This window comes from Carcharodon carcharias, chromosome 9 (assembly GCF_017639515.1).
Source record: "Carcharodon carcharias isolate sCarCar2 chromosome 9, sCarCar2.pri, whole genome shotgun sequence".
Classification (NCBI taxonomy): domain Eukaryota; kingdom Metazoa; phylum Chordata; class Chondrichthyes; order Lamniformes; family Lamnidae; genus Carcharodon; species Carcharodon carcharias.
The window spans coordinates 164,689,204-164,833,382 of NC_054475.1; positions in this window are offsets into that span (position 1 = coordinate 164,689,204).

Below are 144,179 nucleotides of genomic sequence, written 5' to 3' on the forward strand. Positions count from 1 at the left end.
TCGGTTAAGGAAGAAGGAAGACATGTCAGAGGAACTGTTTTTGAAAGTGGCATCACCAGAACAGATGCAACGGAGGTGAAGGAACTGAGAAAATGGGATGGAGTCCTTACAGGAAGCGGGGTGTGAGGAGCTGTAGTTGAGGTAGCTGTGGGAGTCGTTGGCTTGTAATGAATATTGGGGGACAGTCTATCACCAGAAATTGAGGCTGAGAGGTCGAAGAAGGGAAGAGAAGTGTCAGTGATGGATCATGTGAAAATGATGGAGGGGTGGAAATTGGATAGAGCATGACGAGATCATGAAACGGCACCAAAAAATGATGTACTGGAGGAAGAGTTGTGGGAAGGGGACTGAGTAGGACAGGAGCAAGGAATGTTCCACATACCCCAAAAAGAGGCAGGCATAACTGGGGCCCATGCAGGTACCCATAGCCACACTTTTTATTTGGAGGAATTGAGATGAGTTTAAGGAGAAATCGTTCAGTGAGAGAACAAGTTCCGACAGATAGAGGAGAGTAGTAGTGGATGGGGATTGTTCGGGTCTCTGTTCAAGGAAGAAGTGGAGGGCCCTCAGGCAATCCACGTGTGGGATGGAGGTATAAAGGGATTGGACGTCCATGGTGAAGAGGAGGCGGTTGGGGCCTGGGGACTGGAAATTGTTGATATGATGTAGGGCATTAGAGGAATCGCGGATGTAGGTGGGAAGAGACTGGGCAAGGGGGGAGAGAACAGAGTCAAGATAGGAAGAAATCAGTTCCGTGGGGCAGGAGCAGGCTGACACGATTGGTCTACTGGGACAGTCCTGCTTCTTGATTTTGGGTAGGAGGTAGAAGCGGGTTTTCTGAGGTTGGGAGACTATGAGGTTGGAAGCTGTGGAGGGAAGATCTCCAGAGGAGATGAGGTCAGTGACAGTCCTGGAAACAATGGCTTGATGTTCGGTGGTGGGGTCGTGGTCCAGGGAGAGGTAGAAGGAAGTGCCTGTGAGATGGTGCTCAGCCTCTGCGAGGTAGAGGTCAGTACACCAGACAACAACAGCACCTGCTTCATGCTCTCGTCTGGACCTGGAAAAAAATAATAATTTTGCTTCAAATTTCCACCCTCCATAATTTTCACGTGATCCATCACTGACACTTCCCTTCCCTTCCTTGACCTCCCTGTCTCAATTTCTGGTGATAGACTGTCCACCAATATCCATTACCAGCCTACTGACTCCCACAGCTACCTCGACTACAGCTCCTCACACCCCGCTTCCTGTAAGGACTCCATCCCATTCTCTCAGTTCCTTCGCCTCTGTCGCATCTGTTCCAGTGATGCCACTTTCCAAAACAGTGCTTCTGACATGTCTTCCTTCTTCCTTAACCGAGGTTTCCCCCCACAGTGGTTGGCAGGGCCCTCAACCATGTCCGGCCCATCTCCCGCGCATCCGCCCTCACACCTTCCTCTCCCTCCAAGAACCATGGGAGGTTCCGGTCCCTTGTCCTCACTTTTCACCCCACCAGCCTCCGTATTCAAAGGATCATCCCTCGCCATTTCCGCCAACTCCAGCATGATGCCAACACCAAACACATCTTCCCTTCACCCCACCCTGTCAGCATTCTGTAGGGACCATTCTCTCTGGGACAACCTGGTCCACTCCTTTATCACTCCCAACATCTCAACCCCCTCCCACGGCACCTTCCCATGCAATCGCATAAGTGCAGCACCTGCCCCTTTACTTGCCCCCACCTCACCGACCAAGGGCCCAAATATTCCTTTCAAGTGAAGCAGCATTTCACTTGCACTTCCCTCAATTTAGTCTCCTTCATTCTCTGCTCCCAATGCGCTGTCCTCCACATTGGAGAGACCAAATGCAGACTGGGTGACCACTCTTCGGTCTGTCCGCAAGCATAACCCAGACCTTCCTGTCACTTGCCATTTCAACACACCGCCCTGTCTCAAGCCCACATGTCTGTCCTTGGCTTGCTGCATTGTTCCAGTGAAGCTCAACGCAAACTGGAGGAACAGCACCTCATCTTCCAACTAGGCACTTTACAGCCTTCCGGACTGAATATTGAATGCAACAACTTCAGACCAAGAACTCTCTCCTCCATCCTCACCACTTTTTGATCCCATTTCTTCAAATATTCATTTTTAAATTTTATATATATATTTTTCCAGCTATTTTTATTAATATTATATTTTTAAAATTTATTTCCATTTTTATTCATTGTTTATCCCCGCCTTTTAACCTATTTCCATCTTTTTACCCACACCGTCACCTCCCTCTACCCCCACTAGGGCTATCTGTCACTTGCTCATTCTGCTTTCTACTCTTAATGTCACCATTCGCACCTCCTTTAGCCAGTATCACCACAATCAACACCCTTTTGATCTTTTGTTTATGACATCTTTTGCAATCTCTCCTTTGCCTCCACCTATCGCTGGCCTTCTATTCAGCTTCACCTGTCCCACCGCCCTTAAACAGTATATATTTCACCACATTTTTACGTCTCTTTAGTTCTGAAGAAGAGTCATACAGACTCGAAACGTTAAGTCTGTCTTTCTCTCCACAGATGCTGTCAGACCTGCTGAGCTTTTCCGGCACATTTTGTTTTTGTTTTAGATTTCCAGCATCTGCAGTATTTTGCCTTTATATGAGTTAGAGTTAAATATTGTACAGAGAGAAAAATTAGGCTTAAAAAAGAGAGAAGAGATGCTCAGGTAAAGTAAGAAAAAATGCAAATTCATATTTGACCCTTAAAAAATCTCTGAATAATTTTCTATGAACAGCAATGAGTTTGAACAATTAAATTGTTCCCTTTCTGGCTGGATATTTGCATTGGCATTGCATTAACAATGATCCCATTCCCTTGGTAGTACAGAACTTATATATTGCGGAAAAGAGAGACATGTTGCTGAAGCTTTTCGTTTTGCACTCAACAGGACAACTGCAAGAATGCCACATTGAAAACAATCAGAACAATTTGTACTACAGGAGAAAAGGGTGCTGATTGGTTTGCAAGTTGATTCTGTTTGGTTGAGGCGTTACCATGGAAAAAGCAACGCGGAACTATAGGCTTCCCAGGTTCCCAGGTAATTTAAAAAGTGTGCAAGGCTTGAACATATTCCTTTTGTTTGCAGAGAATGAGTCACTGTCTATGAATACATGTCATTTCTAGCAAGCATAAATGAGCCATATTATGAGCTTGACTGATTATCTTAAACTAATTGTTAATGTAGCTCAGGATTGTTCAGCAAGTGCAGCCCCATCACAGAATCACATCCAGTTGTAGGTATTTTGTTTAGGATTTTGCAAGTGCAGGCTGATCGAGTATGATCTGTATTCTGCCTATTACGAATGGGCGAAGGGATAATGCTATTAGATTCGACTAGCCGATTGCTGGGACATATGGTGCATGTGCCGGGCATCACACTGGCACTGAAACTCATAAACAACTTTGCTCAATTACGTGGTAGGCAGGACATCTTTTCTGAACTGATGACAGCATCCTATTAGTGGAAAATACCAATTTTGGCCCTTGAAATTTGGTATTCTTGCATTTGTCCCAATAAAAACAAGACCAAAAGCTTTGTCAAAATATTTCTCTTTACAGCAATTATTACATTGTTAAAAGGGTGCTTATGCTGTTAACTACTGAACATAACTTTCTGCAATGAGTTTAATAGGCCATTAACGTGTACTTAAAAGTTCTTAAAAATAAACAGAAGACAAAATGTGAGATACTGTTTTTGTGACATAAACAGCAGAGCGGCATGCATTGATCAGCAAGTTCTGGAGATGCATTATGGACATGCATTATCTGAAAATTATTGGTCTGCAGAGTTTAATACTGTATGATGTGACTTATAATTTCTAGACACCATCTAGGATAAAGCAGCCCATTTAATTGGCACCACATCCACAAACATTCACTCCCTCCACCACCAACGCATAGTGGCAGCAGTGTGCGCCATGTACAAGATGCACTGCAGCAACTCACCAAGCTGCCTTAGACAGCATCTTCCAAACCCATGATCACTACCATCTAGAAGGACAAGGACAGCAGGGATATAGGAACACCGCCACATGGAAGTTCCCCTCCAAATCACTCACCATCCTGACTTGAAACTATATCACCGTCCCTTCACTGTCGCTGGGTTAAAATCCTGGAACTCCCTCCCTAACAGCACTGTGGGTGTAGCTACACCACATGGACTGCAGCGGTTCAAGAAGGCAGCTCACCACCACCTTCTCAAGGGCAATTAGGGGTGTGCAATAAATACTGGTCTAGCCACATCCATGAATGAATTAGAAAGTAACTTAGACTTTCTCAATGAAGTTACTTTTCGGATGCAAATTTTAGGTTGGCTGTATTCACCTACCATTTGTAAATGATGGATTAGGTCTTCAGGTCAGCAGCAACGCTGGGTGAATGCTGCTGAGTGCAAAGATAATTTCATCCCTACCTTTTCCCATCCCTGCTGCCTAGTCTTTCTGTCCTGGCTGCAGCAGCGATCCCTCAGCAATGCCATCTGCAGAGAATGGTGGTGAAGAGGAGCAGCGGAGAGGCCACATCCACTTTTTAACACATCGGCTGCTGCAGTCAGGTAATTTTTTAACGGTTTCAAGGGTTTTAGCTGCTTGTTGAGTGAGTGAGTAGGTGGGGTTTGGGGGAGAGGCGCATTCAAGTTGCAGGGGGTAAGGAGTCAGGTCGAGGGGGTGGGGAGTTGTGTCTGGGGTTGGGTAGTTGGGTTGGGGGCGGTGAGTGGGCGGGTAAGCAGGCCTGTGAATGGACAGGTTGGGGGGGTGGGGGGTAGGCTTGTCACAGTCAGGAGGTAGATAGAGGGTGTGAGTAGGAGAGTAGTTATGTTGGAGGGTGGATGTGTGGAGATTGAGGTAGCTTGGGGAGGGGAATCAGTTGGTCGGGATGGAGTTTGTCAGAGTGTGGAGGGTGTCGGTGGGGGGGGGTGGGGGCTGAGGGCGGTGGAGTGGTGGTTGAGGGCTCTGCTGTTAATCACTTACCTACACCAGAAATTAACAGTAGGATGATACTTGGATGAGAATCCAGGTCAGTATCATGCAACAGGCTGAAGTCTCTGATACTCAGGTCAGTGTTGGAAATGTTCTCAGATGGGCCCGGGCATTACAAATCTGTCCATCAGAAGTTTAAAATTCCTGGGCAATCACTGTGCACGTGCACAGGTCAGGACTTCCTCTCGGTCCTAATTCGCAGCAGTTGTAACATTCGCCACTGCTGACATCGAAAGATCTGGCCCATTATCATCAGTTTTGGATTAAGCACTTTTTGGAAACTGACACCAACGTAGTAATATTTTTTGCGCTAGTGAACGTAGAAAGAAAGTTCCAGATCTTAAAATCTTCCCCAACATTTCTGGAATATTATTTGTGTCCACCTTTGTGAAAAGAGAACCAAAGTATGTATTTAATTGGTCAGCCATTTCTTTTTTCCTCATCATAAATTCCCCTGTTACTGACTGTAAGGGACCTACATTTGTCTTCACCAATCTTTTTCTCTTCACATACCTAAAGGGACTTTTACAGTCAGCTTTTATGTTCCCCGCAAGCTTACTCTCGTACTTTATTTTCTCCTTCTTAATCAATCCCTTGGTCCTCCTTTGCTGAATTCTAAACTGCTCCCAATCCTCAGGTCTGTTGTTTTTTCTGGCCAATTTGTATGCCTCTTCCTTGGATCTAATATTATCTCTAATTTCCCTTGTAAGCCATGATTTGGCCACCTTTCCTGTTTTGCTTTTACACCAGACAGCAATAAACAATTGTTGCAGTCCGCCCATGCACTCTTTGAATGTTTGCCTTTGCCTATCCACCGTCATCCCTTGAAGTAATGTTTCCCAATCCATCATAGCCAACTCGCACCTCATGCCATTATAGTTTCCTTTATTAAGATTTAGGACTCTAGTCTCAGAATCAACTACATCATTCTCCATCTTGATGAAGAATTCTATAATATCACGATTACTCATCCCCAAGGGACCTCGCACAACTAGATTGCCAATTATTCCTTTCTCATTACACAATACCCAGTCTAGGATGGCCTGTTCTCTAGTTGGTTCCTCAATGTATTTGTCCAGAAAACCATCCCATACACACTCCGGGAATTCCTCCTCTACGGTATTACTAATTTGATTTTCCCAATCTCTATGCAGATTAAAGTCATCCATAATTACAGATGTTTCTTTATAGCATGCATCTCTAATTTCCTGTTTAATGCCATTCCCAACAACACCACTACATTTTGGCAGTCTATATACAAACCCCACTAATGTTTTTTGCCCTTTAGTGTTTCTCAGCTCTACCCATACAGATTCCACATCATCGGAGCTAATATCTTCCCTCACTATTGCGTTAATTTCCTCTTTAACCAGCAATGCAACTCCACCGCCTTTTCCTTTTGTCTGTCCTTCCTAAATACTGAATACCCCTGGATGTTCAGTTCCCATCCCTGGTCAACCTGCAGCCATGTCTCTGTAATCCCGACTATATCATACCTGTTTACATCTATTTGAGCTGCTAATTCATCCACTTTATTGTGAATGCTCCTCGCGTTAAGGCACAAAGCCTTAAGGCTTGTCTTTTTAACATTACTTGTCCTGTTCCCACTATTTTTCACTGAGGCCCTGTTTGATTATTGCTCTTGATTTCTCTGCCTATCACTTTTCTTATTCCGCTTTCTGTCTTGTCCTAGATTCTCCTTCCTCTGACTCCTTGCATAGATTCCCATCCCCCTGCTATTTTAGTTTAAACCGTCCCCAACCACTCTAACAATTGTTCCCCCTAGGACATCAGTCCCGGTCCTGCCCTGGTATAACCCGTCCAGTTTGTACTGGTCCCACATCCCCAGAACTGGTCCCAATGCCCCTGGAATCTGAACACCACCTCCTCACATCTCCTCAGCCACATATTCCTCTGATATATCCTACTCTAACTAGCACGTTGAGGTCCCTACTTTTCAACTTACTTCCTAACTCCCTATATTCTGCTTTTAGGACCTCATCCCTTTTTTTTTTACCTATGTCATTTGTACCAATGTGTACCACAACCACTGGCTGTTCACCCTCCCCCTTCAGATGTCCTCTAGCTGCTCTGAGGTATACTTGACCCTAGCACCAGGGAGGCAACATACCATCCTGGAGTCTCCTTTGTGGCCATAGAAATGCCTATCTATTCCCCTTACAATTGAGTCCCCTACAATTGCATTCCCACAATTTTTACTCCTCACTTGTGCAGTACAGCCAACCATGATGCAACGAACTTGGCTGTTGCTGCTTTTCCCTGAGAGGCCATTCCCCCCAACAGTATCCAAAGGGGTATATCTGTTTTGCAGGGGAATAGCCACAGGAGATTCCTGCACTGCCTGCCTTGTCCTCTTACTCTGTCTGGTGGTCACCCATTCCCTTCCTGCCTGTGGATTCTTAGCCTGCAGTGTGACCACCTCTCTATCCGTGCTATCCACAATACTCTCTTCCTCGCTGATGCCCCACAATGTCCCCAGCTGCCACTCCAGCTCTGAAACCTGGGCTTTCAGAAGCTGCAGTTGGAGACACTTCCCACACACATGCTGGCCCTGGGCACTGGAAATGTTCCCAGCTTCCCACATAGAGCAGGAGGAGCACACCACGGCTTTGAGCTCTCCTGCCATGACTTATCCCTTTAAATTAAATTAAACCTTTTGGAAGATACTTAATATCAAATACTATCAATTTCTCTCGGGCCCTTCTTCCCTGCTCTTCGTTGTTACAGAATATTGCACTTACAAATGGTGAAGCACAAAATAAGAGCTTAAAAACTATAATCGATAAAAGTAGTAAATACTTACCCGGCCATATTTACAGTGCTCAAAGGATCACCTCGTTCCCTCCTCACCAAACTCCCTCAGTCACCATCTCCAACTTAAGCACTCTACTGCAGCCCGAGACAGCATTCCAGTGCAGACAAAGTCAGCACTTTGGAAAATGGTCTGGAATAGGGAAGGCAGAGGGATTTTTCTTTTTCCCAGCAAAAAATAAAGGTCTCAGTTCAGCATTTCATGACCAATTCGTACCTCCATTAGCAGATGAAAATCTGGTCATTGGTTTACTTGGCCCACCTCATTCCCCAGCTTCAGATCCAACATTGCCAGCTGGACTGACAACGTACTAGTCAAGGAAGTTCTCCTGAACATATTTCAGAAGCCAATCAGGAATTTGGGAGAAACATATTTCCCAAGAGAATGGCGAGAACGTGGAATTTATTACCGAAAGTAATGGTTGAGGTGAATACCATTGATGCATTTAATGGGAAGCCAGATAAAGGCTTAAAGGTGAAACAAATAGAAGGATTTGTTGGTGGATTTAGATGAAGACGTTTGTGTGGAGCATAAACATCAGTATAAACCTGTTGGGCCAAATAACCTGCTTCTGTGCTGTGCATTCTATGTAAAATGATGCAAGCTCACCAAATCAGCTTCCCTTTGTATCCATTTTCCTCCATTTGATTATCTAGCTTCCCCAAAATGCTTCTATGCTATTTGCCTCACTTGTGGTAGCAAGTTCAGTATTCTAACCATTCTTTGTGTGAGGACATTTCTCCTGAATTCCCTACTGAATTGATTATTTGCTGCCTTATATTCTTGACCCCTAGCTCTGGATTCTTCACTATTTATAGCTACAACCTTCAATCTTATGCCTGGCAAGTCAAGTACCACTTTTTAAACAAAATAACTGCTTTCCTTGGGATTCCATCAATTCATCTTTGGAAAAATATACATTATTGTACTGAAATCCTGTTTAAGCCACCTAAATTCCTTAAAATATTTTAATCCTGTGCTCATAAATAAAGTGAATTGACATTCTGGCAATTGTGTTGTCCATTTTCTTTTTACTTTTTAAAGGCCGGAAATGTATTTACTCTTGATTCACCTACCCAACCGTTCCACCCCTCACCAACTCCAGCCTATCAAAGCTTGATTCTGTAATGAAAATTATGATATTCTGGATTTGTCATTGTTTCTTTCACGTGTACAGACTATTATTCAGCAATCAGCTTTTAAACATTGTGTGGTCTATGTTCTTTGCAGAAGATATCAAATGCCCGCAAATGCCTTTAAATATTTCTGCAAAGTGTTTGGTTCTGCCATGACTCAATGGGAGCATCCTTGACTCTGGATTCAAAGGTTGCTAGTTCAAGTCTCAGCTCCAAGTGCAAAGAGGCAAGGGGTCTTGGACTGCCACAGCATGAAAGAGTTGGTGCTGGACCTCCAGCACACCTGAGTGAGATTCTTTTTGTGGCTGTACATTAGCTGAATACTGAAGAATGAAATGTTTTGAGTTTTTATCTATTCGTTCATGGGCCGTGGGCATTGCTAGCTGGGCCAGCATTTATTGCTCATCGCTAATTGCCCTTGAGAACTGAGTGGCTTTCTAGGCAATTTCAGAGGGAATTTCAGAGTCAACCACATTGCTGTGGGTCAGGAGTCACATGTAGGCCAGACCAGGTAAGGACGGTAGATTTCCTTCCCTAAAGGACATTAGTGAACCAGATGGGTTTTACAACAATTGATAATGCTTTCATGGTCATCAATAGACTTTTAATTCCAGATTTTAAAAATTTTTATTGCTTTTAAATTTCACCATCAATGTATTACCCTGGTTGCCTGGAGTACTAGTCCAGTGACAATACCACCATGTCACAACCTCCCCTGTGTGACAAAGATTCCCGGTTGCTATGTGATTGCTTGGATTGCAGTGTGTGGCATCTGTACGTGTGGAAAATGAGCAGAGAATGTCTGCTCATTCTGGCTATTGTCGTTGCCGATAAAGTTGACACACAAACAGCCTACTAATTCACTGCCTTACATACTTACAGGTAGCTGCTTTTGAAATCCTCACTACGCCTCTGGTGGGACCCTGAAATGAGTCAGGAGCACATAAATTGAGGGGTGTTAGTGACTTTAGCAGCCATCTCACCCAGCAGGGACCAATGCTTCATTTTGGAAGCTGCAGATGACTGTGACCTCGTATTAATGTTAATCGGAGCCCGCAAAAGGGACTTGCCCTTCCAAGAAGCCAAGGAAGTTGAGTCTCTGTCTGTTGACCCTGTTAGTTGAATAGTGCCTCCTGTCCCTGTCACCTTGATCCCTCTGTTGCTTTCCTCTCCGTTGTCGATTGGCAACTCCAGCCACCGCATAACTTTGCTGCTGCTGAACCTGACTTTCTACCTCATCCAAGATCCAATACAAAGCAAACAGCTTATATTTGTATTGCACCTTTACCATAGTGAAATGTACATTGCTGAAAAGAGAGACATGTTACTGAAGCTTTTTTTCCTTGCGCTCATCAGGACAAACACAAGAATGCCAAATTTCAAACAATCACAAGAGAAAAGAGTGCTGATTGGTCGGCAAGTCGACCCCAATTGGCTGAAGCATTGCCATAAAGAAAGCTATGGGGAACTACAGACTCCTTGCTTCCATACTAAGATGTCCCAAGGCACTTCACAGGAGCATAATCACCAAACACAATTTGCTACTCAGCTACATAGGGAGATATTAGGACAAAGGATCACATTTTTGGACAAAGAGGTTGGTTTTAAGGAGCTTTTCAAAGGAGCAAAGAGTGGTGGAGAGTTGGAGAGATTTAGAGAGGGAGCTGGAGAGCTTAAGGTCTTGGCAGCTGAAAGGAAGGCCAGCAATAGTGGACTGATTAACATCAGGGATAAGCAAGAGGCCAGGATTGGAAAATCACAGAAATCCTGAAGTCGGAGGAGGTTATAAAGGTAAGAAGGGTTGGAAACAAGGACAACAATTTTGAAATCAAGGAATTGCTGAATCGGGGAGCTAATGTATATCAGTGAACACAGGGGCTATGTGTGAATTGGGCCTAGTGCAAGTTAGGACACTGGCAGCAGAGTTTTGGATGAGCTCAAGTTTGTGTGGGATGCAATATGTGAGGCTGGTCACTGAGAGTGTTACAGTGGTCAAATCTAAAGATAATAAAGACATGGATGGTGGTTTCAGCAGCAGATGAACTGAGGCTATGGCAGAGTTAGGTGATGCCAAAGAGGTCAAAGCAAGCAGTCTCGGTCATGTTATGTGGTCAAAGATCATCTCCGCTGTGACACCAACGTTATGGTTCAACTTCAGAATGTTACCGGGGAGACAAAGGGAATCAATAGCCAAGAAATGATGGTTTTCCAAAACTTTACCTGCAAGAGAATGTGTTAGAATCATATCTCTCAACAATAAAGTTTTATTTTACAAAATAGAAAGATTTAGCATGATCTGGAAATTTGGACGCTAACATGGGATTTGTTTTTTAAAGAAGGTGATAGGTTCACCATGGAACTGTAAGCAAGCAGGCCTCTTACCTGACCTTTATGGTACTCGAGGAAGATCTGGCTGTTTGTTTGAACTGCAATCATTTTTATTGATGCAGAGGAAAAAATCTGAAGGAAGGCTGATAACTTGCTGGGAATCACATGGGAGAGAGGGAAACAAGGTTAAGCTGTAAACTTGATTTTTGTGAAGGCAGTTGGCTGGAGACCAAGCTGAGGAAGGAAAGTACCTTGACTGGCTCTCTCTCTCTCTACCTTGCCTAAGATTGTGTGTGGCTATCAACCTGTAGCCAGGGAACCCTCATCTGAATGTGACCAGTCTGCACTTGGACCTGCAAAGCTGAGAGTTGGTGAAAATTTCCAGGGATCCACGGGGACCAGCGGCCATCTTTAAATGAGTGAAATCCAGGTCAACAGCATCGAGACCCTGCAGACTTTATCCTTTATTTTATAATACCCATCCTGCAAAACCCATCTCTGCAGAGAGACTCTATCTGTTTGTCCTTTGTTTGTCTGTGTGTGTGTGTGTGTGAGTAGTGTGCTGGGATTGTTTAGGAACAAACAGACAGTTATAATTTCGATTACAATCATTTATTAACCAGTACTTGCAACTTGTTAAAAGAAGTTCTGTTTTAAAATAAATTAATCACTCTGAGTTTTTGAAAGAGAGGCCTGGTCAGAGTCTCTTTTTGTTTGGGTACTAGAGGTACAGGTACACAATTGGCCATTTTGATGAGAAAATTAAATATTTAAATTAATGGTACAGCCTGCGGAGTAGTGGGGCTTGATAACTTGTGCACTCCTCCCATCCCGGTTGTTACAAATAGTGTTCATTGGACAAGCAGTGTGATAAATCAGAAATAGTGAAGGAGTCAATAGAGGTGGTATTGAGGTAGCTTACATCCTGCAAGTGGTGTTTCTAGATGATGTCACCAAGGGGCAGCATGTTGATGAGTAAAAGGAGTGGGTCAAAGATGGATCTTTGGAAAACACCAGACGTTATTATGCAGAAGCTGGAAGAGAATTTCATTGCCGTTGATTGTTTGGATATTATTAGATACAACAGAATGGAACCAGGTGAGAGCAGTCCTTTCAGCTGGATAACAGCAGAGAGGCATTGGAGGAGGATGGTGTGGTCAACCATATCAAAGTCTACAGATATAGGTCAAGCAAGGTGAGGAGGGAACGTTTACCTTTGTCTCAGTCACATAGGGTAATGTTTGTGACTTTGATAAGAGCCGTTTCGGCACTGTAACAGTGGCTGAAACCTGACTGGAGGCATTCCAGCATGGAGTTCTGGGAAAGATGGGAATGGATTTGGCAGGCGGCTTCAAAGAGGAAAGGGAAGTTGGAGATGGAGCACAAGTTGAAAGAACAGAGAGGTGGGGCCAGGATGGGGTCCCTGAGGAGAATGTTGAAGATGGCAGAGTTGCATAGGAATTTTTTGAGGATGTTACTTACAGCGTCAGGATGAGGATGTTACTTGCAGAATCAGTGGGTGTGGTGCATGTGGATTTTCAGAAGGTTTTTGATAAGGTCCCATACATGGGATTGAGTGCTAATGTACTAGTATGGATTGAAAATTGGTTGACAGAAAGCAGAGAGTAGGAATTGTAACGGGTCATTCTCAGGATGGCAGGGTGTGAGTAGAGGGGCACCACAAGGATCAGTGCTAGGTCCACAGCTGTTCACAATCTAAATAAATGATTTGGATGTGGGGACCAATTGCCATATTTCCAGACTTGCAGATGACACAAAATTGGTGGGAATGTAAGTTATGAGGAGGATGCAAAGAGACTTCAAGCAGAGTTTAGTCAGGATAAGTGAACAGGCAAAAATATGGCAGATGGAATCAATGTGAATAAATGGGAAGTTATCCACTTTGGTAGAAAAAAAAAACAGAAAGAATATTTCTTAAATGGTGAAATGTTGGGAAGTGCAGGTGAACAAAGGGACCTGGGTGTCCTTGTCCATTAGTCACTGAAAGCTAACATACAGGTGCAACAGTCAATAAGGAAGACAAATGGTATGTTGGCCTTCATTGCAAGGGGATTTCAGTACAAAAGTAAAAGTGGCTAAAAACAAAAAACTACGGATGCTGGAAATCCAAAACAAAAACAAAAACAAAAACAGAAATGCCTGGAAAAACTCAGCAGGTCTGGCAGCATTGGCGGAGAAGAAAAGAGTTAACGTTTCGAGTCGGCATGACTCTTCAACAGAACTAAGGAAAAATAGAAAAGGGGTGAAATATAGGCTGGTTTAAGGGGGAGGTGGGACAAGAAGAGCTGGATAGAGGGCCAGTGATAGGTGGAGATGACCAAAAGATGTCACAGACAAAAGGATAAAGAGGTGTTGAAGGTGGTGATATTATCTAAAGGAGTGAAAGCGGGTTTTAGTAAACACCTTGTCAAACACCAGGAGAGAAATGGAAAGCAATGAAGGTGAACAAGGCAAAACAGAGATACGGAAATCTTGTCGCAGAGAGGAGCATAACTTCTTCAAGGTTGGCATTTCTTGAAGAGGAGTGGCAGTCAATTAAACACAGAGATAAAAACAAAAAACTGCAGATGCTAGAAATCCAAAACAAAAACAGAATTACCTGGAAAAACTCAGCAGGTCTGGCAGCATCGGCGGAGAAGAAAAGAGTTAACATTTCGAGTCCGCATGACCTTTCAACAGTAAAAGTGTCTTCCTGCAATTGGGTAGAGCCTTGGTGAGACCGCATCTTGGGCATTGTGTACAGTTTTGGACTCCTTATCTAAGGAAGGATGGACTGACCGGAGAGGGAGTGCAGTAGAGGTTCACCAGACTAATCCCTGGGATGGCGGGATTGTCTTATGAAGAGATTGAGGAAACTGAACCTGTATTCCCTAGACTTTCAAAGAATGAGAGGTGATCTCATTGAAACCTACAAAATTCTTACAGGGCACGACAGAGTGGATGTAGATAGAATGCTTCCCCTGTCTGATTAGTCTAGAACAAGGGCATAAACACAGAATAAGAGACAAGCCATTTAAGAATGAGATGAGGAGGAATTTCTTCACTTAGAGGGTGGTTAATCTTTGGAATTCTCTACTCCAGAGGGCAGTAGGAGCTCAATCATTGAGCATGTTCAAAACAGAAATCAATAGTTTTCTGGAGACTAATGACATCGAGGCCATTAAAAACCTAATTGAAGCCAATATTAGATTGCCCATGTGATTTCATACTAGGCAGGCGGCCAGCCCACATTTTGCAAAAGCTCATCCAAGGGTGGGATAAAAATGTTTAGCAGCATTGCTAGTGTGAGGTAGTGAGGAGTTTAGGAGATAGTTTGCTGCTGATTGCTTATTTAAACTTGACAGATGAATCTTAGCTCTGAGATTCATTCTTAGCATTTCTAGGCTTCATTTTGGGACTCATTGGTGTCTCCAAGGCCCCCAGAGGATGTTGATCATGTGGACTCTTCCAGGTATCAGACAGCGTTCTGTCACCCTGGTAATGGGGATTGTGGTCTCTGCTAGTGGTACCTCCTCTGAGGAGGGAGAGAGGGGCAGAAGGGGGAGGAGAACGGGTGTCCCTATGCAGCCTCCAGGGAAGGGACCTGTGGGAGGAGAGGCGCAGGCACAAAGGGTGCTGGGTCAGCAGGTAGTCCAAGGTGGAAGGGGAGGTGGGCCATGCCACTATCCTGCTGCCAGGATTTACAGGCGACGATGCAGCTACCTCGATATGTCTGAGGTGCAATGCTGAAGGAGGTTCCGCCTCTCCAGGGAGACCATGGCCTCCATTTGTCAGATGATTGGGCCTGAGATTAACTCCGACTGTGTGGGTGGACACCCCATGCCAGTGGCTTTGAAGGTCACAGTGGCCCTCAACGTCGATGGGGAGAATTTTCTCCCTGTTGCCGGGAGGGTTGTGCGGGAGTGGGCAGGGGTGTGTGTGCACCCAATCGCCACCCGCGATTGGCTGGGCGCTGCCATTTTACGTGGATGAGCCAATTAAGGCCCGCCTAGCGTGACGCGCACCCGGAAGCGCTGAGCACTACCTGTACGGCTGCCTCAGGGAGATTAGTTTAAGCTTAAAAACTTTAAATAAAGGGGGAAAAAAAATTACGACATGTCCCGACATGTGAAACTGTCACATGAGCCGGGGTATGTCTATGATTTTTACTTAAAATTTTTTCAAACCTTTAAAAACCTTCATGAAACCTCATCCCGCCCATCAATGAGGCTCCATGGAAAATGCAAAGGCCGCCTGGGCCCTTCACCTGCCCCCCACCCACCAACCTTAAGGTTGGACAGGAAGCTCAGTTTATTGTTTTAATTAATAGTTAACTGGCCTTAATAGGCCTCTGACAGTTTGGCGGGGGTGCAGCCGACTCGGGGGGCGCGCCCGCCGAACCGAAAATCTGAATGAAGCACGGTGATATCAGTATGCACACCCAGCGTCACCGCCCGTCATTTTATGCCTCGGTGAGCAGGACCCGCCCCCGCTCACCGAGCTGAAGCTCCTGCCCTAAGTCTCCGGCTCTTTCAGGGGTAAAGGGGGGAATCTTTGTGGAGTCTCCCAATCAGCTGTCCACAGTCAGGCTGGTGACAGAAGCTCTGGTCAGGAAGGTAATGACATTTATTCATTTCCATATGGATGAGGCCAGCCAGGCAAAGCGAGCCAGAGGCTTACATCCTGAGACACTCCCAAGTACCAAGGCCGTTCAGTGCTCAAGCCCAACTGGATGGATGGCTGCTGGGTGACAAGGGCTACCCGTTGAAAAGATGGCTCTTGACACAGACTCTATTTTACAATACATTCCATTAACATTAAGGGCATTATTTAATCTTCCCGACTCTGACATTTTAACAAAACCACACCTCAACCCCTGCCCACCCCCATTAACCCATTTTTCCTTGGGACTTAACATCCCCCTCCGAAATATTCAGTTTAGGATTCAGGAAACAAGTGTCTGTGAGCTGTATTGTGTTTACTTCTGGAAATCCAATTTAAGTTAATTTGCAAAAGAACTGAGGTTGGTTGAGGGGGGGGGGGGAGGGGGGAAGAGAAATGAGATTTACAAAGCGAGTGATCAGGAAAGCACTGCCTGAAAGAATGGTGGAACAGTTTCAATTAAGTTTCAAGAAATTTGCCACCTAAAAAATGTATCTTGAAAATTGTAACTGTCAAGTTTAATTCTTCTGTATAGAATTTTGCACCAGAGCGTTCAGTGTGCTGGAATTTAGTAAAAATGCTTTCAATATCGATAACGGCCAGAGGCTTCCAGCCACACATAGGCTGGAATTTTACTGCTCACCCTGCCAGCAGGATCTCCCCTTCCCACTGAAGCCAATGGAGTTTCGAACAACTCGCCACATTTTACGGCTCCATCCCCACCGCGAGCGCTGCCAAATTCCTTCCGTCACTGGATGCAAGAGTCACTGCCACAGTTCCTGAGGCAGTGGTGGTGAGTCACAATCTTGTGCTGCTGCAGTCTGTCCGGTGAGCAGTTTGGTACAACTGATTGCGTGGCTTACGAGGCCATTTCGGAGGGTAGTTGAGAGTCAGGTTTCCTTCCCTGAGTGAACCAGATGGGTTTTCGGCAACAATGCGGTAGTTTTACTGTGATCATTATCAATACCATCTTTTTGATTCCAGATGTATTCAACTTGCTGAATTCAAATCCGCCAGCTGCCTTGGTGGAATTTGAACACATGTCTCCAGATCACTGGTTGAAGTGTGTGGATTACTGGCCCAGTAAGGTAACCATTATGCCATCATACTCATCAACCATGCTGCTGTTATTAGTTCAAGATAATTTGACCCTATAAAAAGTGTTCTGCTTTGCTTGGCCAACATAATCTGCTCCCCTCTGTGTAGAACTCCTATGCTAATTTAACATTGAAATGTTTTATGGAAATTAACCATCATTGGATGCAATGTAGCTAATCCACAATGGGAGAAGCTGGAGAGCAGGCAGTAATTATATATGAAAAGCAAGAATTTAAGGCAGTTTCAGTTAAGAATATGGAGAAAACAGTAGTTAATGTAGACAATGTAGGGTAATCGTTGCAAAGCTACATTCTTCATGAGAAGCCTCAGTGGATGAGTCAACAAGTTGGAGGTAGGACAGTAACATTGCAAGGTTTTCCAGCTTACATTCCTGTCCAACAAGACAAGGTTCCCATCTGGACCCCTCACCCCTTGCAAAGCTACCCACCACATTTCAATAGCTACCTCACAGCCATGTCTCAGTATGTGACACTCTTTTCCCTAAGTCAATAGCTTGTGCGTTCAAGTCCCACCCCAGAGATTTAAGTGCACAATCGAGGCTGATGTTCAAATGCCAGCATTGAGGGAGCACTACACGGTTGGAGGCACTGTCTTTTATATGAGATGTCAGGCCCAGGACATTTCTGCCCTCTTAGGTGTTTGAAGAAGATCTGAGGAGATCTCCTCACGTCCTGGTCAACATTACGCTTCCCTGCCAGCAAAAACTAGCAATTTCATTGGTCATATATCTGACTGCTGTGTGTGGGAGCTTGCTATGCACAACATGACCGCGGTGCTTTCCCATGTTACAACAGTGACAGCTCTTCACGAGTATTTCATTGACTGTGATGTTGTGAAAGGTGTCACATAAAAGCAAAAATAGTTTATTGATGGTTGTTGGCATGTACCACTACTTTTGCCATCATCAGGAACATGTTATTAGCAAGAGAAAAGCAAAATACTGCGGATGCTGGAAATCTGAAACAAAAATTAAAATAGCTGGAAAAACTCAGCAGGTCTGACAGCATCTGCAGAGAGCAATACTGTTAATGTTTTGAGTCCGTATGACCCTTCATCAGAACTGAGGAAATATAGAAATGAGGTGAAATATAAGCTGCTTGAAAGGGGTGGGACAAGTAGAGCTGGATAGAGGGCCAGTGATCGGTAGAGGCAAAGAAGAGATTGCCAAAGATGTCACAGACAAAAGGACAAAGGGGTGTTGACGGTGGTGATGTTAGCTAAAGAATGTGCTAATGGGGACATTAAGGGTAGAAAGCAGGATGAGCAAGGTACAGATAGCCCTAGTTGGGGTGAGGTGGTGTGGGCAGAAGGGATCGAAATAAACTAAAAGGTGGAGACGAAGCAATGGATGGAAATACAATTAAAAGTAATGGAAATGGGTGGGAAAAGAAAAATATATTAAAAAAGATAAATAATTGGAAAAAGAGGGTGGGGATGGAGGAGAGAGTTCATGATCTAAAGTTGTTGAATTCAATATTAGGTCCGGAAGGCTATAAAGTGCCTAGTCGGAAGATGAGGTGCTGTTCCTCCAGTTTGCGTTGAGCTTCACTGGAACAATGCAGCAGGTCCAGGACGGACATGTGGGCATGAGAGCAGGGTGGAGTGTTGAAATGACAAGTGACAGGGAGGTCTGGGTCATGCTTGCAGACAGATTGAAGGTGTTCCACAAAGCGGTCACCCAGTCTGCATTTGGTCTCTCCAGTGTAGAGGAAACCACATTGGGAGCAGCAAATGCAGTAGACTAAATTGAGGGAAGTGCAAGTAAAATGCTGCTTCACTTGAAAGGAGTGTTTGGGCCCTTGGACGATGAGGAGGGGGGAAGTAAGGGGACAGCTGTTGCACCTTCTGCAGTTGCATGGGAAGGTGCCGTGGGAGGGGATTGAGGTGTAGGGGGTGATGGAGGAGTGGACCAGGGTGTCCTGGAAGGAACAATCCACACAGAATGCCACCGGGGGGTGAAGGGAAGATGTGTTTGGTACATGTTATTAGCATGTGTTGATTACAAAATGGCAGCAGTTCTTAACAATACAGTGATAATGAGGCCAGTGTTACCTTGAAGTAAAAACTAGGCACACAATGTGTGGGTAGATTGTTAATGAGGTATCTTGCAAATGATTGTTTATTTTTTCAGGTGAATTACTGGAAAAAGTCTGAACTATTTACAGAATACTATGTCCCAGCAATTTCAGTCATCTAACCATTTTATAGTAGTGGCAGTACACTAGCAGGCATATACAGGCTGATGCTTTGCCCTACCCCTAATAAGTAACACCTTGCATTGATTCTAAGGCTACAATGCTAAGTACAGGTGAGAGAGGCTGTTTAATCCATCAAGCACATCTGTCATGGATATGGCCATATAGTGCTTGCAACACTGGACCAGTAATCTATAGGGAAATGAGTTCAAACAACAGAGAGAAGGCGGGAGAATGGGGTTGAGAAACCTATCAGCCATGAATGAATGGCGGAGCAGACTCGAGATGGGCCGAATGGCCTAATTCCAGCTCCTATGTCTGATGGTCTTATGGTTTTAACGCCATGGCAGCTTGAGCATTGAAATCTGAAAATTAAAAGTTAACTTCAGCAAACGTAATCCTATCGATTGTCATAAAAACTCCATTTGGTTCACTAATGTCCTTTAGGGAAGAAATACTGTTGTTCTTACTCAATCTGGAACATATGTGACTCCAGTGTGGTTGACTCTGAACTGCTTTATGTAGTGGCTGAGCAAACAATTCAGTTATATCAAACAATGACAACAACAGCTTATATTTATAAAGCACCTTTAATGTATTAAAATGTCTCAAGGTACTTCCCAGGAGCGTTAAAAAAACCAAGCCACATAAGGAGATATTAGGGCAAGTGGTAAAAGCTTGGGGCAAAAGATTGGTCAAAGTGGTAGCTTTTAAGGAGTGTCTCAAAGGAGGAAAGGGAGGTAGAGAGGTGGAGAGGTTTAGGGAGGGAATTCCAGAGTTTAGGGCCCAGGCAGCTGAAGGTGGAGCAATTAAAATTGCGAATGCTCAAGAGGCCAGAATTATATGAGTGCCAATATCTCGGAGGGTTGTGGGGCTGGAGAGATTAAAGAGATCGGGAACACCGAGGCCATGTAGTGGTTTAAAGACAAGGATGAGAATTTTAAAATCAAGATGTTGCTGGACCAGGAGCCAATGTAGGTCAGTGACTATGACTGGGGAACAAAACCTACTGCGAGTTAAGGCACAGGCAACAGAGTTTTAGATGGCCTCATGTTAACAAAGACTGACCATGGGAACTGCGGTGGTTCAAAAAGAAGTCCTACCGCCACCTTTTCAGGGCATTGGAGGATGGGCAATAAATGCCAGCCTTGCCACCAATGCCCAAATAAATGAATTGACTAAAACAAAAAAGCCAAGAAAGGCAAAAAAAAATCTAGCACTCTCATCAGCATGTTAATAGAAAGCAGATAGTAGAATGGAGCATGAGTCCCATTAAGGACAAAGAGGGTGATTATATGCTTAGAGATACTAGGCTAAAATACTTATAAACACTTTGTATCAGTGTTTATTGAGGAAGAGGAGGCTGATAAAGTCTCAGTAGAAGTTCTGAAGGAGATAGCTGAAAGGATAGTGGAGGCGTTAGTAGTGATCTTTCAGGAATCACTGGAGTCAGGGAGGGTCCCAGAGGATTGGAAAATTGCTAATGTAACCCCGCTGTTTAAGTGAGGCAAAAAACAGGAAATTACAGGTCGATTAGCCTGACCTCGGTCATTGGTAAAATTTTAGAGTCCATTATTAAGGATGAGATTTCAGAATACTCGGAAGTGCATGGTAAAATAGGGTAAAGTCAGCATGGTTTCATCAAGGGGAGGTCATGCCTGACAAATCTGTTAGAATTCTTTGAGGAGGTAACAAGTAGGTTAGACAAAGGAGATCCATTGGATGTTATCTACTTGGACTTCCAGAAGGCCTTTAACAAGGTGCCGCACAGGAGGCTGCTCAGTAAGATAAGAGCCCATGGTGTTAGAGGCAAGGTACTAGCATGGATAGAAGATTGGCTGTCTGACAGGAGGCAGAGAGTGGGGATAAGGGGGTCCTTCTCAGGATGGCGGCCGGTGACTAGTGGAGTTCCGCAGGGGTCAGTGTTGGGACCACAACTTCTCACTTTATACATTAATGATCTAGATGAAGGAACTGAGGGCATCCTCGCTAAGTTTGCAGATGATACAAAGATAGGTGGAGGGCCAGGTAGTATTGAGGAGGCGGGGAGGCTGCAGAAGATTTGGACAGGTTAGGAGAATGGGCAAAGAAGTGGCAGATGGAATACAATGTGGGGAAGTGTGAGGTCATGCACTTTGATAGGAAGAATAGAGGCATAGACTATTTTCTAAATGGGGAGAGAATTCAGAAATCTGGAGTGCAAAGGGACTTGGGAGTCCTAGTCCAGGATTCTCTTAAGGTTAACTTGCAGGTTGAGTCGGTAGTTAGGAAGGCAAATGCAATGTTGGCATTTATTTCAAGAGGACTAGAATATAAAAGCAGGGATGTGCTGCTGAGGCTTTATAAGGCTCTACTCAGACCACATTTAGAATATTGTGAGCAATTCTGGGCTCCGTATCGCAGGAAGGATGTTCTGGCCCTGGAAAGAGTCCAGAGGAGGTTCACAAGCATGATCCCAGGAATGAAAGACTTAACATCTGAGGAACGTTTGAGGACTCTGGGTCTATACTCGATGGAGTTTAGAAGGATGAGGAGGGATCTGATTGAAACTTACAGAATACTGAAAAGCCTGGATAGAGTGGATGTGGGGAAGATGTTTCCATTAGTAGGAGAGACTAGGACCTGAGGGCACAGCCTCAGAGTAAAGGGAAGTCCTTTTAGAACAGAAATGAGGAGAAATTTCTTTAGCCAGAGAGTGGTGAATCTAGGGAATTGATCGCGACAGAGGGCTGTGGAGGCCAGGTCATTGAGTTTATTTAAGACCGAGATAGATAGGTTCTTGATTGGTAAGGAGATCAAAGGTTACGGGAAGAAGGCGAGAGAATGGGGTTGAGAAACATATCAGCCATGATTGAATGGCAGAGCAGACTCGATAGGCCGAATGGCCTAATTTCTGCTTCTATGTCTTATGGTCTTAAGTGGAGATGGCAGAGGTATGGATGGGGTGAACACTGAGAGGCAGGAGTTACTGGAAAAGATGGCTATATTTATAGTGGATACATCACCTGGTTTGGATGGCTTGCTAATAGAAGTAGGGTTGGAGATAGATAAAGTGCTTGCCAGAGTCTTCCAATCTCCTAGGAGGGGGTTGGGGAGTAGGATGGAGTGGGGGGAGTGTTACCAGAGGATTGGGGATTGGCAAATTTTAATACATTATTCAAGAAAGGGTGCAAGGACAGTTCAAGTAACTTCAGGCTAGTGGTGGGTGAAGATTTAGAAATAATAATCAGAGAAACAATCAACAGGCACTTGGAGAGATTTAGGTTAATTAAGGAGAACCAGCACAAAATTGTAAAAGGCACATCATGCTTGGCTAATTTAATTGAACTATTTGATTAAGGGAATGCAATGGATGTTGTGTTGTTTTCTATTTAGATTTTAAGGAAATGTTTGACAGAGTAGCACATAAAGGGCTGGTTAACAAAATTGTAGCTTATGAAACAGGAGGATCAATATCAACTTGGAGGAGAAAAAAGTATCTTAAGGATAAAAAGAGTGAGTTGTGGAATAGGGTTGGTTTTCACACTGGAGAATGGTAGACATTTGTATTCACCACGGGTCATGCTAGCACCATTACATTTTATGATATATACGACTTGGATTTTGGAATACAGAGTAAAATTTCAAAATTTGCTGCTTTTATCAAACTTAGATGGCACCAATCAACTGCAGCAGGACATTGATAGCAGAATGGGCAGACTATTGGCAGCTGGAATTTAATATGGAGAATTCTTTGATGATGCAATTTGCTCGAAGGGTTTGGGAGGGGCAATATAGATGCAATGGTACAGCTCTAATGATTGTGAAGGGTACCTGGGGGTTCATGTGCATGGACTTTTGAGAGTGGCATGTACAGCTCAGATCGCTTTATAATGCACATTTGCTATCCATGATATTACTGCCATAAGAGACAGCTGTAGGAAAATCTGAACCTCTTCACAAAAAGAACATAACAGCACGCTTGGTGGGCCAGCGGAAGTCCAGAATGAGTAGAATGTCTGTGTCAGAGGAACAGAGGGGATCAATTTAGCCATTAAACAGTTGGGTTTGAGGCTGGTTGAGAAGTAAATATTTAAAAATTTCAGACCTGCCTCCAAACTGCCTATTTCTGGTTTTAATGGAGACAGGTCAAGAGATGATTGCAGCCGCCTAGTCCTTCCAATGAGTCGGGTTACGCAGTGAAATCTTTTAAGGTGTCTCTATGCCTCCATTTTATACTGAATCTTTTTATTTGTACCTAATGATGGTCAGGTTCCCTGGAGTTCAGAAATCCCAGCAGGTAAAAGGGGGTGAAAAAGGCAGATCCATCAGCTAAGCAATGAATCCCCCAATATCAACATTCTGGGGTTACCATTGACCATAAACTGAAATGAACTCGCCATATAAATACTGTGGCTACAAGAGCAGGGCAGAGGCTAGGAATTGTGCGATGAGTAACTCACCTCCTGACTCCCCAAAGCCTGTGTACCGTCTACAAGGCACAAGTCAGGAGTGTGATGGAGTTCTCTCCACCTACCTGTTGCTCCAACAACATGCAAGGAGCTTGACACCGTCTAGGACAAAGCAGCTTGCTTGATTAGCACCACATCCACAACATTCAGTCCCTCCACCACCAATGCATAGTATCTGCAGTGTGTACTATCTACATGGTGCACTGCAGGAACTCACCAAGGCTCTTTGGACAGCACATTCCAAAGCCATGACCACTACCATCTAGAAGGACAAGGGCAGCAATGATGCTTTTTTTTTAAATATATATATTTTAATGATAAAGTTCCTCCCTAGGGAGGGGGGGTGGGGGGGGGGGGGGCAATGATGCTTATGATGCAGGGAGAGAAGGAGAGGTTCCCCTAAGCCTAACAAGCCATGCGCAGCCTGTGATTACCTGACCCCTAACCCATCCCATGATCTCTCAGCTGCACCCACAATGACCTTTGACCCCTGTCCCTTGTGATAACCGACCCCATATCTCTGCCTCACCAACCCTGCCCCGGCAAGCTGCAGCCCCTCCCACATATCTGCCTTGGTCACTCTCCCATTCCCTTTCATCACCTCTGGCTCCACCTACTTAACTGGCATCCTCCCTTCATCCTACTTTTTTTCCTGATTCCTTCATGGGATGTTTGCGTCACTGGCTGGGTCAGCATTTATTGCTCATCCCTAATTGCCCTTGAGAACTGAGTGTCTTGCTAGGTCATTTCAGAGGGTATTTAAGAGTCACCCACATTGCTGTGGGTCTGGAGTCACATATAGGCCAGACAAGGTAAGCATAGCAGGTTTCCTTCCATAATAGACATGAAAGAACCACATGGCTTTTCACGACAATCGACAATGGTTTCATGGTCATTATTTTGCTTGCCCTCCTGTTAATCAACCCATAAAATAGACTTGCTGTTCGGTAGGAAACCTTTTTGTTTTATTTTTGCATGGGATGTGAGCTTTGCTGGCTGGGCCAGCATTTATTACCCATTGCTAGTTGCTCTGGAGAAGGTGGTGGTGAGCTGCCTTCTTGAACCGCTGCAGTCCATGTGCTGTAGGTACACCCACAGTGCTGTTAGGAAGGGAGTTCCAGGATTTTGACCCAGCAACAGTGAAGGAACGGCGATATATTTCCAAGTCAGGATTGTGAGTGACTGAGAGGAGAATTCCAGGTGATGATGTTCCTATCTATCTGCTGCCCTTGTCCTTCTAGATGGTAGTGGTCATGGGTTTGGAAGGTGCTGTCTCAGGAGGCTTGGTGAATTCCTGCAGTGCACCATGTAGATGGTACACACTGCTGTTACTGTGCGTTGGTGGTGGAGGGAGTGGATGTTTGTGGATGTGGTGCCAATCAACTGGGCTGCTTTGTCCTGGATGGTGTCAAGCTCCTTGCATGTTGTTGGAGCAACAGGCAAGTGGAGAGTATTCCATCACACTCCTGACTTGAGCCTTGTAGATGGTGGACATTCTTTGGGGAGTCAGGAGATGAGTTACTTGTTGAACAATTCCTAGCCTCTGCCCTGCTCTTGTAGCCACAGAATTTACATGGCGAGTTCATTTCAGTTTATGGTCACTGGTAACCCCAGAATGTTGATAGTGGGGGATTCAATGATGGTAATGCCATTGAACATCAAGGGGTGATGGTTAGATTCTCTCTTGTTGGAGATGGTCACTTGTGTGGCATGGATGTTACTTGCCACTTGTCAGCCTAAGCCTGGATCTTGTCCAGGTCTTGCTGCATTTGGACACAGACTGCTTCAGAATCTGAGGTGACACAAATGATGCTGAACATTGTGCAATCATCAGCAAACATCCCTACTTCTGATGATGGAAGCAAAGTCATTGATGAAGCAGCTGAAAATGGTTGGGTAGAGGACACTATCCTGAGGAACTCCTGCAGTGATATCCTGGAGCAGAGATGACTGACCTCCAACAACCACAAATATGTTCCTTTGTGCTAGGTATGAGTCCAACCAGCAGAGCGTTTCCCCCCCCACCCCCACCCCGATTCCCATTGACTTCAGTTTTGCTAGGCCTCCTTGATGCCGCACTTGGTCAAATGCAGCCTTGATGCCAAGGCCAGTCACTCTCACCTCACCTTGGCAGTTCAGTTCTTTTGTCCATGTTTGAACCTGGGTTGTAGTGAGGTCAGGAGCAGAGTAGCCCTGGCAGAACCTAAACTGGGCATCAGTGAGTAGGTTATTGCTAAGCAAGTGCTGCTTGATTGCATTGTTGATGACCCCCTCTATTATTTTACTGATGATCGAAAGTAGACTGATAGGGCTGGGTTGGATTTGGCCTGCTTTTTGTGTACAGGACATACCTGGGCAATTTTCCACATAGCCGGGTAGATGCCAGTGTTGTAGCTGTACTGGAACATCTTGACTAGGGGCACGGCAAGTTCTAGAGCACAAGTCTTCAGTACTATTGCTGGAATATTGTCAGGGCCCATAGCCTTTGCATTATCCAGTGCCTTCGTGATATCATGTGGAGTGAATACAGTTGGCTGAAGACTGGCATATGTGATACTGGGGACCTCGAGAGGAAGCCAAAATGGATCATCCACTCAGCACTTCTATCTGAAGATTTTTGCAAATACTTCAGCCTTATCTTTTGCACAGATGTGCTGGGCTACCCCATCATTGAGGATGGGATATTTGTGGAGCCTCCTCATCCAGTGAGTTGTTTAATTGTCCAATACCATTCATGACTGGATGTAGCAGGACTGCAGAGCTTAGATCTGATTTGTTGGCTGTGGGACCACTTAGCTCTGTCTATCACTTGCTGCTTATGCTGCTTGGCATGCAAGTAGTTCTGTGCTCTAGCTTCACTGGGTTGACATCTCATTTTTAGGTATGCCTGGTGCTGCTCCTGGCATGCCCTCCTGCACCTTCATTGAACCTGGTTTGATCCCTAGGCTTGGGGGTAATGGTAGAGTGGGGGATATGCCAGGCCATGAGGTTACAGATTGTGTTTGAGTACAATTCTGCTGGTGCTGATGGCCCACAGCATCTCATGGATGCTCAGTCTTGAGTTGCTGGATCTTTTCAAAATCTATCGCATTTAGCATGGTGGTGGGGGGGGTATCCTCAATGTGAAGGCAGGACTTTACCTCCACAACGATTGTGTGGTGGTCACTCCTACCGATACCATCACAGACAGATGCATCTGCGGCAGGCAGGTTGGGTAGGATGAGGTCAAGTCTGTTTTTCCCTTCTGTTGGTTCCCACACCACCTGCCGCAGACCCAGCCTAGCAGCTATGTCCTTTAGGACTCAGCCAGCTCGGTCAGTAGTGATGCTGCCGAGCCACTCTTGGTGATGGAAATTGAGGTCCCCCACCCAGAGTACATTCTGTGCCCTTGCCTCCCTGAGTGCTTCCTCCAAGTGGTGTTCAAACCTACTGAAAAAGATGAAAAGACATCTCAAGTCATTTCTACAGGACATCTGGGAAATCCTTACTCTCAAATTCCTGGTCAAATCTCTTCCCCACTGTCCTCCAGCTGTCTTCACAGCCCCAATTAAATATTGAGACCAGATTGTTTTGGTGAAGTTCAACACTGTAGAAGCTTGCAGAGATAAGTTGGGCAGAGCAATTCACAGGTAAGTGCTTTATATTTAGGATGACTTATATCAAGTCCAAACTGTCATCTCTGAATGTATTATCCACCAAAAATCAGTCTTGAATGTGAATCCAATTGCAGCTATTATCTGTGCAACTACTGAGCTGACACAAATTCATAGTATAATGCATCTCTCTCTGTCCACACTTCCCTTAAGCCAGCTTCTTGTGTTCTTCATAGATCACTGAATCTTCAGCTCACTCTCATACTCTCGAGCTGTCCTAAAAACTTTTTTTTCCCACAGAAGTCAGATTTAGTCCTTGAGCAATTGAAGAGGAAGCATTGCAGAAATAAAAGGACAATCTGGATAAAGAAAAAAAACGTACGATGAAAGTGGGCAAATCAACACAGAGTAAAACTGTTTCAAATATGTGGGCAGAAAATTAATGTTGCAGTATTGAGAAAAAGGAGAACTGTCACAAGTCAACCATAGAGACACACACAAGTTCAAAGACGAAATGGGAAAGACCACATGATCTATCTTAGTTAAAACTACCAGAAAGACTCTGCTGGATCCCTACGATGGAATTCCAACTGCTCCTTAAATAATTTCACCAGGTTCTTCCACAACAATAACAGGAGTTCCACTCCATTTGCCAATCATTCTTTGTGTAACTAATCCCTTCACATCAGTTACTAACTTACTTTAGTGGAATTTTCAACAGCAACAAAGTGCAATTATATAGAACCTGTTTCAGTGTAAAACATCCCAAGCCATTTCACATAAGCACTATTAAATAAAATGTTACATTGAGCCACTTCAAGAGATATTAGGGCAGGACTGCAGCAATTTATCAAGGCAGGGGAGATGGTGGTGTAGTGGTAATGTTACTGGATTAGTACTCCACAGATCCAGGCTAATGGTCTGGGGACGAGTTCACATCCCACCACTGCACTTAGTGGAATTTGAATTTAGTCAATAAATCTGGGATATAAAGCTAGTCTCAATAATGGTGACCATGAAACTATCATTGATGGTCATAAAAACCGATTTGGTTCGCTAATGCCCTTTAGGGAAGGAAATCTGCTGTCCTTACCTACACGTGACTCCAGACTCTCAGTAAATACCCTGCCAGTGAGGCCTACACCCTGTGAAAGAGAAAGTTCGCCACCACCTTCTCAAGGTGGATTATGGATGGTCAGTATATGCTGGCCTAGGCAGTGACGCCTGCATCCCAAGAATGAACAAAAAGGTGACCAAAATTTTGGTGAAAGAGCTACGATAGGAGAAGAAAGGTAGAGAGGCAGGAATTTGAGAATTTCCAAGCTTAGAGCACAGGCAGTTGAAGGCATGGTTGGCAATGGTAGAAATCATGGACGTGCAAAAGGTCAGAATTGGAAGAGCGCAGAGATCTCAGGGGGTTCAAGGGCTGGAGGAGGTTACAGCTGTCGGGGGGGATGAGAGAGACTTTGAACGCAAGGCTGAAAATTTTAAATTCAAGGTGTTGCTGGACTGGGAGCCAAAGCAGGTCAGTGAGCACAGGGCTGATGGGTGGTTAGTGCATAGGAACAGATGAAATAGGAACAAGAGTAGATCATTCAGCCCCTCAAGGCTGCTCTGCCACTCAATAAAAATCATGACTCATCTTCTGCCTCAAATTCACTTTCCTGCCTGCTCCCAATGTCCCTTGCTTCCCTGAGAGAAGAAAAGCCTGCTGATTTTAAAATGGTGGTGTGCCCCTGACTGGGGCTGCCGCTCGCGCCTTATCCCGCTCTTCCCCCTCCCCCCCCACCCCCCACCCCCCCTCCCTCCAATGGGGGGAAACTTTTCCCCATATGTTTCAATGAGGTCAGCATAGAGACACACACACGTTCAAAGACGAAATGGGAAAGCCCACATGATCTATCTTAGTTAAAACTACCAGAAAGACTCTGCTGGATCCCTACTCTTATTCTTCTAAACTCCAGAGAGAACAGGCCCAAGTTGTTCAGCCTCTCATCTTGGATTAATCTTTGATCCTAGAAAACAATGTAGTGAACCTTTGCTGCACCACCTGTAATGGAAGTATATCCTTCCTTAAATATGTAGATGAATACTTTGCACAATACTCCAAGTCCAAAGCCCTATTAAAGCTTCCTTATTATTGTACTCCAACCCCTTGCAATAAGCTTGTTAGAAGCCATTGTTAAGGGTGCTATAGCAGGGCACTTGAAAAAATTCAGGGTAATCAGGCAGAGTCAACATGGTTTTGTGAAAGGGAAATCATGTTTAACCAATTTATTGGAGTTCTTTTAAGAAGTAACATATGCTGTGGATAAAGGGAAACCTATGGATATACTGTATTTAGGTTTCCAGAAGATATTTGATAAAGGGCCACGTTAAAGGTTATTGTGAAAAATAAAAGTTCATGGTGAAGTGGGTTACATGCTAGCATGGTCAGAAGATTGGCTAGCTAATAGGAAACAGAGATTAGGCATAAATGGGTCATTTTCTGGCTGGTAAGATGTAACAAGTGGTCTGCCACAGGGATCAGTGCTGGGGCCTCAACTTTTTACAATTTATATAAATTACTTTAATCAAGGGACCGAAGGTATGGTTGCTAAATTTGACAACAAAAGATAGGTAGGATAGTAAGGTATGAAGAGGACACAAGGAGGTTACAAAGGGATATAGATAGATTAAGTGATTGGACAAAGATCTGACAAATGGAGTGTAATGTGGGAAAGTGGTAAATTGTCCATCTTGGCAGGAAAAATAAAAATGAAGCATATTATATAAATGGTGAGGTAGATCGCAAAGCTCTGAAATGCAGAGGGATCTAGGTGTCCTGTGCATGAATTGCAAAACGTTAGTATGCAAGCACAGCAAGTAATTAGGAAAGCTAATAGAATGTTATCATTTATTGTGAGTTATAATTGAATATAAACGTTAGGGAGGTTATGCTTCAGTTATACATGGCATTGGTAAGACCACATCTAGAGTATTGTGTACAGTATTGGTCTCCTTGTTTAAGGAAGGATGTAAATGTGTTTGAACTAGTTCAGAGAAGGTTGACTAACCTAATACCTGGATTGGGCAGGTTGTCTTAAGAAGGAAGGCTGGACAAACTAGGTTTGTATCTGCTGGAGTTTAAAAGATTAAGAGGTGACTTTATTGAAAGATGCTGAGAGATCTTGACAGGGTCGATGTGGAGAGGATGTTTCCTCTTGTGAGAGAATGTAGTTCTAGGGGCCAATCTTTAGAAATAAGGGGCTGCCTATTTAGGACAGAGATGAGGAAAAAATAATTCTCTCCGAGGGTAGTGAATCTTTGGAACTCTTTTCCCCAAAAAGTGGTAGAATCAGAGTTTTTGAACATCTTTAAGGCAGAGGTAGATGGATTCTTGATAATCAGTGGTGTGAAAGGTTATCAGGGACAGGCGGCAATGTGGGGTTGAGGTTACAATCAGATCAGCCGTGATCTTAATGAATGGTGGAGCAGGATCAAAGGGCTGAGTGGTCTACTCCTGCTCCTAACTTGTTTGTTTGTATAAAGGCCAACATGCGAATTGTTTTCATGAATGCTTGTTGCACTTGCATGCTGACTGTCTATGTCCCTTGTGTGGGTATACCCAAGACTCTCTGAATGCCAACATTTAAAAGTTTCATGACTTTTAAGAAATATTCTGGCTTTCTATTCTTACTACCAAAGTGAATAACTACACATTTCCCTACATTATACTTTATCTGCCACTAATTTCTATGTTTCTTTGCAAACTCTTCATGTCCTCCTCATAGCCTACATTCCCACCTAGCCTTGTATCATCAGCAAACTTTGATACATTGCTCTCTGTCTCTTTGTCTAAGTCATTCATATAGATTGTAAATATCTGAAGCCACAGCACTGATCCTTATGGCACTAGTCATAGCCTGTCAAATGTCTCTGAAAATGTTCCATTTGTCCCTACTCTCTGCTTTACATCCATTAACGATTCCTCTATCCATATTACCAACAAATCCATGAGCATTACCTTGCCTTTGGTATGGCAGCTTACTGAATGCCATTTTGAAATCCAAGTCTGCTATATTTACTGGCTCCCCTTAGCCTACCCTACTACAGGTCAGGTATCCTTTATCCGAAACCCTCGGGGATGATTGCATTTTGGATTTCAGATAATTTCGGTTTTCAAATACCGCATATACTTTCTTGAATAATGGTGTTTTATTTGTTCACTTCCAATGTGATTTAACCATTCTAGAATCTAGGGAATTTTGGAAAGCCATATCTAGTGTATCCATTATCTTTGCAACTATCTCCTTTAGAAGCCTGGAATATAGGCCATCGCATCCTGGGGATTTGTCAGTTTTTAGTCTCTTAACCTTCTGTAAGGCTTTTTCTGTGCTGTTTTTAAATATCTTCATTTCCTTACTGTTATTAATGCCTTGGCCACCTTTTATTTCTGGTGTGTAACTTATGTCTTCTACTATAAAGCTAGTTACAATACAGTTGTTCAATATCTTTGCCGTTTCCTCATTTCCCACAATAAGTTTTCCTGTCCTGTCTTGAAAGGACCAATGTTTACTTTAGCTATTCTCCTTTTTATAAACTTGTAAAAGCTTACAATTTGTTTTTATATCCCTGGTTAGTTTGATGTCGTGTTCTATTTTTTTTCCCTTTTTGTCAACTTTTTGGTCACCTTTTGCTGGTTTATAAAACATTCCCGATCTTCAGGCTTAATAGTATTCTTTGCAACATTATAAAGCACTTCTTTTAACCTAATACTACCCTTAAATTCCCTCACAAACCGCAGATCCATCTTTCTTGTTGAGTTCTGTTTCTTAATGTATGTATTTTTGTTGAACATTTTCAATAATTTCTATAAATGTTTCCTACTGTTGATTTATCGCTATACTTCAGGGTAGCAGGATTATTTGAGACTTCACAGGATGGTCCTCCCTGCCCTTTTGTGAATCTCCAAAGGCCCAGGTAAGGCTCTCGTGCTCAGAGTTATGAGCAATGAGCAGCCATAGAACCAATGAATTTTCGATGGTAATAACAGATGAGCTAGAACCTCGAGGGACCACAGCAGCTTCCCTCCAGGAAGAGGACTTGTATTTCCTTTAAGCACACATGAGGAAGGCAATGGAAAATCATTTCAGGTATTCTTTTCCCTTAGCCATATTGCTAATTTCTCATTGAAATTGAAAATGGAAAGCTCTTAATGCAACCGAAGAGGAAAGTCCAAGATCGCAAGGTGTGAAGATAGGAGCAGAAGAACTGACCTTAGGCTGATCACTACTACTACTACGATTACTGTGCATACTTGACAACACTGACCTTTCAACATTAACTGTGAACACCAGTATTCGGAAAGCTTCACTGTTTAACAGTAACAGAGACTCTGCATGTTACATCTTTTTCTGGAATTGCGTAAAGATATAAGTGAAGAACAAGAGAACACTATGAAGAACTTGTACAATCCTGATACCAGCAATGCTTAGTTATACATATCAGGAAAAAATATAGGCTGAGTCATTTTCTCTTGGTATGAGAAGACTGATGTGTACCTGATAGCTGCCTTTAAAATGATGAAAGGTTTTGACACAGAGACAAAGTGTTTCTTCTTGTGGAGGAAGACAAAACTAGAGGGTCCCAATATAAGACAGTCATCAAAGTAATAAAATAGGAATTCAGAAGGAACTTCTTTATCCAGAGAGTGGTGAGAATGTGGAAATCTCTACCACAGAAAATGATCAAGGCCATTAGATAAATTTTTGATAAGACAAGGGAGTCAAGGGTTATGGGCACAGGCAGGAAAGTAGAGTTAAGGCCACAATCAGCGCAGCGATGATCTTTCCGAAAGGCAGCTCAGGCTATAGAGGCCAAATGGTCTACTCTTTCTCCTACTTCTTATGACATTATTTGGACACATTTGAGGGGAGGCTAGATTAGCATACCAGACAGAAGAGAACAGAATGAGAGGGCGCATGAGTGGAGCATAAATGCCAGCTTGGGCTGGTTAGCTTGAATGCTGTGTTTCTGTGCTGTGTATTCTATGTAATTTATATTATCATGGGCTCCTCAGAGAGAATGAACAGTTGCATTTCTTTCAACAGGAGGAACTCTCCTTGGTTCCAAGATCAGTTAAAGAATAGTCTCCAAGATTTCACAATAACATTAGCCTGTCTTGGTCTGCTCCATCAGTTACCATTTTTATACCTAATACAGGCCGAAATACATAAGCCTACCAATTATTGATCCAGTGTTAGCCTAGGAACACAGAAGGGGGTCGTTAAACATTCCCTTATTTGTTATTTTCAGCTCCACCATAAAAAAAGTTACAGAGAAAGATAGGATTGGCATGTGAATGAGTTAAGTGCCCATACATAAATATCTCAAGCTGGTGTTCCTAGGCTAAGATGCCCCAGGCAGTGTCTGGTCTTATATATGTGTAATCATTCAGCTCCGACCATACTCTCTTCATTAAATCCACCCATTTTAAGTTCATTACCTCAAAAACCTATAACAGAAGTCCAAATCATTCACAAGTCAGCTCACAGGCTTGCATCACCATTGAAATGATGATGCCACCACCCCCTCATCCCTTGCCTCCGCTTAACTGTTGGGCTTCCCCGGCCAGTCAGGAATAGACCGGCAGAGCGGGTTAAATAGAAGCAGTAGGCCTCATTAAAATATTTAAATGGACAGCCCATCCCTTCAGAGCAGGATGGCTGCCCACCCCTGGTCTCACCTCTATTAAATGACTGGGGTTGGCAAGTAGGTAGGTAGTCAGGTTTGAAATTTTTAGTTTTAACATCTCAGCCGACTCCATCCAACCCATCTATTATTGGATGTCAAAATTCACCTGTATGGGCTGGAGACCTGGGACCTACAACAGAAACACTGTGGGAAGAATGATATCTATGGGGAATAATGTCAAATCAATAATATTGAATTAGTGGCGATTCTAGGACACATCTAAATTTTCTTTCAACTGAAAGTGAAAAGAAGTGATCGTGAGATTGGGCATTTAACGTGCAGCTAAGTCTTTGCCCAAAGTTAAAATTGCACCCCCCCCCCCACCCCCCACCGCCCTCCATCCACAACACCCCACCACCCCCCCACCCCGCCCCCTCCAAATTCCATGTGCCCTGTTACATTACCCTACATTTAAAATTCATCGGACTTTTTTTGTAAGCCTCACCTACGTAATCCACATTCCACTTAAGAATTTTGGAGTACATCAGTATTTACAGGGTGTCCCCGGGAGCACATCAGTATTTAAAGGGCATCCCCAAGAGTGTGTCAGTATTTACAGGGGTCTCTGGGAGTGTGTCAGTATTCACACAGGGTCTTTGAGAGTGTGTCGGTATTTACACAGGGTCCTTGCGAGTGTGTCGGTATTTACACAGGGTCCTTGCGAGTGTGTCGGTGTTAACACAAGGCTCTCAAGAGTGTGTCGGTATTTACACAAGGTTCTTGGGAGTGTATCCGTATTTACAGGGGGAGCCCGGTATTGTGTCAGTATTTACACAGAGTCATTGTGTGAGTCAGTGGCTTTTAGAAGTATACCATTTTTGTAATGTGTGAAATATAATGCAGTACAGTTTGGGCACTTGTGGATTTAATAATTGACAAAAATAAGCAGAGGGCCAGTTTATTTCACAAGCTTGCTGCCTAGATTTCTGCAAGAATTTAATGAAATAATTGATGAAATAAGCCCCAGTGTGACTGCCTATCACAATTCAAATCTCTTTGTGTGATTACTATTCTTGAACATTCATTTGAACTATAAGTGTTCTTGTCATTTCATTAAATTTAAAATGTTCATGAATAAGAATGTGACAATTCTTATTTTTTTGTTTTGGTTGCATGTACCCAATGGTATAAATCATGTCAACATGTTGTAATGGGGCTAGGACCTCACATGACATTTTTATGAAACATATCATCATGCCTAATTCCTAAAATTTTAAAACTGGACAATGACCTTTTAAAAATAACTGAAGTTATGTCTGGCTCTGACCTTCAAACAATAGGAGTTAATCTGGCAACATCGTAGCCACTTGTATCTCATTATTTCTGAAGAAACACTAACGGCCGCTGTGGACTGCATAGACCATGTTCAAAGGGAATTATACAAAGGACATCTCCATTTCATAAGCCAGGCCTGGCCCACTGGAGCCGAGTCTTCTGCTGGAACAAAGGACCCTGTAGCCTTCCTTTTAAATTCTTAATGGTTGGAACATTAACAATCTCAGGAGCCCAGACAAAGGAGTATACACCCTTTGTCAAAGCCAAAGTGGAGAGGTGAGAGTCATGTGCCATGACCCCCTAGCTGGGAATACTGTTTTGCTGTATAGCAAATCAGTCTGCCATCTTCCCTCCAGCAAGCAGCAGCACAGAAACAGTGCTCTGTCTAGGTTTGAACACCTGGCCCCCATCTACACTGTTTCTACAGGAACTCATGAATTTATGTACCATAGCTCACAAGCTCAATTCATCTCTGCATGCCTATCTTATTATGAAAGTCATTTCCACTAGAAAAGTGAATTATCCAGCATCAGTTTTCAACCCTGCTAAACTCTGAAGGAATACACCCTGGAACTTTGATTATAGGCTCTGAACTCACGTGAAACAATAATTGTTTATTCTGTGGTCTTTGACCTATAAATCTTTCTATCTCTATCTCTTGTTTATTGTATGAATGCAATAGGGCTACGTAGCAACCCCGTTCTATGTTTATTGTGTGCGCGAATAAACTAACCCTCCAACCCCTATCTTGAGTTTGCTGTAGACTTATTAATAAAAATTGGATCACACCAAAGCTGAGGGGTTGGGAAATACGATGACACTTATGATAGGGAAAATCAAAATACCTTTCTGTTTACGGATGGGTGGTTTGAGGAGAAATCAGGGCTCTTTACATTAAGTTCCCTCCTGTCCGTAACAGTACTATCAGCACAACAAAAGTAACAGAGAGATGGGAATTTGACCCACTATATTGTGTTGGTTGCAGCTCAGTGGATGGCATTCTTACCTCTGAGTCAGGAGGTTGTTGGTTTGAGTACTATTCCAGAGACCCTAGTGCAAAAATCAAGTCTGACACTTAATGGAGGGAGTGCTGTCTTTTGGAAAAGAAAGAAAGAAAGATATGCATTATATCATGTTTTTCACAACTACCAAACATCCTAAAATATTTTACAACCACTGAAATACTTTTCGGTTAGTTCAGTTGCCTAGATGGCTAGAACGTGATTTGGAACAGCGTCCCAGAGCATGGGGTTTGATCCCTGTTCGAGCTGAAGGGCCATCCTCCTCGCCCTACTCTATTGTAAAACCACTGTGGTTTGGTGACCCTTCCTGTGCATACATTTGCTCCACTAAAAATAGATTAATGACTGTAATTGAGAGAGAGCTTTAAAGCAGGAAGCGAATCGGAAATCTGATCCCGCCTAAGACTGAGTTTCTAGCAATGGACAGATTGACTTTGTTATTGATTTAGGGGTGACTTTGGCCAAAGGGTGCCAGCAGGCACTAAATGAGTGTTGTGCTAATAAGAAATGTCTGTTTGGAAATTTGGATTCAGCAAGCAATTTTTGGGCTAATTGATAATTATTATTTAAATATCCCTGCTGTCATGCAAATTTAGCACTCAAGCACTGATTAGATACAATTTTTTCTGGTGTTCTATATGTAACCTGCGCTCACACACTTCCACTGAACATTCAGAGTATACAGGCAGGAAGAGAAACCAATGTGGAGGAATGGCTCAGGGACCTTGAGAGAGGGTGCCTGGGCTCTGTGACTTAGCACTGTGGATTCTGGTAGCGGAGAGAGGAAAAGAGGAGAAGGATTAGCTCATCCCCTGGAAATGTGGCACTAGTTCTCCTTTTTCTACCCAAGCCTCTAAATGTGGTGCTGGTCTCCAAACTGGTGCCTGTGACAGTCGTAACTATTGACCATTGCTGCCTTCTGTGCATGCGTGTGATGTGTGTAGTGTCTGTAAAGGTGCAATGGTGTGGTGGTGTGAATGTCAGTGTATTGTTAGATGGTCGATGCAGTATGATGTGATTGTGACATTGGTGTTGGAGCTATTTAGAAGCAACTTTGTGAGATGGGATCTTACCTTGATCACTCATGTCAAGTTACTAAACTTCTTATGGCACTGAAGTCATGTACATGGGCCTGGTTGTGACTTCCAAGTGATCTCACATCTGCTGCATGTGTTTTCTCTGTAGCTTCCTTCCCCTTGCAGGTGGAAGACACCCCTTCTCATTTGTGCTATTGAGCAGTCAGGTGAGGAGTTTCAGGGCTAAGCTTTAGCAGAACCTGATGGGTACAACAAACAAAATGCTTTGTGTAATGGAGAGTCTCAAACTTCCATTGCGTGATTCACATCTGCCAGGGGATGACAAAGGGTTGCTCTGGTAGCTTGAAGCTGCCATGGTTGTTCTAGGCTCTGTCATTGAAAGGGCCTTGCAGAATGACTCCAATAGCTAAGAGTTGTTCCCTAGCAGATCCCTGGGCTGACTGAACAGTTCCCAAGGTAGCAGTGTGAGAATTATGGAGCATGAACCTATTAGCTTCCCTCTGGTGCCAGCATTGCTGTTTCCTCCACTGTCACTCCATCAGTGTCTCTACAGTTGTCTGTTGGCCAGCTGAACCAGTCTGCTCATAGTCATGCTGAGATGGTGCAGTCCTGGAAGGTAAGGCATGTGGCAACAGTGCTTTGGAGTCTGATAGTGGAGGGTGTCTCAAATGTTCTTCAATTATCTGGTGGTGGGTGTCTCTTCCAAGTGTGAGCCCTCTACCTGGAAGCCTCTCCCCTTGGTCCCTTTCCTCTTACTCGTCCTCTTCCTCTTGCAGTTCCTGAATATGACCCTCCACCACAATTAGTGGTGATGAAAGCTGGTCTCTCATGATTGCAAAATGATGGAGCGTGCAGCAAGTCGCCAAGAATCTGGAGACTTTCTCAGTCGGGAAGTGCAAAGCACCTCCTAACTACTCATGGCACGTAAATCTCTCTTTGAGAACTCCAGTGGCCTGCTCTATGATATACCTGGTGACTGAGTGGTTCTCATTGTTTGAGTGCTCAGCTGGTGTCTGGGGCTTTCACACTTGAGACATGAGCCAGGCATCAAAGTCTTATCAATGAGGAGCCAGCCTTGCTCATTTCCTTGGGGCTCTGAGATCTACATACAAACATATTAGTTAGGAGCAGGAGTAGGTCACTTGGCCCTCGAGCTTGCTCCTCTATTCAATAAGGTCATGACTGATCTGACTGTAACCTCTACCCCACATTCCTGCCTGCCCCAATAACCTTTCACTCCCTTATTAATCAAGAATCTATCTAGCTCTGCCTTAAAAATATTCAAAGACTCTGCTTCCACTGCCTTTTGAAGAAGAGTTCCAAAGACTCATGACCCTCAGAGAAAAAACTTCTCCTCATCTCCGTCTTAAATGGGCGATCCCTTATTTTTAAACAGTGACCCCTAGTTCTAGATTCTCCCACAAGAGGAAACATCCTCTCCACATCCACCCTGTCAAGAGCCTTCAGGATCTTAAAGGTTTCCCATCAAGTCATCTCTTACTCTTCTAAACCTCAGCGGATACAACCTGTCCAACCTTTCCTCATAAGACAACCCGTTCATTCCTGGTATTAACCTAATAAACCTTCTCTGAACTGCTTCTAATGCGTTTACATCCTTCCTTAAACAAGGAGATCAGTACTGTACACAATACTCCAGATGTGGTGTCACTGGTACCCTGTACAACTGAAGCATAACATCCCTACATTTGTAATCAATTCTCCTCACAATAAACAATAACATTCTATTAGTTTTCCTAATTACTTCCTGAACCTGCATACTAGCCTTTTGTGATTCCTGCATCAGGACATCCAGATCCTTCTGAATTTCAGAGCTCTGCAATCTCTCAGCATAAAGATAATATGCTTTTTTATTCTTCCTGCCAAAATAGATAATTTCACATTTGTCCACTTTATACTCCATTTGCCAGATCTATGCCCACTCACTTAACCTATCTTTGTCCCTTTGTAGTCTTCTTATATCCTCTTCACAATTTACTTTCCTACCTATCCTTGTGCCATCAGCAAACCTAGCAACCACACCTTTGGTCCTTTCATCCAAGTCATTTATATAACTTATAAAACATTGAGGCCCCAGCACTGATCCCTGTGGCACACCACTGATCACATACTGCCAACTAGAAAAAAGACCCAATTATGGCAACTCTCTCCTTCCCATTAGCTAGCCACTCTTCTATCCATGCAAATATCTTATCCGCTACACCATGAACATTTATTTTTCGTAATAATCTTTGATGTGGCACCTTATCAAATGCCTTCTGGAAACCTAAATACAGGATATCCACAGCACATGTGACTCCTTCAAAGAACTCCAATAAATTGATAAAACACGATTTCCCTTTCACAAAACCATGTTGACTCTGCCTGATTGCTTTGAATTTTTCTAAGTGCCCTGCTAGAACATTTTTAATAACAGCTTCTAAGATTTCCCTATGACAGATGTTAGGCTAACTGGCCTGTAGTTTCCTGCTTTCTGCCTCTCTCCCTTTTTGAATAAAGGAGTAACATTTCCTCTTGTCCATCCTAATGGAATCTTACCCGAATCTAGGGAACTTTGGAAAGTGAAAACCAATACATCAACTATCTCACTAGCCACCTCTTTCAAGGCCTTAGGGTGAAGTCCATCTGGATCTGGGGATTTGTCAGCCCGCAGCCCCAACAATTTGTGTAATACCACTTCTCTGGTGATTGTAATTTTCCCGAGTTCCTCCCTCCCTTCCATTTCCTGATTTACAGCTATTTCCAGGATGTTACTTGTGTCCTCTATAGTGAAGACGGATGCAAAATACAGTTCTGTCGAAGGGTCATGAGGACTCGAAACGTCGGCTCTTTTCTTCTCCGCTGATGCTGCCGGGCTTGCTGAGTTTTTCCAGGTAATTCTGTTTTTGTTTTGTATTTCCAGCATCCGCAGTTTTTTGTTTTTTGCAAAATACTTGTTTAATTCATCCCCCATCTCCCTACTTTCCATTATCATTACCCCAGATGTACTTTTATTGGACCAACCCTCACTTTGTTAACTCTTTTCTTATTTAAATATCTATAGAAACTCTTGCTATCCATCTTTATGTTACTAGTTAGCTTTTACCTGTACTCTAATTGTTCTCTCTTTATTAATTTTGTCATTCTTTGCTGTTCTTTATACTCTTTCCAATCTTCTGACCTGACACCAGTCTTTGCGCAATTATGTGCTTTTTCTTTCAGTTTGATACTGTCTTTAACTTTTTTTGTTAACCACAGATGGTGGTCCCTCCCCTTGGAAATGTTCTTTCTCTTTAGAATGTATCTTCTATTCTGTGTATTCTGAAATATCCCTTTTAATGTCTGCCATTGAATCTTTACCTCATTTACCAGTTTCCTTTAGCTGAACTAAGTGAAATGGCTTTACTGGTGGGACAGATGATGGCCTCATTATTAAAGATGCATAGCTCCTTGGGTAGCAGACATTTACCTGCATGATGCACTGCCAGTGGTCCCAGGCATGCTGTACAATAATGGAATGGAGCCCCTTCTTGTCCCTGAACACCTCCAAATTTAAATGCAGCATGGCCACGTCTGCAGTGAATAGTTCCCTGAACTGTGGGGAAGACCTTAATCCTGTTAAATCCTCAAACTCTCTGCCTCTGTACTTCTCCGCAATACAGAACTATCTCTTGTCTTTCCTCAAAATGTGTCGTGCCCCAGAGGCCTCCCTTAATCAAAAGCACTTAGAAAAATATATGACTGACACCTGCAACAGCTTGCAAGGCTCCAGTAGCATAAAAATTAAGTGCTAATGTGACTTTCACTGCTACAGGAAATGCAATCATGACTGGCCTGTCACATCCGAGTCTTCGCTTCATAAGGTCACAGACCTCTGTGTTGACCTTCGTCAAGAGGTGCAGCCTCCTCATGCACTGGTCTTGAATTAAGTGAATTAAGGAACATGCTCCTGAGTGGATGGAGCCTCCTGGTGAGAGCTCTCCTCACCCTCCATATCCATCTCTCCCACAGCAGCTGGCCTTGCTCTGTCTGCCCTCATCTCTTGGCACTCCTCACGCAGAGCAAGGGGGTTTCCCTTGCAGATGCCTAGGACGGAGCACTCCCTTTCCCCCTGGCGACTCCTGTAAGGTGCCCCATAAGGTAGAGTAGCACAGCACTCACTCATTATGGGTGACATCCTGAGAGAATTCCAGGAAAAATGTTGATAGCGTGATGGTGAAGCTTTAACAAAGTACCCAGAAGGTTTTCCAAAGCATACCAAAAGTCCTCTTCAAACATCGTGCAGTCAGTCATCCTCCATCAGCAAGCAAGTAGTGAAAGCTGATCATTGCTTTAAGTAGCATTCAAAATACTTAGCAAAGACTTATTTACTTCTGCTCAGCTGATCACTGTTAAGAGAGGTTGTTAAATGAAGTGTTACCAAAATACCACATGCAGCCTCTTTAATCAGTGCTAGTGGGCAATTTAATTATCAAACAGTCCCTTAGCAATCCACCATGGAGGCTTTTTAACAACTATAGTATTTGGGGAAAATCTCTCTGACTCTTGAGCTTTGCCTTTGCCATCAGTAGTGATGCCAAAGATGTCTTAAAGCCAATTCGTTGCCTGAATCATTTTCTGTGTTCTATTCCACTATTATTTAATCAGTAGATTGCTCTCTTATTCTGTTGCAATTGCACTTCCACTATAGTTAATGAGGATAATTTAAACAAATATGATTAATAGAAGAAACACCTTTAAATATGATCATATTTGAAGCATCTTATTTGCTGACTTTACATACACAAGAGCTTTTGAGTTTTGGAAGCACTTCTGATTTAACAATGGTAATAAAAGATCTGGAGGTGAAGTGTGAGACAGATATTAGACATCAGGCAGTTAATATTGTAAGCTCTTCTCCCAGGAATGTCCAATACTATTGCTAGGTTCAGTTTGGAAAACTGGGCCTAGGATGTTGCAGCTTATCTCAGAACATAGGGACAGGAAGAGGCCAATCAGCCCCTTGAGCAGATCCTGTCATTTAGTTAAATAATGATTGTTCAGTTTCTTAAATCCATTTGCTTGCTTTGGTTACTGTTACAAACAGGAGCGGGGTCCGTTCAAATAGCACTAATTTCTCCTTTCACCACCCATACATAAACAGAAAGGTGTTTTGATTTGTTTCCCCTCGAGCCTGCTCCGCCATTCAATAAGATCATGGCTAGTCTGATTGTAACCTCAACTCCATATTCCCACCTACCCCCGATAACCTTTCATGCTCTTGCTTATTAAGAATATCTCCGACTCTGTCGTAAAACTAACCGAAAATCTGCTTCCATCGCCTTTTGGGAAAGAGAGTTCCAAAGGCTCATGACCCTCAGGGAAAAAAAAAAATTCTCTTTATTTCCATTATTGAATGGCGGAGCAGGCTTGAGGGGGTAAGTGGCCTTCCCCTAATTCGTATGTTCATATGCTTGTACGATGCCAAGGCTGAATATATACAAGGGAGGCAGAAAATAACAGCAGAGGCAAGGGAAGTCTGAACAGGAGGGCAAAGCTCTTGTTGAGAAGGTAGAGTCATGCAGCTCACTCATAACATACCAGCAACCAGGTGGAAGCTGAACAAATTACATCAAGTACAAATAACAGCTGAAGAATGGGCTAAAATCAGGGCAAACTGCGAAAATGGATAGCCAGAATATGTTCCGAACAACAGCGTCCTAAAAGAGTGCTTTGAGCCATTTAGGCATTAAGCTACAATGGTAGGTTGGTTACACCAAGAGTCCTCAGTCACAAATTCATTTAAGAATATCAGGGAACCTAGACGTAACCAAGTGCCATGCTAGGGCATGAAATTCAGTTTGGTGGCCAGGAATCTCAAAACCACTGAAGAAAATTATTTTGAGCTTCTTCACCCTGTGCAATCAACTGCCAGGGGCACAAGGAAGCTTTGATATCGTCATCATTTCCATCCAGATCCTGGGAACATCGTGGGAGACCACTTATTTGTTAACAGTGATCCCTAGTTCTAAATTCTCCCACACCCTCTCCACATCCACCATGTCAAGACCCCTCAGGTTCTTATGTGCTTCGAAAAAGTCACCCCTTACCAGAGTACTTACTCAGAAGAGTAAGGGGTGACTCTTCTAAACTCCAGCGGATACAAACCTAATCTGTCCAAACTTTCCTCATAAGACAACTTGCCCATTCCAGACCTCAGACTAGTAAACCTTCCCTGAACTGCTTCCAATACATTTACATTCTTCCTTAAATAAGGAGACCAATACAATCCACAATAATCCATATGTGATCTCACCAATGCCCTGTATAACTGAAGCATAACCTCCATACTTTTGAATTCAATTCCCCTCACAACAAATGATAACATTCTGATAAAAGCAAAATGCTGCAGATGCTGGAAATCTGAAATAAAAACAGGAAATGCTGGAAAAACTCAGTAGGTCTGACAGCATCTGTGGCGAGAGAAACAGACTTAACATTTTGAGTCCATATGACTCTTCTTCAGAGCTAAAGAGAAGTAAAAATGCAATGGAATTTATACTGTTTAAGGAGGAGGGGCGGGGTGAGTGGAGCAGGTGAAGATGGATATAAGGCCAGCCATTGGTGGGGGCAAAGGAGAGATCGGCAAAGATGTCATGGACAAAAAGACAAAGGCAGTGTTAATAGTCATGGTAAGGGCTAAAGAAGGTGCTGTTGGTGGCATAAAGGTAAGAAAGCAGATTGTGTTAATAGCAGAACAAGGGCCAGTACTCTGAAAGCACAACATGGAACAAATAACAGATGGCCCAGATGATAACATTCTACTAGTTTTCCTAATTACCTGCTGTACCTGCACACTAACCTTTTCTGATTCATATACTAAGACAACTAGATTCATCTTCATCTTGCCAACCAGAAAATGACCCGCTTATGCTTTCTCTCTGCTTCCTTTTAGCTAACGAATCTTCTATCCATGCCAATACACCATGAGGGGAGGCGATTGCTACTGGATGAGTAATCCAGAGACCCAGGATAATGCTCTGGGGACCTGGGTTTGAATCCCACCATGGCCGATGGTGGAATTTGATTAAAAATCTGGAATTAAATTACAGTTAAACCATTGTGGACCCACTGCAGTGTGGTTGACTCTTAAATATCCTCTGAACTAGGGATAGGTAATAAATGCTGGTCTGGACAGTGACACACATGTCCAATGAATAAAAAAAAAAACCTTTGAAGTATCATCAATGCCTTCTAGAAATCTAAGTACAGAATATCCAGAGTATATGTTACTTCTTGAAAGAACACCAAATTGGTTAAACATGATTCCCTTTAACAAACCCATCTGTCTGATTACCTTGAATCTTTCCAAGTGCCCTGCTACAACATTTTTAATAATAGCTTGTAACATTTTCCCTCTGACAAGCCAACTGGCCTGTAGTTCCTGCTTTCTGTCTCCCTTCCTTTCTGAATAAAAGAGTTACATTCAGCCTCTTCCAATCTAATGGAACCTTCCCTGAATTGAGGGAATTTTGGATAATTAAAATCAACGCATCAACTATCTCCCTCACCAGTTTATGGGTCTATCCCTTAATCTAATTTACCAGTTCACTTTTAGGGATCATGCATGAACGATATGTCCCAAGAACCTTATAGTGGGTTGTGAAAACTCACACTTACAGTTGAAAGTTTGCCCTGCTTCTTCCAAGCCTTGCAACCCTGCTCTCCCTCTTGCATCATATTCCTGTCCGGTGGACCCGTGGATCAGGATGTCATCCATGTGGCAGATGGCCCCTTCTAATCCCTCCAAAATAGTTCTCATTGTCCTCTGGAAAATCTCTGCAGCTGACCTGATTCCAAAATGTTGGCGGTTAAATTAATAGCCCCCGAAGGGTGTGATAAATGTCATCAGTAGTTTAGATTTCTCAACCAGAGGTAGTTGCCAGAAGTCACTGTTAACATACAACTTAGTAAAAATGGTACTTTTGGATAGCTTTGCCAGACTCTCACCACAGATGCCATTGGGTGGATCTCCCTTTTCACTGCCTTGTTTAGCAGTGTCAGGTCAGCATAGATCCATATTGAGCCACTCGGTTTTGATACAGGAGCCACGCCTGAACACTAGTTTGTGGGTTTGGTGACAGGTGAGATGACTCCCTGATGCGGCATGGATTCAGGATCTCGTTTTACTTTCTTTAAGAGTGGATGAGAAACCTTCCTTGGGGCGAACAAGCGCACTGCTTTCAATGATCTCAACATGATGTGACTGGTTATTTTCAGCTTCCCCAGGTCTCTGAGTAGTTTTGGGAATTCCATCCTGAATTGTGTTGATTTTTCTGAGCTTCCCAGGTCACCAACTTGGTAGATGAGTTGTGGATCTGTGCAAGCTTTTCAGATTAACAGTGAACGTTCTTGATTGTGAATCACATACAAGGGGCAGAGATTTTTATGGGCAGGTGGGTGGGCACGCACCCAACCTGCTCGAGCGTGAAATGACACACGTTGACGTCAGCCGAGTGTGCCGATGCCAACGCACAGTCATGTGACAGTCCGGTTGGGGGATGTGCGCCAGAGTCGGCAGCACGCTCACCGACAATTAAAAGGCCTGTTAAGGCCATTAAATAATCAATTTTAAGATAAATGTTTCCTACAGGGAGCAATTGAGGTGAAAAAGATAGATGCATTTAGGGGATAGCCACATGAGGGGCAAAGGGATAGTAGAGAATATTGATCGGGGTAAATGAAGGGGTTGAGAGGAGGTTCTTCTGGAGCATAACCACTGGCATGAGTCTGTTCAGATCAACATCCTGCTTCTGTGCTGTAAATTCTATGTAATTCTCTGCAATTTTAAGTCAGTTGACTCATCTGCCTAAAGGAGTGAAGGAAGTTTGAGTTGGCTGTGTTGAGCATTTGATAACGTCACTGAGAGTCATTTCTGGATGATATCCAATCTGTTGACCAATAGCCGGGACAGAAATAACAGAATGTTTTATTCAAAGACTGCAGGAAATCTGCAGCAAGCGGATTCGTTTGTAAGAAGCTTCAGTTTATCTTTCTCTCCCTCTGAAATGATTCAAATTAATTAGTGCTAATTGTTTAACATAAGACAAGGAATTTACGGGCAATTTTATAAATCTCTGATGTCCTTCAATCAATATCCGGCATCAAATGAGGTTCCAATCACAAAGAGCCTCTATTAAGTGCCTGGAGCTCCGTTGCATTACAGATTGAAATAGCAGGCAGCCAGGCCACTGTGAGAATGAGTTCAATCAAAAAAGACAGAGTCGAATTGTGCGTCACCAGGAATTTGCACCAAAATATGTTCAGGAATGGTAATGATTAGCTTCCAATAAAATTAATTTGCATAATCACAAATGCAAAATCTTCAATGAGCCTGTGCAATCTGACAGTGTAATAGAACAGAATCAGATTTATTTTCTTTGCACTAAAATGCATTCCTTGACATTTAAGAGCAGTAACATGTTAAACATAGGAAGAGGATTAGGAGTGAGCCATATGGCCTCTCATGTCTGCTCTGCTGTTCAATAAAGCCATCCTATTCTCATCCTATCCCCATATCCTATCATTCCTTTAGAGACCAAATACCTACCTATCTCTGCCCTGAATATACTTGACATCTGAGCATCCACAGCCCTCTTGTGTAGAGAAGTCCAAAGATTCGCAACCATTTGAGTGAAGTAAGTTCTCTTCACCTCACTCAAAAATGGCCGACCCCTTATCCTGAGAGTATGGCCCCTAGTTCTAGATCTCCAGCCAGGGGAAATGACCTCTCAGCATCTACCTGCACAACCCTCTAAGAATTTCTTTCTGTTTCAATAAGATCAACTCTCATTCTTCCAAACTCCTGAGCATAGGCCCATTCTACTCAATCTCTCCTCATTGGACAGCGCTTTCATCCCAGTAATCAATCTAATGAAACTTCTTTGCACCCCCTCTAAGGCAAGTATATTCTCCCTTAGATAAGGACACCAAAACTGTACACCAGATGTGGTCTTACAGAAGCCCAATATAATTGCAGCACAATTTCTTTAATTTTATACTCCAACCCCTTTGCAATAAAAGCCAACATGCCCTTATCTAATTGTTCACTGCGCCATGGTGCAGTATTATTAATAGAGGTGAAAATGAGTTTTTCAGCAAAAAGAAAGACATTTAATGTGTCCAGTCATCCATCTGAACTTAACCTGATTTCAGGTCGTTCAAAATGGCCTAAAGAAATCTGATACTAAACCATTCAATTGTTTAAATTGTGTACATTAGTTCATTTCTAAGTAAAGCAAATATTTTTTTGATATGAACAGCTTTTATAACATGCTCGCTAATGCCTGTGCATCTTAGAAAGTGAGAGCAATTTGAAAGCCTTCCCGAACCAACACAATTGGCAGAATGTGGTTATGTTGGCAGGAGATATGGCCAGTCTTGTGGGAGGACCCTGATCCAGACAAAAGAAATGCTGAAACAGCATAAAACATCATGGAAAACAAGACCGGATACGGTGCTGGATGTAACTCGTTTGCATTTAAAAATTCCCAAGGTCTTTTGAGCTGATTCCAATTGCACTTTTACACCAAGGCCGGATCACCTCAAATGTTCCATTCAGGATCGGAAACCCTATTTCCCACCCAAATCAGGCAATGAAATGAGCACTTAGCATCTCCCAGTTTCTCAGGGCAATCTTCCGATGGGCGACCCTTCCAAATGCTCAGGAAACGTCAGAAACATCAGCGAAGGGGATCTGTGCAGAACCAGCTGCCTTATTCTGGTGAGTAAAGACTTTAAATGTTCCAAAGCGTCTTTGAAAAGCTACAGAGAGAAGGTAAGTGAGTAAGGGGTAAGGTGGGTAAGGTACATGGTGAGAGGGTAGTTTGCGTAAGGTGGATAAGGGAGTAGGGTGGATAACAGGGTAGGATGGATAAGAGGGAGGGTGGATGAGGCCAGTGAGTAAGAAGGTAGGATGGCAGCTGGCTAGTATATGGGTAGGGTGGTGAGGTCTGTTCAGGTCAGGTCGTGGAGGGTGCTGAGGTAGTTGCATGGATCAAAGGGGTATCAGGTGGTTGGGGTTTATTTTGTCTGTTTTGGGGGGTGTCGGAGTGTCAGAGGTTAGTCGGCTGATGGGGCCTAGTCAGGTCAGTTCAGGGGGCTGTTGGGGTGTCAGGGGGAGAGTCAGAGGCTGGGGCATCTGGGGGTCTGGGGTGGGGCGGAATTGGGGCTTAAAGTGGGAAGTTGGGGTAGAGTGGTCAGTATGAGTGCTCGGGGGTCAGTTGGCTAGTTACCCAGGAGTTAGATTAGGGTTCTTCTGTCCAACATTTCCTGGGTAACTATCCAAGTAAGTAAGTTGCAACTGTCCAAAATCTCCAACTCCCTCTCAAAGTTGGAGATTTTATCAGAGGTCCCCGGGAAGCAGGAGAATTACCCATTGGACGTTCAAACTTCCATGGCAATTCCCATGGAGCCAGCATGTTGAGACTTCCGAGGGGTCCTGTAGTGCATCTTGGAGCGTATGTCTGGGGTACAACTATCTGGAGACTGGAAGATCTCGGTCATTATTGTACAATTAAAATCCACCACTGCTTCAAATAGATCAGTTGTTTGCGGGTTAATTGTTTTTGTTTTGCTGTAGTTAGTTAGCCTAATGTGAACAATTCATTTATCTTGCATACAGATGTTTGGCAGCATCCAATCCATTTTGTTTTCCAATCTGAAGAATATTTGTGTTGGCATATAAACATTTAAGACGATGTCAGAACAAATGTTTTGCTTTATAACATAGCTTTTAACCTTTCCTACTTGAAGGAAATGATCAAGGGAGATGCTTTATTTTAATTATTTATATTGTATGTAACCTGTACAAGTTCATGTTCAATACACAATTTCGCTTTTGAAATATGAGTCTACACCATTTGGCATGCATATTTCAATTACATTTTCAACAAAAAAAAAGGTACATCGCACTTTCATCCAAATACCACTCCAAAATCTTCTCAGTTTATCTGGATCAGTTTTATTTTTGACAAGCAGTTTGTTTTACCTGACACGCAGTAACATGGGGCCCATTGGTTTTGGGGAAAGGTGTTGCGTTGGAGTCTGGGCTCTTCACACAAAGACGGAGGGCCAGTCAGAGAGGGGATCATTAAGGGCTGCACTTCCGCAACTACTGAGCTTTGAAGTTATACTCTGGAACGCCAGTGTTCAAGGGAAGAATGTTGACTCGGCTGGAGCGGGCGGTGGTGATTGGGAAGCAAGCTGTCACCCGCGATTTGAGGCCAGAAGGCGGTTTCACGCTGGCGGGCCAATTAATACCCTCCCAGTGCGAAACGTGAGCGGCAGCATCCATCGCTGTCCGTGTGGGGTCGAGGTGTGGGCGAGAAAGCACTTCACACATGCGCGCGGGTGTGCACTTGAAAATTTCCTGGGGCACAGACCTGCCTCAGGGAGATGAAGAATTCTCAACAAAAAAAACAAAGATGTGAAAAATGTAATAAAACATGTCCCCTCACGTGTATCTGTCACATGAGTAGGGACATGTTACAAGTGAAATTTAACAAAATTTATTTTACTTTTATTTGATGTTGGAAACCTCATCCCGTTTGTGGATGAGGTTTCCAAAAAAAAAATGCAAAGGCCTTCTCATCAAAAAATGTAAGCAGAAAATTTAAGTTAATTGATATTTTAACAGTCTTAATAAGCCTTTAATTTGTTGGCGGGTGTGCTACAGATTCCCACGTGTGCTCGCCGACCAAACTATTGCGTGGCTGCGCGTTGACATTGGGACGCTTGCCAACGCCAACACGTGTCATTTCACGCTCAGGTGGGTCAGACATGCACCTGCCCGCCGGGATGAAAATTCTGCCCCAAATGTCTGCAGGGTTTCGTTTCAAGATCTCCACGGCTTCGGCAGAGAAAGGACACTTTACGCATTCAAGTGTTAATATCCTGTTCAAAATCTGAGGGCCACAGTAACAAGCTGGAAAAAGGCATGGAATTGCCACTCGAACATCACAGACTCTCCTTTAGACACCAAAGTTTTGGCTAAGCTTTCAGTTATCCCTCCAAATAACTCCTTCTGTGACTTGCCATCCATTTATTGTCTGAGGGCTCCTCTGTGTAATGGCCAACATCGGGTCCCATGTTTCGTCCCAAACCCCCCCGGCCAGCTTAGTGACTTGGACCATTGCTCTTTGATCCTGATGATGCCCTCTTGAGTACGGTTGTCAACCCTTCCAAATTGTCCTGGAACCCCTAGGAATTAATGATTCAGCTCCCTGACACTTCTTCAAGAAACTCTGGGGGAAAAGCCACAGGGTAGTAAAGAAATGTTTTTTTTTAATCATTTTATTGGAACATTTTTGTTCAATGATTATAAAAACATCAGGGGCGGAATTCTCCCAGCTAACCCATGGTGGGTTTCCTGGCGGGCAGGAGCGTAGGGTCCAACGACAGGCAAAAAGTCGCAAATCCACCGGCGTAAAGAAACAGTTTGCAATTCTCCCAATGGTGGGTTTATGGTGGGTCAGTTATCTGCCGCCTAATGGCATGAATGCTCATTAAAAACAGCTGCTCACCGGAATCTTTCCAGGTCTTCCAATCTTGGCCAGTGGGAAATTATGTCAGCCTCAAATCTATTTGAAAAGGGATGGTGTGCACATGTCGGACCTCAGCTCGCTGATAACTTCAAGGTGAGTAGAACATACATAGCCTGCCATAGCGCAGCACCAGTCTTGTTTCCATAAACGCCACACTGCTGGAGCTGTAGTGTTGGACTTCTCCTGCTCTTTGTCTACATTGTCCCGAGGAACACTACTGTGCTGTGGCACTCATATAGGCCTCCACTTTCAGAAACTAGCGTTTCAACTGGGAGTGGGCTGAGAGGCAAGGGTGGGGTTGATGAACATGAGTGGCTCATCGGGGAGGGAAGGCTGTGGAATGGTAGTGAGGGGAAAGGACGAACGCAAGGGGAGCCTTTCTGGGGTTTCCGCAGGAGTGAGCAGGAGTTTGCTTAGAAAGAAAGGAGAAAGACCTCCATGCGATGAAAGCCACTGAAATCCAATGTCTTCATTCGCACTGTTAAAGGGCTACGCAGAACTCAGGCTTCACATCACAGTCGCTGCATCTCAAGAGTAACACATAGGAATGTAGAATTTGGGAATGACGGCAATAGTTAAGGAGGCACAGCTATATCGTATATTCCATTCCATCAATAAAGGCCTGCCACATGTTCACCAGAACTGACACTCGTAACAGGCCAAAGTGCGTCGATTCATTGACCACGAGCAACTGACTGGTCATTAATACGGCATGTCAGACTTTCGGGCACAGAGCTAGGTTGGGTTACTGATCTCACTGAAACTTTAGCACCCCACACAGGGTTCAAGATATTATATATCTACAATGCCATCTCGGTCACCTTGATGTGTGTGCTAGTGTCTCAGGGGCAAGGCAGCATTAGCCACCATGCAAGTAGGGCAGGAAAAATATGGACTCTTACAGTCTCCAAACGTGTCATCTTCTGTGCTTCGCTTTCTTGCCTCTAGAATCATTAATGTCTTCAATGTTTCCCTTCAGAGAGAAGGCAAAAGCACATATGAATGAGGTGAGAGTGACTGCCCTTGACATCAAGGCAGCATTTGACCAAGTGTGGAATTAAGAAGCCCTAGCAAAACTGGAGTCAATGGGAATTGGGGGAAAACTCTCTATTGATTGGAGTCATACTTAACACTTAACATACTTAAGGAAGATGGTTGTGGTTGTTGGAGGTCAGTCATCTCAGCTCCAGGACATCACAGCAGGAGTTCCTCAGGATAATGTCCTCGGCCCAACCATCTTCAGCTGCCTCATCGATGACCTTCCTTCTATCATAAGGTCAGAAGTGGGGATGTTCGCTGATGATTGCACAATGTTCAGTACCATTTGCAACTCCTCAGATACTGAAGCAGTCCATGTCCAAATGCAGCAAGTCCTGGACAATATCCAGGCTCAGGGCTGACAAGTGGAAAGTCAAGTTTGTGCCACTCAAGTGTCAGACAATGACCATCTCCAACAAGAGAGAATCTAACCATCGCTCCTTGATGTTCAATGGCATTACCATCACTGAAACCCCCACTATTAACATCCTGAGGGTTACCATTGAGCAGAAACTGAACTAGACTAGCCATTTAAATACTGTGGCTACAGGAGCAGGGCAGAGGCTAGGAATTGTGTGACAAGTAACTCACCTCCTGACTCCCCAAAGTCTGTCCACCATCTACAAGGCACAAGTCAGGAGTGTGATGGAACACTCCCCACTTGCCTGGGTGAGTGCAGCTCCAACAACACTCAAGAAGTTCAACACCATCCAGGACAAAGCAGCCGTTTGATTGGCACCATATCCGCAAACATTCACTCCCTCCACCACTGATGCACAGTAGCAGCAGTGTGTACCATCTATAAGATGCACTGCAGGAATCCACCAACGCTCCTTCGACAGCACCTTCCAAACCCATGACCACTACCATCTAGAAGGACAAGGGCAGCAGACACATGGGAATACCACCACCTGGAAGTTCCCATCCAAGTCACTCATCATCCTGACTTGGAAATATATTTCTGTTCCTTCACTGTCACTGGGTCAAAATCCTGGAACTCCCTCCCTAACAGCACTATAGGTGTACCTACACCACATGGACTGCAGTGGTTCAAGAAGGCAGCTCACCACCATCTTTTCCAGGGCAACTAGCGATGGGTAATAAATGCTGCCCCAGCCAGTGACGCCCACATCCCATGAATGAATAATAAAAAGAAAAATCCAGGGCTTATTCTAACTTTTCCAGAGTCCTAATGCGATGGAGGAGGCAAAGGAGGGAGAGTTGACTCTGCGCACAGCTCCAGCAGGAGGGACATGGTTTAGCAGAGTCAGAGCATAAACAGGTGGGTCAGGAGGAGAGACCCAGACAATCGGGTTGACTCGCCAGACCTAGGGTTTATTGTAATAGAGTCTCTTGTTCACAAATCAGTAAGCAGCAATGCCATGCATATCTGTGCTTGTCCCGAGCTCTGGTACATCACATGTGCCACATTCCTCATGAGGACCTGATGCCATGTGGCATTTCCCCTGCCAGTGGCTTTGAAGGCGACCACGGCATTCAATTTCTTGGCCTTTGGTTATTTCCGAGGATCAATAGAGAACTTGTGCAGCATTGTGATAACACAGCAGTTTGCATAGGCTGAGCTATCTAAAATAATATCTAAAATAAACTGAAACTTTAAACAACTGTCATAACCTGATTTCAACTGGTAAGTTTTGAGTTGCAGCTCTAAATTCAGGAATAAGGCCATCAGTTCTAAAGACGTTTTTATATCAAACTAAATGAGACATTTATTAATTCACAACAAATTAAACACATTCACATGGTTACAAATTACTACTATCATAATTTTTAACAAATTACCAATTTAATCTCCACTAAGGCAACAGCAACCTCTCGGCTTTGAGCAGACTCCAGCCAAAGCATTTTCACCTTAAAAATTCAAAACAAGGTTCCTTTCAATTTGGTTCGTTTGAGGACATTTGTACGCTTACAGCTGCTTAGATCTTACATGCCTCTGACCTGCACATACAAACTCCTGTCTGGTTATACCTAGCTTACATATTGAATGTAAATTCTCACTGTATCACCAGGCCCTCTGAACTCCACCTCTTCTAACAATAAATCCCCTTTTCATAGTACCAATTTTATTAGTGATATAAACATATTGCTTGCTGTCTCCTAGCTAGATGCAAGATTTCACCCCCAGTCTTTGAATGCTCTATTTAATAATGCAAATTGCACCCATGTTTATCTAATTTCCATTTCAAAACTATTTATTCCTATGCATTAAAGCACCCAGACTAGCTGGCTTTAATCCAATTAACACACACAAGACTAAACCTGTATTTATAAAAATAAAATCCAATAACATTATATGCATTAATATCTCTTCCTGACAGGCACCTCTCAGTCCACAACACATCAATAAATAAGGAGGTCATAGATACACTCTACAGGAAGGCCCATCATTATGTCAGGTTTGCCCTGGATGAAGATAGCCAGGTTGCAGGATTCACCAGCTTTGCCACCACCTCAGGCTTCCCAAGAGTACAGGGTGCAATAGACTGCACTCATGTGGCTATACAGGCTCCATGGCAGCAGCCCCTAATGTTTATAAACCACAAGGGCTATCGTTCCATCAATGTACAACTGGTGTGTGATCACCAGAAGCACATACTGCATGTTTTTGCACTGTACCCTGGGAGCTGCCGTGACTCCTACATCCTGAGTCACTCCCGGGTGCCTGAGATTTTTGAGGGGCCATTACATCTGCAGGGATGGCTGCTTGGGGGTAAGGGGAACCCACTGAAACACTGTGTCACCCTCAGATTCATTCCGAGGGGAGGTGCAACACTGTTCACAGATCCACATTTTCCTTTACAGAGCAGACCATAGGGCTTCTGAAGATGCATTTCAGATGCTGGACCATTCAGGTGGCTCACTGCAATACACTCCAGGCAGGGTTTCCCACAGTGTGTTGCACCCTTCACAATCTGGCAATGCAAAGAGGTGAACCTCTGCCAGAGAATGAACTGAACGAGGATGAGAGCTCATTAGAAGATGGAGCTGGAAGCCCAGGAACCTCACGAGGCTGTTCAGGATCAGTATGAATGCAATCATACCATGGAGGAAGGAAGACATGGGAGACGTGCCCATGAGAAGTTAATTCCTGAATGGTTCCAGGAAGAGTTAAATTAAGTGAGATCATATGTCCACATCTGTCCTAGCCCTCAATGCCATCTTCTTTCAACTCAGGGGATGTCCACCCTTTCGGCAAGAACGAATCATGCATTCATACTTACGCGTCCTGGCCTCATGAATCACTAGGCCATGTGTTACGACCGATGCAGTTGGTAAAGCTGAGTTATTTTAAAAATCCCAGATGAAAACTTTAAACAACTGTCATAACCCAATAACTTTAAGTGTTATGTTTGAGATGCGACTCTAAACTCAGGAATCAGGCCACTAGTTCTCGAGGTAACATTTTATTAACTTATGCAATTTACGTATCTAGACCATACCATTAGAGGTGGTAAGGTGGCTCGGAGAGATGCAAAAGTCAAGGCTATCGTGGATTTCCCAGCGCCTGCAACAAAACGAGATGTTTTGAGATTTCTGGGCACGAGTGGGTTTTACCAGAAATTTGTACCAAAATTTAGCCAAGTGGTTGCTCCACTGACTGAACTATTAAAAAGTTATGATAGCAGTCATTTGTAGTCATGTGTACAGATATATTAATTGCATCAATAATTAATTAATTTAATTGCTTGGCATAATTGGCTACTGCCAACACTGATGTCATAGTTCATACAGTTTTCAAACTACCAAATAACTTCTGACACTCCAGCGTCCATTGAAACTCCTTGTTCTTTTTTAATAGTTCAGTCAGTGGATCAACCACTTGGCTAAAATTTGGTACAAATTTCCGGTAAAACCCACTCATGCCCAGAAATCTCAAAACTTCTCATGTTATTGTAGGCACTGGGAAACCCACAATAGCCTTGACTTTCACATCACTCAGAGCCACAGTACCTTATCCAGTGGCATGGTCTAGATACGTAACTAGTGCTTTTGCAAATTCACTTTTAGCCAAGTTCATCACCAAATTAGCTTCTTGTAGTCGAGTAAATAATTCTTCCAGATGCTGTAAGTGCTCCTCCCATGTCTGACTGAAAACAATTAGAACATCAATAGAAACAGCACAATTGTTGAGACCTGTAATTACTTTGTTTGTCAGTCTTTGAAATGTTGCATGTGCATTCTTCATTCCAAATGGCATGTCTTTTAAACTGATATAGTCCATGTGGCGTTATAAAAGCTGATATCTCCTTTGCTCTCTCCGACAATGGTACCTGTCAATATCCTTTTAGCAAGTCAATCTTTGTGATAAATTTCGATTGTCCCACTTTCCCAATGCGATCTTCCAACTTTGGCATGGGATATGAATCTACTTTTATCGCCACATTTACCTTTGGATAGTCCACACACAGTGTTTGTATTCCATCTGGTTTTAGTACTAGTACAATAGGCGAACTCCAGTTACTGCAACTAGACTCAATGATATCATTTTGAAGCATGAAATCAATTTATTTTTGTACTTCTGATAACTTTGTCGAATTTAATCTATAAGGTTGTTGCCTTTTGAAGATGATATTTCTATACATACATCATGCAAAGCTAAATGTGTCTTTTGTAACTTATTTCGACAAATAGATTTGTGCAGCTGCAATAGCTTTTCCAAATCACTTTGGCACTTGCTTGGATGGTAACTCAATTTTTCATTTAAATTTTCAAGCACCCCCTCATTATCCAATTTGATTAGAGGAAAATCAATTTCAGAGTCCTGCACTTCTACCTCTTTCTCATCATCACCACCGCTAATATCTCTTTTTGTTCCTCTTCCCTGTCAAAGTACTTTTTAAGCCTATTTATATGACACACCCTCTGCTTCTTTGTTCTATCTGGAGTATTTATTAAATAACTTATTTCACTCAATTTCTTTTCAATCCTGTAAGGCCCACTAAATCTTGCATTTAATGAATCCCCTAGTATTGGTAACAAAACTAATACTTTCTCTCCAGAAACAAAGCTGCAAATTTTAGCCTTTTTATCCGCTTTCACTTTCATCCCTTGCTGTGAGATCTTTAAATGTTCCCTAGCTAATTCACATGCTCTGTTCAATCTTTTCACTGAACTTTGCTATGTAATCCAGGAGAGTAGTTTCTGAACATTGACCCACCAATTTCTCATGAATCAATTTCAGTGGTCCCCTTACCTCATGACCATGAATTAGTTCAAAAGAACTAAAACCAGTTGATGCATTAGGAGCGTCTATAATAGCAAATAACAAAAATAGAATTCCTGTATCCCAATCCTGTGCACAATCCTGACAATTTGCTCTTATCATAGTTTTTAAAGTTTGATGCCATGTTTCCGAAGCTCCTTGTGACTCTGGATGATGAGCTGTTGACTTAAACTATTTTATCCCCAAACTGTTCATTACTTCCTTAAACAACTATGACATGAAATTTGACCCCTGATCTGGTTGTATTTCCTTAGGTAAACCATATCATGTAAAAAAAAAATTAACTCCTCCACAATCTTAGTTATAATATTTCTTAAAGGTATCACTTCAGGAAATCTAATAGACACATCCATTACTGTCAGTAAGTACTGATTTCCACTTTTAGTCTTAGTGAGGGGTCCCACACAATCAATCATGACCCTGGTAAAAGGTCCTTCAAATGCTGGTATTGGAAGTAAAGGCTTCGGTTTAATCACTGCTTGGGGTTTTCCTGTTACTTGAGATATATGACCGGTTCTACAGAATTTGACTGCATCCCTATGCAATCCTGGCCAAAAAATAATACCTCTGCATCTTTTCCTGTGTTTTCCTAATTCCTAAATGTCCCCCCATTGGAATATCATGAGCAATCCTCAGAATCTCATTTCTATACACTAATGGGATAACAATCTGATTCACCTCCCTCCAGCTTTCATTTGCTGAGATATGATCCGAACACCACCTTCTTATTAATATAGTCCCTCGAAGATAATAACATACTGGAATACATTTTGTTTCAGTTTCTGAATAAGCTTTCTGATGTAACTGTTTTAATTACAAATAATTTTTCTGTAACCCCACTAACCTCTTTGAGTTAAACACTTCAACTGAACTGTCCTGCATTCTTTCCTCCTGAACAATGTAATCGAACACAGGGCCAGCTAATTGGATTTCAACACCTTCTTCTTACCTTTGAACTGCCTGCTTATCTTGTTTATTTTGTTCTTCCCGATGGGCTTTTGATCTTGTTATAATACAATTAGGAAACAATCCAGGATGTTCCTTCTGTAACAATTCTGTTGAAAACTCTTCTACAGGCTGCTCTTCTACCATAGGCTTCACCCACATTTGCGATCCAGCTATATCATTACCCAGAATAAACGGAACCCCTGTAATGGGCAATTTTTCCACCACTCTGACTATAACCACCATTCTTTCATTTGGTCTTTAAATTTACCTTCCACAATGGAACATATTTAGCATCTCCATGAACCCCACTTTATCCTGCAACACTCCCTTTGAACAACAAATATCCCCATCCCACAACATTAAGGATTGACTAGCCCCTGTGTTTATTAAAATTTTAACATCCTTACCTGCTCCACCCTGTACACATGGAAAGACTTTCCCTTCACACACAGAGGGCAAAATTTTACGGCAGTGGGATTTTACCTTCCTGCCAATGAGGTTTAGAATGTGTCGCCTCATTTTACAGCCCTGTCCCCACCAAAACGGGGCTGTAAAATTCTGCCCAAAGTCTTTAAACATTTCTGCAATCGGTTCCTCTGAGTTCTCTTGAATAAACTGTGAACACATTCCCACTTCTTTCCCTTTCACTAATTCTCCCTGTTTCACCGGTACACAAACCATTGGTTTCTCCTGTGCCTGAACCTCAGAACCCACAGTACTTTTACTTCCTGAGCTTTTGTGTGCCTCAATAATTCCTACAAGTTTCTCCTGCAACCTCCCACACACTGACTTCACATGCCCCATTTTATTACAATGGAAACACCCCAATTTTCGGATGTCAATTCTGCCTTCAGCACCTTCCTTTTTGTTCTGAGAAAAATATTCCTGGGAACTTCCAGTGACTCCTTCTTGCCCCTGACTTCCTGCCTTCCTTTCACCGTCCCACTTTTTAATCCTTTTCAAATTTGAAAGGGTGATGGTTAAAAGGTTTAGCTCTATGAACTAACCCATGAGGCCGAATTTTTCAGCAGCAGGATTTTACTTTCTTGCTGAAGTCCATGGGGTTTATAATGTCTCACCCCATTCTACCACCCCATCCCCACTGTAAAATTTTGCCCTATGAACCAACTCACCGTCATCAGCTATCTCTGCCGCTTGTCTTACAGAATCAACCTCTCTTTTCCTCCACATGAGTTCTCACCACTGAAGGGATTGAATCTTTAAATTCTTTCAAAATAATGACTTCCCTAAGAGCTGCATAGGTTGTCTCTATTTTTAACACCCATTTCCACCAGTCAAAATTACTTTGTTTTACTCTTTCAAACTCAGTATAACTTTGCCCAGGCTGTTTTCTCATATTCCTAAATTTCTACCTGTATGCTTCAAGAACCAACTCATATACACTCAAAATAGCTTTTTTCACCACATCATAATTCACTGACATTGCTTCTAAAAGCAGAGCATATACCTCAAGCCCCCTACCTAATAACTTAGACTGTAATAATAATGCCCAGTATTCCTGTGGCCATTTCATCTGTTCAGTTAGCTTCTCAAATGAAATAAAGAGTGCTTCAATATCTGTTTCCTCAAAATTTGAAAGAACTTGTACAAATTTAAACATCTCCCCACAGGTTTTACTCTGGAGATAAATCCTTCCTAACCTACTGACATCTCTTTTCTAACTGCCAACATTTTCAGTTGGAATTCTCTCTCTCTCTCTCTCCTTCTTCTCCATCTTTGCAATTTCTAATTCCCTTTTAAAAGCCATTTCTCTGACCTTTGCTTCTAATTCAAGCTTTTTCATTTGCAACTGAAGTCTCACTACTACTACTCACTATGGGGTATGTGGAACATTCCTTGTTCCAGTCCTACTCCGGCCCCCTCCCACAACTCTTTCTCCGGTACGTCGATGATTACTTTGGTGCTGCTTCATGCTCTTGTCTGGACCTGGAAAAATTTATTAATTTTGCTTCCAATTTCCACCCCTCCATCACTTTCACATGGTCCATCTCTGTGTCCCCCGCTAATGGTTGTGTGAGATCCTGGAAGAGAGTAGCCCTTTGAGTGCATGATGCCATGATGAGAGTTTGATATTGGAGGGAGTTAAAGGCTGACTTACCTTGGCAGAGCAGATGAGATCATCCATTCTCTTTCTGCACTGGGTGGCATTTCGGGCGTGGTTGCCAGCCAAACTGAACTGCTCAGCAACTGCTGCTCAGGCCAGAGAGGTGAGGTTGCTCTGCTTCCTGCAACCATCCCTAGGATAGAGCATGTGCTCTTGCAATTGCATCCCTCTGATCAAGGCCTGGAGGGCCTAGTGCGTGAAGCGGGGGGTGCTGCCTTCTTCGCCAGGCTCCTGACCTCTTCTGGCCGCCCGACATTGCCGGTGGGCTGGAGAGAGTGAGATTGTGTGTTGGGTTGGCCTTTAAGTATGGCGCCCAGGCCTTCGAACCCGACAGCTAATGGCGGCAGTGCGAATCAACTCCCTACCCGCCAGGTGATTCAGACCGATACGCACCTTTGCATAAGTAATGAGGCTCCACGCACAGAATCAGGTGCCAGTTTCCACCATCCCGGCCAGCAGGGTGAGTGCTGCTGAAAACGCCCACGACCACAAGTTGTCTCGTTTATGGAAAATTCCACCTCAGGGGTCTGAAAAAGAACACCGTTTGAAAGACGGTCAAGAACCATTCAGCTGGACAATGAAAGAACCTGCTCGCTTTCCGGTTGTTGCAAGAAGTCAGGGGTGCTTTGAGCATGGACAAGTCAGGTGACCAACGGTGAAAGAATGGGGGCAGGGAGCCATTGGAGTTGGGACATCATGTGTTGAAACCTCCCAGAATACGTGCAGCCTTGAGTTGGCAAACCCAATCCCAACAGCTGAATTTTTAAAGAATGTTCCCATTGAACAGTTGGCTGATATTGCACAAGCAAGGCTCAGTCTTTAAAATTTTACGGGCCTACCCCACTGACAAAATCAGGACAGGCTGGCCTCTCCCAAGTCTACTTTCCTCCTGGGAGTTAAAATCACCAGCATTAGTTGACACTTTCAGACCTCTCTATCATCCCAATCGCCTAACAGAACCATTGCAATTAAAAGGATTAGTGTTTAAATCACCGATGAATTGTATCCTAACCTTGACCGCCAGAGTTATTTCCTTTTTCCTAATCCTCATTCCTGCAGTATTCAAGTTGCTTATTAGCAGACAGACTGATCTGAGTTTACAACCCTCAGTGTCAGCGCTGCTCCTGGGTTTGAATGGCACTGTGCACATTGTTTCCCTCATGCATGGGAAACTTTGTATCTCTGCGTCAAGCACTAGATCGGCTCAGTCAAGAACTGAGAAAAAACATTTCAATCTTGTTTCTTTAACCGTGTCACCCGTGTCATGTTCATAGCATGCTCTAGTGCGCAGTCTGTACATAATTTGTAGTGTTGCTTCTGCATAACTATCTCATCAAACATGAGAAATTATTCTTATTTTGCAAAATAATTGTCACAACTTCTGGTCCCTTCCTGTTACCCGGTGAAACAATGACTGTGAGTTCCATTGTCGATTCTGAAAAAATTGAGTCACTGAGCAAGATCAGAAAATACGCAGATTTGCGTTTAATCTGCCTTGAGTTGCCATAGATGTTTTCAGGACAGAAAGACACCATTTGGGCCATTGGGTCTGTACTAGCTGCTTGCCAACAACCAAGTGCATCAGTATGGTTGACTCCAAATTTGCTGGGCTAGGAGGAAGTTAAGGACAGTATCAAATTGAAAGAAAAGACATACAATGTGGCAAAGGTTAGTGGTAAGCCAGAGGATTGGGAAAGTTTTAAAAACCAACAAAAGATGGCCAAAAATATAATAAAGGGGAAAAAAAATAAACTTTGAGGGTGAACTAGCAAGTAATATAAAAACAGACAGTAAAAGCTTCTTTAGCTATATAAAAAGGAAGAGGGAGAGAGACAAAGGTGAAAATAGACCTTTTCCAGAATGAGGCTGGGGAAATAATAATGGGGAACCATGAAATGGCAGAGGAGTTGAATAAATACTTTGCTTCGGTCTTCGCAGTAGAAGATTCTAATACTAAATAATCAAGAGGCAAAAGAGGGGGAAGAGATAAATACAATAACTATCACTAGAGAAAAAGTACAAGGGAAACTAAAGGGGCTAAAGGCCGGACCTGATGGGTTGCATCCTAGGTTATTAAAGGAAATGGTTACAGAGATAGTGGATGCACTGGCAGCATCTTTCAAGAATCCTCAGATTCTGGAAAATTCCCAGAGCATTGGAAAACTGCCAATGTAACACCCTTATTCAAAAAAGGAGGGAGACAAAAAACAGATAACTAAAGGCGAGTTAACATCCTTCATTGGGAAAATGTTAGAGTTGATTATAAAGGATGTAGTGGCAGAACATTTAGATTTACATAATATAACCAAGCAGAGTCAGAATGGCTTCATGAAGGGGAAATCATGGCTGACAAATTTATTAGAATTCTTTGAGGAGGTAACAAGCAGGATAGATAAAAGGGAACCAGTAGATGTAATATATTTGGATTTCCAAAAGGTGTTTGATAAAGTACCACACATAAGGATACTTAATAAGATAAGAGCCCATGGTGTTGGGGGTAATATATTAGCTCAGATAGAGGACTGGCTAACTAATAGAAGACAGAGATTTGGGATAAGGGGGCAGTTTCAGGATGGGGAGTGCCACAGGGATCAGTGCTGGGGCCTCAATTATTTACTATATATATTAATGACTTAGATGAGGGAAGTGAATGTACCATCACCAAATTTGCGGATGACACAAAAATAGGTGGGAAGGCAAGTGTTGAGGATGACACAAAGAGTCAACAGAGGGATATAGACAGGTTAAGTGAGTGGGCAAAAAAGTGGCAGATGGAACATAATACGGGAAAATGTGAGGTTATACACTTTGGCAGGAAGAATAGAGGAGCTGAATATTATTTAAATGGAGAAATACTGCACAAGGCACAGAGATTTTTGGGGGTCCTTGTGTATGAACCACAAAATGCTAACATACAAGTTCAACAGGTAATAGGGAAGGCAAATGGAATGTTGGCCTTTATTTCAAAAGGAATGGAGAATAAAAATAGGGAATGTTTGTAAAACTATAAAAGGCACTAGTTAGTCCACATCTAGAATATTGTGAACAGTTTTGACCCCCTTATCTAAAGAAAGATATACTGGCATTGGAGGCAGTCCAGAGAAGGTTCATTAGGTTGATCCCAGGTATGGAGGGATTTTCTTATGAAGAGAGTTTGAGTAGGTTGGGCCTGTACTCATTGAAGTCTAGAAGAATGAGAGGCTACCTTATTGAAATATATAATATACTTAGGGGGTTTGACAGGGTGGATGCTGAGAGGTTGTTTCCTCTTGTCAGAGAGTCAGGGGCCAGAGGGCATAATCTCAGAGTAAGGGGGCACCCACTTAAAACAGAGATGAGGAGGAGTTTCTTCTCTCAGAGGGTAGTCAATCTGTGGAATTCTTTACCACAGAGGGCTGTAGAGGGAGGGTCGTTAAGTGTACTCAAGGCAGAGATAGACACATTTTTCATCAGGAAGGAAATCGAGGGTTATGGAGAAAAGACAGGAAAGTCGAGTTCAGGATTATCAGATCAGCCATGATCCCACTGAATGGCAGAGCAGACTCGATGGGCCAAATGGCCTACTTCTGCTCCTACATCTTATGGTCTTACTATAGGGGGACACTGAACATATTTCTTACTGCTGATTTCCATCCAATGGCCACTGCTTGACAAAGCCTTTAGGTAGGGACAGGGTCAGATGTGATGCTTGCACAGTTGAATGGCCTGCAAACTTTCCCTAACTAGTAGCACCCGCAGCCAACTTGAGTACAGTACCATAGGGACATCTACAACACAGGGCTACACCCCAATGCAGGTATTGTTACAGTTTAGCTAGAGGCAGCACTTCTGCCTCTGAGACTGGTGATTACAGGTTCAAATCCTAATCCAGAGGCTTGAACACATAATCTAGTGGGACATATCAACTATGCACCAAGATATTAAACTGAGGCCCTATCTGCACTCAGAGGGAGATGTGAAAATTAATACAAAAATTGAATGATCTCCTGACTAAGGGGATGATGAGAATAAAAAAGGTTAGTTCAGATCTAAAATAAAAAGAGCTGAAAGGCAATTAAGACCATACAGTTGGTACCTGGCAGTCTATACTCCAGTGAACTCATGATGGTTCTTGCCATTGAACTGCCCCAAGAATGACATTGAGTTTGTAACTGTTCCATGCTGGTTCTGCTCCTCCATCCTCATCTAAGCCTATTTGTATAATGCTCTGTTCCTTTCCCATTAGCAATTAAAATGTAGATACATAAAGAGATTTTGGGATTAAGGCTTCTAATTCGATTAAAGCAGTTTATTCCAATATAACAGTGATTAAGGAACATCAACCTGATGTTTCAAGGAACCCACTGGAAGTTATTCCTGTGACTTTCATGGGACAGCAGTATCATGTATACAATAAACAGTAGCAGCTGCCAAATACCAATCATATTTACAAGAAACAAGAGAATGCATTAAAGGAAATATACACTATTATCACTGCAGGAGCTCCTCAGGGTAGTGCCCTAGGCCCAGCCATCTTCAGCTGCTTCATTGATGACCTTCCCTCCATCACAGGGTCAAAAGTGAGGGTGCTCACTGAGGATTTGAGTGGTGTCCAGTTCCATTTGCGATTCCTCAGATGCTGAAGTAGTTCATGCCTAAATGCAGCAAGACCACAAGTGCCAGACAATCTCCCCTTGACTGTAATGAGGCCCAGAGTCAAGTGGTCCTAGTGGAACCTCAACTGAGCAAGGTGAACAGGCTATTGCTGAGTAAGTGCCTCTTGATGGCATTGTTGACAGCATATTCCATCACTCTGTTGATGACTGAGAGTGGGCTGATGAAGCCTCAATTGGATTTGTCCTATTTTTTTGTGGACAGGACATACCTGGGCAATTTTCCACATTGCTGAGTAGGTGTCAGCATTGTAGCTATACTGGAACAAACTGGGTAAGGTTGCAGTTAGTTCTGGAGCATGTTTTCAGTATTGCTGCTGAAATGTTGTCTGGACTCACAGGGCGGGATCGTCCCAGGTTTGCACTTAATGCGGTAGCGGGAGGGTAAACCGTTGGCCGTAATGGTGGGGTTTTCACGCCGTATCATCCCAAAGCCGCTACATTATTTACACATTCCTAGGAAACACGGTGTTTCCATGGTGGGTGGACTCCGATTCGCCTGACACACTGTCACCTCACCACTTCATCACGCCAGGCACCACATTTAAAGTATTGCCACGCTCAGTATTTCTAGCCCAGGGCTTGGAAATATATCGCTGTCCCTTCACTGTCGCTGGATCAAAATTATGTACAAGATTATGAGGGGCATGGACAGGGTGGATAGGGAACAGCTGTTCCACTTAGATGAAGGGTCAGTCACAAGGGGGCATAAGTTCAAGGTGAGGGGCAGGATGTTTAGGGGCGATGTGAGGAAAAACTTTTTCACCCAGAGGGTGGTGAGGGTCTGGAATGCACTGCCTGGGAGGGTGGTGGAGGCAGGTTGCCTCACATCCTTTAAAAAGTACCTGGATGAGCACTTGGCACGTCATAACATTCAAGGCTATGGGCCAAGTGCTGGTAAATGGGATTAAGTAGGTAGGTCAGGTGTTTCTCACGTGTTGGTGCAGACTCGATGGGCCGAAGGGCCTCTTCTGCACTGTGTGATTCTGTGATTCTGAAAATCCTGGAATTCCCTTCTTAACAGCACTCTGGGTGTATCTACACTACATGGACGGCAGCGGTTCACGAAGGCAGCTCACCACCACCTTCTCAAGGGCAACTAGGGATGGGCACTAAATGCTGGCCTAGCCAGCGGAGCCCACATCCCTTGAATGAATTAAAAAAGGGACTGCAGCAAACAAGACATGGCCCCGAGAGGCAAGAAGACTGCGGCCCCTCGAGTGCTCTTTTGGACGCCTTGGAGGTCTGTTGTGGTATCCTCTACCCCTGCTCTGGCCACAGGAGGGGCAGCAACATTACCACTCTGGCTTAGTAGGCGATGGCAGTGGTGATCAGTGCCAATGCTGCACAGAAGAGGTTGGCCATCCAATGCAGATAGAGGATGAATGATCTCATCCATGCAGCTAGCAGATAGCAACCATCTCATCACTCTAAACTCAGACATTCAAGCCCACCACACATTCACAGGCTCACTCACTCACTGCCAGCTCAAGAGACATCACCACTCACTCTCTAAAACACACCTGCCCATCTCCATCTGGCCTCATCTCCTCTGGAGACTGCCTCCTCAGCCCTCACCATCTTGAGGCCACTTGCACAGATCAACGTGATCCCCCGTACCCACCCTGGGATACCCCCCATTCCCCATTATCTTGCAGCCTCTTCCCTTGCCTGAGGCTCCTTCTGCCCCTTCCCCGAGCAAGCCCTTGCCCTGCAGCCATCGAATAGCCACCCACATCTGGCTGAGCTGGTAGGTACAGACCTGCTGTGAGCCCCCATAAAAGTCTTGTGGTGCTGTCTGTGAAGCCCGGTGCTGATGACTACAAGTGCTGACTGAAGAAAACAAACCTTGAAGTCCCGAGTGAAGTGCAGCTCACCAAGTGCACATTATTTATGTGTTGCCATGAAACATGTTGAAGGGTTTTCCCACCAAGGTGGGCGGACAATCCAGCAGGGGTGGGGAGTGGATGATTCCGAGTGGAGATTCACCTCAGCCTCCTCCAGAGATGATTCCGGCGGGCTTGCCTAATAATGATATGCTGATGTATTACAGTGAGATTCTCACCATCCCATGGCGGAGCACGCAGCCAGCCATTGGTGGGCTGAGCAGACGAAGTCGAACTGGTTTCATCTCATTGTGAAACCGATCGCGTCGTATTGTCTGTTCACACCACCGAACACACCTGACACCACCGGGCATGGAAAAGTACAGCCATAGTCTTTGCTGTATCCAAGGCCTTCAGCTATCTCCTGATATCACATTGAATGAATTGAATCGTCTGAAGACTGGCATCTGTGATGCTGGAGATCTCTGGAGGAGGCTGAGGTGAACCATCCACTCGGCACTACAGAAGATAGTTGCAAAACATTTCACTGAAAAAAGACACATTTTGAAATTTTTTATTTTGCACTCATCAAGACTTTCACAAGAATGCCAAATGTAAAGGGAACAACAATTTATACTTCATGAGAAGAGAGTGCTGATTGGTTGGCAAGTGGACTCTGATTGATAGAGGCATTGTCATGGAGAATGAACCAGTTAACTGATGACTGATAACTGTCAAGCTTTGTTTAATTTCAAATCAGACAGGTTGACTCTGATTGGTCAAGGCCTCGTCCTTATGAATGAACCAGAGAATGGCTGTCACCTATTTTGTTCAGGTGAAACTGGTGCAATTTGCAATTTTTCAACTGAACAAAATAGGTGACTCAAGTTCTGTGCTACCAAATGGTTATTAGTATTACTATTGTTGGGGGTCCTCAAAACTACTCTCACCTGCATTTCCTGACTCTCGCTGTTCCTAAACTCTATCCATACTGATAATACTTCCTGATCTTCTGAGCCAAGGTCTTTCCTCACTGATGTCCTTATGCCATCCGGTGGCAACCCTCCTTTGCCATTCTGTCTGTCTGTCTGTCACTCCTACCAATGCGGTCAGCAATGGGCAGATACACCTGCAACAGATAGATTGGATTGGTGAGAGTGAGGTTAAGTAGGGTTTTTCGCTCATTGGTTCTCTCTACATTTGCCATAGTGCCAGTCTGGCAAATATGTCTTTCAGAACTCCATCATTAATGATGTTACTAAGCCACTTTTGGCAATAGACATTGATATCTCATTCCCAAAGTACATTTTGTGACCTTGTTTATCTCAGTGCTTCTTCCAAGTGGTGTTCAACATGGAGGAGCCATGATCGTTCATGACCTTGTGTAATTCAAGGGGGGGCAGACAGGAAAGTTGAGCTGAGGCGACACCCAGACCGGTCATGATCTTATCAAAAAGTGGAGGGATCGAATGGCCTACTCCTGCTCCTAATTCTTGTGCTTATGTGTTCATCAGCTGACAGAAGTCAAGATTCCTTGCCCAAGTTTGACCTGATGCCATGAGACTCCATGGGGTCTGGAGTCAATGTTGAGGACTCCCAGGACCACCCTCTTCTGATTGCATACCATTTTGCTGCAAGCTCTGGTTGGTCTTTTCTGCTGGTGGGACAGGACATACCCAGGAGTGGTGATCGAGGTGCCTGGAACATTGGCCACAAGGTATGATTCTGTGTGTATGACCATGTCGGGCTGTTGTTTGAGTGGTTCGTGGAACATTTCTCCCAATCTTGGCACGTGCGCCCAGATGTTAGTGGGAAGGACTTTGTAGCGTCGATAGGGTGGGCTGTGTCTTTGTCATTTCAAGTGTCTCAGTGCATCTATTTTCCTTCTTATTCAACGGAGGTTTGATAGGACTGAATGCTAGGCCATTTCAGAGAGCAGCTAAGAGTTATTCACATTATTGTGGGTTTGAGGTCACATATGGGCCAGCAAATTTGCTCTGCTGATGAGCATTAGGGAACCAGATGGGTTCTGCAACAAAATGGCAATTTCATGATCATTGCTAATCAGACTAGGCTTTTGTTATTTAATTGAATTCAAAGTCCCCAGCTGCCATAGTGACACTTGAACTCATATCCCCAGAGAATTAGTCCAGGCTTCTAGATTATTAATCTAACAATGATAGCACTATGCTACAATTTATCTCCAGCATTTTCTCCCTAACAGCACCATCGATGTGCCTGCAGCACACGGACTTCAGCAGTTCAGGAAGCTGGCTTATCATCACCTTCTGAAGGGCAATTAGAGATGGGTTGGTGACAGTCACAACCCGTGAATGAGCCTGTATAACATTTACATGTATTATTGAAGGGTCCTGGGTAAAAGACTTATTATGTTGTTTATACATCTGTGAAATTACCTCCTTCTTTGAGGTAGAAAGGGACCAGGGCACGTAAGCTATTATTTAGAAGAGCAAAGACCTTAAAATAGCAATTAAAGCAAGTATATGTTGGGAGGTTTTGGGATTATGGTTTTTTGTGTAATGCATAAAAATTTTGGAGCAATGTATTCCCACTGATTCATCAAACTTTCATTTAATGAAACTCAGTAGGGAGACTTTTCAGACACATATATCTTTTAGAGTTCTTCTGGTTGAAATATTGGGTGGAATTTTCCAGCACCCACCACACCACCCCCCCCCACCCCCCCCCCACCCCCCCTCCACCCAACCTCCCCCACCCCCCACCGCGGCGTGTTTCCCCTGGCAGGGCCGTTGAGCCATTGAAATTCCCTTGCACATCGGCAGGACTGGAAGATCCTGCCGGCGTGAAGGGATGGGAGGATTCTGCCCATTGACAATGAATAAATTTGTAACTCATGATCTGCCAGAAGCTTATTGTAGCTGTACCAGGAGCATTCAAAATAAACAGCGATCAAATCACAAAAATGCTAAGCTTTGAAATTCTCTCATATTGTGCCAATTACTGAAATACTTTCGTAGTTAGAAGTTTCAAAACCCTGATATGTTTCCAAAGGAAGCTGGGCAACCCTCTGCCTTCATCCTCTCCCTCGCCTGCCTCACTTCCCACTACCTCTTGCTCACTCTCAATCTCTTACTTCCCTGGCTTCAACTATATAAACTTTATGTCCCCTCTGCTGCCTGGCTATTTATGTCATTCCCAATTTATTATGATGATGCCTGTAGCTCAACATCGGGGGCATCTCCACACTTAGCAACTTACGGTCTAAAATTTTTGTCTTAACAATTTCTATCTGCATATTTTTCTCCGGTCACCTTCTGGCAATCTTGCACAAGTATCAGCTGTGGCTCTCTGAGTAGCACACTTGCCTTTGAGGCAAAAGGTCATTGATTCAAGCTCCACACTAGAGACGTTGAAACACTATCCAGCGTAATGCTCCAGTGCAGTAGTGAAGTTGTGTCCTATTGTTGAAGGTGTATCTCTGGAGGGATGTTAAACTGGGTGGTAATGCAAGATCCCATGTTGCTACCTTGAAGAAGAGCAATGGCATTCATCCTTGTATCCAGGCAAACATTTACCCCTCAACCAACATCACTGAAGCAAATGATCTGCTCATTATTTCATTGTTGTTTGTAGGAGCTTTCTGTGTACAAATTGGTTGCTGCCTTTTCTTCATTATAATAGTGACTGTGTTTCATTGACTGAAAAGCACTTTGCAATGCCCTAAGGTCATGAAAGGCAATATATCTTCTACCTTAGTTCAGTTGATCTGTTGCACTTGAAACTGTAGATGCTCGAACTATATCTACTCTGAGCTTTCTATTCTCCATGGCAATTAATGCTCTTAGCTAGAATCTGATTCTCCATGTGCTACCAATCTCTACCTCATTCTTCATGTACCGAGTCTGGGAATTCTTTGCGATTTCCTTCTATCCCTTTTAATAGACAGGGAAGAGTACCAGCTAACTTACACCATATTGTAAAACCCTGGCCTGAGTGTCATCGAGCTTCTCAATCTCAGAGTGCTCCACACCCAAAACCTATCCTCTTCCCAGTGTACACGCTTAAGTAGGAGTCACATGGGTAATAATTAGGAACAGCACTAGCCTTGACAAATAAATTATAAGGCCAATTATAACTTCAATTCTGGTTGAGATCAGCTGATCATCATACAATAAAAGTGCTAGAGTTTTGACCTTTCCGACTGTAGGGTTTGCTGCCACATTCGACAGCTTCTTTAGCTATTACACCATTGTTAAACCAGTTATCCCGTTTTAATAATTTCTGATGGTGCATTTCAAAAGAAAGACTTGCATTTCTACAGCAACTTCCATGAGCTCAGAACATTCCAAAGACAAGGAAGTGTTACTGTTGCAGTGTAAGAAAATTGAGAGTGAATTTGCACCAAACAAGCTCCCACAAAGCAATGAGATAAATGATCAAATAATCTGTTCCAGTGCTGTTGGTTGGAGGATAAATACTAATCAGGAAACCAAGGCAAATGGCCTTTTTTTAAAATAGGGATCTTTCATGCCCACCTGAGAGGGGAAATGTGGCCTTGGTTTAATGTCTCACTCAAAAGTTGGCACCTCTGACAGAGCGACACGCCTCCTCACAGAGTGTCAGCCTAGCTAATACACTCATATTTGTGGAGTGGAACTTGGAAAAATAACCTTCTGAAGCAGAGGCGAGAATGTTACCCACTGAGCCACGGTTGACTTCTTTTTAGCATTATTATATAATATTCATAAAATGCCTTCCAGCAAGCCCAACAGTTTATGTCTTTTGGGTAGATGATAGGATATATTGTCAAGTCGGTTTTGCTCCTTAAATATGCTCAATTAACTTCTGCTAAGTTCCCCAGTACCCTTTTATTTGATTGCAGGCAGTAACCAGATGTGTTTACATCATGTTGACCATCATTTCTCTAACGTGCGGTTCGTAGAATGCTGTCCTTCTTCCAAAATAATCACTGTCCTGTTCTGTGGAAGAAGTGCAATTTGCAGATTGTGCCTTTCAGTTTGGTTCTGTCTACTTGATTTAGTGCTTAAGATGTCTGTTCTTGAACAGTGAATTCTGGTGAACCTGGTGGGGACTGGCTTGGAAGTCTTGCTGAACCCATCAGTGTGAGTGAGCTGAATTAGCATTTGCGATTGATGTTAAAATGCCTCGGGTTAATGACTGTGCACTTGGAGTTCCAAAGCTTATATACAGTGTCTCTGTTGTGCAATTTAAGAAAAAAAAAATGCCATCCATAGGTCACTTAATTCAGCAAGAATTTATTCTGACATATGAACATGTTAATGGGGCATCTATTTTTAAGAAGCCAAGATCTCAGTTGCTTACTGAGTAAGCAAACCAATACATGACATTGCCTCCTCTGTCCTTTGGGATATGAGCGTGGCCAGCACTAATGTCTTTCCGTCTGTTTCAAAGCAGCAGCCACTGGACTAAAGTTCCAAGGTGAGATATTAATAATGAAAATACATCTATATGAAAGTCCTTTTAGCAACAACTTGTATTTATATTGCACTTTAATGCATCAGAAAGTCTCAGGGCGCTGCTTAGGGGTGTAATCAAATAAAATAAATTGTCAATGAGCTACAGGAATAGATAATAGGGGAGTTGGTTAAAAGCCTGCTCAAAGTGGTGAGTTTTGAAGAGTATTTTTAAGGAGGAGCGAGGGGAAAGGATTGAGGGGGGAAAACCTGGAGCTTAGGGTCTACCGATTGATGTCAATGGTGGGGTGAAGGGTGTGATAGATGAAAAGGCAGGAATGCAAGAGAAAATGAAAAATAAAGAGGAAAACAAAAGAACCAGGTATACCATAGCACCCTTCTTCCAGTAAAGCTTCATGAATAATGTTTGTACACCTATTGCAATCTTAATCATCATTGATACTGTTGTATTATCCTTGGACCTATTCTTTCTGGCACTGATAATGTGCAATTCAGTTGCAGCAATGAAATGAAAGATAAACACTAGTCAGTGCAATCTATCAAAACTCATCGATTTTTTCCAAAGTAATAGGAAAAACAGGGCTGGTAAGAGCAAAAAAACAAACGTTAGGAAGGAAAATAAGCCACATCTGATACGCTTTTTTTTAGTGCTAACGGAATTGGTGCTAATGTGGATAAAATGAACACTTAGAAAGAAGAAACTCAAATTTATCGTAGCTCTTCCATTCTCAGGTGTTCAGAGTACTTTGCAGCCATGTGACTAATTGTAACACACCCAACACCCAAAGCCCAAAACTCAACGTTCAAATCCAACTACCAGTCCGTAACATTCACGCCAAATACTCAAATTCCAACACCCAAAGTCCAATGGTAAAAGGTCCCAATGCACTTCACAGGAGTATAATCAGAGCAAAACATGACACTGAGCCAAAGAAGGAAATTTTAGGACAGGTGACTAAAAGCTTGATCAGAAAGGTGTGCTTTGAAGAGGGTCTTAAAGTGAGGAGAAATAGTGAGATGAAAGAGGGAATTTATGACCTTAAGGCATGGACTGTTAAAGGCAAGGCCACCAATGTTGGGTGAAGGAACAGAGAATACTAAGACCAACCAGCATCCTCATTTTAGGGATATTTTTTCCCAAAATTCCATTTTACTATGTCGCTGAAATCCATATCTAGGTCAAGCCAACAGGTTTGAGATGATAAAAAATAATCTAAAAACTGTGGCAATGCTTAATGCTGGAAATCCCCAGAAGAAATTTTTTTCCTGTAACTGTCCACTGGACCTGGGATTTGGGTTCTACATTGATCCCAGAATTGACAAATTCACATGATGCCTAAGAACCCCACTTGCTTTTAACTTGTTTCCTATGTGTGAGAGGGAGATGTATTATGGGAGCTATGATATTGTAACCTGGATTCTGTGGAATTACAACACCCAGACTGCATTACCAGGAAATGGACCAAATGTATGGTAGCTAAATTTGCTGATGGCACCATGATAGGTAGGAAAGTAAGTTGCCAAGAGTGGGGTTTGAAGTCTATATAGGATATATACAGGTTAAGTGAGCGGACAAAATTTGGCAGATAGCATACAATGTGGGTAAATGTGAACTTGACCAATTTGGCAGGACGAATAGAAAAGCGCTATACTATATAAATGGAGTGCAGAACTTGGTGGTACAGAGGCATCTGGACTTCCTGGTACATGAATCACAAAAAGTCAGTGTGCAGGTACAGCAAATGATTAGGAAGGCAAATAGAATGCTGGCATTTATTGCAAGGGGAATGGAATATAAAATTAGGGATGTTTTACTGCAGCTGTACAGGGCCTTGGTGAGACCACCTCTGGAATACTATGGTCAGTTGTGTGCTCTTTATTAAAAAAAAAGATATAATTGTGTTCAAAATAATTCGGAGAAGGTTCACTTGACTCATTCCTGGAATGAGGGGCTTATCCTATGAAGAAAGCTTGGACAGGTTGGGCCTACACTCATTGAAGTTTAGAAGAATGAGAGGTGATCTCATTGAATCAGATAAGATGCTGAGGAGACTGGACAGGGTGGATACAGGGAAGATGTTTCTACTTGTGGAAGAGAATTTCACCGGAGACACAGAATAAAAGGTTCCCTTTTTAAGGTTGAGATGAGGAGAATTTTTTTCTCTCAGAGGGTCATTAGTCTGTGGAATTTTCTTCTCCAGAGAGCAGTGGAGGTTGGGTCATTGAATTTATACAAGGCAGAATTAGATTTTTCTTAGACAAGGCAGTCAAGGGTTATAGGGGGCAGACAGGAGAGTGGAGTTGAGACAAACCAGATCAGCCATGATCTTATTGAATAGCGGAGCAGGCTCAAAGGGCTGAATGGTTTATTCTTGGCCCCATGTTCATATCACATATGTTACAAGTCAAATAGGCAGCCACTTTCTAGTTATTAACTCTGAGGCATAAGTGGTGGGGGGAACATCATCAAATATAAAATAATTTACTTTTTGCAGTATTTTAAGAAACTGTTTGTGTTAATCAATGCATTTCACTGGGGCATCTAAAATCACTTCACAACCGATGATCTGCTCTCCTTGAAGTGTAATCGCTGTTGTTATATAGCTAAACACAACAGCCAATTTGCACCCAGTATAGTCCCACAAACTGCAATGTGATAAATGACAAGTTAATATGTCTGGTGGTTGAGGGATTATGTTTGGCCGTGATCCTAGACAACCTTCCTTTCTCTTCTGGTAGTGCTATGGGGCCTTTAACTTCTATCTATTTGCCAACTCTGGTTGCATGTATCCCTCTAGGTTTGATCATGTTCATGCTGCAATTAATCAAGTGACCACCTCCAGGACATTGTTTATATTCAAAAATTCTTCTGCCCATTGCATGCTCCCTTCTCCCAAACCATACTTTCTGCTCTTCCCAATTCTGGGTCACACTTTTAGTTCAATACTAGCTTTAATAAACCTTTGCTTTGTGGCCCTTTCATAGCATTCTTACAGAAATTTTCTCAAAACCATTTTGAGTTTAGCCATGCGTAACGATTGGTGAAATTCTTTCCCACTCTGATTTTCCTGTAACATCCCCAAATGTTTCTCGTGCAAATACGTAACTGCACATAAATAAAAAAAAAATGTTTTAAAAACTTTTGGGAAGAATCAGTTTACACTGATATAAGGTGAATCACACTGTTCTGAGGCATGTTATAAAGATACAGCACTAAATGCCACAACTGATCACAGGCTGTGCCCAATACAAGCTGAACAATGGCACACCAGCCCTCAGAACCACAAACCCAATTCAGTGTCCCAGCAGAGGTACCGTTAACCCCCAATCAAAACTGACAGCACATGAGCTAGACTCTCATGTATCAGAGTGGACTTTTATCTGTGCAAAGCATAACTATTAACGTCATTTCTCTACAAAATTAAATCACTACCACTCTCGAGCAAATCAAAGCTACTGGAGCTTTAGGACTAACCAATTTTAAAAGAGAAGTTCCTCTTGCTTTTCTTATTGGCCATAGCTTGACACTAACACAGTGTATTGTCCACAAGTGCCAGCTACCTATTACTTGCTGCATGGGCTTTACCTGCTTGAACTAGGCTTGGATTTGTTGGCAATTAGTGGATTTCATATCTAACTACCTGTAGCAGTGCTGGAATACAGCTCTAATCTATAGATGTATGAACTACCAAAGGAACTTACTTTTCTCCCAGACTGAGTGATCCTTCATTCCAGGAGATCCATGGCCATTCCAGGAACATTGGCAACCATGCATCTACCTGAACTGGCAGATAAGTCCTTGGTTTACTATTCTAAATGAAAGCCAGCAGTTCAGATGGTGCAGTGCTCTCTCAGTGCTGCACTGTACAGCTGGATCTCACTGATACAAAGATGACAGTGCGCTGGTATTATGTAATGCAAGACATTACATAAAGATTCTGAACTAGTGGTGTCATCGATGATGAGAACATTATTCTAGTGCCACTGAAGGAGAATGATGGTTGTTTGTGGGCCAGAGAGGAATGGTCCTGAGGTGCTCTGCTAATTAGCTTTGCTATTGAGCTTAGACATTGTGGCCTTAACCAGCCAATTGGTCAGCCACAGGCATAGTGAATGGACCCTTAGTCAAGGGGCTGAGCATTCCAGGCTAACAGTTGTGAAAACATCCCTGATGGGAGTTTACAACCTCAACTATGGAAATAATTGGGAGAAAAATTGTCTTTTATAAATATAAATTATAACATTATATATATAATATAAATATAAATTACAAATATAAATAGTCAGGAAGAAGGAATGGACAAAGAAATAAAGCACTTGTATACTAAGGTGCATTTAGATGACAAGTTTATCTTTAATCTTGAGTAATTTCCACCTCCTATGGGCAGTCTAAACCTGGAGTCAGTGTTCAGCTTGACTCCAGAGTGAAATAGAGTTACATTTTCTAAAGCAGGGAGTCCTATACCATTTACATTTGACTATGCAAAGCGTGAAAATCATGGCTTGCAAAGTGCTAGACACTTGGTCAAATTCCCAGGCCTTAATTCGAATATTTCGAGATCAAGTGATTTTCCCTACTGCATTGTTGGGGGCCTGTGTCATATCGAGGTCTGTGTACAGCTCCCTCCTAAACAGGAAGTCCAGCCAGGCAGGAGCCAAACAATATCAACAGGGTCCACTGGAACTCACGCTGCAGCTATAGAAAATAAGTTACAGTGTGAATGCACTGATAAGGAAATACTGCAAACTCAACATGGGCCTTAAAACAAATCTGTTGCTAAAACCCTTATCTATGACGTTGCTACCACTAAGCTTGACTTCCAATGTTCTCCAGGCTGAGTTCCCACATGATCACCTCTGTAACTGTGAGATTGTCCAAAATTCTGCTGCTTGTGTGTTAACTCGCCCCAGGTCCTGTTCACCCATCAATCCTGTGCTCATTGATCTACATTGGCCTCGGTTATGCAACGTCTCAATTTTAAAACTCTCATCCTTCTTTGCAAGTTCCTCTATGGTTTCGCTCCTTTCCTATCTTTGTAATTTTCTATAGCCCCACAACCATCTGAAATATCAGTGTTTCTCTAACCCTGGCCACTTGAGCATCCCCGATTTTAATCACTCCATTATTTACCTGATCTCACAGCTGCAGCAGTGAGACTTCACACCACTTTCACTTCTCTGACAGCACCCCTCCCCGCTCTGCTGCCTAGGCCCTAAGCTCTGGAATTGCATCCGTAAACCTCTCCACCTCTCTCTCCTTTTAAGGAGCTCCTGAAAAACCTACCTCTTTTGACCCAACTTTTGGTTAGCTAATTAATTAATCCTTATGTAGCTCTATGTCAATTTTTATTCACTAGTCCTCCTGTAGGTCTGGTGGCACAGTGGTAGCATCCCGGTACTAAGCCAGAAACTTAGGGTTCAAGTCCCATCCCAGAACTTAATGACCGAGGAAGATGCATTTATAATGTAACCAAACATGTTGAGTATCAATTTGAAAATCCTTCCAAAATATGTCAATGACAGACCATAATATTGGAAGATATTCCTTGTTAACCACATGGTGGAAAGGAATTGGGCACTCTACCATCTATTGTGGACAATTTTAAGGTATTAGCTTTTATTTCCCGTAATCATTTATATTTATATGAGTGTTTGTGCTTCCTTACCTATTCAGCGAGTGAGCCAATCTTAAATAACTCAGCAGCAAGCCTTTTATTTTAACCAGTGAAAAAGATTAATTTATTTCTCATGTCCTTGCTGTGGAGGTTACGAAAGAAACTAAGTATCACTCACTCTCTCTCTCTCTCTCTCTCTCTCACTCACACTTACAAACCTACCGAAACTAGGTACAGATGAAGATGAAACAACTCTTATCAAAATGGAATGGAGGTCGGACTCTGTTTCGATGCAGTCCCTGTCATTTCATCGTCGCGTTTTTATGCTGTCGGAACTGTCGGCCTTGAAATTGCAGAGTTGCCTCAGACAGAGGATCGATCGTACCGGATCGTCCTCTGTTTGAAGCCGCTGTCCGGTGTTCTGAGTGGCCTGCTGCCGGGATGCTACCTGACCTTTAAATGTTGCGCGTGTGCAGGACCCAAACTCCTCCCATCTAGCTGCTCTCACAGCCGCGGCACCACGCTCACTTCCCTGACAGCACCCTTCCCCGCCTCTGCTCTCACAGCCACAGCAGCACCTCTCCCCACCACCCCCCCACCTCCCCCACCACCACCCCCCCCCGCCCCCCCACAAGCTCCTATGACCTCTATGCTGGAGTGTCTTTTAATTGTCTCTGCAAGGGTAGGTCACCTGGTCTCAGCAGTTGTGGTGGTGCTTGTAGCCAATCTGCAAGAGGTTAGTTTTCCCAGCTAAACTTGAAGATGGAACGAGATAGGGGGCAAAGAGAGGAGGTTCTTTATTTCTCTCTCAAGGAACTTTGGCGTAGCCGTTTTTTTAGCCTGATTGATTACATCAGTTCAATGGCTGTGCTTGTTGCTCCCTCTCTCCCTGTGTGATGGAGTCCTGTCTCTTAAAATGTCTCTCTCTAAAGTCAGTTTGAACTTCTGTTATGTATTCAGCAGGGAACCAAGATTCTTTTTGCTTAATATTCATTCATGGGATGTAGGTGTCACTGGTTGGGCCAGCGTTTATTGCCCATCCCTAATTGCCCTTGAGAAGGTGGCGGTGAGCTGCCTTCTTGAACCGCTGCAGTCCATGTGGTGTAGGTACACCCACAGCGCGGTTAGGGAGGGAGTTCCAGGATTTTGACCCAGCGACAGTGAAGGAGCGGTGATTATATTTCCAAGTCAGGGTGGTGGGTGGCTTGGAGGGGAGATAGTCACTGCATTTATGTGACCTTGGCAAAGTGGTAATTTTAGTTCACGTGTGAATTATTTCTCCCATCTGCAGCTCTTTTTAGTGGACAAGTCCTCTGACCTTGCCAAGGCCAAATTTGCATTCTTACGATAAGGATCATTGGGTTCCATTTACCTCCTGCTCTGACAAACAGTGAGTCAATATCAAATTACAGATTGCTTATTCCTCTCGAAAGTTAATTGCTGGATCTACAAAACTGTCTGGTAGCTTGGAGCCATTTTGAATTTCAGTCTTTTGTAGCGGAGCTTTCTTTAAAAAGGAATAATTTTCACAATTTATTACACTGTCATAACAAATGGCCATTCATAGCTCCAGATTGCAACATGCATGTAAAACTGTATGTTATCATAGAAATTCAGATTCCTTGGGGGTCGGTTAACTCGGTTGGCCGACATGGATGAGGTTAGTGCCAACAGTACAGGGTTTGATTCCCCACTCCGGTTGGGGTGGAGTCGGGACCAGCCTCCATGCCTTCCTCATGTTGGAGATTGTGGTGCTGCGAGTCAGACCTGGCTTTGGGCAGAAAACTCAAGAAGAGGAGTGTTCCTGTGCAATGCTTGGGGATAATTTATTATGTTCAAGGTGCTACATAAAGACAAGTGGCTGTTGTATAAATGACAGAGCAAGAGAATAAACAACCTTACATGCATCTTAAGCAGGTTTTATACACACTTGGCAAATAAAAGAACAAGTATTATTTATTTTGCAAAAATATATTTTATTCATGTAATACATAAAAGAACATTAAAAAAACATTTCAAAATGGCCATCACAAAATGCAAATGATATTCACATTTTCTATATAGGTTGTGTTGCATTCTGACATGCTTCAATACACTTGTGATACACGGAATATTTGCTGTACACGTTCGGAGTGAGACCTACATCCCGAGGGGTTCTGTACAATTTCCAGCCCTTCAGTGTACAATGACTGAAAGGTCTCAGACTCTGACCTTTCCTCATTGCGCATCTGTAGCAGCTGCCCCAAGCTTTAGTGTGTCCCTTAGCACGTAGTCCTGGACCTTGGAATGTGCCAATCTGCAGCAATTGGTTATTGATAACTCTTTGCACTGGAAGACCAGCAAGTTTCAGGAAGGCCAAAGAGCATCTTTCACCAAGTTAATGACCCTCCAGCTGCAGTAGATGTTTGTCTGAGTGTGCGTTCCTGACAACAGCCCATACAGCACAGAGACCAGTGTCACGAAGGTGTTGGGATGAGCCTCGACAAAAACCACTGCATCTCACCCCGGACCTTCTTTGCAAAGGCACATTCCAGAAGGAGGTGGACAATGGTCTCTTCCCCACCACAGCCACCTCAAGGGCAAACGTGAGGAGGGGGTGAGACCAGGAGGATCTGATGGGAATGGCCTTTCTCACCACCAGCCAAGCTACGGCCTCAATTTTACCTCTGGCGGGCGCGTGTGATTGGAGGGCCTGGGGGAGAGGCTGGGAAATGGACCCACCGACTGCAATCAGCCCCCAACCGCAATTTCACGCCGGCCGGCCAGCCAGTTAATGGCCAGACAGCATGAAACGTGCGCGGAAAGGCTCAGCGCTGCAGGGGTGGGGGAGGGGAGAGGGTGGGCGATGCCATCACCGAGGGTGCAGCTGAGTGTTGCGAGAGAACTCCCTGAAGACGGAGCGCTGCCTCAGGGAGCTGCAGACCTTCAGATGATGAAATCAAGGTTTAAAAAGCTGCAAAATAAATAAAAAAATGTCCATGCAACGCAATCAAGCAGCTGAAAATATACCTAATAAAAATGCTGTCCACAGATGTTTATTTTTATTTTATTTCATAACAGGGATTTGATCCCACCCTTGGAGGAGGTTTGATGAAGCATGTCAAAGCTGCCTGGCCAATTCGTCTGTCCACCCACCGTAACCATCAGATGGGCCAAGAACAAGCGAGACACTTGCGCCAATAATGGACTTAATCACCCGCTTCATTGTCAGTGGGCGCGCTTATGACTTTTGCACGTGACCACTGAGCGAAATATCGCACGACTGCACAGGTAACGTCAGGGCGCTCGCCCCACGTCATCTCACGTGATTCTGTGCCCGGTCAGGTCGGCCGCCTGCCCACCAGCAGGATGTAAGATATCGCCCCATGTCTCGGTGCTTGTTTGAAAGTTCTGGCGATGAGGCATTCTGCCCAGTGACATTGACAGTCTGCTCAGGGAGCCAGCTGACAGGGTCCACCATCTCCTTTTCCCGCAGGGTCTCCAGGGAGTTACGTGCAAAGAAAGCGCTGCTTGATGGACCTGTGGCCGAAGGTGTTTTCTCTGCATCAATTTTTCCACGAGGGACAGGTGGTACGGCACGATCCAACGACTTGGAGCGTTCTGCCGCATTGTGGACTGATCCATCCTTCACAGCACTGGAGACAGCATGTGTTGACACTTGGACTGGGATTTTCTGGCACCATGGTGACAGGACCCACCACGGGAGATTCGGTGGCCCAGCCAAAAGACCGTTGACTTTCGCCAGGACTGGACAATCCCGGTGGCAGACAGAACCAGAAAATCCCAGCCCTGTTTGTTTGCATACTGACGGTATACGCACAGCTTAATGCAGCCACACACAATTATTCCTTTGAACCCCTGAGTCACTAGTGTCATAATGATGTAAGGAAGCTTGTCAATGCCAGACTGCTCTTGATTCCTCCTCGTATTGAGAGAGAAATTAAAAGTCAATTTATGTTTAGTGACCACCGAATTAAGAGTGACCACCGAATTAAGAGTGACCTTAAAGCAATGGACAATTTTGTATCAAATTTTCCAGTGTGTACCATTGTATATACTTCAGAAATTTGAATGAGTCAATAACACATTCCACAGATGGAAACATCTGCAAATTCCTCATCCTTTTTCGAAACAATAGATTGATTTGGAATGTTACATATTTATAATTAGAAGCTACTTTTGGTAGAGTTGAACAAGAGTGAAGCTATTGATTTGACAAGAAGGTTGGGGACTTCTACTGGTTAATGGAAAGGGGTGTGGTGGAATAGTGGTTATATTACTGGACCACTAATCCAGAGTCCTTGACTAATGATCCGGGGAAGGGACTCAAACTCCACAACAGCAGCAAGGGATTTAAAGCCAATGCATTTGAAATTTTAAAAGAAAGCTAATATCGTTAACGGTGACCATGAAACTATCAGATTGTCATAAAAAACTTACTTGGTTCACTAGAGTCCTTTAAGGGAGGAAATCTGCCTTCCTGACCCAATTTGGTCTAACATGTGACTCAGGACCCACAATAATATGGTTGACCTTTAATTGCCCTCAGTAATCCACTCACTTGCTCAGGGAGGGGCAATGATTATTGGCCTTGCCCACATCTGTAGGCTGGCAACCCGAAAGGAAAACGTGTTAAAATGAAACTTATTGATAAAGGACAAACTTATTAAAATACACCATATATAGGGTTGGAGGGCTAATGTAGAAACATGCAGATTTTCACACTGAAAGTCCAAGAAAATAGGACAAAAAATGACTATTAGGATGTGTGCTTAGAAATTAAATTAAGGTTTGGCCAACTGTAAACTAAGATCTGAACTGCAACATATTTGAGTCTCCCAGTACACCCACAAGGCTTTTGTTATAATTACTGCTTTGAAATATATATTTAATTACTGTATATTTAATAAATCCGTGACATTTGACACTCACTGCTGCAAACCTTCCTGATTCAGGGAATAAATTATGTATAAGAACAAGCACAATATAACCCCTCTTCTAACAAGATATATAAATTTCTTTCCTCTCGCTAATCAGGATATTTTGCGGCCTTAAATTTTATATTGTATTTTAAATACAAACATAAGAAATATCACAAGGAGGAAGCCATTTGACTCCTAAGCCTGCTCTGCTATTCAATAAGATCATGGCTGACCTGACTGTGGACCCAACTCCACTTTCCTGCTTGCCCCCCAGTAATTCCTTTGTAGATCAGAAATCTGTCTGAATCAACATTGAATATGTTCAACGACCCAGCCTGCAATGTTCTCTGGGAAAGAGAATTCCAAAGATTAAGGAGCTTCTGAGGGAAGAATTTCTTCCCCATCTCTGTGTTCAATGGGAGGACCCGTACAATATTCCAAAACTGTGCCCTGTAGTTCTAGATTCCCCAATAGAGGCAACATCTTCTCAGCACCTACCTTGTCAAGGTTCCTCAGACTCTCATATGTTTCACATCTCATTGTTTTAAACTTCCAATGACTGGGTCGAAGAAAATAATGCTGAACTGTGTGGCTTCCTAGAAAAAAAAACGGGCAGCCTTCATTCCCTGACAGAATAACCCAAGATTGCACGTCAAGAAGGCAGCAATCAGCAGATTAAAACTGGTGCCCAAGGACAAATCGACAGGTAATGTGGTGAGAAGAGAAAGCCCAAGAGATCAAACAATATGCTGATCATCATGGCATGCAAAACTTTTTTGAAGCCACCAGAGCCATTCCTAGACCAAGGTCAAATGGACAAAATCCCTGTTGTTCACAGGATGGTATTTCTCTCCTGAAAGATGATGACGCCATCTACCAACGCCGGGAAGAACATTCTCAGCAACTCCACAACCGTGAGTCCGCAGTGGCAGCTGATTCAGGCTAGTGCCCAGTAGCCTGTGGGTGAACCACCATCACTGGGAGAGCTTCAACAGACAACCAGTGGGAAAGTGTTGGCATCGGGGTGCTGGAAAGGTAATCCAGAAGCCCAGGTATGGGGCCATGGGTTAGGATCTCACCACGGCAGCGGGTGATTGACAAATCTGGAAAATAGAGTTAGTCTCAGTAATGGTGGACATTACGGATATCATTGATTGCCCTTTTCAGGAAGGAAATCTGCCATCCTTACCTGGTCTGGCCTGCGTGTGACTCCAGACCCACAGCAACGTGGTTGACTCTTAACCACCCACTGAAATGACCTAGCAGCCACTCAGTTCATGGACAATTAAGGATGGACAGCAAATGCTGACCTGGTCACTGATGCTCATATCCCATGGAGGAATAAAGCAAAAACAAAAAATAGATGAAAAATAACAAAGCTGTGGCAGTGATGGTATTCCAGCTGAGGTCTCCAAGGTAAGGAGCTTTTGCTGATATCAAGGCTGCATGCACTCAAGCTATGGATTTTGGAGGATAAAGAAATATTCCCCCCTCCACTCCCTACCCAACCACCCCTACTTCCTGCGGACTTCAGAATTATGACAATTGGAACTATCTTCAAGGAGGGTGATAAATAACTCTGTGTGGAAACCATTGAGGTGTTTCCCTCTTGTCCATAGCAGGGAGAAGCCTGTTCTCCTGATTTGACTAATTCCTGGAGCTGAGGACATCCTCCCCATAGTGTGGCTTTAGACTTTTCTCACGTTCCAGTATATTATGGACTTGCTGTCAACACTTTATATTTTAAAGTATTTATATTATAAAGTAAAGTAAAAACCACAAAAGGCTGCAAAAATATGGCTGCTCAAGGATCATCTGACTTCTTTTTGTGGATTGAAACCACTCCCCTGTCTCAGCAGGGAACAAAAAGAACATTCCAAACTGCTGTGGTATCAATTCCTTTTCCTGAAACTAATTTGAAAGCCTATTATCAAATTAGAATGGGTCTTTCAAACACAAATGCACTGGCTGTCTCAAACTCTCTAGGTGTCAAACAACAATGCAGGGTGTGTAATCCACACACCATGCTTTTTTTGGAAAAAGGACTTTGAACTTGTGTAAATCATGATGAGGAAGCCATTTTGTTGTCTACTTTAAAAATTCAGCAAGAAGTTGCTTGCAGGTAGAATTCTTCTGAAAGCCATTGAATCTGGTACAAGTCATCCAAGGTAATAGGCAGCAATACCTTGTAAGTGGGAGAAGGACTCCCCCAACCTGTTCCAACTTTGAGTTCACCTGAGAACCAACTTCCTGAAAATTCAACTACAATAAGCATCACAGCTTACTAAGAATCCTCTGCTTTACAAAACTATCACTTCAACTAAAGCATCATCTCATTTAAGAAGCTACAAGCTTGCAATGAAATAGACTGAGATAATTATAGTTTGTAATTGTAATGACTTGATGTACTGGTCAGGTTTCTACTTGAAACAGACAACTTTATTACAGAGAGCTTTTCAGAAGATATATGCTTGGACCAGGTTCTCAACTAGAAAACCAAGACACCCCCCCAGATTACCCACGCTTAGGGCTCATTGGTCAGAGTCTCCAAGAACAATCACTTGACCCCTGATAGGCAGTAGGAAAGATTATACCTTCAATTCATGCAGTAAACATATTGATTTACTTTTATCTGTATCAAATCTTTGTGTGCGACAGTGTATGCGAGGCATGAGAGTGAGAAATTGTGTTTTAAATATCCAGAGTAAGTATGTGGACACCTTCCAGACCTGTCATGGTTTTTGTTATCAGACAAATCCAAGAAAAATGTTGAGGGCAACACTAGGGACTCTTCATTGCATTCACCGACCTGACCAAAACATTCGATTCAGTAAATCGCAATGCTTTGTGGGTTATGCTCCAAAAACCTGGATCTCCAAGAAACCTCAGCAAAACCCTGCAACTGATTCATGGCAATATGACTGCAACTGCCTTGGGTTGGAGATCTGAAACCAATGCCTTCAAAATTCAGACCAGGGTCAAGCAAGTCTGAGCGATAGTCCTCGTACTAATTAGAATCTGCCTGACAGTGGATATTCACCTCATCAAAAATCAACTGCCCTCTCATTCAGTATTAAATACTGCCGAGATGGAAAACTCTTCAACCTCAGTTGCCTTCATGCCAGAACTAAATTGGCCACTATAGACATACATGATCTACAGTTTGCAGATGACTGCAATGTCATTGCCAATCTGCATCAGATTTGCAAGCCACTCTTGATCTCTTCAACTCTGCTTACAAGAGACTTGGCCTGTCACTTAACATTGCCAAATCAAAACTCATATCAACCCACACCGGGTCAGCCAAATATTCCATCTCGCATATATATTGAAGGAGAGACTCTGGAATATGTTGAGTGCTTCCCATACCTTGACAATCACCTCTCTCAAAAAGTCACCACTGACGAGGAGATCCAACACCAGATCGGCTGCACCAACTCAGTCTTCTAAACACTACAACAGCAAGTGTTTGGCAGCAAAGATCTCCACAAGCCAACAGTCATCGTCACCACACTCCTGGACTGCAGTGATACCCAGACTGTATATCAGGGCCACCTAAGAATGCTAGAGAAATTCCATTAGCAATGCCTCCGCTGGATCCTCCAGATTCAATGGGAGGACCGTCGAACAAATACTAGTGTCCGTCTTGAAGCCTGATCCGCAAGCGTTCAGGTAAATCTCCTGCAAAATCAATTTCAATGGTCAATGGCGAATCCTGCCTACCACCACTCCCCTCCCCCACCACCGCCCCAGCCCTGCTCCCACCCCCACTTCCCCCCAGGTCCTGTTCACTCAATTTTTAAATGGCCAGCTTTCCAGGGAAAGGCAAAGAAAATGCTTCAAAGACACTCTGAAGCTCTCTTTAAAGCGTGGCAGCATTGAAATTAATAATAGCAAGCTACTAATCGTTCAAAATAGTGACAATTTATCCATCAAGCTGCATCATGATTTGCATCATGAGGCAGAGCGGTGGCAGAGAAGATTAGAAAAGGAAGAAACCCTGCGCTCTGGATTCCACTACCTCATGGGACATCCTCGCCCATGTGCCCAAAGGTCTGTGGGTTGAAAATTGACCTCTTCAGTCACATGAAGACCCACAGCATGGCCCTCGGCAGACATCATCCTCAAATCAAGGGACAGCCATCGCCAGGGATTTATTTTCTTTTGTTTAACTAGTTAAGGTTTCAAGTTTTGAAATATCCCTCAATGAGTATTTGTTATGTTGTTATTTAAACAATAACTCTATAAATGTATTGCAGTGCTTATCTGTCCCTCATTCTTGTTTAAGCTACTGCCCTAGTTTAGAGAAATAAACAAAATGGTAAAACTCACTAACCAATCACCTAGCTGCTCACTTAATTAATGCCTCTAAATCTCAGTTCTCAGGTCTCATTTTATTTTTGATTGTTTTTTCGCTCCTGGTCTTGTAAAAGACCAGAACAGCACCTCTTCCCCTCACCTGCACCGAATTCCCTCATTCACCAAATTCCCGAGTTAAGAACTCTGTCACAGCTCCATGAAACTGACCTCCATGCTACCTATCCTGTGCATTAGCAAAACATTCCTGTTTTACAACTAGTGAGATCAAAATGGCTTGGATGATAGAATAGGGTGCTGTTGGTCCACATTTGCTGATGACACTAAGTTAGGTGGCACGGTAAGCAATGGAGAGAGAAGAAAGTTGCAAAGACACAGGCATCGATACATTCAGTGAACGTGAGAAACAATAGCTGATGTAATTGAATGTGGGGAAGTGGTGAGGGGTTATTCTGAATGCAGTGGGAGCTTAGAATGTGTAGCCCAAATTCTAGACTGCCTGTGAACAATGTACAGAAAATTTACCAATTTGAATAAGGCTGTAGTGGCAAATACTCTTCATGTAAATATATATGAAACTCCTGTTACTGAAGCAGAGACATAAAGGTCATTAGCAACATTTTTTTTCTAAAGCCTTTATGAACTGACAGTAATGCTTCAGAATTTAGTTTGACACTATTCAAATAAACCATTAATTCAGTTTGACATAAAATAATTACATACTGACAGCAACTTGTCTTCACAGTTCTCAATACTGCATTTATGCTCCCGTCTCTCTGATTATTTCCTTTAGGTTTTCCGACTGTTCATGAAAGTTGAACTTTTAAAGTTCTCACTTCAATGAAAGGTTAAGAATTTGTGTAAAGATGTTCAAATATATCTTTATGCTAAAAGTCTACATATTTTTTCTCTTTCATCTCAGTTCATATGCTTGCTAATGATTGATATGACTTAGATCCAGAAAATGTGTGTTCATTTCTTCTTTTTAAAAATATTTTTGAGGCTACAGAAACATTTGAAGACCCAACATTGAAGCTGTGAGAATTTAGTAATTTTTTTTTAAATTAGTTGTTATGTGTTGTGTGCATCGCTGGCTAGGCCAGCATTTATTGCTCATTTCTAACTGCTCTTGAAAAGCTGTTCATGGGCCACTTACTTGAATGGCTGCAGTCCATGCGGTGTAGGTACACCCATAGCGCTGTTAGGGAGGGAGTTCCAGAAATTTGACCCAGCGACAGTGAAAGCACAGTGACATAGTTCCAAGTCAGGATAGTGTGTGGCTCGGAGGGGAGCTTGCAGGTAGTGCTGTTCCCATGCACCTGCTGCCTTTGTCCTTCTCAATGGTTGAGGTCACAGATTTGAAAGGTGCTGCCTAAGGAAACTTGGTGACTTGCCGCAGCGCATCAGTGATGTGCATTCATCTGAAGTTCTCCTATCTCCTATTTTATTTCCTATTTTTGCCACGTTCCTTTCGGATTACATCGTTCTTGGGATGACAGCAAGGCTCTCACTGCCTACTCCTAACTGCCTCCAGAAGGTGATGGTGGGCATTGTTCTCACCTAGCTAACCAGGTCACTTCACGGTGACGTTGGGCTGAGTTTTGCCCTTGACGGGCGAGCAGGTTTTCAAAGTGTAAAAATAGAAAAATAAAAAAATCATGAATATGTCCCCCTCATGTGACAATGTCACACGAGATGGGACATGTGAATAAAGTGCACAAAATCTTTAATAAACTTTTTAAAAACCAACATGAAACCTCATCCCACCGGTGGATGAGGTTTCATGTATTATCAGAAACCCGCTGGGGCTCCTGGCCTGTCCGCCAGCCTTAAGGTTGGATGGGCAGGTCCTTTAATTGTCTTAATGATCCTGTCAATGGCCTCAGTTGGTCATTGAGAAGTCGGTGGGCGGACAGCTGATCGCGCTGTGTCCCCACTTTCCTGAAGATTTAAATGGGGTGCGGTGACATCAGGCGTTCCCCCCCGACATCACCCTGTGTTGGCGAGCAGGCCCCGCCCCCTACATGCCGACGGAAAAGTTCAGCCCATTAAGTAAATCATGATGTGTGAGACTGGAGTCACGTGTATGGTCAGGTAGGAGTGACAGTTTCACTGCTCTGCGGGACAATGGCAAGGCAGCTGGTTTGATGCAACAGTCTGGAAACTTTATTTTCCCATGGTGCTATCGTACCAGAGTTTATTTTCCCAAATTAGTTGTCATGGTGAGAGTTGAAGCCATCAATTTCTCTGTCAATGGTCCTGTATCCTAACCACTGTCTGTCCTATTCCAGAAAACTAGATGGTGAAGGATGATACTGGAGCCAACCTTTATTTACCAAGTGAAACATTACAAGCTTACACCTCCTAATTTAACCACAGCACGGTTTCAGTAAGTATCTTTTTCATATGCTTAAGTGAAAGTTCCTCCATTTACATATAATTAGACACAATCGATATAGACTTGACATGTTCTGCTATTCCACTGAGCTGTTTAAAATAAATGCATGTTTTTTTAAACATCCAGTCTTGGGATGTGGGCATCATTGATAAGACTGTCATTCATTTCCCATCATCTGTTGCCCTTTGAGCAGGTGGTGGGGAATCTTCTTCTGGAACTGCTGTGAGGAGAAGGCACTCCCACAATGCAGTTTGAAGGGAATATCTGTGGGTCACCAAACATTGACAATCTGTTAGGCCTGAAAATCCTTGTTTCAGGTCTAATGCTAATGTTGCTGCCACATCTTAAGGGGTAAATATAGCCACCCAAAACCTGGTGTCCTTGATTTGTTTTTATCTGTGAGAAATAGTTCCACCATTGATACCCATGCCTTCAGTTGCTTAGGCCCTAAGCCTGAAAGTTCCTTCACTGAATCCCTCCACCTCTCTCTCAAAGACGACTCTTAAAACCTAAAGAAGACTTTTGGATTCTCTTTTATATCAGGTGTCAGTCTCTTCTCACACTCTCCCTTTGCAGACGACACAAAGCTGGCTGGGAGGGTGAGCTGTGAGGAGGATGCAGAGATGCTTCAGCGTGATTTGGACAAGCTGAGTGAGTGGGCAAACCCATGGCAGTTGCAGTATAATGTGGATAAGTGCAAGGTTATCCATTTTGGCAGCAGAAACAGGAAGGCAGATTATTATCTGAATGGCTATACATTGAGAGAAGGGGATGTGCAACAAGACCTGGGTGTCCTTGTACACCAGTCGCTGAAGGTAAGCATGCAGGTGCAGCAGGCGTTAAAGAAGGCAAATGGTATGTTGGCCTTCATAGCCAGAGGATTCGAGTACAGGAACAGGGATTTCTTGCTGCAATTGTACAAAGGGCCTTGGTGAGACCACACCTGGAATATTGTGTGCAATTTTGGTTTCCTTATCTGAGGAAGGATGTACTTGCTATAGAGGGAGTGCAGCGAAGGTTTACCAGACTGATTCCTGGGGTGGCAGGACTGACATATGAGGAGAGATTGAGTCGATTAGGATTATATTTACTGGAGCTCAGAAGAAAGAGGGGGGATCTGATAGAAACCTATAAAATTCTAACAGGACTAGACAGGGTAGATGCAGGAAGGATGTTTCGGATGGTGGGGGAGTCCAGAACCAAGGGTCACATTCTGAGGATATGGCATAGACCATTTAGGACTGAGATGAGGAGAAATTTCTTCACCCAGAGAGTGCTGAGCTTGTGGAATTCGTTACCATAGAAAGTAGTTGAGACCAAACCATTGTACATGTTCAGGAAGGAGTTAGATATAGCTCTTGGGGTGAAAGGGATCAAAGGGTATGGGGAGAAAGCAGGAGCAGGCTATTGAGTTGGATGATCAGCCATGATCATAATGAATCATAATCGAAGGGCCAAATGGCCTACTCCTGCTCCCAGTTTCTATGCTTCTCTTATTTTCACTTCCCCTCTGAACCTTCTATATTGAGCTTGGTTCTCAATTTACTATCCACTTGACATCTGGCACAAGCGTTTTTTTTCCTGCTTCATCTTAGTCTCTAACCCTTTCTTCATCCAAAGGGGCCTGGATTTGTTTGCCTAATTTTCTCCATCATCGGAACGTGTCTTGCTGTACCCGAACTATCTCCTCTTTAAGGGCAGCTGATTGTTCGGTTACAATCTGCCAACGTTTGACTCCGATATATCAGGTCCAGATCATTAAGCAATGTAAGTCAGGTTTATCCAACGACTCCCCTTAACTGAACCAACTAATCAATGGCCTGGAGGGGGTTTGGAAAATGGGAAGGCAGCCAAAGAGGAAAGAACTGAGGAGGCTTTGGAGGATAGAATGAGACGTGGCCACAAGAAGGCATTTAGAGAGAGAAAGAGCTTCAAAAAAAGTAGGGCGAATGTAGTTAAAATCCTTTATCTGGAGAAGCAGTCTGTCTATTTCCCCTGAAGTTACTTCTTATCCCATTTCTCTCACAATCCAACTACTTACTGAACCATTAGTTAAACCAAAAACTGAAGTCTGTAATGCACTGTTGGTATTGATCTGACCTAACCATTAAATATTACATCTCACTCATTTAATGCTTCGATAAGGTTCTTGCATTTGTCACATATTTGTACATACCAACTTAGTTTTAAAAATCAATACACTGTTCAATCATAAAAGATCTAATCTTGGGAATCATGGATCAAAATTTTAGTCAAGTTGGATGGTGGGGTTGATTGACGAGTGTGAAGGGCTAAAGGTCATTTATTGGCAATTCACCATCCACCACTCACTGATTTATATATGATCCCTGTGAGGAGAGCAAGGGCCGTTTGCACCAAAATAGAGTGGCCACAGAAACAGAGAGACTTGGAGGCGTACAGTATACAAATAAGTTGCAGAATAGGTTGAGAAAGTGGTTGAAAAGCATGCAGAATGCTGGGTTTTACTGGTAGAGGCATAGAGCTGTTATTGGCTATCCCTTGCTAGCGAGGATGATTGTCTTCCTTGATTCCAAAGATGGCTGATGAGATCAATTTGGGATCTGCAGACTTTACAGCAAATAGGGCATTTGTTGTTATGTGGGATGTCTGGTTGTGTATTATTAATCCAAGTCATTGTCATGTTATTATATTAATATTGTGTTAAGGTACAAAGCACCAATCGCTCATAAGGGATTGGGTAAATGTGTTGTGGGTTCATTTATTAAGACTAGGCACATGAGAACAGTTACACATAGGTATAAGGCTTCAGAACATCAGAGCTGTGTGTGTGCCCTGCTCAAAGCAAAAGTGAAACTAAGACTGATCGCATGACACATTTCCCTTCCAGTGATTTCATGCTGATATCCCAGAAAGGCATAAGACATTGATTGTGACTAGAGTGAGGTGACAACATGCCAGTAGATCTGTAATCGAGGGGGCTTTAATTTTCACAATGTACAGCACCTGTGACACCCAGGAGGATTGATTGTATTTGCACTCCAGGACTATAGCTCCTGTACATGAAATTAATATGCTGAAAGTTTCACAGCAGTAGATTTTGCCATAGCCTTCCACATCTGTGGATACATGTCTTTTAGAATTTGCAGAGGTAGTACACCAGTTTCCACACTTGTCTTGACAGAAGGAAACCTCGATCCAATGGCAAGGAAAACAAGTCGATTGAAAGTCTCGTCCTGCTGCAGCCTTTGCCCGCCAGGATAGCGGTTGAGATATTCCAGCTGGCACATCTGGCTCTGCTGTTGAGGGCTTGTTTGCCAGAGTCCCATCTGCTGAGTATTTCTAGAGGCCCTTATGGACCTTCAAGGTAACCGAAACAGCTCAGGAAAAATTGAGTCCTGCTGAGTTTAGATTGACCCTTTCTTATTCATTGCCCAGGTTCCATGGTGAGGACAAGGGGGTGGACCTTGGAATCCAGTCATAGAGCACAAAAGCAAAGTTATTATGATGACACTTTATGAAATACTGGTTCAGCCTCAACTGGAGCAGTGTGCCCAATTCTGGGCACCACACTTCAGGAAGGATGTAAAGGCTTTAGAGAGGGTGCAGAACCATTCACGAGAATGATTCCAATCATGGAGAACTCCAGTTACGTGGATAGTTTGAAAAAGCTTGGGTTATTCTCCTTTGAAAAGCAAAGGATGAGAAGAGATTTGATAGAAGTGTTCAAAAGCAGTATGGGTCTGCAAAGAGTAGGTAGGGAGAAACTGTTCCCATTGCAAGAGAGGCCAAGAATCAGAGGGCGCAGATTTAAAATGCTTGGCTAAAGAACCAAGGACGGCATAATGAAAAACCTTTTCATACAGTCTTCATGCAGTCTGGAATACACAGTCTGAGTGTGTGGTGGAAGCTGGTTTGATCATGGCTTTCAAAAGAGAATTGGATAAACACCAGCAGAGAAAAAGTTGCAGGGGCTATGGAGAAAGGGCAGGAAAACAGGACTAACTGAGTTGCTCTTGCAGAGAGTTAGCATGGACAAGCAGGTCAAATGGCCTCCTTTTATGCTGTAACCATTCTATGATTCTATAATTCTATAGGGCATCCCAAAGATTTTTTCATCCAACAAAGCATTCTTGAGGTGTAGTCATTTTTGGAAATGCATTCATTTATCACACAGCAAGTTCCCATAAACAGGAATGTGATGACCAGGTAATCTATTTTAGAGATGTTCATTGAGGTATATATACTGGCCAGGAAATTGGGTAGAACTCCCCAGCTCCTCTTTGAATTGTGCCATGGGAGCTTTATATTCACCTGAGAGAGCAGGCAAGGCCTTGGTTTAGCATCTCATCTGAAAGAGGGCACCTCCATATATGTTGCACTCCCAAAGTACAACACGGAAGTGTTAGGTTAGATTATATACTCAAGCCTCTGGAGTGTGGCATAAACCTACAATCTTTTGACCCAGTGCTACACACTGAGCCACAGCTGATAAATTAAATTGCTTTGATTTATTCTTGTGTACTTTGGCCTACCTATAACATCAACATTGCATTGGGATTTTGCACTCCCTCCAAGTGTGGTCATTGGCTCAACATTTGGGGGTCACACCAGAGATTTCGATGGTGGACTACATCTTAGACATTTGTCCAAAATAGCTGATCGCGCATCGGCAGCTGGATTTACACCCAGCCCGATCAACTTTTCATTCTGACAGATGTAAAACAGGTTGTTGATTTGAAATCACCCATTTTGTGCTTCAAAGTCAGATCAATTTCACACCTTGGTAAATTATTGGATGTGAGTACATCAAAGAAGGGGGTCATTCGGCCCATTGAGTCATTGCCCGCTCTTTATAGAGCACCTCAGCTAGCCCCACTCCCTCGCACTTTCTCCCAGCCCTGCAATATTTTTCTCTTCAGTATCTTTTCCAATTCCCTTTTGAAAGCCACAATTGAATCTGCTTCCACTACACTCTCAGGTAGAGCATTCCAGACCCTAACAGTGTTCTGCGTAAGAAGATTTTTTTCTCATGTTGCCATTGGTTCTTTTATTAATCACTTTAAATTGGTGTCCTCTGGTTCTTGATCCTTCCACCAATGGGAACAGTTTTCCTCCATCTACTCTGTCCAGACTGCTCAGGTTTTTGGACACTTTTATCTAATCCCCTCTCAACCTTCTCTTCTCTTAGGAGAGTAACCATAGGTCCTCCAGTCTGTTTACATAGCTGAAGATTCTACATTTTACTAAACATAGACAAAACGCAATAATCAGTAACTTCTTGAGACAAAGGGTGAAGGCATTTTCTTCTCAACGAAAGAAATAAGGAAAAATATTTTTCTCCAGTGGTAGTTTCTGTTGGAAGGTTATTTTGTCACAAGTATAAAGGCATACAGAGTTGGACTACAGATCCATTACTTTGCTGCTGGATGGAAAGTAACAGCCCAGTTATTAAGGGCACTTCAGGTAGTCTCAGTGGAAGATTGCATTTTCTGATTTTGTCTTAATATATTGACAAATGCTTCAGATTGATGGACTTAAAAACAATTTAGGCAGTATTGCGTGGAAGGAAGCAGATTCAATTAACTTAAGTACTGCAGTTTACTCCGAAATTTGTAACGGTGTAGAAAATCAGCACAGCAAGTCAGGTCTAGACTAACGCTTATTATAGCCGTCAGATATATCAATTTGTTTCAAATTGTTTGTGTTATGGCTGCCAGGTTAATCAATGCTGCAGTGAGTGCATCCAATGCTGGTCTTTGAGCAACTTCCATGTAGAAAAGATGGAGGTTCTCTCTCTCATTGTTGAGTGTGCTTGCACCTGCATGAGCTTCTCTAAGTCGGACAATATTAAAATAGGAAATGATTCCGATTATTCAGCACCTTTCCTGATCTCAGGATGTCCCAAGGTGCGTTACAGCCAATGAAGTACTTTTTTGAACTGTAGTCGCTGTTGTAATGTCGGAAACATGGCAGCCAATTTACACACAGCAAGATCCTACAAAAAAACGATAAGATATTGACCAAATAATTTGCTTTAGTAATATTGCTGAGGGACAAATATTGATCAGAACACCAGGGAGAACTACCTGCTCTTCTTTGAAATAATGCCACGGGATTGGTTATGTCCTACAGACATGCCCAGCGCTCCTCCAATTCTGACGTTTGCGCATCACACCACTATTCAGCTGCCTAAACCCTAAGCTCTGGAACGTTCTGTCTACTCCTCTCTGCCTCTCTACTTCTCTGTCCTCCTTTGTGATGGTTCTTAAAACCTATCTCTTTGACCAAGCTTTCGGTCATCTGTTCGAATATCTCCTTATGTGTTTCAGTTCCAATTTTCTTTGAAAATTGTTCCTGTGAAGCCCCTTGAGACATTTAATGGTGTTAAAGGTGCTGTATAAATGCAATTTGTTGCTGTTAGTTTGTGCCTACTGTCACACCAAGTTAAGATTTCCCCTAGTTGGTTTATTTTAATCAATGATTCGATTTGCTGCCAAAGGGTTTTAACTCCCTGGTTCCTTTTACCAATAGAGTAATTCCAAGCGAAGAACAGTCTAATTACAAATGCCTGTATGGGCTCAGGGACGACATTAACCTCTGACAAGGACTGATATTGCATCCATAAAAGGATAGGCATTTGCTGAACCTGCACGCCACATGTTGATGTTCCAGGAACCTCTGTCTCAGCTGGTTGTTAGCTCCACTTGCCTTGCTACACTGGATATCAGAGTATGTGGTGTTAAAGGCTGGAAGTTAAACATGTGTGCTTATCACATGCAGTCTCTCCAAAGTGCCTCGATGCATTACACTTGGAAACACGTTGAACCTTGGAGATCATTTGACCCATTCTGGCTGTACATGCCAGCTCTTTGCGAGAGATTTCCAATTAACCCTGCTCTTAGCCCTGTATTCCTGCACTTTAGGGAATGGTAGCATAGCAATAGAATTACTGCGCTAGTAATCGAAAGGCCTATTAACCTATTCTTTCAGGGGATGTGGGCATTGCTGGCGAGTCCAGCATTTATTGCCCATCCCTAATTGCCCTTTAGAAGGTAATGGTGATTCAGAGACATGAGCTCAAAACCCACCGTGGTTGGAGGAACATAAAATCTAAACATAGATAATTCTGGAACCAAAGGCAAGTCTCAGTAACAGTGGCTATGAAACTGCTGGATTGAAGTAAAAACCCATCTGGTTCCCTAATATACTTTAGGGAAGGAAATCTCCTCACTTGGTCTGGTTTATATGTTTTCCGGAACCACAGTAATATGCCTGCCCTCTTTAATGGCCTAATATGCCACTCAGTTGCATTAAACTGCCTCAGAAAAGTCAAAAAGGATAAAACTGGATGGACCTCCAGTGGATGGATTGACTTCAGCATCAGGCACAACACCTTCACTGTCACTGGGTCAAAATCCTGGAAATCCACCATCACCTCCTCAAGGGCAATTAGGGACAAGCGATAAATGCTGGACTTGCCAGTGATGCCCACATCCCATGAAAGAAATTTCAAAATTCCTTTTCAGGTATTATATTTCGGTAACACAGATTAAGCTGTCCAGCTGCATTTTTGGGAAAATATATTGATGTGTCAATTTATTCTGAGATATTAGGGCAGGGTATGAGTTCGCCTTTATTACTCCTCAATGCCCAGCCTCAGAAATGTCCTTGACCATATGGAGGAATCCATGTCTTCAATCCAGCAGTTTCATAGCCACTGTTACTGAGACTTGCCTTTGGTTCCAGAATTATCTATGGTTAGATTTTATGTCCCTCCAACCACGGTGGGTTTTGAGCTCATGTCATTGGGCCAACCCAAAGTGCCCTTTACCACCCCCTTGTGGCTATTAGAACAGTTGCACAGCAATTCAACTGGTAATGGTTTTCTTGAATTCATTGTCAGTGGGAGAGGCTTTCCTATGGGATCTGAAAAGGGAAGAAAAGTAAAGAATGAGTCTATTTTTAAGTAAGTGCCAAAAATTGAGCTTCTCAACAGAAACATTGACACAGCTACTGTCTGCTGTGGAATAGTTATGTAACCCAAAGAGGCAACTGACAAAGTGAATCTTGAGAAACAAAAACAAAAATAGCTGGAAAAACTCAGCAGGTCTGACAGCATCTGTGGAGAGGAAGACAGATGTGGGGAAGGGGTCGAAATAGGCTGAAAGGTGGAGAGAAAACAATGTATGGAAATACATTTAAAAATAATAGAAAGAGGTGCGAAAGGAAAAATATATTTAAAAAAATATATTTTTAAAATTATAAATTATTGGAAAAAGAGGGTGGAGATGGAGGAGAGAGTTCATGATCTGAAGTTGTTGAACTCAATGTTAAGTCTGGAAGGCTGTAAAATGCCTAGTTGGAAGATGAAGTGCTGCTACTTCAGTTTGTGTTGAGCTTCACTAGAACAATGCAGCAGGCCAAGGATGGACTTGTAGGCATGAGAGCAGGGTGGAGTGTTGAAATGGCAAGCGACAGGGAGGTCTGTGTCATACTTGTGGACAGACTGAAGGTGTTCTGCAAAGCGGTCACCCAGTCTGCATTTGATCTCTCCAATGTAGAGGAGACCGCATTGGGAGCAGCAAATGTAGTAGACTTAATTGAGGGAAGTGCAAGTGAAGTGCTGGTTCACTTGAAAGGAGTGTTTGGGCCCTTGGGCGGTGAGGAGGGGGCAAGTAAAGGGGCAATCTTCTACGGTTGCATGGGAAGGTGCCGTGGGAGGGGGTTGAGGTGTAGGGGATGATGGAGGAGTGGACCAGGGTGTCCCAGAGGGAACAGTCCCTATGGAATGCCAACAGGGGCAGTGACAGGAAGATGTGTTCGGTGGTGGCATCATGCTGGAGTTGGCAGAAATGGCGGAGGATGATCCTTTGAATGCGGAGGCTGGTGGGGTGATAATTGAGGACAAGGGGGACCCTATCATGGTTCTGGGAGGGAGAGGAAGGAGTGAGGGCGGACGCGCGGGAAATGGGCCGGACACGGTTGAGGGCCCTGTCAACCACCGTGGGTGGAAAACCTCGGTTAAGGAAGAAGGAGGACATGTCAGAGGAACTGTTTTGGAAAGTGGCATCATCAGAACAGATGCAACAGAGGCGAAGGAACTGAGAGAATAGGATGGAGTCCTTACAGGAAGCGGGGTGTGAGGAGCTGTAGTCGAGGTAGCTGTGGGAGTCAGTAGGCTTGTAATGGATATTGGTGGGCAGTCTATCACCAGAAATTGAGACAGAGAGGTCAAGGAAGGGAAGGGAAGTGTCAGAGATGGATCATGTGAAAATGATGGTGGAGGGGTGGAATTTGGAAGCAAAATTAATAAATTTTCCAGATCCAGATGAGAGCATGAAGCAGCACCGAAGCAATCATCGATGTACCGGAGAAAAAGTTGTGGGAGGGGTCTTGAGTAGGACTGGAGCAAGGAATGTTCCACATTCCCCATAAAGAGACAGGCATAACTGGGACCCATGCGGGTACCCAAAGCCACACCTTTTGTTTGGAGGAATTGAGACGAGTTTAAAGAGAAATTGTTCAGTGTGAGAACAAGTTCAGCCAGATGGAGGAGAGTAGTGGTGGATGGGAATTCTTCGGGCCTCTATTTGAGGAAGAAGCTAAGGGACCTCAGAGCATCCCGGTGGGGGATGGAGGTGTAGGGGGATTGGATGTCCATGGTGAAGAGGACGCGGATGGGGCCAGGGAACTGGAAATTGTTGATATGATGTAGGGTGTCAGAGGAATCACGGATGTAGGTGGGAAGGGACTGGACAAGGGGAGAGAGAATGGAGTCAAGATAGCAAGAAATGAGTTCCGTGGGGCAGGGACAGGCTGACATGATCAGTCTGCCGGGACAGTCCTGTTTGTGGATTTTGGATAGGAGGTAGAAGCAGGCCGTCTGAGTTTGGGAGACAATGAGATTAGAAGTTGTGGAGGGAAGATCTCCAGAGGAGTTGAGGCCTTGAAAACAATGGCCTGATGTTCAGTGGTGGGGGTCATGGTCCAGGGGGAATTAGGGGGAAGTCCCTGCGAGTTGACGCTCATCCTTTACGAGTTAGAGGTCAGTGTGCCAGACAACAACAACACCACCCTTTTCAGCAGGTTTGATGACAATGTCAGGGTTGGACCTGAGAGAAGGGAGTGCGGCAAGTTCAGAGAGAGACAGGTTAGAGTGGGTGAGAGAAACAGAGAAATTGAGATGACTGATGTCACACCAACAGTTATCAATGGTTGCCCAACCCCTCTACACCTCCATATCCCACTGGGATGGTCTGATGACTCTCCGCTTCTTCCTCGAACAGAGACCCAAACAATCCCCATCTACCGCAACTCTCCTCCATCTGACTGAACAATTTCTCCTTAAACTCCTCTCACCTCCTCCAAATCCAAGCAGTGGCTATGGGTACCCGCATGGGCCCCAGTTATGCCTGTCTCTTTATGGGGTATGTGGAACATTCTTTGTTCCAGTCCTACTCCAGCCCCTTCCCACAATTCTTTCTCCAGTACATCGATGATTGCTTCAGTGCTGCTTCATGCTCTCGTCTGGACCTGGAAAAATTTATTAATTTTGCTTCCAATCTCGACCCCTCCATCATTTTCACATAGTCCATCACTGACACTTCCCTTCCCTTCCTTGACCTCGTTGTCTCAATTTCTGGTGGTAGACTCTCCACCAATATCCATTACAAGCCTACCAACTCCCACAGCTACCACGACTACAGCTCCTCACACCCCACTTCCTGTAAGGACTCCATCCCATTCTGTCAGTTTCTTCACCTCTGTCACATCTGTTCCGATGATACCACTTTCCAAAACAGTTCCTCTGACATGTCCTCCTTCTTCCTTAACCGAGGTTTTCCACACACAGTTGTTGACAGGGCCCTCAACCGTGTCCAGCCCATCTCCCGCGCATCCACCCTCACACCTTCCTCTCCCTCCCAGAAACATGATAGGGTCCCCCTTGACCTCACTTATCACCCCACCAGCCTCCGCGTTCAAAGGATCATCCCCTGCCATTTCCGCCAACTCCAGCATGATCCCACCACCAAACACATCTTCCTGTCACCTCCCCTGTTGGCATTCCATTGGGACTGTTCCCTCTGGGACACCCTGGTCCACTTCTCCATCACCCCCTACACCTCAACTCCCTCCCACGGTACCTTCCCATGCAACCGCAGAAGGTGCAACACCTGCCCCTTTACTTACCCCCTTCTCACCGTCCAAGGGCCCAAACACTTCTTTCAAGTGAAGCAGCATTTCACTTGCACTTCCCTCAATTTAGTCTACTGCATTCGCTGCTCCCAATGCGGTTTCCTCTACATTGGAGAGACCAAAAGCAGACTGGCTGACTGCTCTGCGGAACACAAGCATTACCCAGACCTCCCCGTCGCTTGCCATTTCAACACTCCACCCTGCTCTCATGTCCATCCTTGACCTGCTGCAATGTTCCAGTGAAGCTCAACGCAAACTGGAGGAACAGCACCTCATCTTCTGACTAGGCACTTTACAGCCTTCCGTACTTAACATTGAGTTCAACAACTTCAGATCATGAACTCTCTCCTCCATCCCCACCCCCTTTCTGATCCCCCTTTTTCCAATAATTTATAAATTTTAAAATATTTTTTAAAATATATTTTTCTTTTCCCACCTATTTCAATTATTTTAATTGTATTTCCATCCATTGCTTCATTTCGACCATTTAGCCTACTTCGATCCATTCTGCCCACCCCACCTCACCCCCACGAGGGCTATCTGTACCTTGCTCATCCTGCTTTCTACCCTTAACGTCACCATTGGCACATTCCTTAGCTAATGTCACCACCGTCAACACCTCTTTGTCCATTTTTCTGTGACATCTTTGGCAATCTCTTCTTTACCTCCACCTATCTCTGGCCTTCTATCCAGCTCTACCTGTCCTGCCCCCCTCAAACAGCTTATATTTCACCTCATTTCTATTTTTCCTTAGTTCTGTTGAAGAGTCAGACAAAGCATTAACTGTGTTCCTCTCTGCAGATGCTGTCAGATCTGCTGAGTTTTTCCAGCTCTTTTTGTTTTTGTTTCAGATTTCCAGCATCCGCAATATTTTGCTTTTATCTGAATATTGCGAAAATTGGCTTGTGTAAGAAAACTGCCCAAGCAAAAAAATACTTATGGACATACGAGTTTTTTTTAAAAATGGATCCAAGGGCTGTGTAGAAGAGGGAGAGAAAGGTCTTGGTGTCACCCATGGCTCAGTAGGGAACGCTCTTGCTTCTGGCTCAGAAGCTGATAGGTTCACAGTCTCACTCCAGAAACTTCAGCATAAAACTCGGACTGACACATCCAGTGCAGTTCTGAGGGAGTGCTGCACTGTCAGAGGTGTTGCCATTTTGGATGGATGATAAATCGAGATTCCATCTGCTCTCTCAGGTGGACATAACTGATCTTATGACATTATTTTGAAGAAGGTCAAAGGAGTTCTTCCTGGTGACCTGGCCAATATTTATCCCTCAACCAAAGTCACCAACACGGATGATCTGGTTATTAATACATTGCTGTTTGTGGGAGCTTGCTTTGTGCAAATTGGCTGCTGTATTTTCTACATTGCAACAGAGGCTACATTTCAAAAGTATTTAACTGGGTGTGAAGCACTTTGGCATTTCCTAAGGTTGTGAAAGGTGTTATATAAATGCAGGTTTTTGTTAATTTTCATTTTCAATGGAACAGCACTTGAAAGGGCTCATGCTAAGTATAAAGACAGCCAGCAACGTGTTTCACTTATACTTAGATCAGGAACTACAAACACATTCGGCTATAACTTGTACGGACTCACCCATAGTTAAAATGATGACAGTGCAACAATTCAGGTGCTTCCTAATATCCACTGGAGAATATCTCAGGCAATTTACACTGCACCCTGCCTTCGAGGAAGTGAAACCTTTTGATTCATTTTTACGCATGACCAACTACGTCCAACTTACTGCACAGCGGCAAATGAAAGAGCCAAGGCAGTTCAGCTCAGCTGCTTGTCGCTCGATCCAAGAGCCAGCAGCAGCCTGTATTCTAGGTAGTGCAATATCAACATTGGCAGCAGAAACACAAATAAGGGGCATTCCTGGCTCTGAAGAGGATTATTGGTGACTTGGCATGGGCATAATGGGCTGGTAAATTGGGCATATAGATTTCATCTGAAATTTAAAGCTGTGAAGTGTGAACGGATTCATTTGGGGAGAGAGGTGAAAGAGAGGGAATGTGCACTGAATGGAGAAAGTAGCCGAGAGATGGAGGGACAGCCAGGGGCTCAAACACTTGATTATTTTAAAACAGGGTTGACGAGTAGTAAAGCTGCAAAGGAGAAGCATATGGGACCCTAGATGTTGTAAATTGGGGTTTCAAGTACAAAATCAATGGAGAGAAGGCCACACAGAATCAAATGGTTGGCTTGGCTGCATTAACTCTTTTACTGAGATCAGTGTGACTCTGACATGGGTGAAAGTTAGGTGCGGCTGTAGAGTGGGGGTTCTGATGTTATGCCTAGGCTATTTTAACTCCCGAATCATATTGCTAGAGATCGGATAATTCCTGGCATGCAGGCTGGTGAATATGAAGGGGCAAGTGAGGAAGGAGGCCACTGTTGGGGATGGTCAGGTGGGCAATGAGCTGTCATGGTCACAGTTGGGGGTAGGGTGGTTAGTTCAGGTTAAGAAGAGGTCAAAAGTTTCCACGTTGGGCCTAGAGGAAGGGAGCTCCTACCCTGTCTGGCCCACAAGACCATCTTAAAATGTAAACAAAAATGAATAAATCACTTAACTCCTGATTCGTCTGGCCTGGGCTCAGTGTTCTTGGTCAGGCTGGTACTGGACAGGGAACATATTCCATGAAGTATGCAATAGCTGTGGCTCTGAATGGCATCACAAGATTCTCGATTTTTGCATTTCAGTGAAGTCCACACCTGTTGAAAAAAAGCATCTGTTAAAGTGGTGCATGGTGTGAGTTCAGTGAGAAGGCAATAAGTAGCATGCTGTTGTGATTCTCATCCCTACACACTTGCCCTTCTCATTGGACACAGCAGTGAAAGGGCTACAGTAGGGACCGTTCACTTGCACCTTTCCACAGACACCAATCTTTCCCTTTACTCAGCCATCATTAAGTAGCAAATCCCATCTCAATATCACAGTGTACAGCTTCTGGGTATGTGTCCCAGTGTTAAAACATCCAGCATGCAACAGGGTGTATTACTACCTTGACATTGGAAGTTCCTAGCAATACAAGGCACTATGTCTTGCAGCATTTATAAGTAGAGCAAAGCAACCTCAGAATACACATAACATGGCCCTAGTCAGAGACTGTAAATTGTCATCCAATTTCTGCTTCATCCAATTATACCAATCTTTCAACACTTGGAACATCCTTCTGTTACCTCTACAGGTGTTTCATAGAGCATAAGAGCAAAATAAATAGTAGTAGGAGTTTAAGCCTAATAGAGCCTCGAACCTTCTCCAGTATTCAATAAGACTGTGGTGAACTCCGCCTCCCAGTAGCCCCAAATCCCTTGATTCCATTGGTGTGGACTGAAAGCTGTCGCTTTGTGTTTCGAGGATTGAGGGGTGATTTAACTGAGGTGTTCAAAATGATAAAGGGATGCAATAGGATAGAGACAAAATGATATTCTCTGGTAAAATAACCCAAAACATAAAGGGTGCAATCTTAAAACTAGATTGAAACCACTGAGGAGTGAGATTTGGAAACATTATTCCATAAAAATGGGAGTAACCATTCACCCCCCCACCACCACCCTCCCACGCTCCCGCACCACCCCAACGCTACCCGCACCCCCCACCACCCCACCCCACTACCATCACCAGGAAGCTGTGGGCGTTGAGAGACAGTAATTTTTCAGACTGAGGTCGATAATTTTTGAAGAAGCTCTGAAGGAGAGTTATACGGAGTCGAAACGTTAACTCTGTTTCTCTCTCCACAGATGTTGCCAGACCTGCTGAGTTTTTCCAGCATTTTCTGTTTTTTATTTCAGATTTGCAGCATAAGCAGTATTTTACTCTTATCAATAATTTTTGGTTGGGTAAGGGTGAAGGTTGGCAAATGGAGCTGATCAGCCTGTTTTGATCTAATTGGATAATGGGATAGACTGAAGGAGACCAATGGCCTCCCTCTCTGATGTGCCAGCTCCCATCCATTAGCACCTTTTCCTTCTCAGATCCAACATTTGCAAAGTAAAAGGAAGAAATATAAAGTGGCTGCTGTCTCACAAGCATTTACAGCTTTGTGCTCGTCCTAACAAAGTATACATTATACCCTCATTCTTGCCTCACCATCCTCATTAGCAACACAATATTTCTTGACACACTAAGCAGTCTCTCTGTATTCCGAAAATCAAGTACACAGCTTAGTGAGGATCACAACGTTTGCATGTGCGAAAATAAGAGCTGCACGTCAATGGGTCACCGAGCAAATAATCATCGTTCGTCTTTACTTACAGTCTCCGGTTTGAGACCTGTGATAATATTGAAGCTTTCCTGATTAAACTTCTGTGAAAAATGCTCCTGTGCTGCAAGTACCCATGGGTACTTGTTCTGCATTTGGTAAATCACTTTTGACCCTCTAATTGATCCCATGAGCCACAAATGCCATATATGGCAAATCAGTGCTAATCCCTTGGCTTGCTGCATTACTTTTGTAAGTTATCTGTGAGACAGCTCCCAGATACAGCACTGACACTGGCAGTGACAGCCTCATAGGCTCTGCTGACTTTACTGCAATATTTTCATCCTGCCAGTCAATCTGAATATATTGACCGTGCGCTTCTCTAACAAGGTCAGAAAAGCTTCATCTGCGGAGCATGAGATGTGCTGCTGGCTCTTAGTTACAATGCTTCATTCTTGGGATGTGGGTTCAAGTCCCACTCTAGGGCTTGTTGGCCACATAGGGAGTGTTCACAACATGGTCCAAACAGGTTGATCATCAACCTGCTAATACTTCCCCAAAAGGAAAAAAAGTGTATGTGAAAATAGAATGCAAATAAGAAGGCAGTTAAGACTCAACAATGCTGGTGGACAACTGATATCACATATAGACCTAGTGAAGGGATGAACACATGAAATAGAAGCAGCTGTAGATCATGCAACTGGTCAAACTGCTTCAACATGATCATGGCTGATCTTGAGCTTCACTTTCCTGCCAATTCCCTGAGAGACTAAAAATCCATCTCTCCCAGTTTTACATGTATTCAGTGATGGAACAACCATAGAGAATTCCAAAGATTTACAATTGTTCGAGTTAAGTAACTTCTCCTCATCTAAGAAATCTGGAATTTTCCTCTCTGACCTCTCAAGGGTGATGAAATAAAGTTCAAATAGACCACAGCCACCATGGGGCAGATTGTCCCATCTGCAAATCTTTTCTATTTGAGCAATTATTCAAAAACAGTGCAAACATGGACAAAGGAGTTGAACTCCAAGAGGTGAGGTGAGAGTGACTGCCCTTGACATCAAGGCAGCATTTGACCGAGTGTGGCATCAAGGAGCCCTAGCAAAACTGGAATCAGGGGGAAAACTGTCCGCTGGTTAGAGTCATACCTAACACAAAGGAAGATGGAGGTCGTTGGAGGTCAATCATCTCAGTTCCAGGACATCATTGCAGAAGTTCCTCAGGGTAGTGTCCTAAGCCCAACCACCTTCAGCTGCTTCACCAATGACCTTCCTTCCATTATAAGGTCAGAAGTGGGATGTTCGCTGATGATTGCACAATGCTCAGCACCATTTGCAACTCCTCAGATACTGAAGCTGCCCATGTCCAAATGCAGCAAGACCTGGAAAATATCCAGGCTTGGGCTGACAAGTGGCAAGTAAAATTCATGTCACACAAGTGCTGGGAAATTACCATTTCCAACAAGAGATAATCTAACCATCACCTCTTGACATTCAATGGCATTACCATCATTAAATCTCCCACTATCAGCATCCTGGGGGTTACCATTGACCAGAAACTGAACTGGACTAGCCATATAAATACTGTGGCTACAAGAGCAGAGCAGAGGCTAGGAATCATGCAATGGGTAACTCACCTTCTGAATCCCCAAAACCTGCCCACTATCTACAAGGCACAGGTCAGGAGCGTGATGGAATACTCTCCTCTTGCCTGGACGAGTGCAGCTCCCACAATACTCCAGAAGCTTGACACCATCCAGGACAAAGCAACCCACTTGATTGGCACCCCGTCCACAAACATTCACTCCCTCCACCACCAGTGCACAGTAGCATCAGTGTGTACCATCTACAAGCTGCACTGCAGGAACTCATCAAGCCTCTTTAAACAGCACCTTCCAAACCCACGACCACTACCATCTAGAAGGATAGGGGCAGCAGACAAATGGGAACACCACCACCTGGAAGTTCCCCTCCAAGTAACTCACCATCCTGTCTTGGGAATATATTGTTGTTCCTTCACTGTTGCTGGGTCAAAATCCAGGAACTCCCTTCCTAACAGCACTGTGGGTGTACCTACATCACATGGACTGCAGCGGTTCAAGAAGGCTTCATCATCACCTTCTCAAGGGTAATTAGGGATGGGTAATAAATGCTTGCCCAGCCAGCGAAGCCCACATCCCACGAATGAATTAAAAAATAAGTTCAATTCCTGTTTTGGAAGCTGCATTTGAATCTTCCACACTCTCAGGCAGTGCAGTTCAAACCCTAACCACCCACTGTGTCAAATATATGTTCCTCATGTCTCTTTCCTTCTTTTGAAAATTACCTTAAATGGTTCTTGAACCTTCTGCCAATAGGGTCAGGTTCTCCTGATCTGTTCTGTCCAGACCCCTCATGGTTTTGAACACCTTGAACAAATCTCCTCCCAAACTTCTTTTCTCTAAAGAGAACAGCTCTCACTTCTGTAATCTAATTACCTGAATAATCACCCTGAAACCATTTTCGTAAAGCTTTTCTACACCTTCTCCATCCCCCTGAAAGTGAGGGGCCCAGAATTGGACACAATACTCTTGTTGTGGATGAAGCAGTGTTTTGTGAGGATTTACTATAAGTTCTTCATTTTTGCACCCTATACCTCTATAAAACCCAGCATCCCTTATTCTTTATTTACTGCTTTGTCAACCTGACCTGCCACATTCAATGATCTATGCACACATGCCCACAGGTGCTTCTGCTAATGCATCCTCTTTAGAATTATGTCCTTTAGTTTATACTGCCTCTCCTCATTCTTTTCACAAAAATGTATCACTTCACATGTCTCTGCATTAAAATTCCATGTGCCAAGTGTCAACAACTTGTTCCAGGAATGGATGCGTTCACAGTGGAAGTATCAGGAATAATATTGGAAAGAGGTGCAGCCTCATTATGATAAGAAGAACAGTAATGTAGAAAGGTAGATTCAGCAATTTTTTAATCCAAGAGACATGGCTGAGGTACTAGATGAATACTTCACTCCCATCTTCATCCCGGAAGATAATGCTTCCCAAGTCATAATGACTGAGTAGAAAGTTGAGAAACCAGATAGGCTAAAATTGATAAAGAGGAGATATTTGATAAACTGGTTGTCCTTAAAGTTGATAAGTCACCAGGGCTGGGTGAAATGCATCCAAGGATACTAAGGGGAGTGAGATGAAAATTATGGAGGTATTGGCCAATCTTCCAATCCTTCGTAGATAGAGGGGTGGTGCCAGAGGACTGGAGCATTGCAAATGTTACACCCTTGTTCCAAAAAGCCCAGCAATGATAGGCTGGTCAGTTTAAACTTGGTGGTGGGGAAGATTTTAGAAACAATGATTCAGGACAAAATTAACAGTCTGTTGGCAAAGTGTGGATTAATTAAGGAAAGCCAGCCTGGATTTGTTAAGGACAAATCATGGTTAACTAACTTCTTGAGTTTTTGATGAGGCAGCAGAGAAGGTAGAAGAGGGTGTGGTGTTGTGTACATGGTGTACAGTTGGTGTGGTGTACATGGACTTCCAAAAGGCATTTGATAACATACTACGCAACAGACTTGTTAGCAAAGTTGGAGCTCATGGAATTAAAGGGGCAGTAGCAACAATTTACGAAATTGGCTGAGTGACAGGAACAGAGAGTAGTGGTTATGGGATGTTTTTCAGACTAGAGGAAGGTTTATCATGGGGTTCCGCAGGGGTTAGTGTTAGGACCCCTGCTCTTCCTGATGTATATTAATGGCATAGACCTTGGCGTACAGGGCACAATTTCAAAACTTGTGGATGAAACAAAAGCTGGAAGTATTGTGAACCATGAGGAGGACAGTAATAAACTTCAAAAGGACATAAATAGGCTATGGGAATTGGGGAACAAGTGGCTGATGAAGTTTAAGGCAGAGATGTGTAAAGTGCTTTTTAAAAATTATTCTTTCATGGGACATGGGCATCATTGGCTGGCCCAGCATTTTTATTGCCCACCCCTGATTGCCCTTGAGAAGGTTGTGGTGAGCCCTAGATACACCCACAGTGCTGCTTGGGAGGGAGTTCCAGGATTTTGACCCAGCATCAGTGAAGGAACGGCAATATAATTCAAAGTGAAGATAGTGAGCAGCTTGGAGGGGAAGTTGCTGGTGGTGTTCCCATGTGTCTGGTGCCCTTGTCCTTTCAGAGAGTAGAGGTTTCGAGTTTGGAAGGTGCAGTCAGAGGAGCCTTGGTGAGTTTCTGCAGTGCATCTTGTAGATGGTACACATCGCTGGTACTGTGCACCGGTGGTGAAGGGAGTGAATATTTGTGGATGTGGTGCCAATCAAGTGGAGATGCTTTGTCCTGGATGCTGTCAAGCTTCTTGAGTGTTGTGGGAGCTGCACTCATCCAGGCTAGTGCAGAGTATTCCATCACTCTCCTGACTTGTGCCTTGTAGATGGTGGACAGGCTTTGGAGAGTCAGGAGGTGAGTTACCCTGAAAAATTCCCAGTCTCTACCATAAGAGGAAGCAAAAAAATAAAAAAACTGAATAAGGGATATAGGACAGGCGACCAAAAACTTTGTCAAAGAGGTAGGTTTTAAGGAGTGTCTTAAAGATAGAAAGAAGTGTAGAGAGCTGGAGCGATTTAGCGAGGGAATCCCAGAGTTTAGCATCTCGGCAGCTGAAGTCATAACTGCTACTCATGGAGCGATGACAATGAAGTGAGAGGCCAGAACTGGAGGAGCACAGAGAGAGGCCAGAATTGGAGGAGCACAGAGAGAGGCCAGAATTGGAGGAGCACAGAGAGAGGCCAGAATTGGAGGAGCACAGAGAGAGGCCAGAATTGGAGGAGCACAGAGAGAGGCCAGAATTGGAGGAGCACAGAGAGAGGCACGGCTGGAGGAGGCAATGACTTAATTGTGCAACACCGAAACTTTCCTAGGTGAAACATACAGGTCAGTAAGAATATTAGTTGTAAAAGGGAGCATCCTCTTAAGAACATCAACAAGTTATGGTTACAAGTGACTAGTTGGATTTTTGTGTCAACTCTGTAATATTTTTTAAGGGCAGAATCGTCCATGTCTGCTGGAATCAGGCGTGTCCGGTGGCATGAGCGAACAATATGGCAAGAAGGCCAAAAATTGGTTTCACGATGTCGTGAAACCAGTTTGTGATCGGCCGCTCAACCTGTCGATGGTGAGCTGCATTCCCCGACATCGGGAACCTCATTGTAATACATCAGTATATCAGCTGTTAAGACATTGTGCAGGGAGCTCCTGCAGAGTGGTTAGCTCAGTCTATAGATAATGGGACTCTTAATCCCATAATCATGGGTTTTTCAACAATTCAATCACAGGATGTGGGCTTCGCTGGCTGGGCCAGCATTTATTGCCCATCTTTAGTTGCCCTTGAGAAGGTGGAGGTGAGCTGCCTTCTTGAACCGCTGCAGTCCCTGTGGTGTAGGTACACCCACAATGCTGATAGGGAGGGAGTTCCAGGATTTTGACCCAAGGACTTCAAAGTTGAGGGTTGGGGGCAAAGGCTGCCCTGCAGTTGAAGGTGGCGTACAGGGTGGGCAGTAGGGTGGGTGAGTGAAAGAGCCATGCATTAGGGACACCTTATATAAAGGTACAATTCCCCTGCAGCTGAGAAAGTTCAGGTGCAGCCACATTTATATGATTATATGACTGGAGTTGAGCCTTTAGCTTAAATGCTCACTTATCTGCAAAGGCTCAAATTGTCACCAAGCGCTCCAGAACTTTTCACCCCTCAGGCACAGACTGCAAATTAATGAATGGTTTAGTGGGCTGCAGAACAGTTGGACGACTGGGCACATTGTACAATCTCCTTGCTAAATCTGGCCATGGAGCAGTCACTGGTGGAGGTGCTCACAGCCCCTTGCAATGTCAGCATCCCGGTTTGGACAAGTCTCCCCCAGGGTTCAAGCTAATGGTGCAGCCTTGCAGTGTGGGTTAGGAGAATGTCTGCGCCTGAGCTGAGAGCACAGCCTGCAGTCCAATGGGCAAAACCGCTGCCAATCGGTCAGGTGGAGTGGGGCGGAGGTGGGTGGGAGTCTCAGGCAGCCATGCAGTGCACTATTTTCTGACCACCCCAAGTGGTGGCCAGCACTCTCTGGGGTGCATTAAGGGACCTTCATACTTAACCAACAGAGGTTCTTAGTACACCCATGCTAACCCACGCATCTCTCTCTTTCATCCTGCAAGGAGGAGTGCATCAGGATCATGGAGACTGGTGAACTAGCTGTATGCCTTGTGACATACAGAGAACAAAGGTGATGGAGAAGAGAGTGACAGAGGTGCCTGGCTAAGCAGAGGGAGGAGCAGCAGCTTCAGGAACAAGAGGCAGCTGGAGCTCCCGCACACTCTGCCGAAGAGTCACAACAAGCCACTGCAGACCAGTGCCAGCGACACCCAGAGCCTATAGACGCCGCCTTTCATTACTGCAGATGACCGAGAACCAGTGTCATCGGAGAGAGCGCTTGTCTACGGAACTGGTCGGTCACACCTGCCAGCTACTGCAGGATTTGGCGCCACGTGGACATGGAGGACATCCACGGTCAGTGGCTGTGAAAGTGACAGCAGCGCCCAATTTCTACACCAGTGGCTAATTTCACGGCTCCCCAGGTGACCTCTGTGGGATCTCACAAGCCGCCACCCACAAATGTATCCATGAGGTCACAGATGCCATCTTTGCGAAAGGAACACAACTTGGTGCATTTCGCCCGGGATCAGGACAGCCAGGCTGCAAAGCGATTGGATTTGCCCAGAGCTCAGGTTTCCCACAGGTCCAGGGGGCTGTTGACTGCACTCACATGGCGCTCAGATCTCCATGGCAACACACGGTCAGCTAAGTCAACCACAAGGGATTCAATTCACCGAATGTTCAGCTGGTGTGTGACCACCACAAACACATCCTGCAGGTCTCCACACCATTTCCAGGGAGTGTGCACAATTCCTACGATCTCAGTCGGCCTCAGATCCCTGACATCTTCCAGGGCCCACAGAGGCTGCAGGGATGGCTCCTCGGAGCCAAGGGCTACCCACAGAGGACACGGCTGATGATACCCGTGTGGTGGCCTCAGACTGCAGCAGAGCGAAGGTATAACGAGGCTCATGCTGCAACTCGCAACTTGGTGGAGCAGACCATCGAGATGCTGAAAATGAGGTTCTGGTGCCTGGACCGGCCTGGTGGAGCCCTGCAATACAGTCCACAGAGGGTGTCACACATCATCATTGCCTGCTGCACCCTTTACAACCTGGCACTGCAACGGGGAATGGAGCTGGCTGAGGAGAAGGTGCAGGAGCTGGAAGTCTCCCCCGATAAGGAGGACATCGATGGTGATGAGGATGAGGAGGTCCTCGAAGGCCACAGTGATGATGATGAAAGCCCTTGCACTGGCCAGACGAGTTAGCTGTGCCTGGGAGACCCTCATAGCTGCTGAATTTGTGGGGGATGATGACGACATGCAGTGAGGAGGCCCCATAGATCTTCACACAGCCTCTGAGAATGTCTGGCTCCTCAGTGGCTAAGGGCAGCTCGCTTGCGCTCTGTGATCAGGGTCATATCATAGAGACGCAGCCAGGAAACTTTAAAAGCATCTGATCCTTTGTCCGCCTTCAGCATCTGAGCCCTTCAGGAGCACAGCGTCACTGGTCACAGATGCTGAAGAGATGGGGCCAGCCCCACCTTAAAGGTGCTGAGAGCACACAGAGAGAGAATAGCAGAATGGCATCTGTGATGCCTGCCCACAACATTTTGGCAATCACCATCAAGGAGCAGACATCAGTAATGTGTCCAGGGAATGTGAGGCTGGACCATCACCGTGGTCTGAAGGTCACACAGAGCACAGGGAAGAGGCCCTGGACTGAGACACCTGCCTTTATCTTGCACAGAAAGGTTTCACATCTGAGTGACAAGAACACTGCTCATCAGAACAAGGAGCCATAGACAGGGAGACGTTCTTGGGAGTTTATTGACAAGAATGAACATTATGTGCAAGTGATTAACACCCGTGTCCAGGCTGTGCAACCAAATCACCTTAACATTCCTAATCCTGCCGCTACATTTTGGTACTCCCCGCAAGGCCACAGCAGAGGTGGGGCCAGCCTGATGACTGTGACACCCTGTCTGTGATGACTTTGTCGGGCATCCTCTGGAGGGCCGAGACCTGGAGAGCCCCTGGCTTGCTTTCAGGGTCCTGCTGTGTGGCAGTGGCTCCCTCCTCGGCCTGTGGAGCTGGAGCTGCTGGGGGTCACAGGAAGAGGGGCCGGATACTCCTGGAGTCACCTGGATGGATGGCTTTGGGGTGTGCACCTGCTGATCCTCCTCCCTAGGGGTACCCAAGGGCCCCAGGCCCTCCGTGAAGAGCAGTGGTAGCTGGTGTGAGATCGAGCTGCCCGGCACACATTCGCATACACACTCTTGGAGACCAACTATGGCATCAACGATGGAGTTCGGCCCGTGCAGCAGTGCACGAGTGAAGTCCTGGACCAAGGTATCCATGGCGACAGCAATATTGCCAGTGTTGACCTCAGTGCATTGGTGCTATCATCTCAGCCTGAAGACGGACGGACTCCTCCACCATGCCTTGCAATCTGAGGAGTGCAGCAGACATCCTTTCCCAATGTTCCTGAACTTGCCTTTGCAGCTCCAACAACTGTGACATGACTGAGTCCAGAGACTCGTCATCTGACTCGGACTCAGCAATATTCTGGCCTCCAGCAGTCCTCCGAGTGCCGGGGACCTGGGAAGTCCCTGCCTCCACTTGCTGTGGATCAGAAAGTGCAACGTGCTCACCAGATTGTGAACCCAAGGCCACTATAAAGCTAGGTCCCACCAAGGTGTGTGTCTCTGCGCTGGTGGAGGGTGTGGGTGAGCGCTGTGACGAGGCGTCAGGGAGGGTGCCTTCAGATTCCTCTTCAGAGGTTTCTTTGGGGGCTTGATTTGAGGCTTCAGTTTGTGGACTGCATAGGCTGTTTGGCAGATGTGTCTATGGAAGTAAATAGAGATAATTAGTGCATGGCAGTGGCCTGTGAAACAGGACACATCACTCGCGGCATGGTTGCCTGATAGACATTAGACGGCTGGATCCTCAGTTGGTAGAGCAGCGCTGACCTCACCACCAGCACAGGAATGATCCAAATCATCACCGGTAAGCTGGACAGCTCTGTTTCCAAAGTCCTTGAAGACCTTGATTTCAGGCATTCCTGTGACCTCTCCCTCTTGATGTGTTCCAGCTTGTCCTGCATGAATTGGGATGGAGGGACTGTCGGCGAGTGGTGGGGTGGGGGGAGGGGTGTGGGGAGGGGGAGCGGGGCCCATTTGCCGATGCATAAAATGACACGTGGTGACATCGGGCAGAACTCCCAACATCACCGCGCACCCTATAAATTTTCAGGTGGGCGGGGCCGCAGAAAAATCAGCTGTGCGCCCGCTGACCTGTCAATGGCCAATTGAGGCCATTGACAGATCAATTAAAGTAACTTTTGGACCTGCCCGTCCAACCATAACGTTAGGGGTCAGGCCAGGAGCCCCAGCATAAACTAGAAAAAAACACAAAACCTCATCCACGGGTGGGATGAGATTTCATGTAGGGTTTTAAAAATTTTAATAAAGATTTTTTTGGAAATTATGAACATGTCCCAACTCATGTGACAGTGTCACATGAGGGGACATGTTAGGGAAATTTTATTTTTCTATTTTGAGCTTGTTCACATTTTGAGCCAATCTCCCTGAGGCTGCACTTAGCCTCAGGAGGATGAGTGCGCTCTATCGTGCGCATGTGCGGAAGAGCGCACTCTCGATTTTGGGAATCCCCTCCCGCCCACCCAGAGGGCACATAGCGCCGCCCCCCCCCCCCTCCCCCCCACCCCTGCGGACGTCACGCTGGGCGGGCCTTAGTTACCCCACCCATGTAAAATGGCACTGAGCCTCCGATCAGACGCATGCCCACACACACCCACCCACCCATCAACGTTCCCCCAATGGGGGGGAAATTCAGCCCCATGTGCGGGTGATGAGTGGTCCCATGGACGGGATGAGGACAATGAAGGTGAGCGTGAGAGAGCGAATAGTGATGTCCTTTGAACTGGCAGTGAGTGAGATCCCTGTAGATGTGTGATGGGTTTGTGAGTGTGTGAGTTGGGAGTGATGAGAAGAGTGACTCACCCTGGCGGAACGGAGGAGATCATTCACCCTTTTGCGGCACTGGGTGGTTATCCTCTTTTGCAGGGCATTGGCACTGACTACCGCCTCTCAAGCCAGACTGGTGATGTTGCTGCCCATCCTGTGGCCAGAGAGAGTCTGGAGGGCATCACGGTGGGCCGCCACAGTGTCCAAAAGGTGCTCAAGGGCTGCACCACTAAACTGGGAGGTGTGGGGGTTGGGGGGGTGGGGAAGCTGCAGTCTCTGCCTTTTGGGGCCATTGTCTTCTGTGGGCTGGAGGCGCGGAGATGTGTGCAAGCGGCTGCACTTTAACTATGGTGCCTGGCGTGATGAAGTGATGGTGTGCTGGGCAAGCGCAAGCCCGCCCGCCATGGAAATGCCACGTTTCCCGGGAATGCATAATTTATGCAGCAGGTTTGAGGCAATTTGGCGTGAAAAGCCGCCATTGTGGCCGGTGGGTAAAACACCACACTTTAGGCAAATCTGGGACGATTCTGTCCTATGTTAGAAAAACAATCATTTGTGCTGCTGACTGAGATTGTGATTTTTTCCGCTGGTATTTTTCTAATGTTTCACTTTGAAGTGGGTTTCTACATAAATCAGTTCAATTACAAGAGGGTGATTTACTTTCCTCACGATTTACTTAACGAGCAGAGATTAAAGAGTAAAGCGATTTGAGTGACCATGTGCACAATTCATTAAAAGCTACTGCACTGCTACAAGGCATAATCAAAAATTCTTATCTCGAGGGTACTTGAATATAAAGTGAAGTATGATGCTGAGGCACTTAGAGAAACATTAGGACAGATGACCACAAAGCTTTCCATTATAAATGACCTAGATTCAGGTAAAGGGAGTAACGTTATAAAGTTTGCAGATGATATGGAACTCGGTAAAGTGGTGATGATGGACAATTACAGGTGTTGGGATGACATGGACAGGATGATGAAGGGGTAACATGGCAGACAGAGCTCCATATGGAGGAGTGTGAAGTGATGCACCTTGGAAGGGCTAACACAGAACAGCAGTATAAGATAAATAGCATGATTTGGAAAAATGTAAGTGAGCATCGAGAACTTGGAGCCCATATGTACAAACTCATTAAAGGTGGCAGGGTAGTAAGGTGGTTACAAATACAAATAGGTTACTTGAGTTTATAAATAGAGAACTAGAATTTTTAAGCAATAAGTTCATACCAGGACTTTATAAATCAATGTTTAGGTCTCAGCTGGAGCATTGGACACCACATTTCAAGAGGTTTCCAACTGAACCTTGAATTTTTCAAAACACTCCTCCTCTGTCTAACCTGCAGTGTGGTGATGTCTGAAACATTAACTCACTCATTGTCTGCACAGATGCCAACCATTTATGGAACTTCCTATTCCTGCTTCCAACTTAAAGCATCTGGTTTTATGTACTTCATTGCATTGGGACCTAAAACGATGAACTGCCGGGTAACAAAATCTATGTGGCAAAGCTTTAAAATGACTAATTTACAGTCAGTGCTATGTCGAAGGAAATGTTAATCCATCAATAAAATCCAACATCAAACAAAACAATTTGAATTAATGGGTTCACATTTCCAAATGTCCAAAAGAACAAAAAAAAAACAGTTGCATAAGCACATAGGTAAATTTATGCTGCATTACCCTGACATCAATACGAATAGATTCGAGTTGTCGATGTAAGAAGGACAAAGACACATCACAACACAGGCAGCAAATAGAGACTTTGATGGATTTAAACAGCTGCCTTTTGTAAACCACTGACAGATTTCTAAATCTTGTGAAGTATCAAGCCAAAATGTGTGATACATTTTTGTGGATAAAGTGATAAAACAAACCACTTAAGCAGAAAAAAAAAGATTAATAAGAACTTGGGTTTGAAACAGTGAAGCAGTGGTTTAGAAAAAAATAAAAGCAAAAAACCTGCGGATGCTGGAAATCCGAAACAAAAACAAAATTACCTGGAAAAACTCAGCAGGTCTGACAGCATCTGCGGAGAGGAACACAATTAACGTTTCGAGTCCGTATGACTCTTCAACAGAACTAAGGAAAAGTAGAAGAGGTGAAATATGAGCTGGTTTAAGGGGGGGTGGGACAGATACAGCTGGATAGAGGGTCAGTGATAGGTGGAGATAACCAAAAGATGTCCCAGACAAAATGACAAAGAGGTGTTGAAGGTGGTGATATTATCTAAGGAATGTGCTAATTAAGGGTAGAAAGCAGGACAAACAAGGTACAGATAGCCCTAGTGGGGGTGGGGTGGGGTGAAGGAATCAAAAAAGGCTAAAAGGTAGAGATAAAACAATGGATGGAAATACATTTAAAAATAATGGAAATAGGTGGGAAAAGAAAAATCCATATTAATTATTGGAAAAAAAGTGGGGGAATCAGAAAGGGGGTGGGGATGGAGGAGAGAGTTCATGATCTAAAATTGTTGAAGTCAATATTCAGTCCGGAAGGCTGTAAAGTGCCTAGTCAGAAGATGAGGTGCTGTTCCTCCAGTTTGCATTGAGCTTCACTGGAACATTACAGCAGGCCAAGGACGGACATGTGGGCAATAGAGCAGGGTGGATTGTTAAAATGGCATGCGACAGGGAGACCTGGGTCATGCTTGCAGACAGACTGAAGGTGTTCTGCGTTTGTTCTCTCCCATGTAGAGGAAACCGCATTGGGAGCAACGAATGCAGTAGACTAAATTGAGGGAAGTACAAGTGAAATGCTGCTTCGCTTGAAGGGAGTGTTTGGGCCCTTGGACGGTGAGGAGAGGGGAAGTAAAGGGGCAGGTGTTGCACCTTCTGCGGTTGCATGGGAAGGTGCCGTGGGAGAGGGTAGAGGTGTAGGGGGTGATGGAGGAGTGGACCAGGGTGTCCTGGAGGGAACAATCCCTGCGGAATGCTGCCGGGGGGGTGAAGGGAAAATGTGTTTGGTGGTGGCATCATGCTGGAGTAGGAGGAAATGGCGGAGGATGATCTTTTGAATGCGGAGGCTGGTGGGGTGATAAGTGAGGACAAGGGGGACCCTATCATGTTTCTGGGAGGGAGGAGAAGGCGTGAGGGCGGATGCGCGGGAAATAGGCCGGACACGATTGAGGGCCCTGTCTACCACCGTGGATGGAAAACCTCGGTTAAGGAAGAAGGAAGACATGTCAGAGGAACTGTTTTGGCAAGTGGCATCATCAGAACAGATGCAACAGAGGCGAAAGAATTGAGAGAATGGGATGGAGTCCTTACAAGAAGCGGGGTGTGAGGAGCTGTAGTTGAGGTAGCTGTGGGTGTCGGTAGGCTTGTAATGGATATTGGTGGACAGTCTATCAGCAGTAATTGAGACAGAGAGGTCAAGGAAGGGAAGGGAAGTGTCAGAGATGGACCATGTGAAAATGATGGAGGGGTGGAAATTGGAAGCAAAATTAATAAATTTTTCCAAGTCCAGACGAGAGCATGAAGCAGCACCGAAGTAATCATCATGTACCGGAGAAAGAGTTGTGGGAGGGGGCCGGAGTAGGACTGGAACAAGGAATGTTCCACATACCCCATAAAGAGACAGGCATAGCTGGGGCCCATGCGGGTACCCATAGCCACACCTTTTATTTGGAGGAAGTGAGATGAGTTTAAGGAGAAATTGTTCAGCGTGAGAACAAGTTCAGTCACACGGAGGAGAGTAGTGGTGGATGGGGATTGTTTGGGCCTCTGTTTAAGGTAGAAGTAGAGAGCCATCAGACCATCCTGGTGGGGGATGGAGGTGTAGAGGGATTGGACTTCCATGGTGAACAGGAGGCGGTTAGGGCCAGGGAACTGGAAATTCTTGATATGAAGTAGGGTGTCAGAGGAATCACGGATGTAGGTGGGAAGGGACTGGACAAGGGGAGAGAGAACGGAGTCAAGATAGCAAGAAATGTGTTCCGTGGACCAGGAACAGGCTGACATGATCAGTCTGGAGGGACATTCCTGTTTATGGATTTTGGGTAGGAGGTAGAAGCGGGCCGTCTGAGGTTGGGAGTCTATCAGGTTGGAATCTGTGGAAGGAAGATCTCCAGAGGAGATGAGGTCAGTGACAGTCCTGGAAACAATGGCTTGATGTTCAGTGGTGGGGTCATGGTCCAGGGAGAGGTAGGAGGAAGGGTCTGCGAGTTGACGCTCAGCCTCTGCGAGGTAGAGGTCAGTGCGCCAGACAACAACAGCACCACCCTTGTCAGCGGGTTTGATGAAAATGTCAGGGTTGGACCTGAGAGAACGGAATGCAGTAAGTTCAGAGAGAGACAGTTTAGAGTGGGTGAGAGGAGCAGAGAAATTGAGATGACAAATGTCACGCCAACAGTTCTCAATGAAAAGATCAAGAGAAGGTAAGAATCCAGGGGGAGGGGTCCAGGTGGAGGGAGAATATTAGAGTTGGGTAGAAGGATCCATTGAACGGGGAGAAGACTGCTGCCCAAAGAAGTGAGCCCGGAGACGAAGACGGCGGAAGAAAAGTTCAGCATCATGCCAAGCCCGAAATTCATTGAGGTGAGGGCGTAAGGGTATGAAACTAAGTCCTTTGCTGAGCACTGAATGTTCAGCATCAGAGAGGGGAGTTTAGGGTGTATGGTGCATACATGGTCGGGCTGGGATTGGAAGACGGGATGGGGACGGAGGGACAGGCAGGGGTGGAGGGTCCTGGATGGGTGTTGGTGTCGATGAGTTGTTGGAGCTTGCGTTCCTTTGCACCTAAAAGAAAGAGAGAAAGTTTCTTGTTGAGGGGTCGGATGAGACGAAGAATAAAATGAAACTGGGGGCACGTGCAGCTTTGAAAAAGGGTACGGCGGTGCTGCTGGAGGGAGAGGTCGAGTGTGTTCATATGGCGGCGCATGGCACTGAGTGTGGACCTCAGGATGTGACGGGAACAGCAGTCCGAGGAGCGTTGTATGTCCCGGAGATACCTGTAATCCTGGGTGGGTTCGAAACATGAGGGATGGAATTTCAGTTGAAATCCACGTGGGGTAAGTCGAAGACGGAAACAATCACTGAGGTGTTGTACCTTCTGCGGTTGCATGGGAAGGTGCCGTGGGAGAGGCTTGAGGTGTTGGGGGTGTTTTTCCAGGAAGCTCAACGCAAACTGGAGGAACAGCACCTCATCTTCCGACTAGGCACTTTACAGCCTTCCGGACTGAATATTGAGTTCAACAATCTTAGATCAAGAACTCTCTCCTCCACCCCCACCCCCTTTCCGATTCCCCGCCCTTTTTTCCCAATAATTTATATAGATTTTTCTTTTCCCACCTATTTCCATTATTTTTAAACGTATTTCCATCCATTGTTTTATCTCTACCTTTTAGCCTTTTTCGATTCCTTCACCCCACCCCACCCCCACTAAGGCTATCTGTACCTTGCTCATCCTGCTTTCTACCCTTAATTAGCACATTCCTTAGATAATATCACCACCTTCAACACCTCTTTGTCCTTTTGTCTGTGACATCTTTTGGTTATCTCCACCTATCACTGGCCCTCTATCCAGCTCTTCTTGTACCCCCTCCTTAAACCAGCTTATATTTCACCTCTCTTCTATTTTTACTTAGTTCTGTTGAAGAGTCATTCGGACTCGAAATGTTAACTGTGTTCCTCTCCGCAGATGCTGCCAGACCTGCTGAGTTTTTCCAGGTATTTTTTGCTTAGTAAAAATAGGCTTGCATTAATATAGTGCCTTTCACAACTTCAAGATCCTTCACAGTACATGAAGGCCAAACAAAGTGCAGTCATTTTTGCAAAGTAGGTAACACAGCAGTTAGTTTGCACGCAGCAAACTCCCACAAAGCAACAAGATAGATTATTAAATAATCTTCTGACTAGGCACTTTACAGCCTTACGGACTGAATATTGAATTCAACAACTTTAGATCTTGAACTCCCTCCTCCATCCCCACCCCCTTTCCGTTTCTTCCCCCTTCCTTTTGTTTTTTCCAATAATTTATATAGATTTTTCTTTCCCCACCTATTTCCATTATTTTTAAATCTTTTATGCAGTGCTAGTCTTTCCACCCCACCCCCACTAGAGCTGTATCTTGAGTGCCCTGCCATCCATTCTTAATTAGCACATTCGTTTAAATACTATCACCACCTTCAACACTTGTCTGTGACATCTTTTGATTATCTGCTCCTATCACTGCTTGCTTGTCCCTACAACCACACCACCCCCACCCCACTTCTCTTCCCCCCCCCCACCACCTTAAACCAGCATATATTTCACCCCTCTTCTAACATTCAATCAGTTCTGTGGAAGGGTCATGAGGACTCGAAACGTCAACTCTTTTCTTCTCCGCTGATGCTGCCAGACCTGCTGAGTTTTTCCAGGTAATTCTGTTTTTGTTTTAGATTACTAGATAATCTGTTCTAGTGAGATTGGTTGAGGGGCTAATAATCAGGGCCAAGAATGTGGGGAGAACTATGTCTTGTAGCTGAATGTTTCTGGTCCCCTCGCTGTCTTTTCCCAATTTTGAAATGAAAGGCCTTGTCAATCTAATTACAAACTCAAGACCATTACTATGACTGTTCTGAGACCAATTCATGTGGTTTTGTGATATGGGTTTTCCTTATTACTTGCTCTTTCAATGAAATGTAATGTACTATTTTCCATTTTCCCTGCTGGGAACTGGTGGAACTTGTCTTTGATTCAAGTTGAATATGAAAGTCAATCAAGGCTGGAATTTTAACTGAGGCCTTATTTCAAGTACAATCTGCTTAGCACTCAGACAACTGAACTGTTTCATTTCTATTTCATTTGGTGTGGGCTCCAACATGAAACAAACTATTAGACATTTAATTTTGAAGATAAAACACCTTAGCTCTTCAGAACAACTTGAGCTCAATATGAAAAATCTAACCTTTGTATACCAGGCTTTACTATGCATTGTTTTTATGGTAACAACTTTCATTCTTAAACAACTCCTTTAATCACGTAATTTCTACCTTGCAACATATTTGCAGTACCTCAGGATGAATCCATGCTGTGCGATATTAGTGTACCAAAGGCTTAATGAGTTCCTATGAAATTGCTACATTCACAATTTTACTGGAGCCATTAAACCATTTAAGATAAGTGGGTTAGCACATCCCATTGAAATTGCTGAAAGGGGAATTTCATATGAGTGCACTTGACCCATATGTCACAGTTTTTTTTTTTAAATTCAAGATTTGGCTTCTCAGTGTATTAATCTCCACATTGTAACTCCTGCCACTGACTGGAAAAGCATTGGGAACAATTTGCACACGCGCACTCGGCCCACACTGCATCTTCCAGTGCATGTATACATTCTCCCAGCCAGATGGGTGCATGCGTTATGCCCCCCAGGCTCATTTAACACTGCAATAAGGCCAGTTTAACACTGTAACTTTAATCAATAAATGATATTTTTATTTTGATTGATTGGAACAAATTGAACAAGTGAACAAGCTGTTAACATACTCATAGCTCAGTCTATAGATAATGGGGACTCTTAACCGCATGACCATGGTTTTCTTTTTAATTCATACATGGGATGTGGGCTCCATTGGCTGGGCCAGCATTTATTGCCCATCCCTAGTTGCCCTTGAGAAGGTAGGTGGTGGTGAGCTGCCTTCTTGAACCGCTGCAGTCCATGTGGTGTAGATACACCCTCAGTGCTGTTAGGGAGGGAGTTCCAGGATTTTGACCCAGCGACAGTGAAGGAACAATGATATATTTCCCAGTCAGGATGGTGAGTTATTTGGTGAGGAACTTACAGGTGGTGGTGTTCCCATGTATCTGTTGCCCTTGTCCTTCTAGATGGTACTGATTATAGGTGACGAAGGTGCTGACTAAGAGCCTTGGTGAAGTCCTGAGCCCCACGCTGGGTGACGATATTTGTCTTAACTATTTTATTCAAAATTCTTTTTATTGGCTCTTACCAAAGTTATTTCTGGTTTCCAAGATTGGCTCTCGCCCAAACAAATTGGCTACTGCGAGGTGTGGGGGGAATACCTACATGTCACTCCCAGCCATCTTGTATTCACTCCTTGAATAACTATTTGAAAAACAGTATTGTTCTATTTACCGCTATCAGGCATCATTTGCAAAAAAAACCAGAAAGCATATTTTAGCAAATGAAAGCCTAGCTGCATTTAAAAGCTTCTCTCACTTTAAACAGAAGCTGGAGCACTGCATCTGCGCATGTGCAGGAAGTGCTCCCCCTACTGTTGCAACAAATAAACACAGCTTTATCACTATCACAACGGCAACATTGTGCATTTATATGGCACATTCAATGTAGTAAAGATGCCCCAAGGATCTTCACAGGAGAGGTTTCAGACAAGATTTGACACTAAGTCACATAAGGAGATTTTTGATCGACAAGGATGTGAAGGGTTATGAGGGGACGAGGGGGGTGTGAGGGAGACAGGACGGGGATGCAGGAAAGTGCATTTAACATCACAATCAGATCAGCCATGAGCTTATAGAATGGCGGAGCAGGCTTGAGGGGCCGAATGGCCTACTCCTGTTCTTATGTCTTATGTTCTCACAAGACATTGGGGCAGGCGACCAAAGATCAAGTGTGAAGGCGCATCTCAATGGAGGGTAGAGGGGTAGAGAGGCAGAAAGATTTAGACAGGGAATTCCAGAGTGTGAGGTGTGGGCAGCTGAAGGCACGGCCAGCAATGGAGGAGCGTTTGAAAATTGGGGATGCACAAATGGACAGAATTGAGGGGATGCAGCCACCTCGGAGGGTTGTAGAACTCAAGGAAGTTACAGAGATTGGGAGGGGTGAGGTCATGGAGCGATTTGAAAGCAGTAACAGGAGATTTATGGTGGAATTTACAGCGATGGCTGAAAACTCTGTTCCGGGGGGGCCCAAAGCTATGATGCAACCCGGCTTAGGCCAGCATCAGAGCCCAGAGAGGCATGTCCCCAGTGGTCACTGATTAAGCTGCTACTGCCAGGGGCTATTCTCCAGAGGAAGGATTGTGACCTGCCCCCCATAGAGCTACCAGCCCAACCAGAGAACCAGCGGCACAGCAGCCTCTGCTGTATTGTGAGGAAGGTGGACACCGGGACAAGGTAGCGAGGTCCCTGGCAATGGGTGAGGGGATGGTGGGCGGTGGGGGTTGGCAGTGAAATCGTGGCGTATCAGTCGTGCTGCTGCGGGGTGGAGATTTCCACCGGCTGCTCCTCCATGGGCCATGGGGTGCCCAGAAAAGGAGGCTTCCCCCTCTTCGGAGCTCACTGGCTGACCACCAGAGTTTCACAGAGTGGTCTCCCCATGCAGCGCTGAGCCCCCTGAAGGGAAAAGCTGGGAAACAGGAGCACTGGTCCAAACTGGTTTTTCCTTTCGGGCCGCCTCCCAACACGGGGCAAAATTCCAGCCGAGTCAGGAAATGGCAGTTTTCCCACCGACCCCTTCCTGCACCATTTTTGCAGCCTTCCCACCTTCCAGCTCACGGCCAAAGGAACCATGGCCTTAAAACGAGGACGTTGTTTTATTTCCTTATTTTGCTTATCAGCGCTGAATGTGCCCTACAGGAATACTAGGACGTGAACGATTGAAATTCCCAGTTTGCCCTCTGACTGGACGAGGATCCAGCTGGGGAGCAGGACTTTGGGATTAAGAGTGACCGGAAAAGCCCAGGGCCGTAAGCGTCGACGAGCGTGGGAAAAAATGGTGCTCAGCAGCAACTAAACATGTGCTTACATTTCAAACTCTATCTCCATACTACTGCTGCTACCAACTACAGAGGTAGCCCATGCTACTCAGCTACTGGATAGTAAGATCATGCGACCTTCCTTTATAACATTCTTCTTTAGGGTATGTTACACATTAGCTTACCTTGGGCCTGCATCAAGCGACTCCTCACCGGCCCCAGCAAAGTGCAGCTCCAGCAGGTTCAAGGAGGCCACGCTGGCCTACTTTTTACAGCACTTGCTGCTGTAAAGCAAGTAAGTTTATAGGGCAAAAGATCATTGAACTAAAACATCAACTCTGTCTCTCTCTCTCCCCACAGATGCTGATTGACCTATCGAATGTTTCCAGCATTTTCTAATTTGATTTTAGATTTCTAGAATTTGCTATATTTTGCTTTTGTTCTTCTCAGTGTCTTGGGCCAATAGTTATCATTTAACTGAGTCTCACTGTTGTTTGTGGGAGCTTGCTGTGCACACATTAACCACTGCATTTCTCTGCATTACGACAATGACTACACTTCAATCGTACTTCATTGGCTGCGACGTGCTTTCAGACTTCCTGAATTCATGAAAGCTACTACAGAAATGCAGTTTGTACTTTCTTGTGTGTTTGCAAAAATACACGAGTCAATTATACATCTTTCCAATAGGCTTGTAGGTAATGCATGCATCATCACATCATGGGGATAAGCCACTGTTCAAATTGCTACACACTTTTCATTTGCATAAATTATAGCGGTAATGCAAAACACCATTTTACATCCTCTTAGATTCTACCAAGTTTTACAGGCATTCTGACAGAAGATTAGTGTCGTTGTGCCATCCTGTTTGTTTTGTTTATTTTTCATTATCAAGGCTGTGATCACTACATGCATGTTTAAATAGACCACACGCACAAGAAAAGTAGCTCCAACAACCTCCCGCTTGTCCATCATGAACCAACATATCAGATCCTAACATTCTCCGAGTGAGACACTGGGCTCTCCTCATGCGTGTGAAACGTGATGATTCATGGAGTCATAGGATGGCTACTGCACAGCAGAGGCCATTCAGCCCGTCAAGCCCATGCTTGTTCTCTGCAAGAGCAATTTAGTTAGTTTCCCTGTGACCCTGCAAATTTGTTTCTTTCAGGTGCTGATCTAATTCCCTTTTGAAAGCCATGATTGAATTTGCCTCCTCTATCAATTCAGGCAGTACATCCCAGATCCTAACCACTCACTGCATAAAAATGTTTTTCCTCATGGCGCCATTGATTCTTTTGCCCATCACCTAAAATCGGTGTCCCCTGGTTCTCTACCTTTCTGCCAGTTTGCACCAATTCTGTCTGGACCCTCCATGACTTCGAACTTCAGTGTGAAAAGATTACATAGGATTACACTGGATATACAGACCATTCAGCCTAACCAATCAATGCCTGTGTTAATGCTCACCTCGAGCCTTCTCCCATCTTTCCTCATCCAAAGTTATCATCACAACACTCTAATCCTTCTCCCTTATGAGCTTCTCTAGCCTCCCCTTAAATGCACCCATAAAATTCACTTCAACCAGTCCCTGTGGTAATGAGCCCCACATTCTGTGAATGTGGCTATGTGAAAATGGCTCATAGTGAATGAACACTATTTTACACATCGCGCCCATTAACATCACAATGGGATAGAAAACTGGCCGTGGTATAAAATGTTTTCCAATACAGGTGAAAAGCAGTTTCACTCCCACCCCCAGACACCTCTACAATATTTTATGCCTGAGACCCCAAAAAAGAATGGTCAGTATTTATCTGTAGGCAGCACCTTCCAAACCCATGACTGCTAGAAAGACAAGGGCAGCAGATAGATGGGAACACCACCACCAGGAAGTTCCCCTCCAAGCCACACACCATCCTGATTTGGAAATATATCGCCGTTCCTGCATTGTCGCTGGGTCAAAATCCTGGAATCCCCTCCCTAACAGCACTGTGGGTGTACCTACACCACATGGACTGCAGTAGTTCAAGAAGGCAGCTCACCACCACCTTCTCAAGGGCAATTAGGGATGGACAATAAATGCTGGCCTAGCCAGCAATACCCACATCCCATGATTTTTTATTTTAAAATCCTACTCGTGTTCTGATGCTGAATTGCTAAGTGTATTTGGGCACTATTAGACTTGTAGAATTAATATACCACATCACAAAGTATGTAGGATTGATGATGTTGTACTATGCTAGTCACAGAGGAAGCAAAAACTAGGATCAACTTTACCTCTGGGAAGACAGAATTAGTGATAATCAGGCTGCTGTAATCCACATTCTGCTCGTATTTTAGGCCATTTTTAAAAATTTGCATTGTGGAAAATCTCCCACTAAAGAGCAGAGCATATTGAGACTGTGTTTGGAGGAAATAACTCAGATTTGTTAGCATTTATGAAGTATTTTTTATTGGGATGACATGTTCCCGAGGTAATTGACAAAGAGGAGAGCAGCAATTGAGCAGCAGTTTGGGGGGTAGCTGTTAGGAGACGTGACTGACAGTGCAATTGGTTAAAACAAGTTTGTGGAGGCTTTCGAAAGTGGGAAGAGATATGACAAGGGAGAGGGCTTTGTGGAGAGAGTTCCAGAGTTGTGCAGTGTGATGTTTGTCATCAATGCAGCAGTGAAAAGGAGGGTCATACAGGAAACCAGAATGAAGAGGAGAAGGTGGAGGTTGGGAAGTAGAGGTGGAGAAGTTTGTAGAGGCAGAGTAGAGAAAGACCAGGTGTGGTTCACAGACAAAAGTGTGTCTTGGATATGTGGAGCTAGTTGGGATTATTGAGGACAGATTGAGTTGAGATGATCACAGAAGACATTTACTCAATTGTTCAATATTAATCCCAATTCTTTCCTCTTTCGCATCCCCAATTTCTATTGTTTCACCATTCATGGCCATGCCTCCATTTGCCTAAGCCCTAAGCTCTGGAATTCCCTCTGTATATCTCTCTGCCTCTTTACCTCCTTCTCACTCCTTGATTTGCTCCTCAAAATCTACCTGATTGACCAAGCTTTTGGTCACTTGTCCCAACTTGTCCCCTTATGTGGCGAGATGCCAAATTTTGCTTGATAATGTTCCTGTGAGGTTTCTTCGACTGTGTTATGGTGTTAAAGATGCTCTATAAATGTAAGTTTTTATTGCATACATTAAAGGTTCAGTTAGTCTAATGGAGACTTGAAATCGTCAGGCAAGTTCATATTTTTAGCTAATAACCACATCCTGAATATTTGATGTAGAGTTTATTGGATGGAGACTTGAGCACAAATTAGGACTAAGATTGGTAGATTATGTTGGGTAAGGGATCAGGGTGAATGGAATTGAGAAAAAGATTAGCCATGATTTAATTGAAAGTCTCCATGAGCTGAATAGCTACCTCCAGATCCTAGTTCCCAGTTTCCTCTGAATGATCATAGACAGAAAGCCTTCACAATGCTTTTCCAGCACATTGCAAGCTGACGAATCTTAATGCCAGTGGATCTACCTTTCTTCTGGGATCAGGAAGCTTCCCTCTTCCTGTTTGGACATTGAGTACATGTCCTTGCCTGTGGCATCAATGCCTGATTGAGCCCATGATCTGATCAGCAGCAGTAAGTCTAACTGTTTAGGTGAAGGTTCTGCAAGATTCTATTGACTTGGGATGCCAGATAATAGCATCGACAATCCCCTATTGTCACTAACTTGACTTTTCATCAACTAAGGTTTATTACTTGAACTCTGCTGCTTCCTTCAACTACACATTCTCTCCCCATACAAAAGCAAAATACCACAGATGGTGGAAATTTGAAATGAAAACAGAAAATGCTGGAAATACTCAGCAGGTCAGTCACCACCTGTGGAGAGAGAAACAAGAGTTAAAGTTTCAGGTCACTAACCTTTCATCAGAACACCTCTTCCCATATTGATCACCAGGCTTAAATCTACATTCAAGTTGCATGTGCTCTGGTACTGCAGTGACTGTGTGAAGCGAGGCTACACAGCACCAACACTGTGTCCTAGTCCCCCACAGTGTTGAAAGCAGATCTATCGAAGACTTCACTGAAACTGAAGTGTGAGAGCCTGGAAGTAACTTTCAGCTGAACGGTGATACCCACAAAACAATATCGGAAGCAATGGGTTGGACCTTGACTCTGCGTGATAGCGTAAAGTGGCAACTGCTAAGCCCATAGCCATTACAACTCTCCTCATTGTTTACTTACCATTGACTTCAATGCTTCAGCAGCTTCAATATGTGGAAATAGGAATTTATAATGATTTGAACATGCCTATTTATTTGTGCTAAATGCTCAAGAATGATCAGAGAAAGAGGAGTTTTACGATTATCTAAGAATACAAAAGGCCAGGCAATCGAGTGAAACATTGGAGTTATTTTCTAACTGTAAGAATTTAATTTGACAAATAATGTGACAGTTTGAACCAGAAAGAAAGCAATAATCTTTCATAAAGCCATTTTGTTATTACTGATTTCAGTGCAGCACAATGTTCAATTCTAAATAACAACAACAACAATGACATGTTTACATAGCACCTATAATGTAGTGAAATATCCCAAGGTGCTTCACAGAAGCATTGAAAAGCAAAATTTGTCTCTGAGCCACAGAAGGCAATAACAGAGCACATGGTTCAAAGATTGGTCAAAGACATAGGCTTTAAGGAAGTGCTCATTTCTTTACTGGAGTAGAAAACAGAGGTTTCTTAACTGTGCTGCTCTGTCCTGATGTTGTCCATGGTTCTCCAAACTCTTGTACAACAAGTTGCTTCCTAGGGTTTCCTCTTCTAAACTGCCATGATGATGATGATGATAGAGGACAGAGTGAACTGGAAAGGAAACAGTGCCCAGGGCAACAGCTAAAAGTGAGAGAATTGGCGACAAGAGAATTAATGAGAGCAGAGAAAGCAAGAGAGAGAGAAGAGAGAGAGAGAGCCTGTGGGGAAACAATGCGAGACTGAGTGAGAGTGGAGAGAGAGAGAGAGAGATAGAGAGAGAGGGCCTGTGGGGAAACAGTGTGAGAGTGAGTGAGAGAGAGAGAGAGTGAGAGAGAGTCTGTGGGGAAACAATGTGAGACTGAGTGAGAGTGGAGAGAGTGAGAAAGAGAGAGAGATAGATAGAATGAGAGAGACAGCCTGTGGGGAAACAGTGTGAGAGTGAGAGAGAGAGAGAGATAGAGCCTGTGGGGAAACATTGTGAGAGACAATGAGAGTGGAGAGAGTGAGAGAGAGAGAGAGATAGAGAGAGTTTGCGGGGAAACATTGTGAGAGTGAGTGAGAGAGGAGAGAGAGAGAGAGAGACAGAGCTTGTGGGGAAACAGTGTGAGAGTGGAGAGAGAGAGATAGAGAGAGCCTGTGGGGAAAGAGTGTGAGAGTGAGTGAGAATGGAAAGAGTGAGAAAGAAAGAGAGATAAATAGAATGAGAGAGAGAGCCTGTGGGGAAACAGTGCGAGAGTGAGAGAGAGAGAGAGAGAGAGAGAGAGAGAGAGCCCGTGGGGAAACATTGTGAGAGTGGAGAGAGTGGAGAGAGTGAGAGAGAGAGAGAGAGATAGAGAGAGTTTGCGGGGAAACGTTGTGAGAGAGAATGAGATTGGAGAGAGAGAGAGAGAGATAGAGAGCTTGTAGGCAAACAGTGTGAGAGTGAGTGAGAGAGAGTGAGAGAGAGAGAGAGAGCCTGTGGGGAAACAATGCGAGACTGAGTGAGAGTGGAGAGAGAGAGAGATAGAGAGAGAGAGCCTGTGGGGAAATAGTGTGAGAGTGAGAGAGAGTGGAGAGAAAGAGAGAGTGAGAGAGAGAGAGAGACAGAGAGAGGCTCTGCCGAAAGAGTGCGAGAGTGAGTGGGATTGGAGAGAGCGAGAGAGATAGAGAGAGAGAGAGACTGTGGGGAAAGAGAGTGAGAGTGAGTGAGAGTGGAGAGTGAAAAAGAGAGAGAGAGAGAGTCTGTTGGGAAACAGTCTGAGAGTGAGTGAGATTGGAGAGAGAAAGAGAGAGAGAGAGAGAGAGAGATTCTGTTGGGAAACAGTGTGAGAGTGAGTGAGAGTGGAAAGAGTGAGAGAGAGAGACTGTGGGGAAACAGTGTGAGAGTGACTGAGAGTGGAGAGAGTGAGAGGAAAGAGAGAGAGAGGGAGCCTGTGGGGAAAGAGAGTGAGAGTGAGTGAGAGTGGAGGGAGTGAGTGAGAGAGAGTGAGAGAGAGAGATAGAGAGAGCCTGTGGGGTAATTGTGTGAGAGTGAGTGAAAGTGGATAGAGCGAGAGACAGAGAGAGCGTGAGAGAGCCTGTGGGAAAAAGCGTGAGTGTGAGTGAGAGTGGAGAGAGTGAGAGAGTGAGAGAGAGAGAGAGCTGGAGAGCCTGTGCGGAAACAATGCGAGACTGAGAGAGTGAAAGAGAGAGACAGGGAGAGCCTGTGGGGAAACATTGTGAGAGAGAATGAGAGTGGAGAGAGTGAGAGAGAGAGAGAGATAGAGAGTTTGCGGGGAAACATTGTGAGAGTGACTGAGAGAAGAGAGAGAGAGAGCTTGTGGGGAAACAGTGTGAGAGTGGAGAGAGAGAGATAGAGAGAGAGAGCCTGTGGGGAAAGAGTGTGAGAGTGAGTGAGAATGGAGAGAGTGAGAAAGAGAGAGAGATAGATAGAATGAGAGAGAGCCTGTGGGGAAACAGTGCGAGAGTGAGAGAGAGAGAGGAGAGAGAGAGAGAGAGAGCCTGTGGGGAAACATTGTGAGAGTGAGTGAGAGTGGAGACAGTGAGAGAGAGAGAGAGAGAGAGATAGAGAGAGTTTGCGGGGAAACATTGTGAGAGTGAGTGAGAGAGGAGAGAGAGAGGTAGAGAGAGTTTGCAAGGAAACATTGTGAGAGTGAGAGAGAGAGAGAGAGAGAGAGCCTGTGGGGAAACAATGCGAGATTGAGTGAGAGTGGAGAGAGAGAGAGAGATAGAGAGAGAGAGAGACTGTGGGGAAAGAGAGTGAGAGTGAGTGAGAGTGGAGAGTGAAAGAGAGAGAGAGAGAGTCTGTTGGGAAACAGTGTGAGAGTGAGTGAGAGTGAAGAGAGAAAGTCAGAGAGAGAGAGAGATTCTGTTGGGAAACAGTGTGAGAGTGAGTGAGAGAGACAGAGAAAGAGCGTGTGGGGAAACAGTGTGAGAGTGAGAGAGAGAGAGAGAGAGAGAGCCTGTGGAGAAACAGTGTGAGAGTGATTGAGAGAGAGAGAAAGAGAGAGAGAGAGAGAAACTGTGGGGAAACAGTGTGAGAGTGATTGAGAGAGATAGAGGCTGTGAGGAAACAATGCAAGAATGAGAGAAAGAGAGAGAGAGACAGACTGTGGGGAAACAGTGTGAAAGTGAGAGAGAGAGATAGAGAGAGAGAGAGAGCCTGTGGGGAAAGAGAGTGAGAATGAGTGAGAGTGGAGAGAGAGAGATAGAGAGAGGGCCTGTGGATAAACTGTATGAGAGTGAATGAGAGAGAGAGATAGAGCCTGTGGGGAAAAAGTGCGAGAATGAGTGAGAGTGGAGAGAGTGAGAGAGAGAGAGCAAGAGAGCCCGTAGGGAAACAATGCGAGAGTGAGAGAGAGAGCAAGAGAAAGAGAGAGGGCCTGTGGGTAAACAGTGCGAGAGTGAGTGAGATTGGAGAGAGCGAGAGAGTGAGAGAGAGAGAGAGAGAGAGAAAGCCTGTGGGGAAACATTGCGAGAGTGAGTGAGAGTGGAGAGAGTGAGAGTGTGAGGGAGAGAGAGAGAGATAAACTGTGAGGAAACAGTGTGAGAGTGAGTGAGAGTGGAGAGAGTGAGAGAGAGAGAAAGAGGGAGAGCCTGAGGGGGAAAAGTGCAAGAGTGAGAGAGTGAGGGAGAGAGAGAGAGAGATAAACTGTGAGGAAACAGTGTGAGAGTGGTTGAGAGTGGAGAGAGTGAGAGAGAGAGAGAAAGTGAGAGATCCTGTAGGGAAACAATGCGAGAGTGAAAGAGAGAGCGAGAGAAAGAGAGAGGGATCCTTTGGGGAAATAGTGTGAGAGTGAGAGAGAGTGGAGAGAGAGAGTGAGAGAGAGACAGACAGAGAGAGGCTGTGCGGAAAGAGTGCGAGAGTGAGTGAGAGTGGAGAGAGAAAGAGACAGAGAGAGAGCGAGTCTGTTGGGAAACAGTGTGAGAGTGAGTGAGAGTGGAGAGAGTGAGAGAGAGAGAGAGAAACTGTGGGTAAACAGTGCGAGATTGAGAGAAAGAGAGACAGACCCTGTGGGGAAAGAGAGTGAGAGTGAGTGAGAGTATAGAGAGAGAGAGAGAGAGCGAGAGCAACATAGACTGCGGAGAAACAGTGTGAGAGTGAAAGAGAGAGATAGAGAGAGAGAGAGAGCCTTTGGGGAAAGGGAGTGAGAGTGAGTGAGAGTGGAGAGAGAGAGAGAGAGCCTGTGGGTAAAGAGTGTGAGAGTGAGTGAGAGTGGAGAGAGTGAGAGAGAGAGAGAGAGAGAGTGAGCCTGTAGGGACACAATGCGAGAGTGAGAGAGAGCGAGAGAAAGGGAGAGAGCCTGTGGGGAAACTGTGCGAGAGTGAGTGAGAGTAGAGAGAGAGAGAGACAGAGAGAGGCTGTGGGGAAATAGTGCAAGAGTGGGTGAGATTGGAGAGAGCGAGAGAGTGAGAGAGAGAGATAGAGCCTGTTGGGAAACAGTGGGAGACTGGAGAGAGTGAGAGAGAGAGAGAGGGACTGTGGGGAAACATTGCGAGAGTGAGTAAGAGTGGAAAGAGTGAGAGAGAGAGAGAAAGAGAGAGAGCCTGCAGGGAAACAATGCAAGAGTGAGAGAGAGAGCGAGAGAAAGAGAGAGAGCCTTTGGGGAAAAAGTGTGAGAGTGAATGAGAGTGGAGAGAGAGAGAGAATGAGAGAGAAAGAGACAGAGAGAGGCTGTGGGGAAAGAGTGCGAGAGTGAGTGGGATTGGAGAGAGAGAGAGAGAGACTATTGGGAAACAGGGGGAGAGTGGAGAGAGTGTGAGAGAGAAAGAGAGAGAGAGATAGAGCCTGTGGGGAAAGACTGCGAGAGTGAGTGAGAGTGGAGAGAGTGAGAGCGAGAAGGGGAGCCTAAGGTTAAACAGTGTGAGAGTGAGTGAGAGTGGAGAGAGAGAGTGAGAGAGAGAGAGACAGAGAGAGGCTTTGGGGAAAGAGTGCGAGAGTGAGTGAGATTGGAGAGAGCAAGAGAGAGAGAGAGAGAGAGAACCTGTAGGGAAACATTGTTAGAGTGAGTGAGAGTGGATAGAGTGAGAGAGAGTGGGGGAGCCTGTGGTTAAACATTGTGAGAGTGAGTGAGAATGGAGAGAGAGAGAATGAGAGAGAGAGGGACAGAGAGAAGCTGTGGGGAAAGAGAGCGAGAGTGAGTGCGATTGGAGAGAGTGAGAGAGAGAGAGAGAGAGCCTGTTGGGAAACAGTGGGAGAGTGGAGAGAGTGTGAGAGAGAGAGAGAGAGAACCTATGGGAATACAGTGTGAGAGTGAGTGAGAGTGGAGAGAGAGAGACTGAGAGAGACAGAGTGAGGCTGTGGGGAAAGAGTGTGAGAGTGAGTGAGATTGGAGAGAGCGAGAGAGAGAGAGAGAGAGAGCCTGTTGGAAAACAGTGGGAGAGTGGAGAGAGTGAGAGAGAGAGAGAGAGCTTGTAGGGAAACAATGTGAGAGTGAGTGAGAGTGGAGAGAGTGAGAGAGAGGGGGGGAGCCTGTGGTTAAACAGTGTGAGAGTGAGTGAGAGTGCAGAGAGAGAGAGTGAGAGAGAGAGGGACAGAGAGAAGCTGTGGGGAAAGAGAGCGAGAGTGAGTGAGATTGGAGCGAGCGAGAGAGAGAGAAAGAGAGAGCCTGTGGGAAAACAGTGCAAGAGTGAGAGAGTGAGAGAGAGAGAGAGTGAGAGAGCCTGTGGGGAAACAATGCGTGAGTGAGAGAGAGAGCCTGTGGGGAAACAGTGCGAGAGTGAGTGAGAGAGGTGAGAGTGAGAGAGAGAGCCTGTGGGGAAAAAATGCGAGAGTGAGAGAGAGAGAGAGAGAGAGAGAGAGCCTGTGGCGATAGAGAGTGAGAGTGAGTGAGAGTGGATAGAGAGAGAGAGAGAGCCTTTGGGGAAACAATGTGAGAGTGAGTGAGAGTGTAGAGAGCGAGAGAGAGAGAGAAAGAGTCTGAGAGCCTTTGGGTAAAGAGTGTGAGAGAGAGAGAGAGCCTGTGGGGAAACAATGCAAGCGTGAGAGAGACAGAGCGAGAGTGAGACAACCTGTGGGGAAATAGCGCGAGAGTGAGTGAGAATGGAGAGAGCGAGAGAGTGAGAGAGAGAGAGAGATGGAGACCCTGTGCAGAAACAATGCGAGACTGAGAGAGTGAAAGAGAGAGAGAGAGAGAGAGAGAGCCTGTGGGGAAACATTGTGAGAGAGAATGAGAGTAGAGAGAGTGAGAGAGAGAGAGACTGTGGGGAAACAGTGTGAGAGTGGAGAGAGAGAGATAGAGAGAGAGAGCCTGTGGGGAAAGAGTGTGAGAGTGAGTGAGAATGGAGAGAGTGAGAAAGAGATAGAGATAGATTGAGTGAGAGGGAGAGCCTGTGGGGAAACAGTGCAAGAGTGAGAGAGAGAGAGAGAGAGCCTGTAGGGCAACATTGTGAGAGTGAGTGAGAGTGGAGAGAGTGAGAAGGAGAGAGAGATAGAGAGAGTTTGCGGGGAAACGTTGTGAGAGTGAGTGAGAGAGGTGAGAGAGAGAGAGAGAGAGAGAGCCTGTGGGGAAACAATGCAAGACTGAGTGAGAGTGGAGAGAGAGAGAGATAGAGAGAGAGAGAGCCTGTGGGGAAATAGTGTGAGACTGAGAGAGAGTGGAGAGAGAGAGAGAGAGTGAGAGAGAGAGAGACAGAGAGAGGCTCTGCCGAAAGAGTGCGAGAGTGAGTGGGATTGGAGAGAGCGAGAGAGATAGAGAGACTGTGGGGAAAGAGAGTGAGAGTGAGTGAGAGTGGAGAGTGAAAAAGAGAGAGAGAGAGTCTGTTGGGAAACAGTCTGAGAGTGAGTGAGATTGGAGAGAGAAAGAGAGAGAGAGAGAGAGAGAGATTCTGTTGGGAAACAGTGTGAGAGTGAGTGAGAGTGGAAAATGTGAGAGAGAGAGAGAGACTGTGGGGAAACAGTGTGAGAGTGACTGAGAGTGGAGACAGTGAGAGGGAGAGAGAGAGAGAGAGGGAGCCTGTGGGGAAAGAGAGTGAGAATGAGTGAGAGTGGAGAGAGTGAGAGAGACAGAGAGAGAAAGAGAGAAAACCTGTGGAGAAAGAGAGTGAGAGTGAGTGAGAGTGGAGTGAGTGAGAGAGAGAGAGAGAGGGAGAGTGAGCCTGTGGGGAAACAGAGTAAGTGTGAGTGAGAGTGGAGTGAGTGAGAGACAGAGAGAGAGAGAGGGAGAGAGAGAGAGAGAGAGAGAGAGAGAGAGAGCCTGGGGGGAAACTGTCCGAGAGTGAGTGAGAGTGGAGAGAGTGAGGGAGAGAGGCAGAGAGAGTGTGAGAGAGCCTGTGGGGAAATATGTTGTGAGTGAGTGAGAGAGGTGATAGAGAGAGAGAGAGTGAGAGTGAGGGAGAGAGAGAGAGTGAGAGAGAGCCTGTGGGGAAACATTGCGAGAGTGAGTGAGAATGGAGAGAGTAGAGAGAGAGAGATAGAGTGAGAGAGAGCCTGTGGAGAAACAGAGTGAGAGAGAGAGTGGATAGAGTGAGAGAGAGAGAGAAAAAGCCTGTGGGGAAACAGTGCGAGAGTGAGAGAGAGAGACAGAGAAAGAGCCTGTGGGGAAAGAGTGCGAGAGTGAGTGAGAGAGGAGAGAGAGAGAGAGAGAGAGGGCTTGTGGGGAAACAGTGCGAGAGTGAGTGAGAGTGGATAGAGAGAGAGAGAGAGAGAGAGAGAGAGTGAGAGACCCTGTGGAGAAACAGTGTGAGAGTGAGAGAGAGAGTGGATAGAGTGGGAGAGAGAGAGCAAGAGCCTGTGGGGAATCAGTGCGAGAGTGAGAGAGAGAGAGCGAGGGAAAGAGAGAGAGCCTGTGGGGAAACAGTGTGAGAATGAGCGAGAGTGGAGAGACAGAGAGAGAGTGAGAGAGCCTGTGGGGAAACAGTGTGAGAGTGAGTGAAAGTGGAGAGAGAGAGATAGAGAGAGAGACAGAGAGCCTTTGAGGAAAGAGTGTGAGATTGAGTGAGAGTGGAGAGAGACAGAAAAAGAGAGAGAGTGAGAGAGCCTGTGGAGAAGTAGAGTGAGAGTGAGTGAGAGTAGAGAGAGAGAGAGAGAGGCTGTGGGGAAAGTGTACAAGATTGAGTGTGATTGGAAGAGCGAGAGAGAGAGAGCCTGTTGACAAACTGTGGGAGAATGGAGAGAGTGCGAGAGAGAGAGAGAGAACCTGTGGGAAAACAGTGCTAGAGTGAGAGAGTGAGAGAGAGAGAGAGAGCCTGTGGGGAAACAGTGCGAGAGTGAGTGAGAATGGAGAGAGTGAGTGAGAGAGCCTGTGGGGAAACAATGCGAGAGTGAGTGAGAGAGATAGAGAGAGAGAGAGAGAGCCTGTGGTGAAAGAGAGCGAGAGTGAGTGAGAGTGGATAGAGAGAGAGAGAGAGAGCCTGTGGGGAAACAATGTGAGAGTGAGTGAGAGTGTAGAGAGCGAGCGAGAGAAAGAGTCAGAGAGCATTTGGGTAAAGAGTGTGAGAGAGAGCGAGAGTGGAGAGAGAGAGCCTATGGGGAAACAAAGCGAGTGTGAGAGAGAGAGCAAGAGTGAGAGAGCCTGTGGGGAATTAGCGTGAGAGTGAGTGAGAGGGGAGAGAGCGAGAAAGAGAGAGAGAGTGAGAGAGCCTGTGGGGAAAGAATGTTAGAGTTAGTGAGAGTGGAGACAGAGAGAGAGGGAGAGAGAGAGCCTGTGGGGAAACAGTGTGAGAGTGAATGAGAGTGGAGAGAGAGAGAGTGAGAGAGAGACAGAGAGATGCTGTGGGGAAAGACTGCAAGAGTAAGTGAGATTGGAGAGAGCGAGACAGAAAGAGAGAGAAAGCGACAGAGCCTGTTGGGAAACAGTGGTGAGAGTGAGTGAGAGTGGAGAGAGCGAGAGGGAGAGAGAGAGAGAGAGAGTCTGTGGGGAAACAGTGTGAGAGTGAGTGAGAGTGGAGAGAGTGAGAGAGAGGGGGAGCCTGTGGTTAAACAGTGTGAGAGTGATTGAGAGTGGAGAGAGAGAGAGTGAGAGAGATAGAGACAGAGAGAGAGAGAGAGAGCCTGTAGGGAAACAATGTGAGAGTGAGTGAGATTGGAGAGAGTGGAGAGAGTGAGAGAGAGTGAGTGAGCCTGTGGTCAAACAGTGTGAGAGTGGGTGAGAGTGCAGAGAGAGAGAGTGAGATAGAGAGGGACAGAGAAAAGCTGTGGGGAAAGAGAACGAGAGTGAGTGAGATGGAGCGAGCGAGAGAGAGAGAAAGAGAGAGCCTGTGGGAAAACAGTGCGAGAGTGAGAGAGTGAGAGAGAGAGAGACAGAGCCTGTTGGGAAACAATGGGATAGTGGAGAGAGTGTGAGAGAGAGAGAGAGAACCTGTGGGAAAACAGTGTGAGAGTGAGTGAGAGTGGAGAGAGAGAGAGTGAGAGAGAGTGAGACAGAGAGATGCTGTGGGGAAAGAGTGCGAGAGTGAGTGAGATTGGAGAGAGCGAGAGAGATAGAGAGAGAGAGCCTGTTGGGAAACAGTAGTGAGAGTGAGTGAGAGTGGAGAGAGTGAGGGGGAGAGAGAGAGAGCCTGTGGGGAAACAGCATGTGAGTGAGTGAGAGTGCAGAGAATGAGAGAGAGAGAGAGAGTGAGAGATAGAACCTGAGGGTAAACAGTGCGAGATTGAGAGAGAGAGAGAGAGAGAGCCTGTGGGGAAAACGTGTGAGATTGAGAGAGAGAGAGAGAGAGAGACTGCCTTTGGGCAAATAGTGCGAGAGTGGAGAGAGAAAGAGAGAGAGAGAGATCCTGTGGGGTAACAGTACGAGATAGAGAGAGAGAGCCTTTGGGGAAGGAGTGTGAGATTGAGTGAGAGTGGAGAGAGAGAGAAAGAGAGAGAGAGTGAGAGAGCCTGTGGGGAAATAGTGTGAGAGTGAGTGAGAGTGAAGAGAGAAAGAGAGAGAGAGAGAGATCCTGTGGGGTAACAGTGCGAGATAGAGAGAGAGAGAGAGAGAGAGAATCTGTTGGGAAACAGTGGGAGAGTGAGGGAGAGCGAGAGAATTGGAGAGAGCATGTGGGTAAACAATGTGAGAGTGAGTGAGAGTGGAGACAGAGAGAGACAGAGAGAGGCTGTGGGGAAATAGTGTGAGAGTGAGTGAGATTGGAGAGAGCGAGAGAGTGAGAGAGAGAGAGAGATAGAGCCTGTTGGGAAACAGTGGGAGACTGGAGAGAGTGAGAGAGAGAGGGAGAGAGAGACAGAGAGAGCCTGTTGGGAAACAATGGGAGACTGGAGAGAGTGAAAGAGAGAGAGAGAAAGAGACAGAGAGAGGCTGTGGAGAAAGAGTGTGAAAGTGAGTGGGATTGGAGAGAGCAGGAGAGAGAGAGACTAATGGGAAACAGTGGGAGAGTTGAGAGAGTGTGAGAGAGAGAGAGAGAGAGAGAGAGAGCCTGTGGGGAACAAGTGCAAGAGTGAGAGATTGACTGAGAGAGAGAGATAGAGGCTGTGGGGAAAGACTGCGAGAGTGAGTGAATGTGGAGAGAGTGAGACTGAGAGAGAGAGAGATAGAGGGAGAGAGCCTGTCGGGAAACATTGTGAGGGTGAGTGAGAGTGGAGAGAGTGAGAGAGAGAGGGGGAGCCTAAGGTTAAACAGTGTGAGAGTGAGTGAGAGTGGAGAGAGAGAGTGAGAGAGAGAGAGAGGGAGAGAGAGCCTTTGGGGAAACAGTGTGAGAGTGACTGAGAGTGGAGAGAGTGAGAGAGAGCCTGTGGGGAAAGACAGTGAGAGTGAGTGAGAATGGAGAGAGAGAGAGAGCCTGTAGGGACACAATGCGAGTGAGTGAGAGTGGAGAGAGCGAGAGGGAGAGAGAGAGAGAGAGAGTCTGTGGGGAAACAGTGTGAGAGTGAGTGAGAGTGGAGAGAGTGAGAGAGAGTGGGGGAGCCTGTGGTTAAACAGTGTGAGAGTGAGTGAGAGTGCAGAGAGAGAGAGTGAGAGAGAGAGGGACAGAGAGAAGCAGTGGGGAAAGAGAACGAGAGTGAGTGAGATTGGAGCGAGCGAGAGAGAGAGAAAGAGAGAGCCTGTGGGAAAACAGTGCGAGAGTGAGAGAGTGAGAGAGAGAGAGAGCCTGTTGGGAAACAATGGGAGAGTGGAGAGAGTGTGAGAGAGAGAGAGAGAACCTGTGGGAAAACAGTGTGAGAGTGAGTGAGAGTGGAGAGAGAGAGAGTGAGAGAGAGTGAGACAGAGAGATGCTGTGGGGAAAGAGTGCGAGAGTGAGTGAGATTGGAGAAAGCGAGAGAGATAGAGAGAGAGAGCCTGTTGGGAAACTGTGGGAGAGTGGAGAGAGTGCGAGAGAGAGAGAGAGAGAGAGAGAGCCTGTGGGGAAACAATGCGAGAGTGGGAGAGAGAGCTAGAGAGAGTGAGAGAGAGAGCCTGTGGCGAAAGAGAGTGAGAGTGAGTGAGAGTGTAGAGAGCGAGAGAGAGAGAGAAAGAGTCAGAGAGCCTTTTGGTAAAGAATGTGAGAGAGAGAAAGAGAGAGAGAGAGCCTGTGGGGAAATAATGCGATAATGAGAGAGAGAGAGCAAGAGTGAGAGAGCCTGTGGGGAAATAGTGTGAGAGTGAGTGAGAATGGAGAAAGCGAGAAAGAGAGAGAGAGTGAGAGAGCTGTGGGGAAAGAGTGTGACAGTTGGTGAGAGTGCAGAGAGTGAGAGAGAGAGCCTGTGGGGAAACAGTGTGAGAGTGAGTGGGAGAGAGAGAGAGAGTAGAGAGAGAGAGAGAGCCTGGTGGAAAGAGAGTGAGAGTGAGTGAGAGAGGAGAGAGTGGAGAGAGAGAGAGCATGTGGGGAAATAGTAGTGAGAGTGAGTGAGAGTGGAGAGAGTGAGGGGGAGAGAGAGAGAGAGAGCCTGTGGGGAAAAAGTGTGAGATTGAGAGAGAGAGAGAGAGACTGCCTTTGGGCAAACAGTGCGAGAGTGGAGAGAGAAAGAGAGAGAGAGAGATCCTGTAGGGTAACAGTGCGAGATAGAGAGAGAGAGAGAGCCTTTGGGGAAAGAGTGTGAGATTGAGTGGGAGTGGAGAGAGAGAGAAAGAGAGAGAGAGTGAGAGAGCCTATGGGGAAATAGTGTGAGAGTGAGTGAGAGTGGAGAGAGAAAGAGAGAGAGAGAGATCCTGTGGGGTAACAGTGCGAGATAGAGAGAGAGAGACAGAGAGAGAAAGTCTGTTGGGAAACAGTGGGAGAGTGAGAGCGAGCGAGAGAAACGGAGAGAGCATGTGGGTAAACAGTGTGAGAGTGAGTGAGAGTGGAGAGAGAGAGAGAGACAGAGAGAGGCTGTGGGGAAATAGTGCGAGAGTGAGTGAGATTGGAGAGAGTGGGAGAGTGAGAGACAGAGAGATAGAGCCTGTTGGGAAACAGTGGGAGACTGGAGAGAGTGAGAGAGAGAGGGAGAGAGAGACAGAGAGAGCCTGTTGGGAAACAATGGGAGACTGGAGAGAGTGAAAGAGAGAGAGAGAGAGAGAGAAAGAGACAGAGAGAGGCTGTGGGGAAAGAGTGTGAGAGTGAGTGGGATTGGAGAGAGCAAGAGAGAGAGAGACTAATGGGAAACAGTGGGAGAGTGGAGAGAGTGTGAGAGAGAGAGAGAGAGAGAGAGAGAGCCTGTGGGGAACAAGTGCAAGAGTGAGAGAGTGAGAGAGAGAGAGAGATAGAGGCTGTGGGGAAAGACTGCGAGAGTAAGTGAGTGTGGAGAGAGTGAGAGTGAGAGAGAGAGAGATAGAGGGAGAGAGCCTGTAGGGAAACAATGTGAGAGTGATTGAGAGTGGAGAGAGTGAGAGAGAGAGGGGGAGCCTAAGGTTAAACAGTGTGAGAGTGAGTGAGAGTGGAGAGAGAGAGTGAGAGAGAGAGAGACAGAGAGAGGCTGTGGGGAAAGAGTGCAAGAGTGAGTGTGATTGGAAGAGCGAGAGAGAGAGAGAGCCTGTTGACAAACTGTGGGAGAGTGGAGAGAGTGCGAGAGAGAGAGAGAGACTGTGGGGAAACAGTGCGAGAGTGAGAGAGAGAGACAGAGAAAGAGCCTGTGGAGAAAGAGTGCGAGAGTGAGTGAGAGAGGAGAGAGAGAGAGAGGGTTTGTGGGGAAACAGTGCGAGAGTGAGTGAGAGTGGATAGAGAGAGAGAGAGAGAGAGTGAGAGAGACCCTGTGGAGAAACAGTGTGAGAGTGAGAGAGAGAGTGGATAGAATGGGAGAGAGAGAGCAAGAGCCTGTGGGGAATCAGTGCGAGAGTGAGAGAGAGTGGAGAGACAGAGAGAGAGAGAGAGAGCCTGTGGGGAAAGAATGTTAGAGTTAGTGAAAGTGGAGAGAGAGAGAGAGAGGGAGAGACACTGTGACAAAACAGTACAAGAGTGAGTGAGAGTGGAGAGAGAGAGAGGGAGAGAGAGAGTGAGAGAGAGAGAGAGAGCCTGTGGGGAAACAGTGCGAGAGTGAGAGAGAGAGACAGAGAAAGAGTTTGGGGGAAACAGTGTGAGAGTGAGAGAGAGAGAGAGAGAGCCTGTGGAGAAACAGTGTGAGAGTGATTGAGAGAGGGAGAGAGAGAGAGAGGGACTGTAGGGACACAATGCGAGAATGAGGGAGAGGGAGAGAGAGAGAGAGACAGACTGTGGGGAAACAGTGTGAGAGTGATTGAGAAAGATATAGAGAGATAGAAGCTGTGGGGAAACAATGCGAGAATGAGAGAGAGGGAGAGAGAGCCTGTGGGGAAAGAGAGTGAGAGTGAGTGAGAGTGGAGAGAGAGAGAGATAGAGAGAGCCTGCGGATAAACAATGTGAGAGTGAATGAGAGAGAAAAATTGCGAGAATGAGTGAGAGTGGAGAGAGTGAGAGAGAGAGAGCGAGAGAGCCCGTAGGGAAACAATGCGAGAGTGAGAGAGAGAGCGAGAGAAAGAGAGAGGGCCTGTGGGTAAACAGTGCGAGAGTGATTGAGATTGGAGAGAGCGAGAGAGTGAGAGAGAGAGAGAGAGATAAACTGTGAGGAAACAGTGTGAGAGTGAGTGAGAGTGGAGAGAGTGAGAGAGAGCGAGAGAAACGGAGAGAGCATGTGGGTAAACAGTGTGAGAGTGAGTGAGAGTGGAGAGAGAGAGAGACAGAGAGAGGCTGTAGGGAAATAGTGCGAGAGTGAGTGAGATTGGAGAGTGCGAGAGAGTGAGAGAGAGAGAGAGATAGAGCCTGTTGAGAAACAGTGGGCGACTGGAGAGAGTGAGAGAGAGAGGGAGAGAGAGACAGAGAGAGCCTGTTGGGAAACAATGGGAGACTGGAGAGAGTGAAAGAGAGAGAGAGAGAGAGAGAAAGAGTCAGAGAGAGGCTGTGGAGAAAGAGTGTGAGAGTGAGTGGGATTGGAGAGAGCAAGAGAGAGAGAGACTAATGGGAAACAGTGGGAGAGTGGAGAGAGTGTGAGAGAGAGAGAGAGAGATAGAGCCTGTGGGGAAAGACTGCGAGAGTGAGTGAGTGTGGAGAGAGTGAGAGTGAGAGAGATAGAGATAGAGGGAGAGAGCCTGTAGGGAAACAATGTGAGAGTGAGTGAGAGTGGAGAGAGTGAGAGAGTGAGGGGGAGCCTGAGGTTAAACAGTGTGAGAGTGAGTGAGAGTGGAGAGAGAGAGTGAGAGAGAGAGAGAGAGACAGAGAGAGGCTGTGGAGAAAGTGTGCAAGAGTGACTGTGATTGGAAGAGCGAGAGAGAGAGAAAGCCTGTTGACAAACTGTGGGAGAGTGGAGAGAGTGCGAGAGAGAGAGAGAGAACCTGTGGGAAAACAGTGCTAGAGTGAGAGAGTGAGAGAGAGAGAGAGAGCCTGTGGGGAAACAGTGCGAGAGTGAGTGAGAGTGGAGAGAGTGAGTGAGAGAGCCTATGGGGAAACAATGTGAGAGTGAGTGAGAGTGTAAAGAGCGAGAGAGAGAGAGAAAGAGTCAGAGAGCATTTGGGTAAAGAGTGTGAGAGAGAGCGAGAGTGGAGAGAGAGAGCCTGTGGGGAAACAAAGCGAGCGTGAGAGAGAGAGCAAGAGTAAGAGAGCCTGTGGGGAATTAGCATGAGAGTGAGTGAGAGGGGAGAGAGCGAGAAAGAGAGAGAGAGAGTGAGAGAGCCTGTGGGGAAAGAATGATAGAGTTAGTGAGAGTGGAGAGAGTGAGAGAGGGAGAGAGAGAGCCTGTGGGGAAACAGTGTGAGAGTGAGTGAGAGAGAGAGAGTGAGTGAGAGAGAGAGAGATCCTGGTGGAAAGAGAGTGAGAGTGGAGAGAGTGAGAGACAGAGGGGGAGCCTGTGGTTAAACAGTGTGAGAGTGAATGAGAGTGGAGAGAGAGAGAGTGAGAGAGAGAGACAGAGTGATGCTTTGGGGAAAGACTGCAAGAGTAAG